Source organism: Populus trichocarpa, chromosome 9 (genome assembly GCF_000002775.5).
Source record: "Populus trichocarpa isolate Nisqually-1 chromosome 9, P.trichocarpa_v4.1, whole genome shotgun sequence".
Taxonomy (NCBI): domain Eukaryota; kingdom Viridiplantae; phylum Streptophyta; class Magnoliopsida; order Malpighiales; family Salicaceae; genus Populus; species Populus trichocarpa.
Window position 1 is genome coordinate 10818462 of NC_037293.2, and position 135499 is coordinate 10953960.

General features: G+C 35.2%; 20 protein-coding genes and 1 pseudogene across 30 annotated transcripts in view; 10 read left to right on the forward strand and 11 right to left on the reverse strand.

Moving 5' to 3' along the window:
* The first annotated feature begins 1990 nt into the window (after positions 1 to 1990).
* On the forward strand, positions 1991 to 4715 carry LOC7472126 (subtilisin-like protease SBT1.6). Its single transcript, XM_002313680.4, has one exon. The coding sequence runs from the start codon at positions 2037 to 2039 to the stop codon at positions 4356 to 4358; it is 2322 nt and encodes a 773-aa protein (XP_002313716.1). The 5' UTR covers positions 1991 to 2036; the 3' UTR covers positions 4359 to 4715.
* A 6330-nt stretch (positions 4716 to 11045) lies between these two features.
* On the forward strand, positions 11046 to 13526 carry LOC7494253 (protein EARLY-RESPONSIVE TO DEHYDRATION 7, chloroplastic). Its single transcript, XM_002313679.4, has 4 exons — positions 11046 to 11965; positions 12307 to 12473; positions 12589 to 12673; positions 13113 to 13526. Exons 1-4 carry the CDS (start codon positions 11160 to 11162, stop codon positions 13303 to 13305), a joined length of 1251 nt encoding a protein of 416 aa, XP_002313715.2. The 5' UTR covers positions 11046 to 11159; the 3' UTR covers positions 13306 to 13526.
* A 209-nt stretch (positions 13527 to 13735) lies between these two features.
* On the reverse strand, positions 13736 to 16509 carry LOC7472125 (amino acid permease 3). Of its 2 annotated transcripts, none has more exons than XM_002312931.4 (8): positions 16140 to 16509; positions 15906 to 16038; positions 15561 to 15794; positions 15377 to 15470; positions 15071 to 15285; positions 14727 to 14884; positions 14408 to 14635; positions 13736 to 14316 (listed from the first exon to the last, which is right to left on the reverse strand). In XM_002312931.4, the coding sequence occupies exons 1-8, from the start codon at positions 16185 to 16187 to the stop codon at positions 13891 to 13893; spliced, it is 1536 nt and encodes a 511-aa protein (XP_002312967.3). In that variant the 5' UTR covers positions 16188 to 16509; the 3' UTR covers positions 13736 to 13890. The 2 variants fall into 2 exon arrangements, with proteins under 2 accessions (XP_002312967.3, XP_052311727.1); XM_052455767.1 differs by having other exon boundaries at positions 15906 to 16034; positions 16136 to 16509.
* A 5282-nt stretch (positions 16510 to 21791) lies between these two features.
* On the forward strand, positions 21792 to 24492 carry LOC7494252 (proteasome subunit alpha type-7). The gene is made up of 3 exons (XM_002313678.4): positions 21792 to 22095; positions 22760 to 23174; positions 24129 to 24492. The coding sequence occupies exons 1-3, from the start codon at positions 21923 to 21925 to the stop codon at positions 24288 to 24290; spliced, it is 750 nt and encodes a 249-aa protein (XP_002313714.1). The 5' UTR covers positions 21792 to 21922; the 3' UTR covers positions 24291 to 24492.
* A 1167-nt stretch (positions 24493 to 25659) lies between these two features.
* Positions 25660 to 27094, reverse strand: LOC18102163 (peroxisomal membrane protein 11D-like; annotated as a pseudogene).
* Positions 27095 to 35404: 8310 nt separating this feature from the next.
* LOC7494250 (myb-related protein 308) lies at positions 35405 to 36976 on the reverse strand. The gene is made up of 2 exons (XM_002312930.4): positions 36245 to 36976; positions 35405 to 36152 (listed from the first exon to the last, which is right to left on the reverse strand). The coding sequence occupies exons 1-2, from the start codon at positions 36505 to 36507 to the stop codon at positions 35600 to 35602; spliced, it is 816 nt and encodes a 271-aa protein (XP_002312966.1). The 5' UTR covers positions 36508 to 36976; the 3' UTR covers positions 35405 to 35599.
* A 3341-nt stretch (positions 36977 to 40317) lies between these two features.
* Positions 40318 to 44904, reverse strand: LOC7494249 (L-ascorbate peroxidase 3). Its single transcript, XM_002312929.4, has 9 exons — positions 44648 to 44904; positions 44431 to 44555; positions 44299 to 44348; positions 43261 to 43326; positions 43133 to 43181; positions 41570 to 41652; positions 41394 to 41473; positions 41203 to 41305; positions 40318 to 40713 (listed from the first exon to the last, which is right to left on the reverse strand). Exons 1-9 carry the CDS (start codon positions 44758 to 44760, stop codon positions 40522 to 40524), a joined length of 861 nt encoding a protein of 286 aa, XP_002312965.1. The 5' UTR covers positions 44761 to 44904; the 3' UTR covers positions 40318 to 40521.
* A 2103-nt stretch (positions 44905 to 47007) lies between these two features.
* LOC7472122 (synaptotagmin-2) lies at positions 47008 to 52310 on the reverse strand. The gene is made up of 12 exons (XM_024609053.2): positions 51875 to 52310; positions 51688 to 51786; positions 51554 to 51604; positions 51345 to 51468; positions 50674 to 50792; positions 50484 to 50585; positions 49833 to 49907; positions 49255 to 49331; positions 48883 to 49129; positions 48456 to 48803; positions 47887 to 48018; positions 47008 to 47307 (listed from the first exon to the last, which is right to left on the reverse strand). Exons 1-12 carry the CDS (start codon positions 51983 to 51985, stop codon positions 47176 to 47178), a joined length of 1617 nt encoding a protein of 538 aa, XP_024464821.1. The 5' UTR covers positions 51986 to 52310; the 3' UTR covers positions 47008 to 47175.
* Positions 52311 to 58262: 5952 nt separating this feature from the next.
* LOC7494248 (E3 ubiquitin-protein ligase UPL3) lies at positions 58263 to 68303 on the forward strand. 4 transcript variants are annotated; one of them, XM_024608661.2, is made up of 18 exons: positions 58263 to 59341; positions 59675 to 59785; positions 59900 to 60016; positions 60104 to 60274; positions 60353 to 60514; positions 60692 to 60940; positions 61040 to 61161; positions 61253 to 62690; positions 63178 to 63282; positions 63647 to 65218; positions 65321 to 65542; positions 65658 to 65762; positions 66039 to 66119; positions 66206 to 66274; positions 66381 to 66509; positions 67415 to 67537; positions 67690 to 67765; positions 68097 to 68303. In XM_024608661.2, exons 1-17 carry the CDS (start codon positions 58496 to 58498, stop codon positions 67753 to 67755), a joined length of 5688 nt encoding a protein of 1895 aa, XP_024464429.1. In that variant the 5' UTR covers positions 58263 to 58495; the 3' UTR covers positions 67756 to 67765; positions 68097 to 68303. The 4 variants fall into 4 exon arrangements, 2 of the variants coding, with proteins under 2 accessions (XP_024464429.1, XP_024464427.1); XR_002983766.2 differs by having other exon boundaries at positions 58264 to 59341; positions 67690 to 67878; positions 67991 to 68303; XR_002983765.2 differs by having other exon boundaries at positions 58264 to 59341; positions 67690 to 67878.
* Positions 68304 to 71083: 2780 nt separating this feature from the next.
* Positions 71084 to 75859, reverse strand: LOC7472119 (beta-galactosidase 13). The gene is made up of 19 exons (XM_002312927.4): positions 75455 to 75859; positions 75267 to 75362; positions 75056 to 75168; positions 74881 to 74947; positions 74705 to 74797; positions 74460 to 74603; positions 74273 to 74367; positions 73999 to 74104; positions 73830 to 73914; positions 73623 to 73741; positions 73326 to 73493; positions 73033 to 73205; positions 72804 to 72913; positions 72603 to 72712; positions 72406 to 72513; positions 72190 to 72294; positions 71926 to 72071; positions 71476 to 71821; positions 71084 to 71371 (listed from the first exon to the last, which is right to left on the reverse strand). The coding sequence occupies exons 1-19, from the start codon at positions 75632 to 75634 to the stop codon at positions 71228 to 71230; spliced, it is 2508 nt and encodes an 835-aa protein (XP_002312963.3). The 5' UTR covers positions 75635 to 75859; the 3' UTR covers positions 71084 to 71227.
* A 2166-nt stretch (positions 75860 to 78025) lies between these two features.
* LOC7472118 (uncharacterized) lies at positions 78026 to 81758 on the forward strand. Its single transcript, XM_002313674.4, has 11 exons — positions 78026 to 78224; positions 78797 to 78980; positions 79317 to 79391; positions 79551 to 79788; positions 79880 to 80004; positions 80295 to 80328; positions 80414 to 80460; positions 80626 to 80766; positions 80865 to 80929; positions 81006 to 81078; positions 81176 to 81758. The coding sequence occupies exons 1-11, from the start codon at positions 78119 to 78121 to the stop codon at positions 81336 to 81338; spliced, it is 1251 nt and encodes a 416-aa protein (XP_002313710.4). The 5' UTR covers positions 78026 to 78118; the 3' UTR covers positions 81339 to 81758.
* Positions 81759 to 84346: 2588 nt separating this feature from the next.
* LOC7472117 (rac-like GTP-binding protein 5) lies at positions 84347 to 88451 on the forward strand. Its single transcript, XM_006379223.3, has 7 exons — positions 84347 to 84693; positions 86205 to 86292; positions 86375 to 86484; positions 86590 to 86653; positions 87646 to 87710; positions 87839 to 87904; positions 87993 to 88451. Exons 1-7 carry the CDS (start codon positions 84595 to 84597, stop codon positions 88095 to 88097), a joined length of 597 nt encoding a protein of 198 aa, XP_006379285.1. The 5' UTR covers positions 84347 to 84594; the 3' UTR covers positions 88098 to 88451.
* Positions 88452 to 94312: 5861 nt separating this feature from the next.
* On the forward strand, positions 94313 to 98050 carry LOC7494247 (protein kinase STUNTED). 3 transcript variants are annotated; one of them, XM_024608161.2, is made up of 11 exons: positions 94313 to 94565; positions 94854 to 95153; positions 95244 to 95317; positions 95413 to 95531; positions 95617 to 95732; positions 95816 to 96343; positions 96429 to 96677; positions 96759 to 96922; positions 97014 to 97241; positions 97330 to 97479; positions 97567 to 98050. In XM_024608161.2, exons 2-11 carry the CDS (start codon positions 94994 to 94996, stop codon positions 97819 to 97821), a joined length of 2043 nt encoding a protein of 680 aa, XP_024463929.1. In that variant the 5' UTR covers positions 94313 to 94565; positions 94854 to 94993; the 3' UTR covers positions 97822 to 98050. The 3 variants fall into 3 exon arrangements, with proteins under 3 accessions (XP_024463929.1, XP_024463928.1, XP_024463930.1); XM_024608160.2 differs by lacking the exon at positions 94313 to 94565 and having other exon boundaries at positions 94709 to 95153; XM_024608162.2 differs by lacking the exons at positions 94313 to 94565; positions 94854 to 95153; positions 95244 to 95317 and having other exon boundaries at positions 95604 to 95732.
* Positions 98051 to 98293: 243 nt separating this feature from the next.
* Positions 98294 to 100549, reverse strand: LOC7472116 (uncharacterized). Its single transcript, XM_002312926.4, has 3 exons — positions 100104 to 100549; positions 99045 to 99375; positions 98294 to 98962 (listed from the first exon to the last, which is right to left on the reverse strand). Exons 1-3 carry the CDS (start codon positions 100182 to 100184, stop codon positions 98415 to 98417), a joined length of 960 nt encoding a protein of 319 aa, XP_002312962.3. The 5' UTR covers positions 100185 to 100549; the 3' UTR covers positions 98294 to 98414.
* Positions 100550 to 103212: 2663 nt separating this feature from the next.
* LOC7494246 (basic leucine zipper 23) lies at positions 103213 to 107004 on the forward strand. 4 transcript variants are annotated; one of them, XR_002983805.2, is made up of 4 exons: positions 103213 to 103373; positions 103776 to 104723; positions 105279 to 105415; positions 105814 to 107004. XR_002983805.2 is itself a non-coding variant. In XM_024608941.2 (4 exons), exons 2-3 carry the CDS (start codon positions 103949 to 103951, stop codon positions 105305 to 105307), a joined length of 804 nt encoding a protein of 267 aa, XP_024464709.1. In that variant the 5' UTR covers positions 103213 to 103373; positions 103776 to 103948; the 3' UTR covers positions 105308 to 105324; positions 105466 to 105680. The 4 variants fall into 4 exon arrangements, 2 of the variants coding, with proteins under 2 accessions (XP_024464709.1, XP_024464706.1); XM_024608941.2 differs by lacking the exon at positions 105814 to 107004 and adding an exon at positions 105466 to 105680 and having other exon boundaries at positions 105279 to 105324; XR_008060138.1 differs by lacking the exon at positions 103213 to 103373 and adding an exon at positions 103390 to 103607.
* An 828-nt stretch (positions 107005 to 107832) lies between these two features.
* Positions 107833 to 108984, reverse strand: LOC7494245 (uncharacterized). Its single transcript, XM_002312925.3, has 3 exons — positions 108379 to 108984; positions 108206 to 108260; positions 107833 to 108046 (listed from the first exon to the last, which is right to left on the reverse strand). Exons 1-3 carry the CDS (start codon positions 108937 to 108939, stop codon positions 108027 to 108029), a joined length of 636 nt encoding a protein of 211 aa, XP_002312961.1. The 5' UTR covers positions 108940 to 108984; the 3' UTR covers positions 107833 to 108026.
* Positions 108985 to 109582: 598 nt separating this feature from the next.
* On the reverse strand, positions 109583 to 113227 carry LOC7494244 (WD-40 repeat-containing protein MSI2). The gene is made up of 6 exons (XM_024608176.2): positions 112781 to 113227; positions 111646 to 111969; positions 111398 to 111541; positions 111080 to 111204; positions 110457 to 110552; positions 109583 to 109946 (listed from the first exon to the last, which is right to left on the reverse strand). Exons 1-6 carry the CDS (start codon positions 113111 to 113113, stop codon positions 109712 to 109714), a joined length of 1257 nt encoding a protein of 418 aa, XP_024463944.1. The 5' UTR covers positions 113114 to 113227; the 3' UTR covers positions 109583 to 109711.
* A 638-nt stretch (positions 113228 to 113865) lies between these two features.
* On the reverse strand, positions 113866 to 115746 carry LOC112328606 (heavy metal-associated isoprenylated plant protein 26). The gene is made up of 2 exons (XM_024608033.2): positions 115449 to 115746; positions 113866 to 114412 (listed from the first exon to the last, which is right to left on the reverse strand). The coding sequence occupies exons 1-2, from the start codon at positions 115695 to 115697 to the stop codon at positions 114029 to 114031; spliced, it is 633 nt and encodes a 210-aa protein (XP_024463801.2). The 5' UTR covers positions 115698 to 115746; the 3' UTR covers positions 113866 to 114028.
* A 4655-nt stretch (positions 115747 to 120401) lies between these two features.
* On the reverse strand, positions 120402 to 122173 carry LOC7472115 (heavy metal-associated isoprenylated plant protein 26). The gene is made up of 2 exons (XM_002312922.4): positions 121928 to 122173; positions 120402 to 120941 (listed from the first exon to the last, which is right to left on the reverse strand). The coding sequence occupies exons 1-2, from the start codon at positions 122006 to 122008 to the stop codon at positions 120558 to 120560; spliced, it is 465 nt and encodes a 154-aa protein (XP_002312958.4). The 5' UTR covers positions 122009 to 122173; the 3' UTR covers positions 120402 to 120557.
* Positions 122174 to 129402: 7229 nt separating this feature from the next.
* Positions 129403 to 131295, forward strand: LOC7472114 (probable BOI-related E3 ubiquitin-protein ligase 2). The gene is made up of 2 exons (XM_024608112.2): positions 129403 to 130263; positions 130357 to 131295. Exons 1-2 carry the CDS (start codon positions 129964 to 129966, stop codon positions 130879 to 130881), a joined length of 825 nt encoding a protein of 274 aa, XP_024463880.1. The 5' UTR covers positions 129403 to 129963; the 3' UTR covers positions 130882 to 131295.
* Positions 131296 to 132973: 1678 nt separating this feature from the next.
* Positions 132974 to 135499, forward strand: part of LOC18102164 (CDP-diacylglycerol--inositol 3-phosphatidyltransferase 1) — a 3757-nt gene continuing 1231 nt past the window's right edge. The window contains exons 1-8 of one of the 2 annotated variants that reach the window (XM_024608494.2): positions 132974 to 133153; positions 133984 to 134080; positions 134180 to 134264; positions 134401 to 134450; positions 134998 to 135037; positions 135140 to 135184; positions 135270 to 135335; positions 135455 to 135499. The exon at positions 135455 to 135499 is cut by the window's right edge and continues 70 nt beyond it. In XM_024608494.2, the coding sequence (XP_024464262.1) occupies positions 134005 to 134080; positions 134180 to 134264; positions 134401 to 134450; positions 134998 to 135037; positions 135140 to 135184; positions 135270 to 135335; positions 135455 to 135499 (407 nt within the window). In that variant the 5' untranslated portion in view covers positions 132974 to 133153; positions 133984 to 134004. Of the gene's footprint in view, positions 133154 to 133542; positions 133896 to 133983; positions 134081 to 134179; positions 134265 to 134400; positions 134451 to 134997; positions 135038 to 135139; positions 135185 to 135269; positions 135336 to 135454 lie in introns of those variants that run through there. The other variant, XM_006379226.3, reaches the window with a different exon arrangement.

Consider the following 135499-nt stretch of genomic DNA (forward strand, 5'->3'; position numbering starts at 1 on the left):
CAATAAACGATAATATCTTATTCATTTAAAAGAAAAAAAATACAGCTACATACAAAAGCATAAACTTGTATCGAAACACTTAATTTGACAAAAATACACTTATATCTTAAATCATGTTATCTCATCTTAAAACTAATATTTTTTTTTAAATATAAAATAAAAAATATATATATATTAAATGTCTTGGGCGGATCTGGTGACCAGGCCATATCCAAGAGCCTTGAGTCTGATGACTAAGAAGTCCAAAAGTTGTTGGGTCTGACTTGAGAACAAGATCCAACGTTATTCAATCTGGCTAGACGTCCTGCTAGGGCATGATCCAATGCTATTGGGTTTAGTTTAACAATCAGATTTAACGCTATTGAATCCGGTTTACGGCCAGAAAAATACTGTCTATTTACTATGAACATAAACTTATTATACAGTGGAACACACTATAGATATAGAGTGTTTCTACCACGAATAACACGGTAGCACTGAATAACATTGTTTTTTTTAATTAAAAAATATTATTGAAATTAATTTGACAGATCAATAGATGTTAGCAGGTATAAGAATATTGGTATATATAATGCATGTATCAAGAATACTAGTAAATAAAAAAATGGTTGCTGCTAGTTAATTTTAACCAACGGAGAATAAAACTAGGATTTAATTAAAAAGCATGTCACATTACTTTCTAGTAACATAAATTAGTTTAGCTTTGGCCCCAATATTATTCAATCAGCATCCCTTCACCTCTCTCTCCATCCCTATAAAGCAAGGAAAGTGGCCCTACCGTCCTTCACTTTAATATTATTCAAACATTACTTTCTACTATTTCTTTATTTTTTTTATTTTATTAGGGTATGTTTGGCAGTGTGATAACGGTTGCTTTTTAAATAACTTTTCGTGCCGAAATGCATGTCAATGATACTTTTTTATTTTTTAAAAATCATTTTTGATATCAGTACATTAAAACGATTTAAAATATACAAAATATATTAAAAAAAAATTTAAATTTTATTAGAACGTGGTTTCAACCGCGTTACCAAACGCTTCCTTAATCACTCCTCTCTATTCCTTGGAATATTGATGTTGACGAGATAATCCCAGTCTTGATTCTCTCACCTTTACAGCTCCCTGGCTGCCTACACAGACCGAAGCTATTTTGTTCACCAAACGCGAGGATGGCATCCATCATTGATGTGTTTTTACTTTTAAGCATAAAGAGGTTATTTGTTTTATATTTTAAAAAATTATTTTATATTTTAAATTAATTTTATTTTGATATTTTTAAATAGTTTTAATGTTGTGATATTAAAAATAATTTTTTAAAAATAAAAAATATTATTTTAATATATTTTCAAATAAAAAATACTTTAAAAATAATTGCTACCATAATATCATACACCATGCATTAAAAAAAAAACAGTTCTTTTACATCCCTGACTTTTTAAATCTTTAAATTTCAGAATTCTTAATGAAGATTTTGTACTTAGTTGATGTTTTGAACACCTGGTTTGGGATCCAATGGCAAGTCAACTAGATTCCAAATCCGTCTGATAGACGAAGTTTAATGATAATACTTATTATACATATTTTAAATTTTAAAAATGAAAATACATCTCAATATATAAATATTTAAATAATAAAACAACTTCCTTATAAAATAAAAAATATATATCTATTTGCTACGAGAATATTACTGAATATATAAAATAGAAAGCATGCGTGGCTTAGTTTTAAGTGTGGTTTTTACTTAAAAAAACAACTCTGATCTAGCCGTTAGACAGATAAAAAAAAATTCCTCAGAGAATTATTCAGGTCACACGTCATCAATCCTCTTTTCAAGAAAATATCTGCAGACGTTTACAAATTCCAAGAATTCTTAGTTAATCAACAATTAATTAAACTACTAACCAAGCTTAGTTTAATTTAAGAAAATAATAATAATAATAATGAAAAAGACAATAATCTCTTTATTCTCTCTTATATCTCCCCCATGTCCATGGGTCACAGACACGCACTTCACTTCACTCTCAACTTATTCTTCCATGGCTCCATTTCTCTCCTCTTCCCTCCCCCTCCTCCTCCTCTCCTTTCTCCCTCTCCTCTCCCTATCCTTCTCCACCGTTGATCAACCCTACAAAACCTACATCATTCGCATTGACTCTCAATCTAAGCCCTCCATTTTTCCCACTCACTACAACTGGTACACCACTGAATTCACTAGCACCCCACAAATCCTCCACACTTACGACACCGTTTTCCATGGCTTCTCCGCCATACTAACAACAGACCGCGCCGCCACTCTCAGCCAACACCCATCAGTCCTCGCCGTGATCGAAGACCAACGGAAACAACTCCACACCACTCGGTCTCCTCAGTTTCTTGGACTCAGAAACCAACGTGGGCTCTGGTCGGATTCTAATTATGGTTCTGATGTTATCATTGGCGTTTTGGATACTGGGATCTGGCCTGAAAGACGGAGCTTCTCGGATGTCAATCTAGGGCCGGTTCCTGGCCGGTGGAAAGGAATTTGTGAAGCTGGCGAAAGATTTACAGCAAGAAACTGCAACAAGAAGCTGATCGGTGCCCGTTTTTTTATCAAAGGACATGAGGCAGTAGGTGGGGCTATGGGACCGATTAGTCCTATCAATGACACTCTGGAGTTTAAGTCTCCGCGTGATGCCGATGGTCATGGGACTCACACGGCATCAACTGCGGCAGGAAGGCATGCGTTTCGTGCTAGCATGGAAGGTTTTGCAGCGGGGATTGCGAAAGGGGTAGCTCCGAAAGCACGTTTGGCTGTGTATAAAGTTTGCTGGAAGAATGCAGGATGTTTTGATTCTGATATTTTAGCTGCTTTTGATGCTGCTGTTAAAGATGGAGTTGATGTCATCTCGATTTCCATTGGTGGTGGTAATGGGATTTCGGCGCCTTATTATCTTGATCCGATTGCCATTGGTGCTTATGGAGCGGCTTCTAGAGGGGTTTTTGTGTCGTCTTCGGCTGGGAATGATGGGCCTAATTTTATGTCAGTTACGAATCTTGCTCCTTGGATTGTTACTGTTGGTGCTGGAACAATTGACAGGAGTTTCCCTGCTGTTGTTGTTCTTGGTAATGGGAAGAAATTATCTGGTGTTTCGCTATATGCTGGTTTGCCATTGAGTGGTAAAATGTATCCTCTGGTTTATCCAGGGAAATCAGGGGTTTTGGCAGCGTCACTGTGTATGGAAAATTCGTTGGATCCTAAGATGGTGAGAGGGAAAATTGTTGTTTGTGATCGCGGAAGTAGTCCAAGAGTGGCTAAAGGTTTGGTTGTTAAGAAAGCTGGAGGTGTTGGTATGATTCTTGCTAATGGAGTTTCTAATGGTGAAGGATTAGTTGGTGATGCTCATTTAATTCCTGCTTGTGCTCTTGGTTCCGACGAGGGTGATGCTGTTAAGGCCTATGTTTCATCAACGTCGAATCCGGTTGCTACTATTGCTTTCAAGGGTACCGTGATTGGAATCAAACCAGCTCCTGTTGTTGCTTCGTTTTCAGGTAGAGGACCAAATGGAATAAGCCCGGAGATTCTTAAGCCGGATTTGATTGCTCCTGGTGTGAACATTCTTGCTGCTTGGACTGATGCTGCTGGTCCAACTGGATTGGAATCAGATCCACGAAAAACTGAATTCAACATCCTTTCTGGCACTTCAATGGCATGTCCTCATGTAAGTGGCGCGGCAGCCTTGCTTAAATCTGCTCACCCACATTGGAGTCCAGCAGCGATTAGGTCTGCAATGATGACTACCGCGAATACATTCAATAATCTAAACCAGCCAATGACCGATGAGGCCACTGGAAAGGTGTCGTCACCATATGATTTGGGTGCAGGACATCTCAATCTTGATCGAGCAATGGATCCAGGGCTTGTTTATGATATTACAAACAATGATTATGTGAACTTTTTGTGTGGAATTGGATATGGGCCAAGAGTAATTCAGGTGATCACACGATCACCTGTGAGTTGTCCAGTGAAGAAACCATTGCCAGAGAACCTCAATTACCCTTCTCTTGCAGCGCTGTTTTCAAGCTCAGCTAAGGGAGCATCAAGCAAGACATTCATTAGAACAGTCACCAATGTGGGTCAACCAAATGCCGTTTATCGTTTTACAACCCAAGCTCCGAAAGGGGTTACAGTGACAGTGAAACCACGAAAATTGGTGTTCACTGAGGCCGTGAAGAAGCGGAGCTTCATTGTAACCATAACAGCCGATACCCGGAATCTGATCATGGGTGATTCGGGTGCTGTATTCGGGTCAATTTCGTGGTCGGATGGGAAGCACGTTGTTAGGAGTCCCATTGTGGTGGCCCAGATAGATCCCTTGTAAGCCTGCTACTCTCAATCCGATCATGTCTTTTTGATCGATAATGTTGATTAGTAGGTGGTTAAGCACGTGCTTACTGCTTATATAGCAATAGAGAGTGTAAGGCAGCTTAAGTGTAGAACTTGCTACGCATAAGAGTGTGGCTACCCTTCTTTCTGTGGCTGCCATGTTAGGACCAAGGCCAAGAACTGGTTTACAGGGGTGGCTAGTGTGAGTTTTTTTTTTTTTTTTTTAACCTTTTTTCATTGTTAAATTATATCTGTTACCATCCTTTTCTTTCATGTAATGTTGTATGTATAAACTTGACAAGTTTATATAAGCAATATTTTAATGGATAGTAGTCATTTTGATGTTTTTGAAGACTGTTTGTTTTTATAGAATTTTTTTTTTAATTTTTAGATTGTTTTGATAGGTTGAAATTAAAAATAAATTTTTAAAAATAAAATAATATTATTTTATTATATTTCTAAAAACAAATTTAAAGAATAATTTTTTAATCGTTAGTGCAGCGTAATTTGTGTTTTTCATAGCTAATAGCTCGTATGGAAGCCGGTTGAAAATTTTAATTTTTTTTTATTAAAAATTAATTTTTTTATATGTTTTGGATCATTTTAATGACTTGATTTTAAAAATAATTTTTAAAATTATTTGAACTTTATACCTTTAAAATAAATTTAAATCATGTTAAAATTAAAGATATAGAATGATATATTCCTTCAGTCTTCATTATCTCTATGTTTCATATCTTCATGTATCAAGAAAATAATTAAACATTATAGTTGGGGATGTTTAAAGATTTTCTCTATCTTTCATATATCTTATATCAAGACAATAATTAAATGTTATTATTTTGATGGGGAAGTTTGAAATGTTATTTTTTTTTTAAAAAAAATTGATTGTAAATATAATAAAATAATAATAATTTTATTTTTTAAAATTTATTTTTAATAACAACACATCAAATCAATATAAAAACATAAAAAAAATTCAACAAAACTATAGTTGAACTTCAGCTGCAAACAAACACGAGCTTCATTAGATTGCGGCACTGATGCTGGCTTTATTAAAGCTTTTTATTGAACAACACAAGTCAATAAGGCAATAGGTTGTATAGGAAGCAACTGTCTACATCAATGGTCTGTTTGAAACTTGGAGTTTTACTAGTTTCTTTTGTTGACTTCTTGTCATGACTTTTTTATTTTTTTAGTCATTGGTAATGCGGTTTGCACCGTCTTTTTTAAATTTTAAATTTTTTAATGTTTTTAAATTATTTTAATATTAAAAATAATTTTTAAAAAATAAAAAAATATATTTTTAAATAAAAAATATTTTAAATCATAATAACTAATACAATATCAAACAAATCCTAAAAATGTGTCGAATAAGCTTATGCATGCTTGGATTATTAACTCTTGGGAAACAAAATATCTTATAGAAAATATGGAATGTGGAATTGTCACCCACCAGATATTCTTCTCAGAGGTGGATGATTAGTGAGATTTCATATGCTTTAGCTTTTTTAGTGTTTTAGGGCTGATATTTTAGATAAATTTTGATGTTAAAAATTATTTTTAAAAAATAAAAAGATATTATTATAAAAAATAAACTTAAAATACAATCATACCCTTTTGTATATTATTTATCCTATGTTTTGATCATGTATTAAACATGTAGGGTTATGCAATAATGCACATGTACAAATATAATATAATTAACTCTAACAACCACATGGTATGTATTATTACTTATTGGAATCATCATGTATTTTAAAATCTTAAAATGGAATTTCTACTGCCCTCTGAAAAACCCAGCAACAGAGGAAGGAGTTGTATGATCTGTTGCATAAGAATATTCATGAGATTGAGATGATTGGATACTGTATTCCAAGACCATAAATGTTTTCTCTTCATTTATTTCTCCCTTTTCTTTCCTTAGATGTCTATCTTTTGGAGATGTTTTCGCCAGAATTGTATTGGTCTCGTTGGATGTTCTATCAGAGGGAAACTGGCTGGTTGATTGAGATTGTAGGGCCTGACAGAGATCAATCATCCATGCTTTTAACCTAATTTATATCACCTATACAAGTCCCAGAAAGAGGCCCCATTTTACCTTGTTACATTTCATGCATTGATTATAAGAACGTGGATGATGTTTCCTGTGATGGAAACTGGCCTTTCTGTAAGCACTGGAAGGAACAGTGGTATAAAACTGGTGGATCACATTAACCGAATCTGCTCCTACCATTTAGCCATAATCATGGGCTGGCCATTTGTACCAAGGAAAGAACTCGATTATATATTTCATGCATGTGGATGGATAAAATTCATCATACTTGATGGGGATGGCTAGCTAGTTGCAGCTTCAAAAAGCATGGTTTATGCAGTGTTACAGCATCTTAGATAATAATATAAATTATATCTTAAAATTTTATCTAATAATTTAAGTTATTGGGTGGAGATGGTTCTTTATCATAGTATCAGAACCTTAATGATCAAACAGTCACGAAGTCGAATATCATCATCCCTATTTATTTGATAAAAATTAAATACAAGGTAATGTGGTTCTGTACAAGTTTTAAATCCAAAGAACTTTCACTTGAACGAGTATATTAGAGAATAATATAAATTATATCTTAAACCTCACTTAACAACTTAAGTTATTGGATTGAAATGATTTTTTAATAGAGCTAAACAAAGTAATTTGAGAAGTAAAAGATTTGTTAGCAAGTTTTTTATATATTTTTTTGCCTCAAACCTTAGTCAGAGAGCTTTTCTTTTGAATATTGTGAGCAATTTTCTAACCACAATTAAACCCCATGGTTCCAGTTTATTAATGAACCATGCCGACAATTGTGAATTATTTTCAAAGCATCGTAAGAGAATCGGAAACTTAAGCAGCACTTGATCAGATAAAATACACCTATCTAGATCAAACCAATGAATAAAGATGCGAGTGGTGCACCTTGTCTACGCAAACTCAGCCAGGAATCCATTGCAAATGACCTGTAATTGTTTACTTTTTCCCGACTAAATTATATGGATCCTGGGGCTGGAGCAGGCTCTGTGAGCTTGAAACCACAAATCAAGGTGAAAGCTAGCTTTCAACAAGATCTTACCTACTAAAAGCAGCTTGGATTCTTGGCTTTTAAGTGGGAAAGCAATGTGTTAATATAGTTCTTAATGAAATGTTTTTGGAACCACTACGTCTTTGTGGTTTGTAACAATCCCATAGAATCATCTCAGCTGCCTAAAAAATTGACTCTTCGGGATGTGAGGGTTTGGTGGGCCGGGATCCTACAGCTCAGATTACATGTGGCATAAACAAATTAATAGGATTATTTGATTGATACAATTTTTGTTTTATTATCTGAGAATGAATATTCAACAACTCACAGTGCCTTGATATACATTTTCATGCATCACCCATGACCGTATGCTTTGTGTGCTAAGTCCATTCATGAAGGATAAGATAAAAGCTAAAGAAGCTTTCTTTTCATTATGAATACAGTTGTATTCGTGACAAGGGGAAAAAACAAAGAAGAACAGCAAGAACATAAGCTTCTGCAAATATGTAAGACATAGTTTTCATTATTGAACGGGAGATCAAATGAAAGGGTTTTCTCTCTCAAACAGTGATGTCAAATACAATACAAAGGTTAAATCCACTAACCTCAATGGCATTTTGCATCTTTTACTACACATGTACGCATATGCACAAGACAGGTCAATTTAGGAAATGAAGCAACTTAATATTCTCTCAATGAAATAGGATGTTAAATCTTCGAACACCAGAAAATGTTTCATATAGCATCGACAGAAAATGTGGAGGATGACAAGGTGGGATCCTAGTTACCAATCCAATTAAAGGGCTGAGATGTGGACTTTGCAACACCCGCGTCTGTGCAAGGAGTAATATGAAACGGGAATATGGACTTGAAACAATTTGTTCCATTAAATATTCCATCCATCCAGGGATAATCTGGAGGCATTCAAATCATCAGTTCATATTTAATGCTCAATGGCATTAGTTACCAATGCAAACGCAAGAAATAGGGGCAATCGCAGCATCTAATAAGTCTGTGCAAGGAGTTATTTGAAAGAAGACAGATCAGCCATGACTCATTTCATGGAATATACCTCCATCCCCGGACAACCTGGAGGCATTCCTGTCAATCCAAATTTTCTGTGACCATTTGCAGAGCTATCAAATTCCGAGTCATATATACAGGCAGCCTTCCAAAATATTCTTCACAAAATACCAAATGACGATCAACTACAGTCATGTGGAATCACATTTAGGAAGTGAACCCCTTCCTCTGCGTGCTCAACCTCAAATTCTCAGCAGTTCATGGATCGACCAGGCCAGCGGATTGGTTTGTTTTTTCCGAGTGAAGTTAAAAATCAGTTTACTGTAGCTTATTGACAAGCAGGAGGTACACATATTTGGACCCTTCTCCTCTAAAATTTTTCGATTAATCAAATCCACCTGTATCAGATAAATAGCCTGATCTCATTAGCATGTCAACGACACACTCACAAGGATCTTGGCTTGGACTTGTTTTACTTGTTTTATATCCTTCATTATCTGGCTAAATATCACCATAACATCCTTAAACGAACCCTGCATGATTACCAGCACTCAAAATGCACGATTACGATGCACTATCAGGATCTTCCCCACAATTCCACATCTCATGGAAGAGAGAAAAAACTCTCCATGGCCATTGATCCTGTAGCCATTTATAATAGCATTCCAAGAAACCAATCCTGGACTCTTCAATTCATGGACACACTTTGTACGCACCGAGTCATAAAAGCCTTCAGTGCTAACAAGCACTCCAGCTAAGGATAGAATTGGTAACCAGACCCGTTTTTCACATTTGGTAAAATGAACTCATGGAATTTTGGCGAAACCCATTTGTCGCATACCCAGGAATTGCAATAGAACAAGAAATTGTCTTTCTTTGAGAATCAAACAGTTCCCCATGAAATTCTACATGACCAGAAGCGACTGATCAGGAGTTTTGAATAGTTTAATGAAGTAATGCTAGAACATTGACGTTCGCATGAATTAGAGTGTTGTTGAGATGCAAAATAGCAAATCCTCTCTGAATTTGCTTGTAAGCCATGTAATTTCTAAGAGCTCTTACCTTTAACTGTAAGGCTGTGGTGCTTGTAGCGAATGTGTTTGGAAGTATAATTGTGATATTTTTTTAAAGTATTTTTTATTTAAATATATTAAAATAATATTTTTTTTAAAATATCTAAAAACATAAAAAAATATTAATTTAAAATAAAAAAATTTAAATATTTTCAAAAACATTTTTAAAACATAAAAATAAAAAAAATCAGCTGTTATCCTATAATAAATACTATGGTCTTGAGCCAAAAATCCAGACTTTTCTTTATGGGCTTATGGAAGGCATTGGATGGATTACATGGGTTTTAGGCTAACATAGCCCAGTAGCTATTGATAGAGCCCAGACCAACTCTTTCTTGTTGCGCGACTGAACAGGCTGAACCAAATTTATGCCCCAAAATTGGAGGGTGTTTTTGTGAGAAGGCCTTGAAATTCAAAAATTCTTTTTTTTCTATTTCGATTTTGAGAATATTTCTCAGTTAATTTCTATATAAAAAGATAAGATCTTTCCTGTTCGAGTTTTACATGAAAAGATTAGCATTTAGCATTATCGTAGTAGATGGTCTCTAAGAAACGTAGCGTGGTGACAAAGAATTTGAGATCTGCACAGCAGGTCTAGAGTTCGAGTCAGGACGTGCACCTTTTGTAAGAGCCCGAGACAACCAGCCGGGGTTTTACTCACTCACCTAAACCCACAAAATACGCTTTTCAGGAGATAGAATTTCTTCCAATCCAAAAAAAATAATTAATCGTAGTAGATGGAAAGGCAGGAATAAAGTAGAAATGTTGAGAGATAAGTTAGATTTTTTTTATTCAACAATAATAAGAGATATTTTTGAGTCCATTAAATATCTGATTGAGAATACATTAGTTTTTGCTTTCCAGTTTTTTTTAAAAAAAAATATTAAATTGATATTTTTTAGTATTTTTTAATAATTTTAATATGTTAATATTAAAAATAAAAAATATTATTTTTAATATTTTTTCAATTAAAATATATTTTAAAAAAACATTATACATAGCATTACCAAGCATCCTTTAAAATTTAAATTCAACCACGACTGGGTTTCTTTTACACAAATATTACAGAAACAATGAATATTTATGGATTAAATTTTATATTATCTTATACCCAAACTCAAAATAAGTATCCAAGTCCAATTTGAACTTGAACTTGAACGAGCATGATTTGATTTTTTTATACAGAACCCAGCTTTACTGGATATCCATGAATGATGAACCAGCCCTGAAAATGAAAGATACAGTTTACAAAATATGAACTTATCTATAATTTACTTACCCCTACGTGTAGCTTAATTAATCACACAAAGATGCTTAAATTGATACAAATCCCTTAAGATTCAAAGCACCTGTCCAGCAATCAGGCCGTCATCTTAAATAAAATCTGACAGCTGACAAGATACGGTTCCACACGGCCAGCTCCTAAGTATGCCACGTGGCTGTTTTGTTTTGTTTTGTTCCTCAAAGCTCCCAATCGACACGGCTTCTAATTCCTTCGATCTTAAGATCACAGAAGCCTTTAAAATCCCCCCACCAACCTGACATCCCTCACTCCCTGTCTCTTCCGAAAAATCTTTCTTACCGAATGTATCTCTAAAGCGCAATTCTCTCTACCCGCAAGTCATTCTCTCAAACCCAGAAGCCATGTCTACTTCTACTTCGTCCTCTTTGTATCCTAATATTGACATGAAAGACGTGGCACACAACAACAAGAACGAGGCGGTTTCACCACTGGGTTCAAACTCCGAAGCCCATGAAGAAATCTTGATCAAAATCCCAGGATCAATCGTTCATTTAATTGAGAAAGATCGTAGTGTAGAATTGGCTTGTGGTGACTTCTTTATTGTGAGTCTTAAACAGGGTGAAACCACTGTTGCTGTTTTTGCTCGTGTAGATGATGATATTCGGTGGCCTTTAGCTAGAGATGAGGCAGCAGTTAAGCTTGATGAATCACATTACTTCTTTACTCTCCGTGTGCCTGAAAATGAATCGGATGGGGGTGAGTTAAATAAGGGAGAGGTTGAGTTGTTGAATTATGGGGTATCTTTTGCTTCGAAAGGCCAAAAGGGCTTGTTGAAGAAGTTCGATAAGATATTGGAATCTTATAGTTTGTTTTCGGTGCAAGAAGTGAAGAAGAGTGGAGGGAAGTCGAAGGTAATTGATTGGAATGTAGCGAAGGAGATATCGCCGGATGACTTAGAGAAGAATAAAGAATTGATGGAGAAGAGTTCTGCTGCGTATTGGACAGTGTTGGCTCCTAATGTGGAGGATTATAGCTCGTGTATTGCTAGGACGATTGCGGCCGGGTCAGGGCAGCTGATTAGGGGGATTTTGTGGTGTGGAGATGTGACAGTGGATAGGTTGAAGTGGGGCGATGGGTTCTTCAAGAAAAGGATTCGTAAGAGTAAGGATTCAGATATTAGTCCAGGGACTTTGAGGAGGATCAAAAGGTTTGTTTTTCAACGTTGATTATTGATTTAATTTCTGATTTTAAAGGTTTCAATTCTATTTTTTGCACATTTAGCCATCTAGTTTTGCTATTTATTTAAGAAAATTGATTATTAGGATAGGCTGTTCTTATTATTCTTTGTTCGTGGAAGTGGTATGGTTAAAACAAAAGAAGCATGTTCTTTGAATTTTGGAGTTGCTTTGCTATGCATACTTGTGTTCATCTCTGCATTTTAAAGGTGTAAAAATAATTTTTAATATGCTTGTTTCCTCTCTTTGATTTGGGTGACTCAATATCGAGCAGTACGAACTGAAATATGATTTTATCTTGGGATATTTGCAGGGCAAAGAATTTGACAAAAATGTCAGAGAAAGTGGCTGTTGGGATTCTTTCGGGGGTTGTCAAAGTCTCTGGATCTGTTACAAGTCCAATTGTGAACTCTAAAGCGGGCAAGAAATTTTTTAGCCTATTGCCTGGTGAAGTTATTCTTGCTTCCTTGGATGGATTTAGTAAGTGATTCATTCCCAATTGTTTGGTTTATTTTTTCTCAATTTGTGTGGTTGCTGAACTGGAATCTAACTCACAATACTGTTTCCTCCCCGTGTCTTTGGTGTGCTTGTGCAGTCAAGGTGTGTGATGCTATTGAAGTTGCTGGAAAGAATGTCTTGTCAACCTCATCAGCTGTCACAACTGGACTTGTCTCACACAGGTATATCTTAATCTAACTCTTAAATTGACGCTCCACTTGAATCATCCTTATCACGATCAACTTTATCGTCCCTTCCATTGCTTTCATTCAAATAATTATACCGTTGCTGGCAAGTTGGAATTAAAATTTGTGGTGATTCTGTTCCTCTGTAATGGAATCTTTATGTTTCTATAAGGTTTCTAGTTGCTTTAGAGACAGGTCCTTTTCCACTCATCTAGGTATCTGGCCGCCAGTGGCATATACAGAATCTTACCTTAATCTTTTGCCACTTTGCATCTTGCATTGACATAGTGTTAGAACACTACAGTTCGTGAATGTGCTTTGGCTGGATAGAGCTGGAGTAGATTTTAGATGAGATATAGTCTGAATCGAATAGTGTACTTTCTGTGCTTCTACATGAGTACGCATTTGATGTTATGATTGGATATTTCCTTTACAGATATGGAGAAGATGCTGCAGAGGTAACACACGAAGGGCTTGATGCTGCAGGACATGCTATTGGCACTGCTTGGGTTGTGTTTAAGATAAGAAGGGCTCTTAATCCGAAGAGTTTCTTCAAAGCAACAACTCTTGTAAAAGATACTGCAAAGGCAAATGCGGCTAAAATGAAGGCTAGTAAAAACAAGAAGTAAAAGACTAAAGTCAACTGGTCTTGTTAGGTTTTATTTTATTTTATTTTTTTAGTCTGTTTATGGGAACAAGGGTTAGGAAATACCATGAGGCTTCTTTTGGCCTGTAGAATTTTTTAAGGCTAGGGGTTCGTTGGTAGTTTGTCAGGGAATGCAAATCTGTAGTTGTATGTTTGATTTTGTTCACTTACCTAATGGATGATTCAAGGAATCGAGTTTGTGCTTCTTCGTTTCTTTTACCTGAATCTTAGCAATGGTTTTCTCATACATATTTAATGTTGTGCGATAGCCTAATTGCTTGAGCTAGTACATCTTTTGAGGATAGCATTAAGTTGAACAAGGGAGGCTTAACTTATTTTGATCAAACAAGAGTTCCTTGAATCTGCAGTTAAGCACCTGAGATAGCACTTGCACGGAATAAGATGGGTATTGGTGGCTGACAAAAGGAAATCTGTCTTGAATTTTTTGGAGATTGGAAAGGATACATTTCAGTCCATGCAGGACTCTTAAGTTCTTCAATTAATATACTTAGTGACACAACTTGACGAATTCCCTTCTTGAAATGCGTACTACCGATCCATAGCTCTCTCAGTAACTAGTTTTAAATGGCTTGTAAGTTTTGAGATCCAAGACAACCCCGGCAACAGACCCAACAGCTGCGGCTATGGTGATCATGAGGCAAGTCATACTGAGAATCTGGAGCCCTATCCACTGGCTTGTCCATCGCCCAATCTTCTTCTGAGAAATGTACATCTCAATGGGAAAGAAAACTGTCAATGGCCAGAATCCCATGGAACCGAGGAGTCCAACAACATCATTGAAGAAGGGCATGAGCATGGCTATTAAAGTTGTCAGCATAACAAATATTGTTCTCCATACTAGCCGGAAGAAGTTCAGCTGGTACACACCATAAAAGGGGATGGGTACCTCATATTCTGCTGTCACAAAATCGCTCTTAGGCCACTTCCGAGCACTCCATTTTTCTACAAATGCAAACAATGGCTGGCAATAGACCTGCAAGAACACCATGGAAAAATCAACATGAAACTCGAATCTTGTTATTAATTCAGAACTTGTAAGGTTATCATTGCTTGAAATACCAGACCTGATAAGCACCAACAAGATGAACAACGATTGCAACATTAGCGATGTCTAATAGCCAGTAGGGGTTGTAGAATCCAAAGCCAGTCAAAAGATTTCCAGGGGCCAAATCACCAAAAGCTGCATAGCCCATGCATCCACAGAGTAAGTAGAAAATTGTAGTTATAATGATGCTAAATAAAGTTGCTTTCTTCATGGTTTTGTATTCTGCAGGTGGAGATCTTATTGTATCCTGCAAATGAAAAGGCAAGCACAGGTATCAATTGTTGGACTACTAAATTTACCCTCAATGACTGTTCCATAAAATGTAGTCAAAGTATTACCTGAATTTCGATGAGGATAATGGAGAACGAGTAAGCAAAGGCAATGGCTCCAAGAGCTTGCAAACTTCTCCATAGTTTCTGTGTAGAAGTAACTGGTCCAGCATGTGTTTCCGTCCCTATACTGATACCAGTCAGGCTTCCTTTGAAGGTTCCATTTCCTGCAAATGCGAGTGCAGAGGTATTCTTTGAACTTCATTATACACACGACTCAACTTCCTATGCTTGTACTAAGTCTTTCCATTTAATATCTTTGCTGCTGAAGTTATTTCTAGATTTGATCTGTTTCGGTAAATAATGAATAATGAGATAATCAGAATCACAATGATGTAATTATTTTTGTATACCTGCAACTTTGCCTATACCAAGACCCAAACCAACTGTAGAATATGTGAAAGACATTATAGCAGCCACTATAGAAAGCCACCATACTTGATCAAAGTCTGGTATCTGAGAAAATAAGATCTCTATGATTCCAAATGTTATCATAAACCCATTGCTTGACATATGACATGGATCTTTTCCTCCACTGCTATGGAAACAGTTTGATCTCTTTATTGCCCTAAAATCAACAGAAAAATATTTCAAATATCAACGGTTATTGTGTACGTGATTTAACGTTCATTACAAGTAGAAAGCAATATGAAACTCACATCATGCTGACTGATGCTGCAATCGTATAACCAATAGCAACACCAAACAAATTCAAGTATTGAATCAATCCACATAACATCACCTTCCGTCCTCCTGCAGCCGACACAGAGATATTTTCACCATCATGCTCATGATTATAATGACAATTTAGCCAGCTGAAAATGATGGGGAGTATATTCTTACCCAAGTAAGATTTGACAGCATCCATGTAGGTGTAATTTCTCTGTCCCGTGACAGGGTCGCCAGACCTGTAGCACTGTGCTAGTAGATTCGAAGTGTAGAGATTTACAAATGCAAATAGGACCATAACAGCTGGTCCTGCAACCCAACCGAGCTGCGCTATGGCCCAAGCCAATGATAGGACTCCTGACCCTATAACAGCAGTGATTATATGGGAAGATGAAGTCCAGAAATTTCCTGCACCATCAAATTTTTAACCCTTACTAAACGAAATTAACTAAGTGCCCAAAGAGTAAGAAAACCATCCAAATTCACAAACAATAGTTTGATATTCAAGACAATGTTTACCTGTTCTTTTCAAGCGACCATCATCATCAAAGCACTTTGAGTAATTGGATTGAGGGTTGATAGCTTCACTCTCACTAACTTTAGGCTGGACTTCCACCTCTAAGTAGTGCCTGATATCATGCCTTTCATCTGCCTGAAACATTGATGGACACACATATGAAGTATAAGGAAGGCAAGATATTAGTATTTCTAAAGAAGAATTAAAGTGTACATCTCATTTTGATCACAACATACCACTCCATGGTGGATTCTGCTAGGCATAGTTCGACTCCTAGGCAACATGGTTCTAAAAAACAGATACGGAGAAAGAAAGAAAGGGATTAGAAGGATTGTTGCAAACAGAGAAAGGTGTTTCAAAAAATGATATGGTAGGAAAATAAGGCAGAGAGAGCTAGATGGAGGGTGATTGATGGTGCAAAATACGGAGAGAGTTAGGCTTTATATACTGGGATCAAAAGTGGTGCCACACGCGTCGTGAAGAATCATGTAACACGCTCGCCTTCTTAGTGCATGTTCAAAAATGTCCTATCAAATTTGAATCAAAATGGAAACAGTACTATAAATACACTATTAGTGATTCCTAGTTTCACATAGCTTCTGCCCTTATAACTTTTGTGATAATCACAGCGTGCACACTTGCTGAATCTTGAGTCCTGGCCTTCTGGGTCCTTACCAAATACCACCTCTGCTGTCTCCAAGCATACTGTGAGTTATGTATGACATCATGAGAAGGCAGAACAAGACCTTAAACTTTAAGAAAATATCTCTAAGCATCAATAAAAAGCTAAGCATATTCACTCCAATTCAAGCATTGGCAAGGTGGCAAAGCAGTTTAATAGAGTTCTTTACATCTGCTAGATTATGCTCTAGTGATTGCTTGCAGGTGGTTCGATATCCTGATGCATCATGCACCACAAAGAAGAAAAAAACTTGGAACTTGTTGTTAGAAGGTAATATAAAATCATTCTTGAAGCTTCATCTAACATTTTAAGTTTTTTAATTCAATGACATAATATCTAAATCTACATGACCAACACCCTTGATGATGTTTCAAAAATCCAACTAGTCTAGGAATAGAAATAGAGCTCCCAGGTTGAACAATCGGTTAATCAATTGATCTTGACAATCTTCTTCATTTTCCTTAGCCAAGATAGTTGATAGTTTATACTTGGTTCTTGATAGGCCAAAACTGCTCGTGGCTAATACCTGCAAAAGGTCTTTTTTGGTGGAGGTGTGGACTCTTCGATGCTTAAATAAGTATTTTTTTAGAAAAAAAAAATACATGAATATTCTAGAGAGAAATGATCTGAAAATATATATACAATAAAGAATGAAGATCGTGAACCTTTGTTCTGAAGGTCTCATTGTGTATTTATAGCCCATGAGTCTTTTTATAAGAAGAAGAATCTGCAGTGAAATTACCTTAATAGCATTTAATGAGGGATAAACATCACTTACATCTATATTAATGTTAGATGGGAATATGGTGAGTCCTTAAAGGACTTTTACATATCTAAATAAGTGTATAAAGATTAGAGTTTAAGACGTTAAATATAACTAAGTTTATAGAGATTGAGTTCTTCCTCAAAATTAGATTCAAGAGAGGTCGGTCATTCGTCTCTTATTGAATTGCTCATTCAATGAGCATTCTCAATATTATGCCTTGAAGAGGACTCAAACCTCCACACTCTTTAGCACGAGATTTTGAGTCTCGCGTGTCTATCATTTCACTACCAAGGCATTTTGCAAGTGAATCGTATTCCATGAATATGATATCTATCTAGTGTGATGTATGGAATATATGACAAAGGTGGAGTGTTGGAGTATTTCAATTGATCGGTCATGTCATATAGGCCCGAGTCAGACCTCCAATTGCTTCTATTTGAATTATTCGGAAGATGTCTTATCTATATTATATATAAAAAACAGACAATCAAACTTATTTCTCGATTCAATAGAAGCCAAAAGAGGTGAATAAAATAGGGAATAGGGTCCCAAATAAGAAGAGATATATATATAAAAACAGAATTATCATCATAATTATTGTGAAGAAATATTCACAATAATTAACCTAAGACAATTTATTTGTGAAAATGTATGTATGACAAAAAGGAATCACACCTAAAATCAGGTCAAATTCTAATTGTTCATGCCGACTCTGTAATACCAAGATTGGTTAAGCCCTATTTGGCCACTCCAGGAGCAACTATTCATGGCCATTATGGGGAAATCCTTTATGAAAAAGATACATTAGTTACATTTATATATGAAAAATCGAGATCTGGTGATATAACGCAGGGTCTTTCAAAAGTGGAACAGGTGTTAGAAGTGCGCTCAATTGATTCAATATCAATAAACCTAGAAAAGAGAGTGGAGAATTGGAACGAGTGTATAACAAGAATTGTTAGAATTCCTTGGGGATTCTTGATTGGTGATGAGCTAACTATAGTGCAAAGTCGTATTTCCTTGGTTAATAAGATCCAAAAGGTTTATCGATCCCCGGGGTACAGATCCATAATAGGCATAGAGAAATTATTGTACACCAAATAACATCAAAGGTCCTGGTTTTAGAAGATGGAATATCTAATGTTTTTTCACCCGGATAACTAATTGGATTGTTGCGGGCGGAACGAGCGATGCACGCTTTGGAAGAAGTGATATGTTACCGAACCGTATTCTTGGGAATATAAATGTATAAAGATTAGAGTTTAAGACGTTAAATGTCACAAAGCCTATAAAGACTAAGTTCTTCCTCAAAATTAGATTCAAGAGAGGTCGGTCATTCGTCATCTTAGACTTGGCGGACTGTCAAGTCCAAGCGTCTTGGGTCTCGCATATATGCCAGACCCATGTTACCTTAGTGTTAGACTTGGCATACTGTCAAGCCCAATCACGTATGAATCTAGCTATCATTGACAAGCCCCCACTTGAGACATGTTTATTTTTGTAGGCATACCCAAGAAAGGAGGGTCATAAGAGTTTTTAAAGCTTATTAAAAATATGTTTATCAACTCCCATCACCCTATTCAAATTTTAAGTATATAGAATTTCACTTAAAATAATATCTTAAAGAATAGTATAAAATCATTTCAATCCTCATCCGTGGAACTATTTTACTTCTTTATATATACACACACACACAGTTAATATTCTTGCGTTACTAGATAGAGGAAAAAAATTGAAATGCGCGTCTAAATAGATGAACAAAACACTGAAACAAGATTAAAACAACTAGATGAAGATTATAATTTTACAGTCAAGCTGATGTGGCCTGGATGCTGATAAGTATACAATTGCTATAATTACCAATTGAAAAAATAAAAAAGTTGGGTTAAAGTGCATATTGGTCTCTGTATCTCACAATTGCTCCTGACATCAGCAGAATGCAAGCGGACACCAGTACTTCAATAGCTTCTACTGTCAGGATGATCACCAACATGTTCATTAGCTTCTTAAGGATTTATGATTTAACGTTTGAGTTCTGGATCTAATTCTTGGATTATTTCTAAGGCGATACATCGCCATCTGTTACCTTCTTCTTCTTTTGACGTTCTCATAAGATTGTAAATAATAAGTGTAAGAAATAGACTAAACATTTTTTCTAAGTATAATTGTCTGAAATTCATATACCGAGGAGGGAATCTAATTTATTCACGACAGCAACATAAAGATATATTGCTTTTAAAACGCTGGATTTGATGATAAGAAAAGGACTGATTGCAAGGTTTTGGATTTGAATCGTAATTTTTTAAAAAATATAACAAATCTATTCCATTGTATCATTGATATCTTAAGTTTTATTTTTCATATAGTTGTGATGATGAGAGTTTTTCTCATGGTTGTTTGGAAACATGTTTGAAATCATGGTTTTTTACTTAAATTTTATTATTATTATTTTGATGTGTCGATGTTAAAAATAAAAAAAATATTATTTTGATATATTTACTAGTAAAAAAATTATTTTAAATATATATATATATATATTATAATAATATTCCTTGTCAAGTACTTTATCTTTCTAAGTATACACTTTTTTAAAATAAATAAATAAATAAACAGATAAAGATAAGATGCAAAGCATTTAAATAAAAAATCAATGGCATATATAGTTTAACAGATACCATCTCCAATGATTACAATTAACTACCCAAATAATATCATTAATTATCATTTGGAAGAACCTTCATGTCCGTTGCAGCGGGCAAAATGTGAAGCACGAAACCATCTAAAAAAAGAGTTTATTTTGTTTCTTTCCTCTTAGTGGATGGCAGTTAGGGTTTCACACTTTGATTAAAGTGGCAACACCATTCTCAATTTCCCAATAAAGGGCAAGATCCTCATCTTCTTGTTACTTTATTTCCCTTCAAGGACCGATGGAGGCATTTGAGTAGAGCCATTGATGATGAGTTTAGGTCGTCTGGAAAGTGGAGTCTTCTTTTGTGTCAACGACTAGACATCTCCGTGGAGCCATCTTATAGGTCTATACATTCTTTGATTGGAGCTTGCCCCGACAGTGCTTGCTCACCCTCTTCCCACTATCTACACCTCCCAGTACCCATCTGAGCTCAAGCTTCTGGTGTCTCAAAGATATTTTTATAGATCTACACCCGCCCTATCATTCTCCTTCCCATCAAGCATCTTCGACGAGGCAATAAAGAAATGGACACAATTAACACGCTCGGCAGGGGTAGACTGACGTTGGATCAGGAAAAGAAAAGTTAGGGATTTGCACAAACCATAAGCGAATTGAAAAGAATTAGGGATTTGAGGATTTAAAAAAAAAAAAAAAGTAAAAGAAGGACTGTTTTTGCTTTGATGTTTTAAAAGTATTTTTTAAAAAAAAAATTAAAGGGTTTTTTTTTACTTTAAATTATGTTTTTATATTATTTCGATGTTAAAAATAAATTTTAAAAAAATAATAATAATTTTAATATATTTTCAAAAAAAAATATTTTAAAAAGTAATTATGCACTTAAAAAAACTTGAAAAACATATTTTTAGCTTTATAACATGTGCAGCATTTAATGTGTTTCTTCACATATATTTTAGATTTTTTTAATTAATTTTTTTTTTTTATAGAGAGAAAAAATATTTATTATGAAGATTTAGAGTTTTTGATTATGATTTACTTGAATCTATAAAATCACAAGTCAACTTGGATATGCTTTTTATTAGATGGTGCCATGTTAATTTTTTTATATTTTTTTAATTCGAATTAATTTAAATCTTAAGTTAATCAGGTCTCATGTTAGTCACAAAGCTGATCCAAAAATTATAAACATGATACCTTCTAATTGACTTAGAGAGATCTAGAGCTTATTAATTTTGCAGCAAAGGATAAAAATTGTTTAAAAAATAGAGAAAATACGAAGTGTTAAAGATTTTTTTAGAAAAAGTATTTCGATTTTTTTAAAAATAAAATAGCCGAAATTTTCAACATTTTCAATTAAATTGTGCCAAGTTTTGAATTTTGTTTATGAACATCTATTTCCTTCAATTGGTTTCAAATATAAAATCCATTTTAAACAAAAACATATCCGAATCTCCAACAAAATCCATGAAAATTTAAAAAAAATATTAAATAATTTGGTATACTTATTCACCAACTTAAAGGATAAATATCTCAATCTATTATTCCCCTAATTATATAAAAGAGCAAAATTCATCATAACAAGTTAACAACTATCAATAAACCCCATTTTCACGAATAATTAATCTGATTTAAAGTTGTTTAAATAAATCAATAAAACAACAAAGCCCAACATAGTGCAACGATTTGGACCCAGCAATAAAAATTGGCCCATAAACATAAAAAACAATGGGGCGTGAAGCCCTAAAATAGAATAAAGTTGCAAAAACAACATCGTTTTAAGCGATCGTTAATGTTGACTTGTGCGAATTTTAGCTTCCTCTGTTAAAAAACACCCCGCAGATCTCACACTGAATAAAAGCAAGGCAAAGCAAAACGCACACTGAAAGAGAGCAAAGCAAAAAAAAGAGAAAACTGAAGCGTAGCCATGGCTCGATACGATCGTGCAATCACAGTGTTTTCACCGGATGGGCATTTATTTCAAGTGGAATACGCTCTTGAAGCTGTCCGTAAAGGAAATGCGGCGGTTGGTGTTCGTGGTACTGATATTGTCGTTCTTGGTGTTGAAAAGAAATCCACTGCTAAACTTCAAGATTCTAGGTAATTTTACTCTTTTATTTATTTTTAAATTCTGGGTTCTTCTTGATTTTGTTTGTATTTTACGTTCGTGGTGAAAAGGCGAGATTTTTTTTTATTTATTTGGGGGGGAAATTGAGGTTTAGGGTTTAATTGGGGCTTGGTTAGTAATTGATTTCTGGTTTAATCGTGATTGTTGAATGTGACGGGATTTTAATTGGCGTTGCTTACTTGTATCTACTGTGATTTGGCATTTTTGTGGTGTTTGAACTGATAATGACCTGATTAGTTCATATATGTATTGAATGAGGATTGTCAAAACTCAAAAGAAGTTATTTTGCTTCGCCGTTGATGAATTTGAATTTGGTATTATAAAGTTTTTGAAATAACTGTCGATTTTTAGTTAATTAACATGAGTAAGCCTTTTCAGTTCAAATCTTTTATTTTCTGTAGCAGCGCTGTGGAATTTGGTCTTATTTTGAATAGTCCTGTCGTATTTTGGTTTATATTGGTGTGTAGAGCTTATTTATGATGTGAAGATTGTTGTTCTTGCTGTTGTTAATTAGGGGTCTGTGTGATTTTGGACTGATTTGTAATGTCTTTGTAATGATATCTAGTGTCTTGTTTTGTGTTCAATCTGATTATTTGTGTAAATGTTATGTAATGTTTTTGCTGGTTATGTTTGCAGATCAGTGAAGAAGATTGTATCTTTGGATGATCATGTAGCACTAGTATGTGCTGGATTGAAGGCTGATGCGCGTGTCTTGATTAACAAGGCACGGATTGAGTGTCAAAGCTATAGACTCACTGTTGAGGATCCTGTAACTGTTGAATATATAACACGCTACATTGCTGGTTTGCAACAGAAGTATACACAGAGTGGTGGTGTGAGGCCATTTGGTCTTTCGACCTTGATTGTTGGTTTTGACCCACACTTGGGTGTCCCAGCTCTTTACCAAACAGATCCTTCAGGAGCATTTTCAGCATGGAAAGCCAATGCTACCGGGAGAAACTCGAACTCAATGCGGGAGTTTTTGGAGAAAAACTTTAAGGAAACTTCTGGACAAGAAACTGTGAAGTTAGCAATCCGTGCTTTACTTGAAGTAAGTTACTTCCTTTTATCCAGGTTTACATTTGAATGTATATGTTACAAATTGCCTGAGCATGCATGGTCTTCCTTGGCATTGAACTTGTGTTTTGAAGCTGCATTAACTGGTGCTTAGGGAGTAGTTCTTTTCAGAGCACATAATAGCTGGCATTAATGTTTAATAATCATTTGATTCAACTGTAAGTTATTTACTTCTGCCACTTCATAAGATTGCTATCATGCTAGTTGAATTGGTCCTAACATCATTGCAAATATAGTTGGTGTATATCCAAGTCTAGTAGAAAGGATTGCTAACAAGCCTTTTCTATACAGCCAACAGGTGTGCAGCTTATAATATTGTGGTTTTGGTTCAACCTCTATGCGTGAATTGCTGTTCTTACATGTTTGACACTGACATGTATGCTTGTTTAATGAAATGTATGCATTGTAAGCCATTGCATTTATCTCTTGCCCCATTGTCAATTTTGTTTTGAGAGCTTAAAAGTCTATGCTGCTGAAGGCTCTCCTGTATCTACCTCACAGTGAAACGCAATTTGTTTTTCTGTAAACTTGTTTGTATTTATTTTGCTAATTTCTTGATCTCTTGAGGAGCCATGCATGTATGGATTGTATGTGTTACTTCCATTACACAACAAGAGAATTAGCTAAGCAATTCTCCAGATTGCTGTAATTCATTCAAAAATCATTATACTTGGTGTGTTCCTTCTCTTGTTGTTAACGAGTTTCTTAGCTCAAACATCAGTAGTTGAAACACTACTCAATGTGCCTCTATGTGGAAATTAAACGGAGTATGCTAGCAACTTAAAACTGTGCCATTCCACATGTAACTTCTGTTAGTTTTTCATTTTTTAAGTTTGTCTACAATTTTTCAACATTCACTGAGAAATCATTATACTTGCCTGTTTCTTACCTATATTTACTTTTGTTACGTGTTCCTCCTTGGAATCAGGTTGTAGAGAGTGGGGGGAAGAACATAGAAATTGCTGTGATGACAAAAGACCAAGGGCTGCGGCAGCTAGAAGAAGCTGAGATCGATGCAATTGTTGCTGAGATTGAAGCGGAGAAAGCAGCAGCAGAAGCTGCAAAGAAAGGTCCGCCAAAAGATTCCTAGTCGTGCTGTAGTTCCAATACATCACCTCGTACTGTCCATGTGATTTAGTTTCGTCATTGCTTTATCACATTTGTTATTTTCTTTTGTCGAACGGCACCTGATTTCAAGACTCCTTCCTTTTGCGTTTCTCCTCTTATAGCCTTATCTCATTTGACATGGTGCTTTCTGCTTAATAGTAATATCGAACATGCTATTTTCAAAAGGCTGCTGAATTTGGTAATTGATATATACCCTTACTTTTAAAACCTAAAATATAAAATTTTTCGTTTGGGTTCCCAGACTGTTAAATGCTCTTCAATTGAGTTACCTGTTCATAGTTTAGCGACTCTATCAGCTATTAATAATCGAGAAAACTTGACCTTTTTCCACTAACAGCCTTAAACAAACCGAGGAAAGCAAAGAAATTGGGAAATTAATCTTCCTTTTCAAGAAACTGAGGAAAATTATGTTTCAATTTATTTAACCTTGTACATAACTCTAATCATATCCAATGAAGTTTCGATTTTGCTTTGTTTGGTTTTCACTGTTTTGTCTGTGACTATGTTTGTTGCTGCTGCTGTTAGAGGAACTGCAAATCTCCAAGATCCTCTCGTCGTTTCAGACTCACAATCCATTATTATTATTATTATTATTTAATCTTGCCTTGTATGCTAGCAATAATAATTCTCTGCTGCTTTCGCAAGGATTATGGCTATTATAACTTCACTCTCTTTTTTTTTTCCCAGAATATTCCATGCCCAGAATCACTTGACCTCCAGTATAGTAAATCGGGGACCACGGTCCAAGCATTGATTTTATCAGGGAATTCCTTGAACTCAAAGGGTTGGAAAAGGAACCTAAAACGAAACCCATAAAACTCACTCAAATCATTCCTTGACTGCTGCTATATTAATAATTCCCTATAGACAGTGGAAGAAATTTTTTTCATATTCCCAATTAGTAAGGGCTGGAATCCTTTTTTGTCACGGATAACAAGACTACTCTTGTTTCTTTAATAAATGTGATACAAGTAGCTCGAGGATTTTGGTATGCAACCAAGAATAAGATGAGTTCTTGCAAATAGTAAGTTCAATTTTAATTAAGAACATTTTACTGTCCTTGTATTACTGGAGTAGAAATTTTGAATTTTGTCCCCATAACATTGTTGGACATAAAAAAAAAAACAAAGTCCCCATGATTAACTGTTGAATATTTTTCACTTTTAAAGAGTTGAATTGTTAAATATTTGGTTTTTTTTATTATACCTCTAATTACTAAATTTTTTTAATCCTGGGAAATATTGAAAAGTAATTTCAAAATAAATAACATGTTATTAGTTATACTTTTTTAATACTTAAAAATGTTAAATGGGATATTATCTCTAAGAGAGAGAGAGAGAGTATTTTTTTTAAAAATAAAATTCTCAGAAGCATTCAGCCCAATTGGCAAACTTTTGTAGGTTTATACAGCCCAAATGCATTAGCCTATTTCATAACCTTTCATAACGCAGAAAACATAACCTTTCATTATATTCCATCCCCACCTCCATCAATTTCGAGTGGACCAGCACCATATGTACAAGACTCCATTAATTTAGGCAATTCACCCATGTCAATTTCTAGGAAAAGAATAGAAAAAAAATGGAGACGCTACAAACCTCAACCAAAGTAGTACAAATTGAGGATCCCATCCAACAGAAAAGGGAAATCCGGCCAATTAGCTCAACACGTTCTTTGTTCTGTAAAAATCAAGCTAACTCACGTTTCTGGCTAATGCTTCTCATAGAATTTCATTCTGAAAAACCAAAAATAGAGTGGAGCATTCCGTACCTTGTAAATCCCACTTCTACCTTTGATCAAGAAACAAGAAAGTTGACAACAACGCATTTTTAGACTGAAATAAGCATCAAACTGACAAAGTCACCACCATGAAGACAACGAAGATGTCACAGAAACATTTTTATTGACAAATCATTTGTACCTTTCCCAGTAAAACAAGAGGCAAGGGGGTCCCTTGAGGAACTGAACTGGACTAATAAGACCGTGCAGATCGTTGACAAACTGCAATTAGACAAGGTCAATAAGCATGATAAAATTTCATTCATTCTACTAGTTCTTTCTGGGAACCAAATGGACAACCAAATTAAAGGACTTTTGGCTTCCATTTACCGAACAAATACACATGGTTTTGGTTGCAGAAAGAAATACAGGAAAGAACCTCTTCGTTTCCTAGATTTGAAGGGATATAAAGAAAGCCAGATGAAATCCAACTCAATCATATCTAATAAGTACATTATAAGTCTTACCTTAAAAAGACGGAAAACTTTCCGAGCTAAGCTGGTTGATTTGTCAACATTTTGGGCAGTACCAGCTTGTCCATCACTCAAAAATTTTGAACCATATTGAATTGCCCTACAAATCTTGTCCCTGGCTTCAGCCTTGTTCAGATACAGAACTATAAGAGCGAGTTCTGCTCTTGTTGCATCGAGTGTACTCATCTTTTACCCGGATCAAACCTGCAAAGTCAAATACTGAACAATTGTTAGAACTCAAGAAATAATAGAGTTCAACAGCATTGAACATAGACAAAGCACATTCTAACACGACAAAAGTGAAAAGAAATACATCAACAAAACCCAGAAAATTCATCTATAAGGCAAGAAATTCATGATGTGTTTATAGCCAATTAATCTTATCATTTCGTAGAGAGGAGAGATTAGAGTGTAATTTTATATTTGTGATATTTTAAGTTATATTCTACTTAAAATAATACGTATTGAATCAGTATAAAATACTAAAAGACCCAAGTAAAATTCTAGAAAAATCTCTCACGAGTGTTGGACTTGAACCCATTAGAGATGAGAAATGGATCCAGATATGCTATATGGACCCAAGCATGTTGGACAAACCCGAGCCCAATGGATATTCTTATTGGGTTTATTTTGAAGGAATTTTTTATGTCTGTTTTAAAGAATTTTTTTAATTCATTTTATTTGAGTTTTCACCCTATCTTTGGAGCAAATCCATGCTCGCTAGCTATAAGCATAGCAATTCATGTAAACATAAAGAAAGGATGTAAATTTTAGGATTAAGATACTATAATAAAATGGATTATAAATATTTTCGTCAAAATTGAAATGAAGACTGCAATAATGCTGCTGACCAGTAGTTAATTAGCTACATCAAAGAAGAAAACGAGGTGCTAGACTCCCGGTGCTTTCAAAGCTTGCAGTCTTTCTTCACCTAGAGGATACACAATTCCATGAGGCCATTGACTTCCAAGATACCATGAATTCAATCTTTATCTCTTGACATTCTCCACATGAAAGTTACATTTTAGAGTAGTATTGAAATCCCGGCAAGCGTGATGGAGTGTGTATTATATATACCAGAAGTGCTGGTAGATTGCAATCATGACTTTAAGCCCCCCATGATCAAGGGCAATCAGGTTCACTGACGTTTGTGCTGGTAGATTCAGTGTGCTTCTTTATTTTTCCTTCTTGTTTCTTTTGTTCTTGAATAGAATTATAACGCCTCTGAAATCATTTTGTTAATTATGATGATAAAATCCATATGCAATCATTGCCATCTTATGAAAAAACATATATTACATGCTTTTTGCGAGGTATATATATGCTAAGCGACGATGCAACCTACAAATTAATATATGCCCAATCATATCATTGACATTGCTGTATATATATAATTATTTATTAGTAATGATGTTTGAAAAAAAAAAATTATGAGATGGAGTGGTGGTCTGTGAGTACTTAAACACACGAAGCAATTACATATAATTAGTTTTTTTTTATTAGTATGAATTAATACTCGTTAAATACAAGCATCATGCTTTTGCCTGGCCCAAGCGCATCAAGCTATATGTCTAACCATTTACAAAAATCGAAAATTTTCTATCTTGTTCTTTCTCCTGCCCCTCTTTTAGAGCCTTGTAAACATAACTTCATTAATATATATGAATCCGACCTCTGTCAATCTCGTTTGGGCCAAGACTATATGCATAAAACTCTATTAAATATTTAAGCATTAGGATTCGAACGAAATATATAGAGCCATGGTGATTTTGACTCCACTTACGCATTGCAGATCCATGCCTGCCTGCTTTAAGCATGGATTTAAATATGTGACTGTAGATTGGAGGATTGAAATGATATGGGAAAATCAAGAACGAATTAATATGCTCGTGAAAGATAAAAGGAAAACTGTAGCAATGCTGACTAGTAGCTACATAAAAGAAGAGAAGTGGTGCTGGACCGCTAGAGCTTCCAAAGAACCTGCCTTTTTTCCTCCTAGCTAGAGGCTATGGAAGAAGCCTGCCAAAATTCAACTCGATCTCCACCACTTTCTTCACACAAAAAAGTAGGTAGAAGTTTACTAGAGGTTAAAGTAAATATCCCAGTAAACCTAATCTCACACGAGATTGAGTATTTTACTAGGAATTTAACTTTTTTGCTAACATGCAGGGGCTAACAAATTCAACCCATATGGGCATGTTCGGGATATGGCAATCACGACTTTAAGCCCTCCATGATCAAATGACAATCGAGTAGGTGATCTCTGTGTTGATTGCTTCGTTTGTTCTTATTTTCTTCTTAGATTGTAGTGCCTGCAAATTAAATCATCCTGTCATAATACTATTAAATTCATGTTCGATAATTCTTCCAATTATGTCTAATCAGATCATTGACGTTGATTTCTATCCTAGTATTCATGTTTGATTCCTCGATGCAGTATCTTAACTAAAACCCTAGACTCAACCAATATATCCTGGAAATCACTAAAAAAGGAATTTTATCGCACTTAATATGTAAATTAATCTGAAAATATCATTTATTATCAAATATATAGAAAACAAGACAGAAAAAAAGTCCTTCGCTGCCGTACATCCGTAACCCCTTTTTCAAGAGAAGAAATAATTAAATATAAGAAGAATTGCATTTCGTTATCTCACAGTAACATAAAATCCATAATAAAAATAATTCATTGATCCTATACTCTTGTGAGTAATAAAACAGAATTCCCAATATATTAAATAATTGCTCTTTCAGAAATAATAGGCTTGCCATCATCAGGCCGCCAGCCTAAGAGAGATGGCCAATATAAAATTTTAGTGACTAGTGAGAAGGTCAAAGCTCTTATGAACATATATATATATATATATATATATATATATATAGCAGGCCGCGGCCTTTAACAATTAGAGTTATTTACTGTCGTACATGTGTGTGTATAATGAATTAGCGAGTTGGTTTTTTCACGAGTAATATTGTAATTCTAAGATCGTGTTTATTAACATTTTAGTACAAATAAAAAAATATTTGATTGAAAAAAAGTAAACATTAAATTGGTCTATGAAATGATTTTAAAGTTAATTTCTATGTTTTTAAGATATAAAATACAATAAACAAACAATTACCTGAAAAACACGCAAATTCATTTTGAAGATTATTTGAAAGTATGATTATGGTTACTGTTAAAAATACTTTTTATTTAGAAATATATGAAAATAAATTTTTTTATTTTTAAAAAATTATTTTTGATATTAGCACATAAAAATTATCTAAAAATATTAAAAAAAATTAATTTTTTTAAAATTATTTTTAAAATATAAAAACAAATAGTGACGAAACTTGTAGAAAAGTCAGTTGGAGCCAAGCTACCGAGTTTAGACACGTGCGAAACTCCTTTTTAAGTTTTTAATAAACATGGCTAGCGGCTAGCTAATTAATTCATTATTAAGTATATTCAACGGTAAATACACTGTAACTGTGTGGCTTGTCGTAATTCTAAGAGAGAGAGAGAGAGAGAGAGAGAGAGAGGACATCCAGTGCCCATTTGTCCCCATTTTGCGGAGTCATAGGTAGGTGGCCGAAGTCTACAGATTTTAGACATTAAACTATTAAGGTGATATGTGAATAGAGTGTACACTACAGCATCAATTGAAACGGTCCATTTTTAGCATGATTTATATTAATTAGCTTGGAAAATACTTGACCCTGTAATTTATTCCATGCCCATCCTTGATGTGCCACGTTTCCAAAATAGACCACCATTACCTGCTTTTTTTTCCAGAAAAAGAATAAGAAATTTTTTTCAAGCAATGTGACATGACACGTCCCCTTTCATTGACCTAATCCTCTTTGCTTTAACTAATTTTCCACTAATTATAATTAGTTGGCCAAGATTAACACGTAGTGTCTTCAAATGCCATTGAACACCTCTGCGTGACACCATATTAATTGGCTGAGCAATGTAGAGTATTTTTGGACCTTGCAATGTTAAAAAAAAAAAAAAAGACCCCAATATAAAAAATATAATATTTAATAAATAATACAATTTAAAATCATATATAATATTTGGGATTGACGAATATCAAATATTATTATATATAAAAAAAAAAAACATGGTCAGAAGGAAACACCGTAATAACACCATTAATACAGTTGAAAAGATATACATGACACGAAACCACCAACAAGAAGGAAAAAAATAAATAATGTACGGTTGTCTGAATTAATTTAATTTGGAGGAAGAGTGTAGAAATTTTAACGAAAGAGACAAGATAGTTGACTGATACTGTGGAAAGACCTTGGGATCAATCACATCAACCTCGTAGAAAGTCACCTAACCCCTATCATGAACTTGCTTGCGTACATGTTAGCCACTCGTACGCCGCTAGCCTTCTGCCGTTGGAGATCATTTCTTCCCAAGTTTCTCTTTTTTTTAATTTTATTTTTAATATGATGATTTTAAAAATAAATAAATATTATTTTAATAAATTTCTGAAGAAAAAAAAACCATGCTTTATTGCTTACAGTAATGTTTATGATTAGACTTAACATCTCTCCCACCCTAATAATTACTCACCGGCCCGTGTTAACTTTTCCTACCAACCAGCCTCTTGCTAGCTTGCGCCAGTGTGCTCACCTTACCGCTCCTTTTACATATTTTTGCCATCTTTCTTTCTTTTCGAGAGATACCACGCATTTCATAATTTTCTTCTTTTTTTCCAGTCTCTATGCGGCGAGATAAGGAGTTTGAGCGTGCAGGTAGACCTTTGGGCTTCGTTTGGTAGCGCGGATGTCCGCGCTGTCAAAGAGGCACTGCGATTGTTTGCACTGCAGCTAGCATGCTGCTCTCAACTTCCTCGTAGACTTTACTCTCCGATATATCATCAACTCTTTTGATATTGATTCATGATGTGGAAGAAAAATGGCACGATGAGTTTGAAAACCTGAGCTGGATTTTTGTGGTGGAGCAGCGAAAGAGAAAAGTCGCCCTGCTATGCGATTGACTTCTATATATAACAAGGTGTTCGACACCGTCTAGACCATCATGCTCGAGCCTCCTTACGCTTGCATGAGCAGGGAAAAGAAAGAAATTCACTTCGCCTTGACAATATATATCAGTATAAACACCACTAAATCTGCACATTTCTTCTTCTTCTTTCCCTCACAGATCTAATAAATTTGAATCACGTGAATTTGTTAGTTCCCCGAACACAAGACATTAATTAGAAGGCTTTCGGGGGTGCAATTTCGAATATCATTATCAATATAAAGTAAAGCACTGATCAGTACTCGCTGGATAAACCTCTCACCCAACACATGCATATATGCACTGGAATTTAATAATGGTGTGTGAAGATTTTTACTAAATTAATTATACCATTAAAAATTTATTAAGATGCTTTACTGAAGAAACGAGCTAGCATATACTGAATCATCAAGTATATAAAATTAAGATTTATGCCATAGAAATCTCAAAAAAATAAAAATAAAATAAAAAGCATTGAGGGCATTAGAATGCTATCCTGATTCCTGAAAGAGGTTGGGGGTTGAGGATAGGGGGGGAGTGAAGGTGACAAAGGTATGGGGCCTACTGTCGCAACCGAGCACATGATCTTACGTCGGACGGCTTCCAACTACCACCCAAAAATAGAGGAGTTGGTAATGTGTGCGATGTGGACGTTTCTTACCTCTGCTACATTATCCCCCCTAATCTTTCTACTATTTACATCCTTGCCATTCTTTCATCACAAACCTCCCTTTTTTTAAGTGTCCTTTAAAGTTGATCCTTTTTAACCATTAATAAAAATAATCCCACCTTGCGAGTTCTTATACGTATTTCACATTCTCTTTATTTATATATATATATAGTATATCAAAATCTTACAAGGGAATTAAGATCTCGATGTAGTTTAGTTGAGATGGAGTTAGTTTAATTAAGTGATTAAGTTAATACCCATGAGAGTTGGGGAGTTAAAGATCTGCGTATCACTATATAAATCTTTTGGACTAGTAATTAATTAGGTTTTCATGAACCTATTATTTTCTTGAGATCATGATATTTTTAAATCAGATGGTAAAATACAAAGTTCCCGTGAATTCCTTTAACACTATCATGCATGAAAAGGATGATCTTGATAGAATTAGAGATAAATACATGGTTTTGGTGCATAAAAAATTATTCTAGAAATACCCAGAATATAAATAAAACTATGGAAGGATGCGAGGAAGGATGTGAATATAAAGGGATTATAGAGTTCATGTTTTGCCTAGTAGAGTAATTAAATTGTTACCTACAAAGAAATATAAATCGTAAGTCGAATAATAAAATTCTGATCCAGAATTGAGGAGGATTATCTTGCCATGCTTAGATACCGATTTCATCACTGAATCTCTTGTTAATCTCAACATTCTCCACACGAAATTGCTTGGTTTATACACCCTTGATCATGCGATGCAAAGATCTATCTATATATATATGTTTTCCATACGAAATTAATGATGAAGGCGATATTCTATAATAATTGAGCATTGGAGGGTCATTTTGGAAAGGCAAGGATCCAGAAGAAAACTTGGAGGGGGCCCTCGGAAAAGGTTGTGCATGTGATGTTGGTAGAAGTTGAACTATTTAGCAGTGAAGGGAGGGCAATTATTACACCATTGATGGTGAAAGAAGCAATGAGTTAGTAATAATAATAATAATAAGAAGAAACTTAAGCCTTGTTGTTTAATTTTTCTTCCTAGAGTAAGAGAGGGAGAAGCCATGGAGGGCTAATAAAATATCTCGTGGAAGCTTCTATTGTCTCTACCTAACACCTTTGAAAATGAAAATAACAAGTTAATAGTTGAAAAGTGGCTACCTTTTCTACATGGGAATGGCCATTTTCTTTCCCTCCTTGCTCTCATTTCTTTGGGCAAGGATCTTGTTTCAAGGCAGCTACCACCACCACCAAACGGGTCCTCGTCTTCTTCCTAGAACTAGATTAATTTCCTTCATTTTCAGAGCTTCAGAATTTAGGGTTCATATATCCCTTTCTTGCTTGATGTTAATTTCTTTCCAACAATATCTTTCTATTTTTTTCCAACCACTCCTGTGCCTGGTACTGGATTAATTACTAAAATTGTTTATTGTTTGCTTCATGATCCAATTACTATATATTGTTTTTAATGAAATTAAGATCTGTTTGTTCTTGTTTTTGTGTTTATAATTGTATATTTTAAAAATATATTTAGCTAGCTTGAAAAAAAATCAAATTATGTATTTTTATTATAAAGAATCTATATAATGCATTTATTTCGAGAAAAGTAATTCATAAACATACAAATGACACAGAAATAAATAAAAATAATAATATATGTTTTGTATAAAACTAGTCTATTATTTTATTAATTATCATAATTATAAAATCGTAGTAGAATTGTAAGAGTTCTCCAGGGTTTAGTCTAGCTTTTACCTGGTAAAGTTTCAAGAGTTAACTTCTTGACTACAATTCTATTATCGTAGGTTAGTAGAAGTAAATAAATTAAGGCATATGAAGTCCCAAGCAAATAAACTTAATCAACCCCCCAAGTTCTTGCCCTAGTTCGATAAATGGGATTGAATTCTCAAGAAAATAGTTATAATTCTTTAACTTGATTGACACTTATGGTATAAATTATTTAATTAAACTGCTAATGTATATAAACAACCCTTAATTAATAAATCCATGTAAACACATTATTTCACGTTATCACCGCACCGTTTTTTCTTACTAGATTTAATGCTTTAAACTAGAACAAAACCTTCAAGATATATATTGACTCGTACTACAGGTGAATTCGCTCTTTAAACTATGAATTCATAATCTTTCACGAAATCGAAACGATAAACGAAGATTCACTCTTTAATTTATATATATATATATTGTATTTATAATTAATGTTAAACAACATCTAAAATAAATTGTGGTTGTTGAAATTAAATGTAAGCCAATCCAAAATGTAATCATTGCTAGCTAGGGTTTGATCCGAATTCAACCATGCAATATAATTAGTTGGATAGTTTTAAAATCCGATTAAAACTCGATTGTTATCAGGTCACGGTTCGAAAATGTTAACCCTAATTAACTAAAAAAGCTACATCTTACTAAAAAATATTCAACAAGTTTTTTATTGGATTTTACCTGAATACTGGTTAACCCGAGTTTTAGTTGGGTCAAGCTTTTTTTTTTTTTCAATTCAAGCCGGTCTAAACGACGGGGTTTTATAACAGTGGTTGGATGTATTATGGGGCTTGGATAATCAATATAAGGTTGGTAGAGAGTGGTACTACAGACAGTTTTTAGTTTCTCCACATTTTTTATATACGCTTTTATTGGAATAGAAAAGATGGGTTACCCACCCTCCTCGTTTCTCCTCCTCTCACGGCTTATCCATTTTATTTTATTTTTCTACTAAAGCAAATCAAACTTTTCCAAAAAAGACAATCCCAAAAAGATTCTAAAATCGACAACAAGATAATTCACAAAAAATATTTTTAAAATAAAATAAAATTGCGGGCATGGTAAGATCCTTGTAGATGATCTATCATTTCTCAAGTTCTTGGCAAATGGATCGACATCTTGTTCGGCAATACTCACCCCTAAAACCACAAGAGAGAGGAGGGAACACATCTTGAATTCAAATCTTTTAGAGAAATAATTTTGAAGGGGATGGTATTTTTGGAGGACTAATAAGGGTATTAATTAATTAACTATTGCTTTATATGTTTACCTGCTGGCAACACCAAAAACTGAAGAATCAAGCAAAGAGAACAAATCAAATCTCAAAAAGGGTGGAAAAGGCTCATCAATTATAATGATCACTAACCTGCACTAATAGTATATGTGCACTATCATGCACTAATCATGAATTCATACAAATTTGAGAGTAGGAAAAGAAATGGAGGAATTAATAAAGAGATTTTCAATTTAATAGGCAATCCCTTTCTCCTTTCTCTCCATTCTTTTTCAACTACAGCATCAACATTAATTAGCCCCAAATATCTTTATTTCATCTCTAAACTTCTATAATCCAAAACACCACTTTTCATGCCCAAGAAGTCATAACCAGTCTTTGTGCTAGTGCTGCCACTGCTCCCAACAGTGCTCACAATAACATTGCAGCTGCAATCCTTGCTGTTTTGTAGCCCCAAACTGCAAGCAAAACAAAGACTTCTACTTCCTCCAGTTTTGAATGGCTGGTGATGATCAGGCTGGTTTTGGGAAGGAAGGCTAATTCCAAGCTCGAGATTCAAGTCTGGACACCTTTCTTGAACTTGGGTTTTCTCTTCTTTGCATACGAAAGCAGTTGCGCTAATTATCTTCTCTTTATTTTCCTCTTTAATTATAGAACCCAGAGACTCTTCTTCAAGTACTGAAGTAGTAGTCGTGGTGAAAGATATTGTTGTTGTGGCTTCTTGTACTGCTGGTTCGTTGAGTGGCCTATGAGTTGCGGGATCTATGCCTCTGTTCAAAAGCTTCCTTCTTATATGTGTGTTCCAATAATTCTTTATCTCATTATCTGTTCTCCCTGGTAATCTTCCAGCTATGAGTGACCATCTACGGCAAGGATAACAAATATCATTAGCATTAAATAGTCAACTATATACAAAAGGGTTAATCTTTTTCTATTGTTAGCTAGCTATGCTTACTTGTTTCCAAGGAGGCTATGGAGTTTGATAATGAGCTCATCTTCTGCTTCGGTGAAATTGCCACGTTTAAGGTCAGGTCTTAAATAGTTGATCCAACGAAGTCTGCAACTCTTGCCACATCTAAGAAGGCCAGCGGCTTTAGGAAGTGAGCGCCAGCAACCTTCACCGTGAGCTCTAATGTAAGCAACAAGGCGATCGTCTTCCTCCTTGGTCCACGCACCCTTGTTTGTATGGGCTTTTTCACAGCAAGGAGACCTTCCCATTTCAGTAGGATATTTTTGGTGGGTCTTTTTTCTTTTTCTTTTTCCTTAGAAGGGTGTGCGGTGTTGTGGTAGGACTAGAGACGGAGGCCTCCTTTTTTCTTGTTGCTAGAACATCAAGGCCGGCCCTCGAGAAGTGATTTTATAGGCTTTTGACTCTTTTAGAGAGAAAGAGAGAGAAAGGGAAGGGGGTAGAAGTGACCCTAATTGCTTCTAGATGCGAGTTGGTGAGACGGGGTCGAGGGGGTGGCTGGTGGTATCTCTCTTGATGGTATTAGCATCAAAAAAAGGGACATTAAATATAGCTAACCTTCAGGTAGGTGTAAAGTAAGATTATATTAAATTGCAGGCAGGAGGACATGGTGTGTTCTCTGTCCCCTCCCTCTTTTTCTTTTTTATTTCATTTTTTCTTGTCTTTAACTCTGGACAACTTTTGATTAATTGCTTTAGATGGCTCTCCAATCTTCCCTAGCTCACGAGACAACATGTACTAGAATTCATGCACGCCCTTATATTTATATCCCTATTGTTGTTGGAACTAACACCGATGAGGGTGGGTCTGTAGTGAGGTCCAGTTTCCTTCTTTCTTTCTTTTTATGACCAATCACCATGCTTACATGATTCTTAAATGCCCTTTATCCTACAACGAATCGGTTACATCTTTCTTTTTAGTTATTATCTTGACGCCTAAGGAATCCATCTCTGCTCATATGTGAGTGAACCAATGGAGCTGGAATTTGATAATCTTGATCTGGACTGTTTCAGATGCTTAACGGTGAGGTTTTATAGGACTTAAATCCCATTAAAAAAAAACCCCACTATTTAAATGAGTAGATATTAATCTTAGCTCATTGCAACAAGATCTGGGGACTGTTTTAGGCTTAAATGAATCAAGTTAGGTTCATGGTTTTCAGCTGAGGATCTTGCTAATTAGTAAGTTAGTTGTGATGGGTAATGGAAAAGAAATGCTCAAGTGTGCAGATGGTAGTTAGCTGTGGCTCATTATTCTATTGGTATGCATGAGAGAGAGAGAGAGAGGGGGGGGGGGGGGGGGGTTTCTAGAAGAGTTGGAGGTTGGATTCAAGGGAAGATGACGAAAGAAAAGGGAAGAATAGGGAAAAAGATAATGAGCGTGGTTGTGGTTGTATGTGGGATTTGGTTCACCTTCCACTTTTTTTCCTTCTTTTTTTTTTTTTCTCCAAACCTTGTGGTACAAGTTCAGGCAATAAGAAGGTTGATTCACCTTTTTGTTGTTATTATCTCTCCCCTCCGATTTGCGAATTATTTGCTACCCACCACCACACAGTCTCTCTCTCTCTCTCTCTCTCTCTCTCTATCTCCATAGATATATATATATATATATATATATATATATATATATATATATATATATCTCATCATGAAATCCAAGTGGACGGGAAGGGTGAAGGATCATGGGTAGAAGTTGCTGTCAAATGGAGTGAGAGAGGGAAGGATGTCCACTTGTGTAACTTATGTGTGTATTTCACCTACTTTTTCACCGTCTCTGACCATCTCTCGACTGGTCCGACTCTGGGCTCCCTTGGATGTTGAAACTTTGTATGATTTTATTCCCACACAGACCTCTCCCTCTCCCCCTCCCCCCTTCGTTTTTCACAGAACCCCACCTAAGCTTATCCACACAGCTTTCAAAAACTAACCACACAACAAAGACAAGTTATTGCTACATTTAATAATGGCTATGCTCGAGAATTAAAGGGTGAAGGTAGACATTGATTTGCTCAACAAAAGAATTTACTCTTGCAACATCTACAATTACATGCGTTTCTTTTCTTCTTTTTTTTACAATAACTAGTCTTGTTTGTTTCCGTTTTCTAAAAATCAATTTTTAAATTTTTCTGATTTTTTTTATCATTAAAAAAAATTTATGAATAAAAAATATTTTTGAGTTAAAGTAAAATTTAACTTGATTTTATTAGCCGGAAACACTTTTTAAAATTATCAAAAATTCAAAAATATATTATTATTTATTGATTATATAAAATTTAATCCTTAATATTTTGTTTTGAATTTTTTTTCTTAGAGTTTGATTTAATTTGAATTTTATATCAACTTTAATCCATATTATTTTGATTGTTATTTTTTTTAATTGAATTTTTTTATTTATCAAATTTGGTTCCCATTCTATTAATTGATATTCATTTTATTTGAAATAATTTATGAAATTATAATTTTTTTTAATTTTATCATCTTTTGATTTCTTTATCTTTTAGATTTTATCTTTGTTATTTTTATTTTTATTTATTTATTTTTAAAAAATAGTTTATAAAATTAGATTTTTTAAGTTATTTTTTATTTTATTTTTTATAACATAGTAAAATACTAAAAAAATATTTTCCTCAAATTATTTTATAACACTGTAATGTATTAAAAAAAATAACTTCTTTAAAAATAACTTTTCATAAAAAGCTATTTCAAAAAATACTTTCCACCGTACAAATAAATCACATATACATTAATCATTCATGTCTCTGTGTTGTTTCAGTACAAATCTCATCACCTCAATCAGTTAGGTTATTGTACACTGTTAGTTGGCACAAATGTCTCTTTCCCTACTGGTCCCTTCTACTATTTGTGCACACAAACAAATAACTGCCCAAAAAGAGAGAGAGAGAGAGAGAGAGAGAGAGAGAAGGAAAAAAATCAATCAAATTTGTGATTTGGTACAATAGGTTTTTTTAGGACTAAGCTTAGGATTGGCAACACTCAAGAATAAGTGGTGATAGCCAGCTAAGCAAGCACGTGAATGTCATGTGCTTAGGTACTGAGCAGGGTTGTGGCAGAGTCCTTAAAACTCTTTGGCAGCCCTCCCCATGTGGGACTCCTTAACCTTAGCAGTTAGCACAAGGCAGCTTCCTATGACCCACAGTTAGGATATAGCTCGAAACAACGCTTTCTCCAAACCAAATTAATGCACTTTTATTTTTTGGATACATTATTGATGGAGAGAAGAACCAATCAGATCTTCTACATCCATCCTAACCAAATCCCACTTTTATTCTAAGGGTAATACTGTTTCGTGTGAACCACAAGGGTAATACTGTAAAGCACCACATAACGGGGAAAGGGTCTTTAAGTATTGAAGCAAACGCAGATTTAAGAGGAAAGGCACTGCGATGGAGTACAAGAAGAGATCAATTGGTAACAGCACCAGCTCCTCTGTCCCTGCATCTCTGTTCAATGCCATGAGAAACTTTTTTTCTCGTGACTTTTTGTTGAATTTGAATCCACCATGAAAGAGTAGGAAACAAGCCCACTTCCATGTGTATATTCACAATCGATGCTCCAAAACAGTGAATATACTGTTTACTGTTTAGATAACCAAGTTTCGTCTCAGGCCGTAAGACGTCTCAAGCTACCCAATAAACTAGGGCCTTCGTTATCCAATCATGATAAACCTCAGATTCAAGGACTTGATTTGTTTCTTTCTGGATCTAAAGTGGGTTGTGGAGAGAGTGGAAAGACTTCCGCTGTTCATGAAAGCATTAAAATATGTCTCAGGATAGAAAACATGAACAACGACAGGTGAGGAACGCAAGACACCATAGCCATACACCCAGCTCTTCCAATCCATTGCTTATCGTTTGAAATGAACACTCAAATCAATATCATTGAAAAAGTTGGATTCACTATTAAAGATAAGAAAGAAAGCATCGAGAGTAGTGTGGGCACGCACCTAACCATGCGTACCAAAGTCTTCAATGCAAGAGACATCACCGGAATTTTGCATACCTGTTAATAAGATGTTACTTTCTAGCACAATAAGTTTGCAAATTGATCAAAGAAATTCATTTGTCATACATGTGTTTTGATATTTGACTTTGCAATGAAAAGAGATTGCTTGTATCGAGTAAAAGTATGTGTTTTGGCTATTATTGGATACAAATATTGAGTATTCAGCTCGTGGGCCGTGAAAATTAAGCAAATGCCACTGATTTGTTCAAGAAAATAACAGTACATGAGAAGGTTAGCCAGCGTCTACTTCATTTTCTTGCGAACTTCGTAGAAATAGCTAAGGATCACAACAGCCGCAGCAACTGCAACTCCAGCTGCACTCTGTGCCAGTACAGTGGTATCCTTTACCTTGAACCCAGAAGACCCTTGAGTGAACCCCAGTTCTGAAAGCTTCTTATGCGAAGCCGCGTAGTCTCTAAAGAATGCTTCTTCGTCCTGAGAAACAATAAAAATTGAACAAAAAGAAATCACGTATCATATTATACCCCCAGAGTTAAGCAAGCACGTTGAAGTCACCCCACAGTCCATGAATCTAACTACGACACCAAGGTATAGATTTACCCTTGCGATTCCCAATCCCAAGGGGGGCAAAGAACCATAAGGATGCTAGTTGGTGAATAGAAGCTTGAAAAGGGCCAGAAAGCCCACTTTAGGGTAAGATATATTAGGGTCCAAACTAACCCTGGACAATGTAATTCATTGGTGTTCAAAAAAACCACTTTCGAACCGTTATCCATCACTTAAAAAAGATCTATCAAAAGGAAAATAAAATGCATAAAACTAGGTTTCAAGATGGTCGAGCCAATAGTTTTATCCAGACCCAACCTGCATTGAAAAATCAAAGCAGGTTGAAAGGGGATCGGAAAAGTTTTGACGAGCCATTCATGCAACAAGTCATTTGGTAAAAATAAAAGCCCACATTACCTTAGCATACAGCTCAACATAAGGACGGAACGCAGGGTCATCCAACAAAGCAGTGTCTGTTGGAAGTTTCAATAACCCGTCTGTCTCCCCTTTCAACATTTCCCTAGTACCGCCAGTGAGTGAAAGATTAATTAATTTCATAATCTCTACACAGATAAATGGTAGTATGCTGAGCTTGCTTTAAAACTTACACAAAATACGAGTTATCAAACTTTAGAGGTTCCTGAGTCCAGGGCCCTTCAAAACCGGATCTGTCTGGATGTGCCCTTCCCTAAACAGAACAATATCCGCCAAAAGAATTACAGATTTGAGCATATGTGGCTTATCAGATCTACGTAGAACATCAGAAACAGTTCTACAGAATTACCAGAGTATGACCTCCAGAAAGTGCCACGATATCTTTATCAGACAGACCCATCCGATAAAAGATGTCCCTCAAATGTGGTGAACCTGCCATGGTTCATAAATGAAGAGTGAAAATACAAGTCCTTTCAAAGTGCCCTATTTAAACATATGAACTTTCAACAGGTATGCATAGCCAACCCACAGGCACTCTTCTAAGGATCAATGTGAGCAGATTCCAAAGAACAGACAAGAATCATTGATATGTAGCTGTCTAAAATGTGAAATGGTCCCCATGAAACTTCTCAGTTCTGCATCAATATTCATCTTCGATTAGCTTCCCCTAAGCTCAGTGGCGAAGCTAGAAGTATTTATTAAGGTGGGGAAATTGTTTTCATAGGTAAGAATTAAGAAAATTATGGGGGTAACTAATGTATTTTTATTTAAAATTATCATGAAAAATTGAAAGGTAAAAGGATTAAAGTGGGAAGTATAAAAAATTAAAGGGGTTTCATAGTTAAGAATTAGGAAAATTATGTTGGGCAACTAATGTATTTTTATTTAAAAATATCAAACAAAATTGAAAGTATAAGGACTAAAGTGATAATTATGACAAATTAAGGGGTGCAATTGCCCCCCTTCCCTAATGTGTAGCTTCGCCCCTTCCTATGCTGAAAGTCTGAATAAACAGCCCATACGAAGATCAAACAACATCAATTTTTTAGTCATAGAACACCTGCAAATTACAACTTACACACAAATTTCTTACACAGAAATCAGCACGAATATATGCGCGTTATGAGATGAAAGAACAGATCAGTATGACTGCTCTATCAGCAGAACCAACGCAAGTAAAGATCATCGCATGAATTGAGATACGAGAACCTGACACTCCTCCACGTTAAACCACCTACTAATGGTAGAACTCTATGGATTTAGGAGTAATTTTATGAGACAGAACATACAAAAGGTTCTGAAACCAACAAACAAGCAATTATAAGTGATTCACCTACAAATAATCTTGCCTGAAAATCTAGCATGTATCTTCATGTGCAATGCTTAGAGTAAACAAATGCATTGGGTCCCCAAAATGAACTTGCTTTGCATTTTGTGTGATGGTTCTGCCTCTTAGCCAAACACCATAACAATTTACAATCCTGGCTAACATTTCAACTCGTGTTCAACACAATACCCACGTTAAGGAAAGAACTTTCAGGTCCACATGGAACATAAGTTCTCAAAAATTGGAAAACTAGATTTTTGAAATAGAAATTCAATAGACTGAGAAGACTACTTGAAGACAGCTAAATTCAATGGATAATTATAGCCAGCGAAACTAGTCTGCTGCGCATCAGTCCTGTACAGCGCATACCCCCTTAACTATTAGTTCTCTTGATACTGTAAACATGCAATGGATGGCTTATTTACAGAATGACAAAGACACAACAAAACACATAAATTCACCTTCCCTTTGAATCAGGTTTAGCTAAGTTTATGACATTAGAAGAAAGCAAACAGCGATTTGAGAATTTCCAGCCCCTGAATTAAATTAAAGAAGTTTCCACAATAATTAAAATACTGAAAATACCTAGTTTAGCATTTGGAAGTCGCCCTTCCTTGGGACAAATATTTGAATCCTAAGAGATCGGACATATAGTCAGCATTGTTATGAACTCATAATCACCTATATCGCCGAGAAATGCCACAATCACATACCCTTCTACCAGGAACAAAATCAATGGTTGGACCCCCAGTGACCTCCACTGCAACAACACCTGCAAGCTGAACATGAATGTTGTTGACTATGAATCAAATTGCTCATTGTGTTTGGAAACCCAACAATTATACTCAGAATATTCAAATATTTCATATTCAAACCACCACTCATTGTATATCAACAACTACACTCATTTTGAACTGAATGTACCGACTGATGTAACAATCATGGAATTTAAGGTTTGCTGGTGTGTTCATAGTTTGGCAAATATAGTTGGGTATCCTGCCAAGGATCAGAGCTGCAACCGTGAATCCATGATAGTACATCTGATAGTGTCCACCTCCCAATATCCATCAACAAATTCCTCCTATATAGGTAGGATAAAATACTAGAAGAAAATCTCTCCAAATTCTTCCCTGCAAAACTTAGAAACCTATTCATCAATTAAAAGGACACCGTTGGTATCAATATTCGTGAGCGCTCGATACCAACATGGATGACAACGAGACAGGAACACTATACACTATACTTGCATTAATAGAACTCGTCATTTCATTGCAATTAACGTAAAATTATTGAGAAGATTGACTAGACAGGTCAGGCAGACACATTTTAAAACTTCAAGCCTTGTGATTTAGTCGTGTCAGTGGTTGTAACGTCCTAAGAACTTGCATCTCTATCCACAAACTATATAGTTAGTTTTTCCATTCCCCAGGAAAATGAGCGTGCGTTCCTGGACACGTGTGCGTGTGTGGTGTGTGATCCTTGGAATATTCCATGCATGTTCCACCTCTCCACTCACCCACACGAAAAATCGCTACCTCATTTACATTATAATCACAAGTTTTTCAGTTACATATCCACATATGTTATTTTTTGACAAGAAAATCAAGATAAATGTTAATTATTAACTACCAAATCTGTGAAACAACATATTAAATAGACATAAAAATGGAAAATACTATTATTAATTAAACAGGTATTTAATTATCTGCATCATTAATTATACAATTCATCAATTAATCAAAGAAAATCACCTGGTATAAATCCGCATAAGTAATCTTCGGATGTTTCGCCTTCACTCCCTCTAAAAAATTAAAAAATCATAATCAAATATTTAAAAAAAATCAACAAATCAAGTGAGTTAAATTTCAGTGGAACTAACTAACCGCAAAAATCGATAGCTATTTTCAAGCCACTATTAGAACCATGAGAGTACTCTTCTTCATTCCTTATCGAACCATTAGCTCCTCCTGTTTTCGAGTTCTTATCATACGTTCCTGCATCATGCCACCTTCAAAAAAACCATAACCGGAAAATAAAAAATCAATCGAAACAGAAAGATTCAAACAAAGACAATGAGTGGTTAGTTAGTTGGTTAGTTACGCTAAGCGAAGCATGAGAGGAGCGCAGCTTTTGTAAGCGATGAGAGCACGGAGATCGCGACGTGCTTTGTCGATCTCTTTCAGGTACTCTGTGTCAACGACCGGTAACGCCATCGAAACTCTCTCTCTCTATGACTCTAACAAACTTGAAGAAGGAAAGAGTGAAATTGAGAGGACTGGCCTATAAAATGAAATGAGAGCTTTAAATTTTGGATAAACTGGCAAGTTTGGATTTTGCGTGGGTGGGATCAGTGGTAATCTTGTTGAGATTGCTACGTGGCAGCGAGCTTGGGTGTCGATGTTTTATATGCTTTTTTTACATTTTTTTTTTTTTTTTTTCAACTCGTGAAAGACCCTGTATTTGCTTCAAGACCAAATTTACGAGAGCCGGTCCAAAACCTGAGTTGTTAGGGTTGTTTCGATCAATTCTCAGGTCTGTGAGCTAACATGAATTTATTTTAAAATAATATTATTTAAAAATAAATTCATGTTAACTTATTGAAATAACTTCGATTTAGGTTTTTATATATATAATTTTTGAAAAAACAATTTTAAAAAATTAAAATAAAATTTTTTTTTATAAAATGTTTTGAAAAAAACAAATCTTTAATAAACTTAAAAATCTTATATTGAATTAATCAAGACAATTCAATATATTACTCGTGTTTAGCAAGTCAACTTTCAAATGCTTGGAAAATATATATATAAATTACCAAGTCAACTTTCAAATGGATTGTAAGAGATAAGTTTTCACTTGAAAAGTAAACTTGCAGAACATTGGCACGAACTTAGTAGCGACCCCTTCCCACCAGCCATCACTCCACCATGTATCAGTGCAGACCCAATTTCAGTAGCAGGTCCGTTTGTCCATTCAGAGGAGGGGATGGTCGAATTTGCCAAGTTTATGAGCAATAGTCAGTTTGAAAGAAGGGATTCTTTCCTCAAGATTGCCATGCTCATCTGCATCCTGCACACCTCGTATATTCATACTGGATTTTTATCTGTTTTCAAGACACCAGCAGCAGCGTGCACCAGAACTAGAAGCCTCGCAACCTCTGTCTCGGAACAATAGTTCAATCTTTTCAGCAACCTTAAATAGTGGGCTATTTAAGGTTGCTGAAACGATTGAACTATTGTGACTTGTGAGAGTCCTCATGCTCGAGGAGAACCAATCTCTTGCTTGACAAATCATATCTTAAAATCGTTATAAAGGCGCAAAAGCCTAATGCCTACCAGAGTTTTCAACTCCTGAATAGTCTGTCAGAAATTTGTCAAACACACTGCCACTTCTGGTCCCCTTGGCTCCCAGCTTTCTGTTCTCACTTGGACTTGGTTCTTCATCTAACGAAACAGTCCACAGGCTACCCTGCCAGGTCCTGAAAAGGCTCAGGAATTCAAACAGGAGAGAATAGATTGCTTAAAAGTTAAAACAGCCGCGGAACCTACTAAAACCAAAGGGCTTTACTTTATTGCTTCTGTACTGCCTAAATCACAAATGTATTCTGATTGATAAAGCATCAGGAAAAGCAGCCAAACATTACTCGTAATGTTCTCGAGTTAAGAGTGTGACAGGACCATCAACACCCTCTGCACTAAAGACTTGTGAATAAGGTGTTATAAACACCTCTTTCGAGTGAGCTTTTCCCCGAGGAATACATCTCCATTGCTTCTGCAGCAGAATCCAAAACACAGTCACGGGAAACCCGAACATTCTAGCACTGTAGTCTTCCAACCCTCACCTCTCTCTCTCTCCCTCATTTGCTGATCCATCAAGATCAGCACCTGGCTGCTGCTGAAGATGGTATAATTCACGGGACAATCCAAAAGCAGTTGAATAGAATTACTGTCACCGTCTCAAAAGGGAACAATAATGGACATGCTTTTGTTAACTGACAACACCATGATGGAAGGCTCTCGATGCCCTACACAAGGGTGTCCTGAATTTGTATTTATATTAAAAAGCGGGTAGCTTTTGTGTTTCCTGTTACACTTGAGAAAAATAACTCGATTCAATACACCCAGATGCATCTTCAGCGATTAAATTCACCTTCAAGTGTCTTCTCTCGACTCTTTCTTCATTTTCTGAAAACGCCTCTTATCATTTTCTTTAATATTTCATTAGACACGATCAATCAGATATGTTCTAAATGAGTCTAATGGCCTGGATATACCATGGAATTGCCAGCTTAGTTGACCGCCAAGCATACATTTGCCAAATAGCTTCTCTACCTACACAGCTACGATGATGATTTGTTTTGTGAATTTCATTTTTCATTCAACTGTATTACCTTAACTTGGTTTTATATGCTGAAACAGAGAAGGCTACCTCATTCTTTATAGCACTAGATTTTGAATCCCATGTAAGCCCATGAATAGTTTCTTTAATTGCAATCAACGTACATAAGCAGCACAAAGAATTTTGCTGAAACAATAAATACTTTCCTTTCACACACATCCTATACTCGAAACAGAGCTTGAATTTCGAGGCTTGAGAACAAAGAAAAACAAAAGGGAGGACAATCGATAGGCTTATGAAGCTGGTCTCCACTGCAGCTCAATCTGAATCTTTCCATTCTTCGAATCGATAAGGTGATACCTCTCGTTGATTCTTCTGTTGCTAACAACATCTGAGAGATTGATCTCCACATAACCAAGTGATTCCTGGTTAAAGAACAAGCAAACAACATGAAATTCTTCAACCCTCTTCTGGATGCTAGACACTCTAAAAGCTAGCGCTGATTAAAAACCAGAACAATAACATTCAGAGAATGATTTTTGAATTCCAATTCATAGCTGAACTGGATTGTCTGCTTAGTTAAGCTTTCATATTTTATTCAACCACAGGTGGTAATAGAGAAAGTGCCTCGGGAAAAACTTTCCACAAAACATCCTTCCAACTTCACAAGCATGAGAATAAAGCACTATGACTTCCTTTTTTGTTTCCTTGGGATTATTTTCTCAAAAATGGTAGTGTATGATGATCAATCAAATTCTACAGAGCATTAAGTCGTAAGCATCAGCCATGACAGAGTTTAAAATACCAACTGGATTCTGTTTCCCCAAGTATCCGAGCCTTATGACAAAACCTTATCTTTGGTGAGGACTTCTGTGTAGAGATGGTGCTACCCAAGCAAACCATCTTCACAAGCAAAATGACTATGATTACTTTAGTAGCATACGCTTCTCATACTTTAATATCTTTAAACGGGGTTAGTTAAAAAGAAATTATACAATCTGTACCTTTGGATGCAGCAGGCCAATCCTGGATGAGGTGCTAACAACTTCCACATGTAGCTTCGCATTAACGGGGGGCTCCTCCAGTGTAAACTGGAATTCCTCCTCCCATCTAGGATCTCTGTTCTTCTTTACACGCTGTATGAAGAAAATATGAAACTTTTAATCCTAGGCCTGTAAATGTTAGCTTCAAATTAAATTGATTGATTATCTGCCTGCCACCGGTCCCGGGTTTTTGTTTCAGAACAGAATGGTGTCCCACCCATCACCAACAGTAGACATTTCTGAACATTAACTTGCATGAAGAAATGGACATTGCTGAGAGGAAAGAATGAATTCCATTGACAGGCAAGAAAACTATTCACTCCACATGACCACCAATGCCACTTGAAATAAACAAAATATAAACTAGAAGCAAAGTTCTAGAAAAATAAGTTCAGCATGTTTCTCCCATGAATTTCAGAAAGAGCTCTTCAGATGAATCATGTGCAAATAAAAATGCAAAGAAGGCTAACAGACCAGGGTACACAGATACGCTATATTATAATGCAAGTTTACATGTGTAAATTATATACCTTGGTCTTCATCTCCTCCCCTCTAAAAAGAAGTCGTACGTATGGATTAGTGTGATGCTTTCCTTCAACATCCTGAGCTTCATGAATCGTTACAACAAGCAGACCTCCACCAGCAGGGGTCCCTTCAGGAGCCTTCTGTTCCACCTCATCTTTAAAACTTTTGTTTAAATCGTCCTCTTTGAAGGGTTTATATGTCAATTCCACCATAAGCTGCCCTCGTGACTTTTCATTCTGAGGATCATTCAAGTCCATATTTTTAAGGAGGTCGAGAGTCATGACTTTTGGTTCCTCTGGTGTGAGATCTTTCAGTGGCACTACATTCATACCCATCCTGTCATGTTTGCCAACCTAAGGAAAGAGAATAGAGCAGCTTGAAATACAGAACAGAGAACAGAAAGCTTCTTAGAAGCAAATGGAGATTTTTTACCTGCTCCCAGTCATAAACACGAAGCTCTAAGGCCTGAGACTCTGGATCTTTAACAACCAAATTGAATTCCTCATTCCATTCAGGGTTCAAGTTCTTGTGCTTCACAGTAGTCTTTTTGGCTGGAAGCTTATCTTCAGTCAGCTTTATTTTCACATAAGGGTCTGATGCTCCCATCAGATCTTTCTTCTTCAGCTTCATTGCCCTCAGAACCTTCACTTTGAGAATTCCCACAGGCCTCTTCATGGCACTGGATTTTTCATTCAAATTGGTAGGCCAAAACATGAGGGTAATTAGCATAAAAAACTGTCACGGCTTGCAGCAAACTTTAAGTCACCATAACTAACTTATTTTCAGAATATGGCAAAAACTTACTTTGCAGGATCCAAGATGGGTACTTCCAGGGTTTTAGGCCATAGATACATGTTTGCAACCTGATCTTTAATAATCTCCTGCAGCAAAAACCAATTTACTACTACTAAAATCATGGACCATAAAAACATTAAACAGATAATATGTAACATCAAAACTCATTGCTTTCAAAATTTTAGCAACTAAAACTTTCAAATATTTACACCACTTTTCACAGAAACCACTCTTGGAAAAAATTGAGTTTTCCTCCTTAAACAAGCAGAGCAGATTTGTAGTAAAACAATGAAGCATCCACAAGAGGAACTCACAGGAGAGGAGAGGACAGACACTGAATTAGATCAATGTATTCTCATAATCAGAATTCAGTGAGGTACACAATAATCAAACATATTCAACAATTAGGTGCTGGTAGTCTAGAACACTTTTGGCGAAGTAACAAGACAGGTTCAATACTCAAATAACCAGTGGCCCATCCAGCCCTGAAAATAATGTTCTGAATCAACAATGCTTTGTGCCAACCAGGGCAACGTGAAAAAAGACGTAAAGGGAGTCGAACAAGATAGAAAAATCTACTACTGTACCTGGACGACCCTGTAAAGGCCAGGTATTGACATTAGATCAGCCCCCAAGAGCTTGAGCCCAAAGTCAACATGTGGCTGCAAAATAAGACACGAGAGAGATGAAAATAATCACATTTAAACCCACTGATACGCATGTATTCTCTAAGTGGTGATATATGAATGAGAATAGACCCAAGCTTGAAGTTCTCTTACAAAAGACCATCCCTCAAAATTTAGTAAAGGAATCATATAACAAAACAAATATCAGTATAGGAATTTTACTTGGAAATTTATGGTCAGCCTTAAGATAAAACTGTGTCAAACTGCATTTGCATTAACTGGTGAATTCACGTAATCTAACAGAAATGTGAAATCTTAAAAGAGCTGTAAGAACCAAGAATAATGGTGGGACATAGAAGTTCCTGTATGAGAATTCACAAAATCATTTTTCCTAAGACAATTTTCTGTACTCAATAATTTGTACCTACCTATATCTTCTGGTTTCTATTCTGTATACAAGGATAAATGCTGGCCAAGTTAGTCCTAGAGGTCATATGTCACTGGTGAAACTTAAAAGGGGCACGGTAGTAAGTATCCATGAAAAATCAGATGCTAATGCCTAACACCAACCTTTCAAGTTTGACCAAGAGAGCAGAAAAAATAAACACCAACCTTCTCCATGAGAGACACATAGATGTTGGCAAAACAAGGAAAACTAGGAACCAAGGGCTTCAAAGTTATGCGTGGTGAAGCAAAAACTTGTAAATCAACCACCTGAAATTATCCAAAGAGTAAGAAAACAGAATTTCTTAAATCCAAGTCATCAACAGAACAATCTCCTTCTGAACAGGAATCCAATTACCTGAGCAGTTGCTTTCAACCCAAATGCTTTAACAGCAACAGTGACATTAGGATTTCCAGCCCATTTGATGCATGGTTCCATTATCAACTCCTTCTCATCAGTGACATAAACTTTCATACCTGATGAGAACAATATTTGAAATTATAATAAGAAAGTCAAAGAAATTGAACAGAACCCCTCTCTAAATATTCTAAAGCCATTTCCAAAGCACAGTTTCCTTCTCCCTTACAAAATTTTAAAGATTCATCACAAAATGGCATGAGAATATACTTCTAGCTAATATGAAGTGTGGAAGCATATGAATGCATCTTCGGAATTTGAAGAGATTGTGAAATGAAAGTATATGAAGAAAAAAGATAACTGCACGTGACAAGTGCACAAAATTATGCAAGAGCAAAACGTTAACAACTGAATTCTCCTAGAACCTAGAAAACAATTTACAGTCTCAAACATCGACTGCCGAAATGTCTAAACCTATTAGACAGAAATCCCTCTGTCTATACAGTCTAGAGTCATTTTCAAAACACACTCTCTTTTCCCTTTGCATGATCTTAGAGATTCATCACAAAATGACACAACAAGATAACTTCCATTCTAACTCAACGCATAAAACCATATAAATGCATCTTCAAGATTTGTCCTATCAACTACAAAAACAGCTCCCTACTGACCGTGAAAAGTTGGCGGTAGGGTTCCAAGTGTAAGAGTTTCAAACTCAACCGCATCAATTTTGTATTTCGGAATCTGCTCAGCAATTATCGGCTTCGCAATATTCTTCACAGTCTTACAAATGGCCTGCACAAAAACAGAACCAAAATAGTTAAAAAGACAATCAGCAAACAACTAAAAAGAAAACAAGAACCAGCCATGGAAATCAAACCTTGTCGAGGTAAGGCCACATAAGTTGAATAAACCTGTTTAGCCAATCAATCTACAAACACAAAAACAACTTTACTAAAAAAACAAAATGCAGTTTGTTCTTGTAAATTAAATCCACAAATGCTATTCACTTACGCGATCATAGTCTGGATTTTTCACCCATAGCGGTATTTCTGGAAGAATCCGTTGCAAAGTTTCGGAGTCTTGCTCTGCCAATGGCCGAACCTCGGGATCCTTAAAAAAAAATCAAAATCTAAGCAAATTAATTTCAACAACCTCAATAAATGCAAAAAGAATAAGAGATAGTAAAAACTCGTTTTACCTTGACATCGGTGGGTTGGAAGTAGATAAAGAGGTAATAACCGATGGTGAGACCCGTGGAAAGTCCAACACCAAATCCACAAAACCCTGATATTGTGCTAAGAAACCCCATTTTTTTCTAAGTAAACAAACAGACCTTAAATATCTTTTTCACGAGAGTAATTTAAATCAGAGAGTTTGCAAGGATAATTAAAAAAATTTCTATAAAGCATCTTCTCGATTTCTCAGATCAGACACTAATTACTATGCATAATAATGATTGTCAATCAAATGACTGATCTACCCTTGATTCGTTGCTATGAGAACCTCGGGAAGAAGATATGAAGGTGAAGAATACTGTGGAAGCGACGGAGAGCGCAAGCATGATTACAGAAACAAGAGGGAAAAAACTAAGTTTCTTTAGTCCTTGTAGATCAAAACGTATTCAACCTGAACTCTTTTAGTTTGAACTTTCCTATTATTAATCCTATACTTTTCAAAACGTTCCCGTATGATTACTTACCAATAAACAGCTAATGGAAATTAATGAAGTGGGGGCTTTTTTTAAATATTTTGAGTAGTTTCATTAAAAAAAATTATTTATTTCTTGGCTAGTTTTAGCGATATTTATAATATTACTTAGTATTATCTATTAAATGAAGTGTTTTATTTTAAATAGTGCATTATTATATGTTAATCTTTCCATGGTTGTAATATAATCATGATTTTTTATAGCATATATGTCATTGTAATTTAGCATGATTTTAAAACATCCTTGGCATTACTAGCATTTTTTCAAGGTTCTTTTTTTTATATTTTTTAAGAAAAAATACAATATAATATTATAGAAGTTTGAAGCGAAAATATATAGAAAAATATATGCAAGAAATAAAGAGATGGGAAATAATAAATAAATATAGTTTATTCTCTAGAATTAAAAGTATAGTTTATACTTTTTCTCAAAAAAAGGAAAAAGATTTATATATAAAATGAAAACGGAACGTGATGGGTGGACACGTGGGTTGGTCATGGATTAGATTTTGAGGATAAGACAATCTGAACTTTTTTATTCTGACATGCCCATTGAACGAGAGGGCGTTCTTGTATGCTTCGAGGTACCACACTGCGGTGTTTTCTTTCATTTCCAGACTCTTCTCTCGTTGGATTTTGTTCTTTTTTAGACTTTTCGTGCTAGCCATGGTGTACTAGTTGGCTGTGCAAATCAACAGGTAAGCAACAAATATAGACGTCTAGGTACATTTTTTGTTTTTTTTTTTCCGTGACTGGTAATGTTGTAAAATTATTATACTTTACTTTAAAATACATGGGAAAATCATTATATTGGTATTGTTCATATAAAATGTTTGTATTGTAAAGTACATTATAAATGTTAAGAGGACATCAAGGGGTTGAAAAATTACTGTTTTGGTATTATATACATGGAATATTTGCATTGTGGACCACGAGTAGATGTTAGGACTTAGAAGAACAATAAAGGCATTGTCTTTTTCATTTTTATTTGAAAAATTACTAAATCTGGAATGATTGTCAGACTCGTGAAATTTAAAACATTGTTTATACTCTTAATATTTTTTATATTTAAAAATAATAATATTAACTCGCCGCAGAGCGCGGGTAAATATATTAGTGTAAGATTAAAGAGTAATTTTTTAAAGTTGTTAATATAACATATTCACAAAAATACTAACCATGTACCGGTAAGTAGTTTTCCTTAAACTTCATTAGGATCTATAAAAAAAACATTTAAAAAAAGTAATTGAAATTACAATATAAAAATGAAACTCATCTCGTAAGTAATAAGAATGGATATATCATAAATTACGTTTTTTATTATCTTATACTCTAAACTACTTGGGATTTTCACAGTTTATTTTTTATTATTCATCCTTTTATATTTAATTACAAATAGACTGTGTAAAATTTTATATTTTTTTAATTTGATTTTCAAACTTTTTTTTCACGGTTTAGTCCAATTTAAGGAGCAATTTATTTCGAATTATTATGAAATAGTGGGATTGAAATAGTGGGATTGAAATGAAAAAAGCAGCAAACATAGGTGACATATCATAAGTTTTGAAAAAAATGTATTTTGGTCCTCCAACCTAAACAATCACGCAAATTATACAATTTCGGTCCCTCGATATTGTTTCACTTTTATTTTGGTATAAAAAAAAAATTTTATTATATTTTTTTGTTCCTGGTTGAAGAGGAGAGAGAGAGAGAGATCGTAGGATTCCGACGGTAGAGAATGAAATATTTTGTTGACACTGATCTAGATCACCAAAATAAAGAATATTTGTGTCAAATTGTTACGTTTGATAAGGAAGTTAATATTAAGTGTTTATGTATCTTAAAAGTTCATGAAAAAACATATTTGAACTCAGGTTGAGTTCAATTTTTTATGTGGTTTTTTGGATTTTTTATGTCATAATTAGGTCTGTCATGGCTTCTCAGATGTTTTATAGGTGTTTTTTTTTTGTCAAAAAATAGATTGAAAAATAAGTTTTTGGATCAAGAGAACATAAACTCTAATTTTCCGGGCATCACAGTGGTCGGAATTTGAACAAAACAGACAACATGTTGAGTTTTTTTTTTAAAATAAAAGGGGCATAGGCTATGTTGTTCACCCCACATACAAATTAAAAAAATGGGCCCAGTCACACGGGCCCTGTTGAAATGGACCAGGCGGGCTTTTTTCTTTATTTTTTTATTTTAATTAATGTTTTTTTTAAAGTGAATTATATTTACATTAATACATCTTTTCTCTTTTATTTTGTTTATAAAACTTCTTTTAAATAATTATGATTTTTTGGTCATGCGTTTAATTTTTGAAGAGGTTTTTATGATTCATCTATGATTATTTTTTTTTATCTTTTTGAGTAGATGAACTATGTTTTTGAAAATAAAAAATATTTATTTTCAGATAATATATATAATATGTGTAGCATTGTATATTATTACTTTTTAAAAAATATTATTCAATCAATTTAATATGTTTATCTATTCTTATTATCGCTTGATTAAATAAAAAATATTTCAATAAACAAAAATTAGCCAACATGATGGGGCAAATGTTCTATCTTGCGAGATAAAATATATTGATCTACATCTATCTCTCGGTTTTCTAAGTATTTTTTTAGGTGTCATTAATTATTTTTTATTTATTTATTAGTGCATACAATTCTCGGTTTATTTGATTATATGTGTGCATAAATTTTTTGTTTTGTTAAATTTTTTAAATTATAAAATTACATTGAAAAAATCTATATATAAAACATTTTTTTTATAAAATTAAAAATATTTAATTTTCAATGAAACGCAATTACATAACTAGTACTATGGTGTATCATGTTTTTGAATTGAAAATGCAATACAATATTTTTTTAACACCAACACATTCAAATAATCAAAAAACATGTTTAAAATATAAATTTAATATTTTTTCAGTCAATAAAAATTTAAAAAATAAATTCAATCCCAGAACAAACACTACCAAGCATACTTGGTAATACAATGTATAGTGCTTTTATAAAAAAAAAATTAAAATATATAAAAATAATATATATTTTTTATTTATAATATCACTATATCAAAAATTATTTTTAAAAAAGTTGTGCCCAATAACAAACACTTCGTTACTTATCAAATCCAATTAACCATCTCCTTATCTAGTCTACTATGACATTTTAAATTGGGCGGTTGATTTTTCTTTTGAAACTAAAAGATATTAGTATATTGATCTGTGCTATGAAGTGAGTTAATAATAATTTTTATTTTAAATAAAAAAATATAAAGCATAATTTTAAGTGTTTTATAATTGGATGCGAAGCTAGATCCAATATTCTCGAGTGTGACGGCCGAGCATAATTTTAAGTGTCTTATAATTGGATCCAATATCCTCGAGTGTGACGGCCGACCGGATGCAATAGTTTTGGGTTTGACTTTATTGTTCGTATAGGTGGTCTAACCTTTTTTTTTAATACAAAGTTTTATTACAGGTCGAGCATGAATTTTTCTAACATAGTTTAGATAAATTTGTTTACGATTGTCATATAATTGCTGTTTAAAGTAGTAATTGCAGGAAGTAACCATGTAGAGTAATATTTATTATCTTTAAAATACCTGCAATTACAAAAGAAATATTGTGATTTCGTATATTATCTAGGTTCGAGATGTCACTTTTCCGGAGTTGTTTTTGCAATACCCTAGTATTTTTTCCAGTAATTTCTTGAATATTTATGCAACATAATCATCTAATAGTTTTTGAAATAGTTTAATGTTGTGTAGTTTTTTTCTGCAAGTGTATGATTTTTTTCCTGTGAAGCAAGAATTTGTTATTTTTTTTAATGTGTTGTCAAGGTGTTTATTTTTGTGTTGATATTTAGAATTTGTTTTCAAAGTGATATTTTGTTTTGTTTTTGACACTCCTTATAACATTGATTTTATATTCATTTTCCATGCTACTTTTTAAGACCAGGGTCTTTGAATATTTTTCTGGTTCCTTCAATTTTATTCGCAATTATATACATTTTTTCTATGTGCTACATGTATCTCATTACTTGTAGTTTTTTTTTTATTAACGTGGGTGTCCGGGCCAGCTTGTGCATACCTCGACTAATCTCTTGGGCCCTGAAGTTAACGACCATATAAGTTTCCAGTAACCATCATATTAACAACCATATAGCTCGATCTTGAAATTATAAGAAGAACAAACCTTTTAGTTCTAAGTTTTTATCACTAATCACCTACTTGGATGCTTTCATTTCTTGTAGTAATTGTTATTGGTGGTGTTGGTACCTTTTCTCTACATTAAATATACCGAATTAATTTATTGAAATTTAATTACATGATCACCGATGTCACCAAGCAAGTCCAGAGGAACCAGTCTAACTCTGAATCTCTCCTTCTTCCACCAGAGCTAAACCACTCTACCACCCTCTGGACTCGAAGCAAACTAGCCTCGAGACCACAAACTTTACCAAGACGGCGAGACCAACTTATTTGCCTGACGGACAAATTGTGGGCCAGGCCATACCCTGCATTGAATCATGAAATGGGCTTCATAGAAGGAGGCTCATCCTTAAGCAATTCAAGAGCCTGGTCCCTGTACATAGCAATGCTTCCAAGAACGAGCCAGCGGCTCCAGACAACACATCGGCCCACCCCAAAATCAGGTGTTACAATGCAGATCAAATAAATTAGGAAGTTTGTTTTTTTTATTTTAAATTAATATTTTTAAATTATTTTAATATATTGATATCAAAAATAATTTTTTAAAATAAAAAATATCATTTTAAATATATTAAAAATATATAAAAACAAATATTACAGCACTGACATTCCCAAAAGAGAAGAAGAAGGGCCGTTGCCTGCCCATTTGTAAATCCCCTCGTTTTGCCTGGCCACTCTCACCAACCAAAACCATTAGCGTGTGATACCAGCGAAAAAGTATCCATTACAAATAAAACCAAAAAAAAAAACAAAAATAGTGCCAAGAACAAGTACATGAATTTTTGGTTTAAGGAATTGAATCACACCGCCGACAATATTACTTTCAATTTATTGGAATTTTGAGTTTGAATTTTTTTTACATGTATGTTCGTATATTAAAACATGATTTGTCCAGCTAAACAATGACTAAACAAATTAAAAATATAACTATCTAGGTGGTGGTCCAGTGGTAAAAACTTGGAACTAAGAGGTTTGCTCCCTCTATAGTCTCAGGTTCGAGCCCTGTAATTGCTCATATGATGACCACTGGAGGTTTACATGATCGTTAACTTCAGGGCCCGTGGGATTAGTCGAGGTGCGCGCAAGCTGGTCCGGACACCCACGTTAAACTAAAAAACTAAAAAAAATATATATAAGGTTTATATAATCCTTGACTTTAAACCCATAAAATTAATCGAGATACGTATAAACTGACCCGAATATCTATATTAATAATAAAACACATAAAATATTTACGATCCAATAGATCTTCATGCCCCAAATTAACACCACACACATAATTTATTACATTTTCAATTTTCAATACACATATATGATCTGTTAACTAAAATTATTTTCATTGTAATATATTTTATCAGACAATATATTTTATTCAATGAAAATTGTTTATAAAAAAACAACGTAACCCTGTATTCCAAGAAAGATTGAGACTTGTATTTGATGAAAATAAAAAGAGATTGTTTTTCATTGATTTCATGAAAGTTAATCTCGAATATAAGAGCTTAGTCATCTATTAATATTATAGAAATGTTGGTCCCAAAATATTACTTGCACAACGATAAACGCAGGAAGCAAAGGAACACACGATAGAACAAATATAATCCCTCTACAGCATAGTTTATTTTGATTTTTTTTAATCATTTTCCAACAAACACATATAAAAAGTCGTCTACCTCACTCTTCCTCTTCTCTCCTCTTTATTCATTCTGTTTTTAGGGTTTCTCTCCACCTCCAATACCCCCCCCTCTCTCTGTGTCTGTCTGTCTGTCTGTCTCGATCAAAATTTCCCAAATTCCCTCAATCTGATGCATCCAGTTCTTATCATTACTACGCGATCCGGTGGCGCGTGATTGCGCGATGACGGATGTAATTCTGGAGGTGTAGTTCTTGTATGGAAACTCGTAGCCGGAAACGGGCGGAGGCCTCCTCATCTGCCGCCACCAACACCACCGGTACCACTACTCGCTCCAACAAACGATCCCGCACCAACGCTGCCACCGCAACAGCAACGACAACAACCGCCACCGCTACCCGCTCTCGCTCCACACGTGCTCACCCTCTCCCCATGGACTCTACACCTGTTGAATCGTCTTCTTCTTCTCGCTCGCGTCGGAATAGGAACAATAATAGCAATAGTGAATCGGAGAAAGGCAAAGAGAAAGAACATGAAGTTAGGGTTTCGCGTGAAAATAGGGAAATCACTAATAATTTGGATTCTGGAAATGACAACAATAACCCTAATGTCGATGACGACGATGATGATGACAGCGAAGGCGGTGGAATTGCTGCTTTCCATCAGAATTTGACTTCAGCTAGTAGTGCTTTACAGGGTTTGTTGAGAAAGTTGGGTGCCGGTCTTGATGATTTACTGCCTTCTCCAGTGATGGGTTCAGGTTCAAGCTCGCATCAATCAGGGAGATTGAAGAAGATTTTGTCTGGGTTAAGGGCGGATGGAGAAGAAGGGAAGCAAGTGGAAGCTTTAACGCAGCTTTGTGAAATGCTTTCTATCGGGACTGAAGAGAGTCTGAGTACTTTTTCTGTGGATTCCTTTGTTCCGGTTCTTGTTGGGTTGTTGAATAATGAGAGTAATCCTGATATTATGTTGCTTGCTGCAAGGGCGATTACGCATTTGTGTGATGTCTTGCCTTCGTCTTGTGCTGCTGTTGTTCATTATGGCGCTGTTTCGTGTTTTGTTGCAAGGTTGATTACTATTGAGTACATGGACCTTGCTGAACAGGTTAGTTTTTCAATGCCCCAGTTTTATTTTTCTTATACCTGTTAGTAAATGGATTGGCCATGAATGCATTAAATGGGCTGATTATTTAGGATTAATGGTAAGTTTTTTTCCCCGTATATAGCATACAGCATTTTATGGCTTATGAGTGTATTAAATGGATTAAATCATTTGGGATTTTATGTTTGGTTAGCTACACCTGTACCATGCTTTTAGTGAGTAGTAAAGTTGCATTCTTTCTGTATGCATTGTGACGCTATTCAGATGGACTGCAATCAGCTGGTTTTTGCTGGTTTATTAGTGAAATTTACTGCTACTTCTGTTGTAATGTTGCAGTCTCTGCAAGCTCTAAAGAAGATATCTCAAGAGCACCCAACTGCATGTCTGCGTGCCGGTGCTCTTATGGCAGTGCTTTCTTATCTTGATTTTTTTTCTACTGGAGTTCAGGTATTCAATTTGCTATTATCTGTTTTAGTTAACTATAGGCATGTTGAGATGCTATAACATTGTGGACTAGTTCGCATTCTTATCGAGGCTTTTTGATCATTGTTATGTTTTCAGCGAGTAGCATTATCTACTGCTGCAAATATGTGCAAGAAACTTCCTTCAGATGCAGCTGACTTTGTGATGGAAGCAGTTCCTCTGTTGACCAACCTTCTTCAGTACCATGATGCCAAGGTAGTCTTACTGTTTTATATCAAAGTTGCAGCTAATTCACCACCTTCTACTTTCTTCTGCATCCAATGCAATTTGCAATGTTTGTAGGTTTTAGAGCACGCTTCAGTTTGTTTGACAAGGATTGCTGAAGCCTTTGCCTCATCTCCAGACAAATTAGATGAACTGTGTAATCATGGACTTGTCACACAAGCTGCCTCTCTCATTTCCACTAGCAGTTCCGGCGGTGGACAGGCTTCTCTCAGCACTCCAACATATACGGTAAAAGAATTTCTTACGTTGCCCATTTAGTTTCGCGTCATGTATTTGGAGGCTGTTTTTCTGACGCAAGGCATTCAGGGTTTAATTCGACTGCTATCCACTTGTGCAAGTGGGTCTCCTTTAGGAGCCAAAACATTACTTCTTCTTGGTGTCAGTGGCATTCTTAAAGAGATACTATCAGGTTCCGGGGTTTCTGCTAACTCCCCTGTTCCTCCTGCTCTAAGTCGACCTGCAGATCAGGTACCTACTTGTTCTTCTTATTCTGTCCTGTGGTGCTATTACATTCATTTCATATTGTAGTTCTCTTAGGATTTGAAAATATATGTTTAAGTATTTAATGGCCTATTTAACAGCCTCAGAACCAAGTTGCAGCTTCATTTGATGAGTTGTAAAATTTTCTTTCACTCTGTGTTATAGATTTTTGAGATTGTCAATCTGGCAAATGAGCTTCTTCCTCCGCTTCCACAAGGAACTATCTCTCTCCCAACCAGCTCTAGTATGTTGGTCAAAGGATCTGTTGTGAAGAAGTGTCCTTCCAGTAGTTCTGGGAAACAAGATGACATCAATGGAAATGTTCCTGAGGTCTCAGCTCGTGAGAAATTATTAAATGATCAACCAGAACTTCTGCAGCAATTTGGAATGGACCTTCTTCCTGTTCTGATACAGGTCAGTTTTTAAGTGGACTTTGCAGTGTCTAAACTGCAAGATTCTGTTTTTTTGTTCACTGAAGTTGATAATAATGGCATCATCTGCTTTGATAAGCAGATTTATGGTTCCAGTGTCAACAGTCCTGTTCGCCACAAGTGTCTCTCAGTTATTGGGAAGTTGATGCACTTCAGCAATGCAGAGATGATTCAGTCTCTACTTAGCATGACAAACATATCAAGGTAAAGCAACTTTAATCCATGCTTGTTCTTTTGATATACACTTGTAACGTCTAGTCATATGAGTATTTATCCGTGTTATTTGTTCCTCTAGTTTCCTAGCTGGGGTGTTAGCATGGAAAGATCCACATGTCTTGGTTCCTGCCCTTCAAGTAGCCGAGATTCTTATGGAAAAACTTCCTGGGACTTTCTCCAAGATTTTTGTCAGAGAAGGTGTGGTTTATGCTGTAGATCAACTTATCTTAGCTGGAAACCCAAATACTGCTCCTACCCATGGTTCTTCTGCTGAAAAGGATAATGAGTCTGTTCCTGGAACTTCGTCACGTTCCAGGCGTTACAAACGTCGCAGTGGGAGCTCAAATCCTGAAGCAAATTCATCTGAAGAATCCAAAAATCCTATTTCTGCAAATGCTGGCTCACCTCCAAGTTCTATAGAAATCCCAATGGTCAATTCAAATTTGCGAATGGCAGTCAGTGCATGTGCTAAAGCTTTCAGAGATAAGTACTTCCCCTCAGATCCCGGGGCTGCTGAAGACGGGGTTACTGATGACCTTTTACACTTGAAGAATCTCTGCACAAAGTTGAATGCTGGTGTTGATGACCAAAAGACTAAAGCAAAGGGAAAATCAAAGGCTTCTGCATCCCGTCTTATTGACAGCTCCACAAATAAGGAAGAGTACTTGATTGGGGTGATATCCGAGATGCTAGCAGAGCTTGGCAAAGGGGATGGTGTATCCACTTTTGAGTTTATTGGAAGTGGTGTTGTGGCAACCTTGCTGAATTTTTTTTCTTGTGGCTATTCTACCAAGGAGAAAATTTCAGAAGCTAACCTGCCAAAGCTTCGGCAACAAGCACTTAGAAGATTTAAGTCATTTGCTATTCTGGCCCTTCCTTCCAGCATTGATGAAGGGGGTGCGGCACCCATGGCAGTCTTAGTTCAGAAGCTTCAAAATGCTTTGTCATCCTTGGAGCGTTTTCCTGTTGTTCTGAGCCATTCTTCTAGGTCATCTAGTGGAGGTGCACGCCTGTCTTCTGGATTAAGTGCACTATCTCAACCTTTTAAGTTGCGTCTCTGTCGGGCCCAAGGGGAAAAGGCTCTCCGTGATTACTCTTCCAATGTTGTACTTATTGATCCATTAGCAAGTTTAGCTGCTGTAGAAGAATTTCTTTGGCCGCGAGTGCAGCGAAGTGAAACTGGTCACAAGGCTTCAGCATCTGCAGGAAACTCTGAATCTGGGAATGCACAGCCTGGAGCTGGTGCATCATCTCCATCTACCTCTATCCCTGCTTCTGCTACTCGTCGTCATTCTTCAAGATCCAGATCATCTGTTAATATAGGAGATTCAGCTAGAAAGGAACCGATACCAGAGAAAAGCACAAGCACAAGCACATCAAAGGGAAAGGGCAAAGCTGTTTTGAAACCACCCCTGGAGGAGACGAAAGGACCTCAAACTAGAAATGCTGCTCGTAGAAGAGCAGCCATTGATAAAGATGCACAAATGAAACCAGTGCATGGGGATTCTAGTTCCGAGGTATGGTGTAGTTCAAGGATACCATGATTAAATTGTTCGCAAGTCTTAACTCACAATATCAAAACCGTTAGAATTTTAAAATTCTATTTCTGTGAGGATGTCAGCCAGCTTTGTTGCACTGCTATCTAATATTTACTAATCTTAGCTGAATAAACTAGTTCAATGAACCTCCCAAGTAACTAAAACTAGTTTAAAATCAGTTAAACTTTTTCATAAGTTCTGGTAATGAAAGTATAGGACTTTAGGAGTCTTTAGAGGGTCATTCCTCGGTATGGAACTCTCTGCATTTGTATGTGGATTGCAGTTCACATCAATCAAGTCTTGCGAGAAGTCTATGGTAGCCTTTTCTGAAGAAAACTGGACTTATTTGAATGCAGCTCATTTCTTAACCCGCTAATCAATTGAAACTAGTCCATACAAGACACCTCATATATTTAGTATCTTGAAAGTGTTGCTTTTGAATTAACTCTTTGAATGTTTTTTGTAGGATGAGGAATTGGATATATCTCCTGTTGAGATCGATGATGCATTGGTGATTGAAGATGATGACATCTCTGATGATGATGATGATGATGATGATGACCATGAAGATGTATGTGCTCTGATTGCTTTCTCTCTTTTGTTAATTACATAGTTTATATATTATAAATTCCTTCTGTATGCTTAGCGTTTGTCTGATTACTGCTCTTTTTGGATTTAGCTTTCATAACCATGGTCTTGGAAAAGCAATGAAAAATGTATTTTTGAGTTTTCAAAACCTGGAGTTACAAAGGCTACAGAACTACTGGAAATCAGTTTTTTTTGCCTCAAATACTGCTTTTTGCAAACTCAATCTGTCGTTTGCTGTTTAACAACCTTAATTTATTGTTTTGGTTCTTGACGGAGAGTTAAATTGCAATAAGCCCCGTAGTAAAGTTTCACCACTTACGAGTTTCATTAATATCTCTCTCCCCCAGGTGTTAAGAGATGATTCTCTTCCTGTTTGCATGCCTGAAAAGGTACATGATGTGAAACTGGGTGCTGCATCAGAGGATAGCAATGTTGCACCACCAGCAAGTGACAGCCAAAGTAATCCTGCTTCTGGTTCTAGTAGCAGGGCTGTTGCTGTTAGGGGCTCGGATTCCACTGATTTTAGGAGTGGTAGTTCTTATGGATCTAGGGGAGCTATGTCATTTGCCGCCGCTGCCATGGCTGGGCTTGGATCTGCTAATGGCAGAGGCATCAGGGGAGGAAGAGATCGACAAGGACGTCCCTTGTTTGGTAGCTCTAGTGACCCTCCAAAGTTAATCTTTACTGCTGCTGGGAAGCAACTAAATAGGCATTTGACAATCTATCAGGCCATCCAGCGACAACTTGTTCTGGAAGAGGATGATGAAGACAGGTACGGTGGCAGGGATTTTATCTCCAGCGATGGGAGTAGGCTTTGGAGTGATATATATACCCTTACATATCAAAGGGCAGATGGCCAAGCTGATAGGGCTTCTGTTGGGGGCCCAAGTTCTAGTGCATCAAAGTCTATCAAAGGTGGCTCTTCCAATTCAAACTCAGATACCCAAGTGCACCGCATGTCACTTTTAGATAGCATCTTGCAAGCGGACCTTCCTTGTGATTTGGAAAAATCTAATCCTACTTATAATATATTGGCTCTACTACGTATACTTGAGGGTTTGAACCAGCTTGCTCCTCGTCTGAGAGTTCAGCTAGTTTCTGACAACTTTTCTGAGGGGAAAATCTCAAGCTTGGATGAGTTGATGACTGCTACTGGTGTCAGGGTTCCTGCTGAAGAATTCATAAATAGCAAGCTCACACCTAAATTAGCTCGACAAATTCAAGATGCCCTTGCTCTGTGCAGTGGGAGCCTTCCGTCATGGTGTTATCAATTAACAAAAGCATGCCCATTCCTGTTCCCTTTTGAGACCCGGCGACAATACTTCTATTCAACTGCTTTTGGATTATCCCGTGCTTTGTATCGTCTTCAGCAGCAGCAGGGGGCTGATGGTCATGGATCAGCGAATGAAAGAGAGGTGAGGGTTGGAAGATTACAACGCCAGAAAGTTCGTGTGTCCCGAAACCGTATTTTGGATTCTGCTGCAAAAGTAATGGAGATGTATTCTAGCCAGAAGGCTGTGCTTGAAGTAGAATATTTTGGTGAGGTTGGCACAGGGTTGGGTCCTACCTTAGAGTTCTACACGCTTTTGAGTCACGATCTTCAGAAAGTCACTCTTGGAATGTGGAGGTCAAATTCAGCAGCAGAGAAACCTTCAATGGAAATTGATGGAGATGATGACAAAAATGGAAAATCCAATAATGAATCTGGTACTGCTGTTGCTGCAGATCTTGTCCAGACTCCACTTGGTTTATTCCCTCGTCCTTGGCCACCAACTGCTAGTGCTTCTGAGGGGAGCCAAATATATAAGACCATTGAGTATTTCCGGCTGGTTGGACGGGTGATGGCCAAAGCTCTTCAAGATGGACGGCTTTTGGACCTACCACTTTCGATGGCATTTTATAAGCTTGTGCTTGGTCAAGTAGGCTATTGAACCATTTCATTTTACTGCACATTAGCTAGATTTTATTGTCCCACTAGTTATGTCTGTTGGTTGAAATATATATCCTCTTATTAATTGCAGGAACTTGATCTGTATGATATTCTTTCGTTTGATGCTGAATTTGGGAAGACTTTACAAGAATTGCATGCCCTTGTTTGTCGGAAACATTATCTAGAATCAATAGGGAGTGATCATGAAGCCATTGCTGATTTACATTTTCATGGGACCCCGATAGAAGATCTCTGCTTGGATTTTACTCTTCCGGGTTATCCAGACTACATTTTGAAGCCAGGAGATGAAACTGTAGAGAACCTATCCTGACTTCAATATCCTTTTGAATTTGGATGTACTATTTCTTGCTTAAACTGCCCTCCATTCTGATGATTTATTTTTCTTCAAATTTTGTTATAACCTTCAGGTCGATATCAATAACTTGGAGGAATTCATATCCTTGGTAGTTGACGCAACTGTCAAGACTGGGATTACGCGACAAATGGAAGCATTTAGAGAGGGGTTCAATCAGGTTCAGTTTCATCTGTTTCTTATGAATTCAGTAATTATTAAAAGAGAATTTTGTGCCATAGATGTTTAATTAAGTTTTATAAATTTGAAGCTTGATGGTGTTTCCTGCATTATATATTTGATTGATGCCTGCTATTTATACTTAAATCATCTGCTGTTTATGTATCAATGTTACCTAAATCTACTACAAATTTACAACTGCCTTGATTTTTGGATATCACATTCTTTTTTTCTTATGTTTCGAGTTCCATTAATTCCTGTTCTGCTTAACAATTAGGTTTTTGACATCTCCTCATTGCAAATATTCACTCCACAAGAATTGGATTATTTGCTTTGCGGTCGCAGAGAGTTGTGGGAGGTAACTCTCTCTCTTTCAGCCATTTATGCATTATGAGACTGGAGTTTTTTTTCTGTATTATTTATTGGATGCTTTGACTGATGCAGCCTGATACACTTGTTGATCATATAAAATTTGATCATGGATACACTGCCAAGAGTCCAGCCATTGTTAACGTATGTCTTTTACTTCAATTTTTGAGGATCATGTTTCGGAGAATATGCATCTTTGTGTTTTTAATCTTATCTGATTGTTTTGTTGCTGGGGTTGCGATGTTTATAGCTGCTTGAGATTATGGGAGAGTTCACACCGGATCAGCAGCGTGCATTCTGCCAGTTTGTTACTGGGGCACCCAGGCTACCACCTGGAGGTCTGGCTGTCCTAAACCCAAAATTAACCATTGTGAGAAAGGTATGGCCATGAAGCTGTGTATCTGTTGCAATTTAATGTTCTGTTTGGGGCATGCTATGCTGAATGTGCATTACATTTTAGTAGTGCTTGCATGTCACTAGTCATATTTGAGCTTCTATAGGCTGTCATTGCAAGGTTGTTAAAATGCCTTTTCAACTAGGATTTTCATAAAATACAATCATAAGATGAATTGTAAAATCATGTGTCGAAATAAATTAAGTGCATAGATATGTGAAATCTTATACTATGATGTAGTTTGCAATAGTGACCATGGTGGCCTGAGCAAGAAAAAAAATGCATGGAGTCATGCGTATGGTACTGTAATTGATTTGAGGTGCTTCTTGTTTGCACAAGAAAAACAAAGGGTACTGTTATTGATTGGAGGTTCTTGTTTGTGTCCCCCTTTTCCTATGAAGTGGAATTATGCATGCTCCTTGAATTACAATTGGTAATTGATACCATAAATTGCAAAAATAGAATGCTTGATCACTTGAAAGAATAAATTTTCAACCTTCAAAGTTGGGTAAGATGTATCAGATGATCATCCCTGGTTGTGTTTTTTTTTGCGCATTGAATTGTCTGGTGTTACATACTATGAGCTGAGGCGTAAATGAAATTCTAATGTTTTCCTCATTACCTGCACAAGTATGTGGAATAGTTATTGGGCAGTGTGGGTTTCGATTTTTCTTTGGGGCAGGGGATGATGCACAGGTATCGTTTCCCAGGGCAGCAACACATGGTAGTTTGTCATGTATTTTTAAATGGCATCTTCCTGTAAATTTTATAATTTTATGGTTAAGTTTGTCGTCTTTTATTTGAGCAAGATTGTCATCTCTATGTCTTAGCTGTCAAAGCCATCTTTTATTTTCTTTAGCTGCCTATAACAATAGCATTTCTGGATGCAGCATTCTTCATCTGCAGGGAATGCAATGCCAAATGGAACTGGACCTTCAGAATCAGCTGATGATGACTTGCCTAGTGTCATGACTTGTGCTAATTACCTAAAGCTTCCTCCTTACTCTACCAAGGTACTGTATTTGGTTATCAAAATGGAACTCACAAATTTTTTCTTATCATGCTAACTATGCTGTATTTCTCAGTGGTATCTTGGTTAATGCCTGCTTAGTCATCTGGGAATTTTTACATCTTCTGGTGCTTACTATAGTTGTGCTTTAAACAGGAAGTTATGTACAAGAAATTGCTGTACGCAATCAGTGAAGGGCAGGGATCTTTTGATCTGTCATGAGTTTTTTTGAGTAGGTGATCTAATCTCTGTATATTTACATCACAAGAATCCCAGACTTTTTCCCGGGATGCATTTGAGATTACAAGGCTTCTTTTTGGTGCTTCTTTAAGCTATTTCATCAAGGTCAGGTCATAAATTCTTGTGGAGGCTCTTGGCAAATTTTGTTATTGGAGCTGGATAGAATGTTTGCCGGGATAGCTCACTCATTTGTTCTCTAAACTCTCTGTATATGCAGCTCATCGAAGACATCCTCTGATATTTACGATTATGAAATTATTTTATTGGTGCTTCATTGGCAGGATGTCTTTGGTTCCTTAAATTTTGCGGGTTAAATTTTTCAGGTTGGTTGCTGCTGCATTTTCATGCTGTAAAGAAGGAACATGTGGAGGCGTGTTCAGTTGCTAATTCTTGTAAATAAATAGAAAAATTTCAATTTTTTTCTACTTAACTTTCTTGTCCGATAGAATGAATGTACATGTATTTCAAGTAATGGTGGGAATGGCAAAATAAACATTGAAATATTTCTACCCCCCTCCCTTTTTTCGTAATTTTGTTTTATTTTATTTCTTGCATTTTTTTGTTTTGAAATGTATTTTGTAGGTTATATTATCAAATTCAAAAACTCCTTTTGTTATGCGAGAAACGGGAGGTAAAATGAAACGAAACAAATAACGAAGTACATTTTAGGTTGCTGTGGTCTCTCGTGATTCTTTAATCTTATATTGTAGTCAAGTACCCCTTCCATTCTGACCTTTCTGTTCACTTTGTCTATGCACCGTCCGTTTATGTCTGAGGGTTCAGTCTCCAGCCCTGGCTGATTTTAACAGTAGAGGGAGAGAGAGAGGATATGGAATTCTGAACCTGCATATCACTCTAGTCCATCGTGGTTGGTTGAAGTTGGAACCTGTGTCTGAACTTCCTTACTACTAGACAAGGCAGGCCTGCGTTTATCATCACCAAAATCCCTCACAAACAACAAAAGTTTTGCAGCTGATATTCTCGTCCAATCCGTAAGTTGCATGAAATTCCCATGCATTAGGATGAAGTAAATAACCATCTAATCCCTAACATGATCCATGCATGTCATAAACCCACCCACCCACCCACCCATGCTTCAAAGCATGACGTAACATCTGTCAATACCAGTTTTGGTCTTTGTTTTTATCATCGAAGTCAAAATCCCCAGAACTGCACTAGCTTCTTCATTCGCACAACTGTTCCGAACTATATAATCAGCACAAGGCAAATGTAGGCTCTACGCTCTCAGCGTGTGAAGAAGTTACACCTTCACTTTATACAAACCACTATATCTTCCTTGATGTAAACCTAATTAGAGACAGATGGCTTTGTCCCTTGTCACCATTACCACAGCTTTAATACTAACCTTTTTGAGTAGGATGATATATACAAAATCCTCAGAAAGTAGCTCCCAACATCTGAACATATCTAATTTTATCCATTTCATGCTTCCATTTGGAAAATGGCACTCCAGCCTGTTGTGTTGGCCTTTTCTTTTTTGAAAAAAAAATGAATCGTTTTAATTTCTAAGAGTTTTGGTGTTCGGGTTTTAAATTTAAATAACTAGATTGAGGATCTAAGTGACAATCGAGAAAATTATCTTCAGAAAACTCAAGTTTCCTGTTAATTTCTTTTCCTGACAGGTAAGAGTGCTTTCAGTCCAGTTTTCATATGGAGAGATTAAATTTCTTTGTAAACTAGTTTTAAACAAATCATTCATTTAACTAATATACTCACAAGAAGAAATCAACGGTGCCTTTTGAATCTATCTGCTTTCAAATGAAATTTATATTACAAATAAAAAATAATCTACCCCCCTACGATAGATTGCTAACCTGCCAATGGGAAGTATGCAAGTCATCCTTCGAAATCTGTCGAGTCACTTGAATATTTATTCTTCAATAAATAATTGGTGAACGTCTATGGCATGCATGGTCGAGACATTCAGGAGGAGCTTCTGAAGGGCATTTAACAACCTTGGAGTTACAGTTGCTGGTTGTTTTACATGCATGGGAATCCTTTTGTTGCTTTCACTGTAAATCTAGGGATACATTGACACGCATGGTTGAGACATTCAAGATGAGCTGCTGCACTCTGGAGCACAGCAAATAACACTTGGGGCATGCAGTCCTTGGTTGTTTTACGTGAGAGTTTAATTACTTGCTGCTTTTACACTTAAAGTGCGAATCAACTGCAAAATGCAAACATATATCATGTAATTAAATAGCTGTTTGGTTTCCTTGTAGCAAACAACAATTCACGATTTATTATAAGAGAGAAATAGAGAGACTAAAGAGATGCTACGAGCAAGAGCAAGAGCAAGAGCAATTCTTTGTCTTCTAGTGATCTGTTGCTGGAAACGAGTGAGGATGACTATTATCGTTTTTGTTTTTCTAATGTAACCTACTTTAACCAGTATTTATAGACCAGCAGGCAAGTGAGAAGACATTTATGGAATATGATGAAGTACCCCGAAAAGGTAAAAATAAATGGAATATGAAATTAGCTCCAAGGAAGATATCTTTTCGTTTTTTATTACATGAATGGCATCCAAACCGTACAAATTCTAGCGAATTTATATTTTGGTATCGGTTCAGATTTTAAAAAATTCAACTTAGAATTAATCTAGCCGAACTCTTCATTTTCATTCATTTTCATCCAACTAGTCGACCGGTTACAATAAGTAAATCGGTCGACCGGTTGATTAGGATTTCCAAAATCCTTAATATGCTAATGTTTAAAATTATAAATTTCTAAAATAAATTTTTTGTTCTTCAACAAATTCATAATCCAACTAACACCCTAATATATCAATTTAAACTCCTAAATTATTTAATTATCAAAATCATAATAAAACCCTAATCTCCTCTCTAATTTTTTTCCATAAACAAATCATAATAGAAAATAACAATAAAAAAACACTTTTTTATTTCTTCAACCTTTATGTTTTTTAAGGAGTAGATCACGACAAAGACGAAAAGAGAGAGAGAGAGGAACATAAATTTCCCTTGCAATCTTTTTTTTAAATGAATAGTTTATACCTGGAATTTGGGTCTTATAGCTGTGGATATTCCAATTGCTGTAGGTTGAATTTTAGATGCCCTTTAGAGTCTGAGGCCACAGGCCAATACGTATTGAGAAGTATAGCTGCTCATCTTGTATTAGTCCTTGGCATTACCTACGAATGACAATACTGGCCAAATTCAATGTTTGTTGTGTAATGTTTATTCACACATAGTATAATTTTCTGCTTTTCTGCAGCCATTGAAAATTTAAACATTCATCAACATGATTTTCTGCAGCCTTCTCAGAAGAAAATTTCAAAATTTATTTATTTTAAGCACCTAATCAACATACTAAAGGGAAAATTTCAAGAATGAAAATACTCAAGTCTACATGTGCTTGAAACCGCAATAAAATTGCTTTGACACACGATCACAAAAAACATTGAAGCCTAGTTAGCAGAACGCTTGGGATCCTTGGTGCTGCACTTCACTTGAACTGCTAGTGTCTTGCTGATACCTGGACAATCATCTTTCTTGCCAGCAAAAAGTCCCTTGTCAATAGGGATATCACAGCTAGTTTTTCCCAAGCAATGCTGCTCAGATTCAAGTAGAAATCTCATTAGTCTCTTACCAGTTAGCTATATATAGCCCTGACAGATGATATAATTTTTTTTTAAAAAAATAATTAAAGAATTACCTCTTCAACAACTTGTTTGGAGACCAGTGAATGACAAGTTCCAACAGCATAGTCTCCACAGGTACCCAAAGGATCACCAAAGCTTGCAAACTGCACGGCGATAATCTTCTTCTGGTTTGGACACTTTAAGTGAGCTGCTGGTTTTGCATTATCCACAACAGGTGTGAATTTGTTATTCTTCCTTTCCCATGATTTCACACTTGGTGGATGATATTCAGTCACGTAGCTACAGATAGTATCTCTATTGACAGTTAAGATCTCAATCTTTTCAGGGTTTGCTTCTTCCTCCTCGAATATAACCATCAGGTTGTCTGTTGGTTTTAAGTAAGATCTTGGGATGTGGTACCTGATTTTACAAGCAAAGATTGATAATCTAGTCCTTTTCTTTCTTTCTTTTTTTTATTTGAAGAATTTTTGCTTTGGATAATTAAGAAACATTGATTTACTTACTCTGATTGAGTAGGTTCTCCGAGAGGGGAGACGTAAGTCATCCAGTATCGACCAATGCTCTTACCATTGATCCAAATCATACCCTTGTTCATGCCAGTCATCCGGACAGCAACAGGGGATTTTCCTTCAGGAGCATCAAAGTGAGTCTGCAACAAGAAAATATGATGCCTATTTGAAAGCCAAGAAACCAGTTCGTTTCCAAGTGATACCTGAGACGTTAAATTTAAAGATTGATCGCTAGGACGCATGATATCCCAACATTACCTTGTACCATGTAACAGGAGGTCCTGCCTTCTGGACTTTTGTCCATGTTACCTTTCCCCCACCTTCCTTTGTGAACAATTTAGCCGTCTCTCCTGACAAGCCAACCTGCAAGTTGGGATCATGCAATCCACATTAGCCCTAATTTGCTATCATTGTGATGTTATTCTTTGATGAACTTGATTGAGTATTCCCTATTTATACAAGGCCCATCCATACCTGATGTCCCCAGCCATTGGATGTCAGATCAAGCGTTCCAGTGTTCAAACCTAGGATTGATACACCGCGAGGTCCAGCATACCTATGCTCCATGTAGGCTCCGCTATCCTTCATTGACAAGGAGAAACTCGCGTCAGTTTCAACTCTAAAATTCATTTCCAAATTCTAAACATCTGTTAGTTACGATAGCTACTTACTGGGAGTCCAACTAGAGTTCCTAAGAGTGTAACAAAATTAATCCCAGGCTTCAAATCCACAGAATGCTGGAGGACAAAGCTCTTCTCAATTTGGCTCCCATGCGCAGAACCTGAAAACATTAACCACAGTTACCTCAAGAAAATCTTGTTACTAAAGCATGCTCAAAATTATAATAATTATGATGTGTTTGTGATAATTACCTATGAATTCCCCATTTACAAAAGCAACCATCGCATGGCCAAGACTTGCAACTCTTAAGACTGGATTAATACGTTTACGCTCGTTCATATCACGGCGATCCACATTTATGCTGGAATTAGAATTTACAGAAACACGTCAGGTTTTGGTTTCAGTAGAATCACTAGGTAACTCCTGTTAGCATTCATCTATTTGCTGATGGAGAGGCTAAAAATAAGCTTATATACTCACGTTGTGGTGAACCAGACGTAGTCAGTTTTATCTTTAGTTAAGTTATAAAGCTCTTTTGGCAAGCTGGAATCTACTTGAAGCTGAGCTGGAATTGTTTCTGAGTACATATTCCATTCCAGTTTGTTTGTTTTTCTTGATTTCACAAAGTTTCTTGAATTATGTTGTGACACAACCTGTTTGACATGAAAGAATAAGAAGGAATTATTTAGCGGCTGTCAATCTGTTTTAGGGGCCCCTCCTGTAGTTAGTTTTAAGCAATTATCAATGGAGACATGTAAGAGATTAGGAATTACCGTCATGGTATTATAAACGACAGTCTTGCAATCTGGGAGGATGCTAATGGAACGAGCAGGCAGGTAATACTCCTGACCCCTGAATTTAACAGTTTCTGCTTCTTTTGAGTTGTTGCTGGCCAAGAAAGCGGCGCAAACCTTTGTTCCTGGTTGCTCATAGAATCTAGCCTGTAAAGTAAGACAGATTAAGGAACTATATTCATTTATTTTTGGAGCTGAACCATCTTATTTCTTACGTGGTTGCAAGGGGAACTCTGGAATGGAGTTAAAATCTCTCGTAGATGCTTAGTAGCTTACCTCTACATCAGCAGACAACTTTTGAACATTGGGGTTTCCCCATAGAAGAGCCTTCTTGCATAGATTTAGAGCCCTATGCAGGTCCTTGAGGTGACCCCATTTTGGTTCCCTCTGCAAACCTGCAAGACATGGAATGAAAGGCCTATTAGTTATTTGAAGGATCTTCGCTTCTGGCTGCATCATAGATTTAAAGATGTTAAACCTTACCATATTCATCAAGAGGAGCTTCATCGTAGTAACGGGTTGTTACAAATGAGGCAGCAGTTCTATCAAAGTTTGTCCCACCATGATACTGCAAACACAGTAATTAAAATGTTTCACAGAAGAAAATTTCTCTTGTTGGAAGAAGTTACAGAGATTTCACCATTCTCCTTACCATGTAGTAGTTAACTAGACTACCATTCTTTGAAAACCAGCGAGCAACAGAAAATGCAGTATCTTCTGCTGATCTTTGGGATGGGGGGTCTCCAAAAACTCTAAACCTGTTAGCATTCATTGGAATTCTGTTAGCATCATAGCTTCATTTGCTTCTCTATCTTGTTCTTTCAATTTTTTTTTCCTTTTTTCATATCTAGGCTTTACAGATTGTTTTGTATGGAACATTAATGCTTCTGAATGATTCAGTGCTAATCTTCAAGGTCTATACTCACTGGGCAGTCCAGTTCTCGGTCCATAGAGATGGCTTGTTGGGTTTATTGGGGCCTGTGAATGTATCTCCGCAGTGCCTTCCGTTGCATGTATTGATCTGCACAATAAGGCATTAGTGTTTCATTATAATTTGAAGATCAGTCCTCTTGGACTAGGAATTTTGATTCATGGAAAACCTTGTTAGCTTACCACTGGACCAGGAGCATCCTTCTGCTTGCACATGACCCATGGGACTCCAGTGTTCAGCCCCAAAGCCATATTTCCTGCCCACTGAATATAGCTAACTCCCAAGTTTTTATATGCAAGCTGGACAGTGTTGTACTCATTCTCAATCTGCATTACAATATAAAAAAAATATACAAAAAAATTGGATGAGAGGTTCAATGGTAAAAATAAAAGATATGGAGGTTGTGATTATTAGAGTGGAATCAAACCTGAGACAAGATAATGGGGCCTCCTTGTGATGCAAACAACTTCTCTTCTTTCATCATGTCGATGATTTTCGTAACGAATTTCTCCATATGATGCTGCAAAATTTGAAACTATTTGTCAAATAATCTGGTTAATTATTTCAGAAACTTCTTTTTATGCAATGGGGCGATGCTAGTACCTTGAAGGGTGCGTTGTCGGAACGGAATATGATGTCTGGAATCTCTCTCAACCAATATGGAAGTCCTCTAAGAGATCACATTGAAAACAATGTGTAAGAGAGATACAGATAAACTGATGTAGCAAAATAAAATATGAAATGATCACAAGAAAGAAGACACGGAGCTGAATCATACCCATGGTTCCATTCAGCCTGGATGAATGGTCCAAGCCTGAGGGTTGCAAACATACCATTCTCCCCAATAGTCTTGATGAACTTCACCAAGTCATATGGTCCTTCAAAGTTAAACTACAATAACAAACATAAATCAAAATTAGCCCAACAAATGCTAACTGCAGACAGAAAAACAGTCGGTCAAGATATTGATCACAAGACTGGTCTCTTACCTTGCCTTGCTCCGGCTCGTGAATGTTCCAAAAGACATAAGTTTGGATCACATTCAAACCTCCACGCTTAGCCTTCAGGATTAATTCTGGCCACATCTGAAGCCAGATTCAACACAACAGATTAGTCCTATCCTTTTAAGATGAAAAAATTGTATAATAATCTCAATAGTAAAGAACATTATTATTACATCAGGAGTACTGCGAGGATAGTGAATGGAGCCAGAGAAGAGAAGCTCTCTTTTGCCATTGATGATCAAGGACCTTTCATCATAAGTCACACCTACTTGCTTACCCCCATGAGCAACGACTGAAGAAACCAACAAGGAAAGAAGTGTAGCAATTAAAAAAACATGGTTTTTTCCTGCCATGTTTACCTCTCTTATATAACCAAAACTCAAAGAAATAAAAGAAGGAAGCTGTGTTGTTTTTTCCTGCAGGGAAGAGCCAACATTTGGGTATACGCTCCTCTCCGGTTTACGAAGAAGGAGGTACCCAGCAGCTGGAAATGCAGGTATTTGATGATGCCAATGGTATAGAGAGAAACGAAAGGTTAAAAGATGGTCACAGAGGAAAATTCGGACAAAGGCATGTTTTATAGGTTGCTGTTTTAAAGTAATGGTCGTGACCGTCTTATGTTGAGAGTTTCATGTTAGTGTCTGCAATTTTTTTGATGGTTTGTTTGAATTGGTCAGTGACACCTCATGGCTCATGCAATTTCGAAGGTGAAGGTTTGACTCCTAAGAGCCTGTTTGGTATTGTGGTTGCTGTTGTGGTTGTGGTTTGAAAAAAGTTGTTTTATAAAAAGTACTTTTAGTTGAGGTTGGTTTGAAAAAATAGATGTTTGGTTAAAACTGTGGTTGAAATTGAGGTTGAAGAAAAAGTAGTTTAATGTGTTTGGTTAAAAAAATGCTTTTCAAATTGAGGTTATAAAATAATTAAAAATATTTTTAATTTAAATATTGTAGATTTAACTACTATTATTACATCATGAAATAAATAATATTGATATCAAATATTTTTTATTATTCCATTAAACTATATGCAATGTCATCACATACGAAATATATCCAACAATAACTATATTTTTCATGGTTTCTTAAGCACGCAACAACAAAAACTGCATTTTTTGTTACGTCATCAAGCGATCTCCTTCTAATTTTTTGAATAAAACACAATTAAAATAACTGAACTTTTTTTAACTGGGTCGGACCCGGCAAGAACATAATTGGAATTGCGATCAAATTCCACAAATGCTACGTCATCATGCGATATCTTTCTAATTTATATAGTGTTATTAAATAATATTAAATACTAGTTTTTCGAGTAAAACTTAATTTTTTAAAAAATATTTTACAATTTCATTACGTACAAAATTCATTCGATAAAAACTACAGTTTTCATGATTTTTTAAGCATGCAATAAAATTAGTTAAAATATTATCATAAATAAAATTGAGATTACAGTACGAGTAAATTTAATTCACCTTAAACTAATTTTTTAAAAAAATAAAAAAAAATATTGTTCATGTTCACGTAAATAGTACGAGTAAAATCACTTAACTGCACTAGTTTTTTTTTTAAAAAAAACTAAATGTTTCCTGGTTTTTCGAAATAATAATAAAAAGAAAAAACTTAACTTTTCCTGGTTTGTCAAAATAATAATTAAAGGAAAAACTAAACTTTTCCTGGTTTGTCAAAATAATAATTAAAAAAAAAACTAAACTTTTCCTGATTTTTCAAAATAATAATTAAAAAAAAAACTAAACTTTTCTTCAAAATAATAATAATAAAAAAAACTAAACTTTTCCTGATTTTTCAAAAAAAAAAAATGATTTAAGTTTAAGTGTACAGTGCGAGTGAATTAATTCACTCGCACTGTACAGTGGAGCATGGCTCCACTGTTACAGTGGAGCCATGCTCCACTGTTTCAGCTTCTTGCCTCAGGAGAAGCAGCCAAATGCTGCTTCTCCAAAACCTGCGATTTCATTTTCATTTGTAGTGGGTCCTACCAGTGAAAAGCAGTTTTTTCCTTTTACCAAACGATATTATGTGTGGCTGCGGGTGAACCTCACCCGCAGCCACACTCCCAAACGGCCACTAAATTTATGACACATTAAAAAATCATGTTTCACGAGTTTTTATTTACAAATATATTAAAATAATTTTTATATTTTTTTCCCGACATTAACGTACCAAAATAATAAAAAAAGAAATAAAAATAATAATTTCAACTAAAAAAAATTAATTTTTTTTTAAAATCACGTTGAAGCACTGTTAAATACACTCTTTATAACATTCAGCACACTCAAATGTGAATTAAGTACAAAGGAAAAATAATATTGGGTTAAATGAGGTGAAATTATTCAATATAAACTATTTTTAATATAATTATTATCCTAGCTTGGCATCACAAGTTAATCCAAAATTTGGACTTAATTAAAATATTTTATTTTATGATGATAATTCTCCATGTGATTATTTTAGATTTAAATAAAAAGCCTTTTTTTTTCATTTTTCACGTACAAATATGAATTTTATTGAAACAAAAGAATGATATATATCAATTTCATGTTTTGACCACTTAAATGGGTTTTGACTCCTTGATTTTATTAATCTCTTATTTAGCATGTCATGGAGTTACTTGAATAAAAATACATAAATTGATATAAAAAAGAGAAAAACCTTTTTTTTTTAATCCCAATTTAGGGCCATTAGACAAGAAAGCAAAAACGGCACCGGATTTTCATTTTTGTTTTCACTTCCTTTCCCTCCCAAAAATAAACTTTCCCTCCCACAAAAATTAGAGAAACAAAACCACCAAAAATCACTCTAGACAAGAGAAAATCAACAATAATGTCAAGTAGTCACCAAGAAGATCTTGACCTTCTCCTCTCTCTTCAAGACAGAGTTCTTGAAACCCCTCCTGGTTCCCCTTCAAATCACCATTCCCTTTCACCAGGTACTATATGTTTTTTGGATTCGTTTGGTGCTGTTTAAATTCATTTTTAGAAGCAGTGAAAGTTTCAATCATTTTTAATAACCTGTAAGAAAGATTGAAGCTTTCGCTTCTTCGTTGCTTGTTATGTTGATCTTCATTGTGGGTTTCTCTTAGTTTAGCCTAATTTACGGGATTTCTATATTTTTGTGTGTATATAGTGGGTAGTATTAATGTGTATTGCTAAACTTCAGTTTTAACAAATAAAGTTTATTTTTTTTAAAAGGGCCGTTGATTTTGGCTTTGTTTGGTAGAATTTTAATGTGGGCATCTCTTTTTTTTCTTTCTACATTTGCAGATTTTTGTGTGTACTGGTCTGTCATTGTTTGTTGGGCTAATAGGTTTTTTAAATTCTCTAATGGGGTGGTTACTTTCTGATAAAAATCAATCAGGGTGTTTTAGTTTTGACCTTGTTTGCTAAATTTTGCCTCGTATATCTCTCATTTTGCTTATGGGGCTGGTAATGGTTGTTTGATAGTGTTATATTTTTGGAGAACTTATTGTGGGTTATCTATTGATTTGTCTTGATTGTGAAGGGTATTTATCGGATGATGGATCACCAAGGCGAAAAGGGCAGGCTGATTTGTCAGTGTTTAGAGATGCTGTTCAAGATTGTCTTGATTATGAGCCAAAACCAGTGGTGAAAGCTGGAAAAAAATTGAATGTTTTGAAAAACTCCACTGAGGCTAATGTGGAGAAGTATTCAGGTTTAAGAATAAGGTAGCTTTATCCAACTATAAATAAATGCATTTAAATGATAATTAACACTTAGTTTACCGTCTGAGATACTAATGCTATTAAATTTGTTACCCAAATGTGCCTTCTATAAACAATTTGGGTGGTTAAAGTTGACTGTTTATTAATCTATTCGTGTTATGAGATAAGTTTAATTATTTAATTATATAGTTTATACCATTCCCTTGCCAGAGAGAAGAGTTGACACTAATGGACTTATATTCCTTTCAAAGTGACCAAATGGAAGCTAAAATTGAGTTGAGAAAACCTTAGAAGTTGGCTAATTATGTTTTATGTTCAATGTATTAATTTCTGTTTCAGGAATCAATCGGTCACTGCTGTGGAGCTCAGCGAGCGTTTCTCAGAAATTCGCTTTGTTCGGTTACCAACTATTAAGTAATTTTATTGTACCTCAAATCATTATGTGTGTGAGTGTGTGTGTTAAACAGTTGTGATTTTTGAAGCCATTTACTTCGTTACAGTGAATCTGTTGAATGGATTAATTGGATTTCGAATTGCATCATGGCTTATGATTTCTATTATATGGTTTTGTAGAAATTTATTGATGGGAGACACTCTCATGGGATGTTGGGCAACTGTTGGAGTGTTGATTGAGAAGGGAAGTCCAAAGACTAGTTCTGTTGGGAAGAGCTATTGCATATGGAAATTTGGTTCTTTGGACGAAAGCAGTATATCTGTTTTCCTGTTTGGCGATGCTTATCAGCAGAACTGTAAAGAGCAAGCCGGGACAGTTTTTGCACTGTTCAATTGCACTGTTCGCAAGGACAATGTGGTATCATCAGCTTTTCACATTCTTTTGATCCTGCGAGTTTACTTGTCTTTTTCCTAAAAGAAATAAAATCTTCCATTTTCTTACTTTGTAGGGAACTGGTTTTTCTTTGAGCGTGTTCTCTGCAAATCAAATATTGAAGATGGGTACTTCAATTGATTATGGAGTTTGCAAGGGAAAAAGGAAGGATGGATTGCCTTGTACACTAGTCATAAATAAGTATGTTTCAGCATCTTTAAAATCATGTCACTTTCTATAGCAATATGAAATTTCATACAAGTTATCTCTGCCTGAATTCTACAAGTACTATACAACTTTCCTGAACAACAGTCAAGAAAGTTTTTTCTGCAATCCCAGTCAAGTTTGATATGGTCCTTTGTCTTATATAGCAGCACTTAGTTTCATATTGAGAATTGTAAGGTTTCATGTTCTTGTATCAAAGTTTCTATGTAAAAATGCATGCAATTCTGATTCTTGATAGTCTGACTCTGGTCACTTTGCTGTTTCAGACGTCAAGGGATGTATTGCAGGTATCATAACTCTGTAAGTATGACTCTCCAGTGCTGCTATCTATTTTGATCAACATGTCTTTAGAATGGACGTGCTTATACCTGTTTTGCTGCTACAGAAAACATCAGAGAGGTTTTCCACAGTGCGAACTGAGCTTAAGGGAGGGTATGTGATCAACGCTTGGAATCGTCTGACAATTTGTAGCTTCTACTGTTTTAACATTTGCATAATCCAACGAAACTTGTCTGCAACCTTTGTTTTAAATTTGACTTCTCTTCACTCCCATAAAAAAAGAGGTTTTTATCACAAGTTGTAATTTTCGTTTGTCAGGAACTTGAAAACAGCCTTCAGGGATCCTCTCAAGTCACGAGGCATTTACTTGGTCGACCCTCTAGCAGACAAAACATTATTAAAAAAGCCCACACAGCCAGTGAAATTATTGTCTGTGGAGGCACTCAAAAGAGCATTGAGGTTTGTCATAGATTGCATGCTTAATGCTCATTATCTGTGTTAAAACTGCGACCTTTTTAATTGCTGTTAATTCGTTCATTATTGTACTTGAACAACAGCAATGCAGATAAAGTGACAACAAATTCACACTCACAGGGGATAAGGTTCCTCAATGAAATCACAGGTTTAAGATCATTGGCCTTACCTGCTGATGTTGATTTTATATCATCGCCTGAATTCTCATTATTTGGTATTTGCAGGAAAACTGAGCTCAAAAAATTCAGATAAAGTATCTGCCACGCAAAACAGACAAGTAAATAGTTCAGAGAAAAGGTGAATAATTTATTTGATGCCATCGATCACACATTTCTGATCTTTGCACTTGAGTCTGCCTTTCTATGCCATTGAACATTCATCCGTCATTCTTCAGGAAATCATCTACCAAGAAATTGGATCCATCTACGGTCACAAAAAACCAACCAGATTTAAAAAGAAAGAAAACCGTGCAGGGGCAAGCTTCAGTAGACAAAGTCAAGCAGGGGACAACAAAGATGATTGAATTAGATATATTTGATTCAGACGAAGAACCATGAGTCTTGCATTTCTGCTCACTGTGGAACACCTTTTCTACTTCACGGGGAAAATTACATCTCACATTATAATTTAGATTTTATGCTTGAGAGCCACGGGTATTTTGAAATACATTGTTGGAGGTGCAACCTTGGTGGTCCGGCTTCTGGACTTCAGAAGGAGCAATCTATTATCTGGAAGAGTTGAAGGTAAAAGTCACGGCTTGCTGCTTTGAAGCAGTGAGGTAAATGAGCAAGCAGAGTTTGGAACCTTTTGGCTCTATAATGTGATAAAATCTTGGAAGATTATTTTTGCTGTGAGTGTCCATGTTGTATGAAAAATACAAGTTGATGTTGCTTGTTTATCATTTCAGTTTCTGCCCTAGCAATTAGCACACAGAGTTGAAAGCATCGATCATGGCAATGCAGTTCTTTATAACAGCATTCATTCGACCATTATCAAGCAAGCAGATATTATTTGTCTTTGGGAGGTTAAGCGGATATTTACCACATAATTGTTCGGTTTGAACATAGATCATATCAGCTGTTGGTTTTTTAAATTATTTATTTAAAAATATATTAAAATAATATTTTTAATTTTAGTGTATTAAATTAACATAAAAATAAAATAAAAAAAGTACCGTCTAAACAAACAGCATCTAAGCAAGTTGTTTTACCAATGAAGTCATTGCCCACTACTATCTACTTTCAGTTTGAAAAAGAAGCATCAATGCATCATGATTTTATTCCATTGTTGTGATCAGCAAGAAATTGGTGTGGAGATGATACAGAGGGATCGTGGCATTTCAGGATAGGATGTTGAATCGAGAGAGGAACTCGAGGAGAGGGTTGGCCATTCGCGCACATGGTCTTGCTGCTAGCCGCCCCATGTGTTGTACTAATTTTTGGCATTAATTAGTACATTTGGTTTGCCTGATAAGGAGTTTATTGCTGGGATAATTGAGATGAGGACATTTCTACTGCCTATAAACTTAAAAACTACAGCTACTGAGGAGTAATCAGAACCTATGTTTGAGCTGCAGAACTTTAGCAGGTCAAGGTCTAGCTAACATCGGTATCTTTTTGGGCAAATAATACAATAATACTCAGGTCTGGACAAGATTGTTAGGTCATGATGATAAATCATGACTCATGAAAGCAACATTGCATGGAAACAGATAGATTGATTGGCAAGGTGAGTTGGTGCTTGCATGTGTAAGCCTAAGAAAATGAAGGACTCTTGCTCTGGAAAATGAAATTCTGAGTTGTTTTCCTCTTAGATGTTCATGGAATCGGTTCATCAATCACATGCCGGCCTGGTTTTTTCTATACATGCAAGCATACAAGTCAAAGGGCTTCCTCCTTTCGTACCGGTGCTGGCAAGGCTACATCAAATGGGACCTCAACACTTGCCAGATTCCAGCACAAAACTGCCGTTGACATGTCAAAGATGTAATGATACAAAACATACTATGATTAGGTGGGTCAATGGACCCTTAGCCAGTAACCACATTCAACAACTACAATTTTTTTCCATGGAGGTTAAGGTGGTTAGAGAGTTCTTGAGTGGGTTGGGTCAGGATATATACTCGAACAACGTAGGACAAACGCTGCTAGCCAATCAAGGTTGCAGGCTCAACCATGTCTAGTTTCAGCTCGTGAGTGGCTTCCCCCATTTCTGTGACACCCTGTTGGCCCCCTTAAATGCCATGAACTCTTTTTGGGGGGTTGTTTAAGAGTTTCAAATTAATTTTTACTTAAAAATATATTAAAATTATTTTTTTATATTTTAAAAATAATTTTTAACACCAGTATATCAAAACTACCTTAAAACAATTAAACTATTTTACTAAATATTGCCGCAGGATGGTGTCATCAACCTATCAAAGTGTCAAAAATTGCTTCAAATTGAAGGCAATCTTACCAATCAACCTACCTCTGGAAGTAACATCGGCAAAGTCTAGCAATTCTTTCATGGTGTGATGGCCATGTAGTATTTCTGCACCACCAGAACTAGATCTACGGTTTTTTTTGGTATATTTGGAGACATACCAAAATTAAAAAATAAAAAATAAAATCATAAAGAAATACATTATCGTCCCACCACAGTAACAGGTTATAGCTAGAAACTCAGCATACCAAACATGCTGAGAAAGGAAGTTTGTACGTGCTTACATGATACGCACAGCATGATTTGTTTTTTAGGTATGCGATACTCTAGACTACGTGATAATTGAGTTTTTTTTTTTTTAAAAAAAAATTGTTTTTCTTTAAATGCATTCCAGGCTTAATTTTGACTTCCATGTAACCTGCTTGATACTCCAGACATGCTTTTAAAAAGGAGCATTTATTGACCTGTACAAGATTTAACTGAGAAAATTGAAACTTTACGGGAGACAGGGTAATCGGCCACAAACTAATTAAAAAAATATTATTTTAATATATTTTTAAATATAAATTATTTTAAAAAGTAATATTTATTACGTTACTATGTGCCCTTGAAGTTGGCAATTTGAAAATTTGAAAGAGACGAAAACTCTATTAATATTTTATGACTCTTGTCTCAATTTATTAAAAACAAAAGGTCAACCTTTTACTGTTTATATGCATCATGCATGAACACATCAAGAAAATAATAATAATAAAAGTAGAAATCAAATTAATCTCGGTTGAATTTTTAATATATATATTTTAAAAATAATAAAACAACATTGTTTAAATAAAATAATTTACTCGAAATTAACATCACAATTCCTGATTTTTCAAATGAGACATTACACAAATCTGACAACAATATTCAAAAAACTAAATTTAGAATAAAACCAAAAACACTTTATGATTCACATGCATGTTGCCTCGTTTATTTTATCATTACTCACTCACGGATTGTCCACAAAACAAGACATAAAAAAAAAACAGGGAAAAGGACTAAAAATATGTAAGGTGTTTGAATTATAACTAAGATTGTAATCTTATGGAAATCTTAAAAAATTAAATATAGCAAGTGACAGGTGTTGGTGGATAGGAGTAGAAGTATAGGGACATGAAATATAGGTATATGGTATAGCTGGCAAGAGCTGTCTGTTCTCTCTTTCTCTACTCTAGGCCCAGCTCCCTAAATTTTCTTTCTTGTTTTGCTTGCTTGGTTTCTACATTTCTTCATTTTTTTCTTGTGCTCCTAACTAAAGAGACTTGCATCAATCTCTTACAGTTTCTATATGTAAGTTCAAGAATTGACCATTAGGGTTTTGTAATTGGAAGAAAGAAAGAAAGAAAGAAAATGAGCGCTTCAAGATTCATAAAGTGTGTCACTGTTGGTGATGGTGCTGTTGGCAAGACTTGCATGCTTATTTCCTACACTAGCAACACTTTCCCTACGGTAAGTAAAGTTACAACCTTTTACTTTCTTTTATCTTTTAGTTTCTTTCTGTTTGGTTCTTAAGAAAAGAAAATGTGGGAAAGTAGAGATTATGTTTGTCAAGTCAACTGCGGTTGATCAAAGTAATCAGCTTTAGTTGATGGGGGTGTTGGTTTTTTGGTTTGAAACCTTCATTTGGATTGTAATGGTTAGTTCTATGTTTTGGTTTGCTGTTTTTTCCCTGGAAAATGTCCGAAACTGGAAGATGTGGGGTTGATGAAAGTAATTGGTTTTAGTTGATGGGGTGCTGCTTTTTTTGGTTCAAAACCTAAAATTGGAGTCCAAAGGTTTTATCTTTTTTTTTTTCCCTGTTTGTTTCCCTCGAAAATGCGGGAAATTTAAAGAGTATTGCAGATTGAAAAATTATCACGTCAAGCCAATCTATCATGAGTTTTAAGTAATTGAGTAAGTCAAGACTTTTTTTTTTTTTCCTTTGTCTGAACAACTTCCGGATTGAAAGGTCATGCTTAAGGTTCTTCGGTATTATGTTTCTCTTTTAAAAGCCCGGAACATGGAAGGTACTTGTGAAGTCAACCGGGGTTGATAAAACTAATTGGTTTTAGCTGATGGAGTGTTGCTTCTTGGCGAAAACCTTTAATTGGGGTATCAAGTTTAGGTCTTTTTCTGGTTCCTGTTTGTTCCCTGGAAAGTTTTAGAAACGTATAGATAATTCTAGATTGAAATTTGTCAAGTCAACGAAGTCCTGTTTTTTAAGTAATTGGAGCTATCAAGATTTTTTTTCCTTTGCTTAGAAACTTCTGGAGTGGAAGGTCAAGGTTCAGGGTTTTTGGCATCTGATTAGGTTTTTGTAACCCGAGAACGTGGAAACTGGGAGGAAATCGAACATTTTCTTTTAGTCTGTTTATGGTAAATTTGGCATTTTGTAGGGACTGATAGGGAGAACCAGTCAACTGACCATGCCAATTACAGGCTAATCAAAGTGTTAACTTGGGAGTTCTGTTAGGTTGGTTACAGAATATGGGAACAAAGTAAGATTTATATTTGTAATTTGTAATAGGTTAAACAACTGAAGTTAGCCTCACACAAGTTAATGGGTTAGACTAGGTGGGTTTTTTCTACTTGGAGACCACTAACCAGTTCTACTTTTGCGGTTATTTTTGGAGAGTCACTGTGTTTCATTGCAACATTCCTGAAAAGTGCTTGCTTTATTCTTTTGAGTTGAGCAGGACTAGAAGAAAAGAGTGTTTTCTGGATTCTCTCTTCGGTTTTGGTTTTCACAAAAATTGCAATGCTGCTTTTAACGAACTGAAATTTTCTGTTTTCAAAGATTGAATATTCCCTCACAAGCATAAGCTTTGGGAAAGCCCTGTTATATGATTGGTGTCATGGTGATTCAGCACTTTTGCCTTTCTTTTCCATGTAATTTTGATAATATTCAAATATGAAATAGGGAAAGAATGGTTTTAACATCAAGGTTTCTATTTGTTGTATTTTCTGTAAATGGGAAACAGGATTACGTGCCAACCGTGTTTGACAATTTCAGTGCGAATGTGGTTGTCGATGGGAGCACTGTCAATTTAGGGTTGTGGGATACTGCTGGTAAGTTTCAAATTCATAATTTTTCCCTTCCTGTCTTTGAATGTTTTTTGTAATCACTTCATGTGTTGACTTCATGGCACAGGCCAAGAAGATTACAATAGACTGAGGCCTTTGAGCTATAGGGGGGCAGATGTTTTCCTGCTTGCCTTCTCCCTCATTAGCAAGGCCAGCTATGAAAATGTTGCAAAGAAAGTAAGACCAGCATTTTCTTCACAAGATCTTGTTTTCGTTAAATGTTATAATTTCTGGTTATGTGTAACGTACTAATGAATTTTCTATTTTTTGTGTCTTTTATAGTGGATTCCTGAATTGAGGCATTATGCACCTGGTGTTCCAATTATTCTTGTCGGGACAAAGCTCGGTAAGTCCTACTCTCCTTAGTCTGTTTTTCTTTTGAGATGCCAATAATGCAGAAGTTTGGTATGTTGTGCAACTCTTTGCTAGGAGCCTAAGAGTAGCCTTTTTCTGCTATCTGGTTAATAGCTTTGAATCCTGAAGTTGGTTTTCAAGATCCCTTGTCTGTACATGGGTGTCATGTAATTCCCCTGCTCACTTAATTTTCTTTTGAGTGACATGATGTTTAAGTCAGTGAAGATGAGGCTTCTTGAAGCCATCTTGGGATAGTTGAGATGACACAATGTTATTCAAGAGTGCTTAATTGAATGTTTCTTTAAAGAGTGGCATGTATTAACAATCAAGCGCGTGCTTTTAAGGCCCATTTCAACTGAACTTTGGAGTATGGGGGAGGTATGTTGTATATTGGAAATGACCATTAAATTGGCTGAGATTGGGATTTAAATGTACCACGAGCACCCTTTACTTCACTGTAAGGGCTTACTGAGCATACTAGAAAATAGAATTACTTTGTGGTTTGATGACACTTTTGAAAGTTGAGGAGTCATGGCATATCTAGAAATTATGGCCAGGTGTTTTAAATGAAGATGCTTTTAGTCTGTATTCATTATTCAATTACCGGTGCCTAAAAACCCAGAGTATGGTAGCTCGCCTAGATTTTTGACATTTGTTTGCTCTCTCTTCTGGATTTGGGTTAAATGAACAGGATTAAGTGTCTCCAATTGAACTGATATCTGCCAAAAATGTGCTCAACAGTACCTTATTATTTCTGATTGAATTTCACAACCATGTGTTAGTTCAAGCTGTTGTTGGTCGTAAGTATACTCTTGCAATGATTAACTTGGAGATAATTAACTGACACAATACAAATGACACTGCTCTTTTCGTTGATTTTCAAATTATTTTTAGCTGTGTTGCCTCAGTGTAGAATGTCTTGTATCTTCTCTTAACTTGTGGACAAGCATTGAGTTTCATGACAATTAAATTTGCTTCCTGTAGATCTCCGAGATGATAAGCAATTCTTTATAGATCACCCAGGTGCGGTGCCCATTACCACAGCTCAGGTATTGCTGCCGCGTCACATCTTAACTATCATTTTGCCTTCACGTTGCCTTCTTGCTTCTATGGTGGATACTATCATGTCAGCCCATATAAAGTGAATAAAACATTTTATTTGATTTTCTTTTGAAAGGGAGAGGAACTGAGAAAGCTAATAGGGGCTCCTGTATACATTGAGTGCAGTTCAAAAACACAGCAGGTATGCAAATTAAGTTCTTGAAGTGAAATCATGAGAGAAGGTTGCTGCTTACCTCATTACTTGTTTCATCTGCTCTTTTCAAACACAGAATGTCAAAGCGGTCTTTGATGCAGCCATTAAGGCCGTCCTCCAGCCTCTGAAGCAGAAGAAGAAAAAGAAGAGACAGGCACAAAAGGCCTGCTCCATATTGTGACTCTGCAACAAAATTCTAGAGGAAAACATCACCAAAATTAGGCGCGCTGGTCTCATTTGCTATCTCTATTATCTCGAGGAACAGAAAGGATGTGGTCCGTAGTCAATACTGACAAAAATAGGGGGCACTTATAAGAGAATCAAATTATGTATTTGTTGCTTTGTGATTTGTATATTAACGGTTCACGCTGCTTTTTTAACTCACATTTATTTCTTTAGGGCTATCTACATATTGTAGACTAGACTAAGCAGAATTTCCTTGTGAAATACAAAGCCTTTTTCTCTTGTATCATGATCCGTGACCCGTTTTAGTGCACTTAGAGAATCTTAATATAGTTATCGTTTTGTGTTATTATATTCGAGTCTCATCGACATTTTAAAAGCTCCTATTCCTGCTGTATGTGTCTATTAAATGGTGTTAAACAGCGATTTCAATACCTCAGGTCAAAATCAGGTGAACAAGAAAGAAGGAATATGGTATCTGTTTTCCTCTTGAATGGATATTGTAAATCAAATTCTGTGGTTCCCTTTACACCCATCTGGTTCAAAGCTTTTCTCAAGCCAAGATATCATTTCGGAGAATCAGCAAGGCATCAGGATTGCAACATTTCACAGAATGAACACATCAAAATCACAAATTACCCTGAATCTTTCCTATTCTGTTACATCAAAGAGACATGAACTAACCATTTCTCCAGATGCTCAGACCAAGAAAAGTTTATTATTGCTTAAAACATTAATCTTTAAAATAATTCTGAGTGATTCTTGTGGGATTCATGCAGGTTTCACTCATATATTCACTGCTTACAGATCCAATCCCTGATGATCCTCCTGTTCCTGAGATAGCCCTTATGTGTTTGGCAGACAAAATCAAGTATGAGCCTACTGCTAGAGCTGGACTCAAGAGTATCATGGGATAGGCCCTGAAGTCCGTATTATGTTCTTGTTTTGATAGAACTATAAATAGTCCACCTATAATCAACCAATAATTAATGGAGTTATTGATTAATTTATTTGTAAATAAATTTATTCTTCGTATTATCGTTTGATATATTTTTAAATAATCCTAATATAAGAAACACGCCTAGAAAAATAAAATAAGTGAAAATCGGCTTAAGAAAAAGAAAAAAAGACGTGATTGGCTTGAATCCTACCAGGTCAGTGGCCCGTAAATTACTTACTTCTGTAGTTATTAATCCCAACAATTCGCTGCAGGCTAGCATCACATCACATCACAACAAACTCATATTAATCAAAGCTTAGAAAACTAACCTAACCAATTATAACTTGACACGATCTTATTAACAGCATGCAAGTCTTTAAGCAGTAGCATCTGTCTTTTTTAGTGGTGGGGATGGGCAACACAAGTCAATTCCAATACTCCACGTTTGGTTGATCTTGAATTCTTGATTTGATCATCACTCCGAAGCTGCTGAATCTTGATTTCTTGCAACAAACCCTTCCTCGTTTTGCATGTTACAGCTTTCATGTGATTAGCTGTTTCATGTCAATGGCCAAGCAACACTGCTAATCTTAGTAACCTGTTCCAAAGTTAAGACACTTGTGTTATGCAATAATACTATAAATACTAATTATGATGTTGATAGGTAGTGTTTATTTATTTTTTCGAGAAAAAAAAGGGAGATAGCAGGGATGGAATATGGATGACATGTTCCTCCTTGTATTTTTTTTATTTTTAAAGTATAGAAATTTATTATAAAATTATATTAAAAATATATTTATATTATGTTTTTATTTCTTTAATCAAATATGTTTATATCTCTATTTTTATATTTTAAAACAATAATTAAACGCTATCTTATCCCATTTATCACTATTTTATTTGCCACGTACCTACCAAACCATGGTAGTTGATCCATCAAATACTATTATAATCAGCATAACTGCTACTGATAGTTGCAATAAGACAGTGGCAACCAATGGAAACTTTGAACCAATTAGCTAATCACAACACGCAGCTATTTGACCCGCAATTAATATTTCTTTTTTCTTAAAAAAATTGTATATGTAGATTTACAAAGTATTTTTATATATAATTTTTTTTTAAGTGAAATTCAAAAGGTTTATACATCCATCTAATTAAATAAATAATAAACTATCCATGCAACAAATAAAGTATCATACTCAATTCATACCTGATTAAAGTTAATCAATTAAATATGTGACCCGCATCACAGATTCAATCGAGTTTAACAATTTTTTTTAATATTTTTTTAATCTAAAATAAAAACCTATGAAATCAAGAATCAACAAAGTATCAAAAAAAATTTGAAAAAAAATCAAATCAAAACAAATTACACTGCTCAATTAATAATCAACAAATTATTAAGTGATGAAAGCAACTATAATCGGTAAAAACAAAAGAAAAAAAAGCTCAGACTTTCTAGGCTAAGGAAGGCCTAAAGTTCCTAGGCCTCCAGAAAAAGAATCGAGCCCACGGGCCTAGAGTAGCCCATGTGTCTGGATCTTATTTTTATTTTTTAAAATTTTCTTAAGGGGCCTTACTTGTACTGCTTAAATTTTGACAATAAAAAATCGGGTTGGTCTATTTCAGACCAAGAGAAGCTCTTTCTCAATCATATTTCGACTTAAAAAAAAAAACCTTGAATATATTCTAATTCATGACCTCTAACAACCCAAAAATTGGCTGTAGAAATTCTTTTTAAATTCTCATCTACCATCTTATGCAAGTTTAAAGAGGTGGGGGGAACACTTTGTATAAATTTTTCTCATAAAAAAAACTCATTGACACAAAAAACCACTTGTTTTCGTGGCTGGAATCAATTTCAACCAAGATTTTTATTTTTTATCATCAAAATCTTATCACTTTTTCTCTCATCTCTTATACCAAGAATCAAAAAGTAATGAAAATAAAATTTGAGATTAAAATTGAATTTCATAAATTTTTAAAGACCAAAAGTTTATAATTTAAAAAGTTAAAGGATAAAAATACACTCTTAGTCTCAAATTTTTTTAAAAAAACTATTTTTTTTATTTATTTCTCTATATTTGAATCTTACATTTTCTTAATAAATATTTTTTTAATTAATCATTAATTTTGACCTATAAGGATAAAAAAAAATTAAATCACTGTGGTGACATAGTGATTTATTTGTTAATGAATAGTTGTGTGGGGAACACTATTTTCCCGTGGTTTCTAGAGCATTTCTTTATTAGGAGCAGCTTTAAAGGCTTCCATGATGAACAAATAATTTAATAAAATAGCACTCAAGTGCGTTTGGTTCCTTCTTTCTAAATGAAAACATGTACATAATTACAAAAAAGTTGATGATGGTGTGTGTATGATAAACACTTCTTTTGGAAAAAGAAGAACGTAGGCCAGCCAGCCACACACTCGATCACCTCATTGATCTTCTGCTAACAAATGGTTTCTTCACATGGCTCCAAACCAGCACCAGTCGAACCCTACACATGTTACAATGCAACAAAAAGACCCAATGTCCTTGAGATTTTATTTATTTATTACCATTTTCCCAAAGAAATCAACATTATGATCCCATTAGTTTTTTTTTTTTTTTACATCTATTTCCTTCAATTAATTCTTTACTTGTTGCCTTAATGTTGTTGTGATCTGTGAAGGTTCAAAATGGGATGAGAGAGTTTTTTTTTTTTTTCCTTCTGATCAACGAATGGTATAATTGTTAGTTGGCTAGTCAAAGAATAGTATACAAGTAGAGTTGCCAACATTTGTGTTGCGTCTCCCTTGGATGCAATGAAGAATTGACTGGCAGAGGAAATTACAAGTGGCCATTGACGTTGATTCGTCTGTAGATTTGCTGTTGTGCATACACATATGACAAAGAAGACACTTGACCAGCCAAAATGGCATACTGTGCCTTAGGATGAGCACTGGGGAATTAAGCCCAACCACTCCTCAAAAAACCATGGCTGCCAAAATAACTTACGCCAAGTTGTCATCAGCACTGAACTTTCAAAACTTGGGACCATCTTTGGTAGTGTTCTTTAACCCTCTTCAGATTCTTAGTCGATGGTCATTTTTCTTAAGTTGTTTAACCATCCCAGGTTGTTTTTCTTCGTCACTTCCCTGGCCAACTGCGGGACAACAGTATCTTATACACATGCCTGTTTATCGTGAAAAAAAACTGAAGTTTATACTGCATCTCTGGCTAGCAGTTGAGAGAGGACGATCATGAGATTGGAGAATTATTTCAGTGTAGTCTAAAATTCAATCAACCTTTGACGCACGTATATAACAATGCTTCTTTTAATCTATTGTCTGTCGTTAAGCTAAATATAAATATATTTAGCGTATAAAACACTAATATTTAGCGTATAAAACACTAATAGTCTCTAAACTAGTACAAGACCAAAACCATGAGCTAATTAAGCTTACAAGACTTTGAAGATTTGAATATTACTCAATCTCTTGGGTCAATGATCAAACTTCAAAGTCACCGTTTTTGTCGTAGTTAGAAAGTTAGATGACTATAAACTATACAGTAAAGTAGTAACTAATAATCCTCAAGATCGAATGATCTCACTTGCTGCCTCATTACTCACGCCAAACTTTATCCCTTCCTTTTGGCTTGACAAAGATGAGTCTGCGGCTCTTTTTAGAACGATCTATGGACAAGATTTAGTGAGATCAAAAGGAGAGCCAGTCCAAGGAATTAATGCACTAGCTAGCTTTAATTAGTTGTTACATCATATTGTCTATGCTGGGCATGTTTATGTTCTTGGAAATAGCGTTCATATACGCATTAACACATGACTAAAATAGAAACATGGGTTCTCAAAAACAAAAGACGGACTTTTTCATGAAATATTTGTATAGATATAAGATTTGTACATGACTAAATTCAGTGTAAGACTCGAGTTATTGATGGATGAGTTGATTTAGATCAACTTAAACTTTGATTATTTTTTTAATTAGTCGATGACCGGACCGTGTCTTGTAACATTAAAAAATTATCCCTAAAAATTAAACGACCCACCAAAAAAGTCATCCTATACCATGCATGCAGCAGTGATAATCTTCACCTCTCATAAATATAGTTTTATAGCATACAAATATAGATGATACCAAAGTCAAGACTTAGATATCCGAACAAGATTTACCAAGTTGATAATGTTTTCAAAAAAATCAAATTTATTTTTCTAAAAATTTATTTTTTTTTGTTTTGCATCGTTTTGATGCGCTAATCTCAAAAATAATTTTTAAAAAATAAAAAATATATTATTTTAATATATTTCGGTATGAAAATTAACCATTATCACACTTTTAAACAGACTTTAAACCATTCATTCCGTTGATAATATAGTTGATATTGTAAATGAACCACGTTGTTAATAATATATATGATGACCAAACTAATTTAGGTGTGATCCCCCTTACCTAGAATAGATGCTTTGACAATCTCCTCAAGCAACCATGTTTTTTTTGTGAATTAATATCAACCACAATGGTTGTTGATTGGAGACCAGATCCATTATTTTGAAAATAAAATAATAATAAAATTGACCCTTGAGCTATTTTTTTAATCTTTGTGTGTTGTTACTATTGTGATGCAGTGCTTTTCAATTCTTTTAAAAATAAATTAAATTATTTTTTTTCAAACATTAAAACCATATAAAAAAATATTAATTTAATATTTTTTCAAGACAAACATGATTCCAATTTCCAAACATGAAAATAGACCTTTCATGAATTAATGATAATTCTACTCACCACCAAACCTCACAAGATTTTTTTAATGATGAATAAAAGTCCCTAACTTAAATGGCAAGTAGCATTTCTCCACTTTGCATGGTCGTCATGCTTTGAGAAAATATTATAATTAATAAAAAAATTCTCCATTCCAAAACAAAGAGATTTATCCCACTCTTTGGAAAATAAAATAATTCTAGATCTTAAGTTTTGGAAAAAGATGAGAAATTTCATGTGCATGGAAGAAAAAAAAAAAAAAAAAAAGGTCCTAAGATAACTCAAGCATGTGGTTAGATTACCTTGCAACCCGAGACAGCCGATGGTTAAGCCTCAACAAGCCCCTTGTCATGCGTTTCCCGCGAAATTTGCCAGTTTCCCAACGACCTAAAATTAAAATTATTAGTAATAAAGAATATATAAATAATTTATTGTTTGTTTTTGTTTTTGTTTTTTTTTTAAATAACACCACTTCCCATAATTTTTCTTAATTCTCTTTTCAGCGCACATAAATTTTCTTGACCACTTTTCCCTTTACTTGCCAACACTTTCTTCTCCAGATTTGACCTGTTTACATTTTTGTTCTTTACTGGCTTTTACTGTTCTTTTTCAGATTAGCCCATTTGTTTAACTGATCTTCACCGAAGCACTCATGTTTAGTTTATTAAAAAAAAATTATAATCTCTTAAGTTTCATCAGTTAAGTGGGTGGTGATTTTTGGCGGCAATTTCAAAAATAATAAATGGGTACAAAAATATTTAGGTACATATCTTTTTTGTTGTCTTGTTTTGTTTATCTTATGTATGATTCACCTTTTGTTTTTATATGTATTTTCAAGATCTTGTTGGGGTATTTATGTTTATAGTTTTATCTCATGGCGAGCTAGCATGTGGATTAATGTAATGAGAAAGGGTTTCTTTTTTTTTTTTCCTGAGTTTGGATTATTCAAGGGGAATCTATTAATGGGTTGTATTTATATTTCTCATGTGGTAGCTGTGAGTGCCTAATATGGTGGTGGGGCATGACCATGTAAATTCTTTTGTGTTGCAGAGACTGAAACGCTTGTTTCAAGGGGTGGAAAGGGTGTTAAAGAGAATAAATTTGCAGAGTTTCTGGGAATTCTAGGAGGAAGAGAATATACATGGATGCTTTGATGTTGTGGAAGTAAGTTATCAAGAATAAAAGAAAAAATGACAGTTGAGGAGCTGGAAGCTAAGGCTACTGAAAGGAGGAATGTGTTAGTTGGGATAAGAATAGATAGTCATAGCAGAGAACTACTTAGCTGGGCTATTGCAAAGGTTGCTGAACCTGGTGATTGTGTTGTTGCTGTTCATGTTTGTGGAAGTTCTGGTAATGCTTTCAACAGTTCAGTGGTGTTTTTCTTCTATTTTTTTTAAAAAGTTTTGCATGATTTTGATGAAACATGAGCTGTTGATGCAGGCCATGCTTTGAGAGACAAGCCTTTGTTGGATAGTTATTTAGAAGTCTATGATGGTCTATGTTCCATGAAGAAGGTCCGTAATCAAAAACCTTGTAGCACTTTTTCCTGGCCCTCCGGTGGGAAAGTAAAAGTTGCAGATGACAATGATTTTTTTTGCTTTGGCTTTAGGTAGGCCTCTCTGGTCAGATAGCCAAAGGGATTTCGGTTAGAAGGACTCTGGTTAGAGAGGCAAAGAACTATGCTGCTGTAGCCGTAATTGTGGGGATCAGTAGCCAGGCAGCTCTAAGGTAGGGGCAGGTAGAAACGCAAGTTCTGCATCAATCATGGTTTAATGCTTCTTTTCTAATTAGCCTAGATAGATTTCATTTTCAGGGTCTGGGCTTCTACTGCTAAGTATTGCGCCAAGCGACTGCGTCCAACCACAGATATTATGGCCATCCACAATGGAAAAATTGTGTTTAGAAGGTGCAACAACAATCAACTACCAGGTTTGGTACTTGTGTCCTAAAATAAAAATCCATTTAGCAGATCCTGAGAAGATAATAATTGATGTTGCTTTCGATTATGTCAGGCCTCGGTGGAGATCCAAAACCAAGTTTTAATATAAATGAAAATTTAAGTTTTAGAGAAATCCAATCTGAATTCGGAGATTCTGAAGCATATACTGAAATATCTAGTTTTGAACTGCTATCAAGAGATGAGATTGGAGAAATAAAGGATGAAGTTTGCAGCACTGTAAATGCACGTAAGAAGAGATCAAATTCTCTTTTTTCTGGTGATTTTTTGGATCAGAGACCTGGTTGGCCCCTCCTCCGAAGAGCAAGTTCAGCCATTCCACTGAACTTGCATTCCAGGAAACTGTCTGTAGTACAGTGGGCAATGAGCTTACCGGATCGCTCCTCTCAACAAGATCCTCGCGTTTCAACAGCAGAAGAAAGAGAGATAAGTAACATCTTGGAAGATAGCAATAGGAGTAGATCTTCTGCATCAGGTGAACTAGAAAATGGCTCGGATATTCTGCTGAAAGTAAGCTCACCTAGTTTTCTGTCAGGCATATGCAACAAGGTTCTGAAAGGCGCAACTTCGAATTTTCACTCAGGTTTTTACCCTGAATCAATCACATGAGATTAGACTAATTGAATTTCCTCTCTTGCCTGACAAAAAATTTCTGATCTTTCTGACAGAAAATTTGATTGGGAAAGGGGGATGTAGCAGTGTGTACAAGGGGATTCTTCCAGATGGCAAGCCAGTGGCAGTGAAGGTTCAGAAATCATCCCAGAAAGCAATGAAAGATCTTGCTCTTGAAGTTGAAATCATCTCCTCATTGAACCACAAGCACATCACACCTCTTGTTGATGTCTGCATCAAAGATGCTGATCTCATTTACGTCTATGATTTTTTATCTAAAGGAAGCTTAGAGGAAAACTTACATGGTAAGTCTTTACCGACCTGCGCATGTTTTTCTTCACTAGTGAATCTTGACAGAAACAATTCTGATGTGAAACTATGTGTAGGAAAGAGCAAAGACAAATCTCCATTGTCATGGGAACTGAGGTTCGATATAGCTGTTAAAATTGCAGAAGCCCTATACTACCTGCACAACGAATGTTCTCGGCCTGTTATTCATAGAGATGTCAAGTCTTCAAACATTCTTCTCTCAGATGGATTTGAACCACAGGTATTCTGCTGAGACTCGTGCAGATTATCGGTAGCCACAAATGAAAATTATCACAAAATTATGGCATGACTTGTTTTATTCTACTCGACAGTTGTCCGATTTCGGGCTGGCAATATGGGGACCGGCAACTACATCGTTTGTGACTCTAGGCGATGTTGTTGGAACATTTGGATATCTTGCTCCTGAATATTTCATGTATGGGAAAGTCAGCGACAAAATTGATGTCTATGCTTTTGGTGTAGTTCTACTTGAATTGCTATCAGGAAGAAAACCAATTAGTTCCGAGAACACCAAGAGCCAAGAGAGTTTGGTCTTGTGGGTAAGAGTTTCTCAGGTCACCACAACTACAAAATACTATATCTCTATTAATCACAAGCATCAATAACAGTAAATTCTGTGAGTTTCAGGCAAAACCAATAATAGAGAGTGGGAATGCAATAGGCTTAGTGGATCCAAACTTGAATGGAAACTTTGATGAGGTTCAAATGCAACGAATGGTTCTTGCAGCAACACACTGCATTACACGAGCAGCTAGACTACGTCCTAAAATGAGTGAGGTACTAATTTAAACCTGCGGCTGGATTCTCAGGAAATTTAATTTGGTTGTCATGGTAGATTTTCTTAACCTTTTTTTTTTCTTTCAGATACTGAAGCTCCTAAGAGGAGATAAAGAACCGGAAAAGTGGGTGAACCCTCAAAATAAGGATCTTCAGGATCCAGAAAACCAGGATAATGATGATGAAGTTTATCCAAACTCTAGTGCAGAGTCACATTTAAGTCTTGCATTGCTTGATGTTGATTATGATTCCACATCATTTAGTAGTTGGGAGCATGGAAATAATCTTTCTATTGAGGAGTATTTTAAAGATAGGTGGAGCCGATCATCAAGCTTCAATTAGTTTACTTTGCACTCTATTCAATATTCTTGACTACCTGTTTCAGAGCCTAGGTTATCACATAATTCTGTACAAATAGTTTGTAACCTTGTGCCTGTACAGTTAAGGGGGAAAAAAAAAGGTTTACGCCCTGCAGCGAGGTGTTTTGAAGATGTAGACTTGTAAAATTCTTGTTTAAAGTGATAATGAGAGAGGATTAAGGTTCAAGCCTATCAAGAGCTTGTTTTTTGAATCTTTGAGACTACAGAAGAAACACGGAGAATGCAATTTTTCTAACAGACAAGGGCATTTGCTCTATCTGAATCAAAATCTGCAGAAAAATGAACAACGCAACAACAATTCGTGATAGCTTGACTATCTAGATTCTCCACAAAAAAAAGGAAAGAAACAAAGTAACAGAAAACGGCTTCAGCATACAGAGGCTTGTGTTATGATGAATTGTCACTGTAATTTAGATCCTACTGAAAACATTAGCGAATAGAAAAGCTGATAATCACATTTTGATCATAGGAAAGCTGGGTATAGAAATACTAGAGGCTTACAAACACAAATTTATTTACACAGACGATAAAGATGCACAGATTCAGGTGACAGTTTTAGAATGGTATTGTAAATGGCAAGGCATATATCTCAGCTTGGGCCAAATACTGAGCTGTTGGGTATAGAGAAGAAATCGGGTGAGACAATCTATCATTGCTAGCTCTATAGATTTTAGTGTAATCACTTCTAGGCAGTCTCTCGGGCTTCCTCTCGTAGAGCCAAACTAGATTATCAAATTCCGGGTTCCCGCTCTTCATGGGAAGGGGAATCCAGTTTACATCTAGCTCCCAAAAGTTTAATTCTGTATGCTGCAAGCCACTTCCAGAGTATTGGGATATAAGAGCCGACGCAGCCTTCCTATCTCTTACGAGCTCAGTTTGAGAACATGAATGGCACAACTCAACACCAGGTCTATCCGATTCAAAGGCAGTGGTTGTGGACTCACTGCAGGTAGAAAAGAACTCCTCTTCGGAGCAGCTTTTGGGCAATTCAGATTTCTCTTGGACAAGAAAATCCATTGCTGTAATAGAGCACACTGGTTTACCAAACACCAGATCTTGATCTTCATGCCCTTGCAATTGGATATCAATCCAAAAAACGCTTCCTGTTTTAACAAACACAAAAGGCACGTATCAGGAACAAACATATAAACATCCAGAAAGAGTAGCAAATAGAAATGCACTCACCATGACTTTGGCACCTTTCAGTCCCCTTCCTCTCGGCACTCTGGCTGGTGCCAAAAGAGTCATATAAGCTGTCTGATATTGAAGGCTGCTTGAGCTCTTCGGCAAGACTAGTTCTCTCTGTTCTTCGAAATTCATGTTCATTCTTCGCTAGATAGTAGCTGCTTACATCGCCATCCTCTCTCCGGTGTTGCACCTGCCTTCTGTGAGGATTATACCTTTTCTTCTTAATCTGTCCCCCCTCCAATCCTTCTTCGATTTTTTGCCTCCTCTTCTCTTTCTTCTTCTCCTCTTTCTTCCTTCGCTTCTCAACCTCGGCCTTTTCTCTCCTGACCTTTAAAATGGAGAAGGCCAACACTAAACTTGAGAAACTGACTTACACGAAGATGACATAACTCGGAAGCAATATCAAGCAAATGCAGAGGAAATTAAGAATTAAAAAGCCTGAGTTTCTATACAAGCACAATAATTTCAGCTTACTTTTCTGAAAATTTTCAAAATCAAGTTTATTCAACTCTAATGCATAGTTTCATATTATTCTAAGTACTCCAACAGCTTGTGGATTTGAACAAGCAAGAAAAACTCAAAATTGAAGATAGTTGAAATGTACGAGTTCTTTCGAGCAACTCTAATGCATAGTTTCATATTATTCAAAGTACTCCAACAGCTTGTGGATTTGAACAAGCAAGAAAAACTCAAAACTGAAGATAGTTGAAATGTACGAGTTCTTACGAGTAGAACTAATGAAAATAAGAACATGTAATTAAAAAGTTTATCTTTTATCAATTCCCTGAACCGCCAAACAATCAACATCAACTTAATTTGGGTCCAAAAAACCTGAAGCCAAGCTATCAAGAACGAAATCACAACTATGTTGTCTCCCTCTCTAATCTCTTAAAACCCTCACTTATTCTTCCTATACAAGTAACGTTGTCACAAAATTGCAAGTCAAAATTACGCCATACCTCATATATGATGATAACAAGAACCCATCAAGATTCAAGGTCTGGCTTGTAACTAAACAAATCAAGAATCAACTAAAGTTAAGAATCAATAACTAACCTTAATCAACTCTATCAAGGCTTCCCCTTTCACTCCGTTCCACACGTACCCTGGTGGAGGGAACCGTATACACCTTGACATAGTGATTGTTCTACTCTTAAAACCACTTTTAAACCACGAAACACTAATTGATGCTGTCTAAAAACCACAAAACTAGCAAAATTGTGATAAACCCACAATTTATTTTCTGTTATTTGGCGTAAATTATCAGGCTATGAAGTAAACCGTGTTCAGGCCTCAGGGTATGCAGTTTCTAGGAAACTTAAATAGTTTTTGGCTTTCGTTGATACTACTAGTTTGTTTAATAAAAGATCAAGGAGCTAATTAAGCCTAAAACTGAAGCGAAGTATAGAGGGTTTCCATATAAAGAGCGTGATATTAGGGGATTGATAAAAGGAATGCAGAGATTTTGTGCATAGTGGAAGCAAATACATAAATTGTGATCCTTCCACGATTATTTTCTTGCTGGAGGGATTTTCCTGGGTTATGTTATTTCCCTTTTCCAATATTTGGACCTGCTCCATTTTTATTTTATTTTTTTCATGAGCGACCTCGTGGGCATCGAGCTATCTCTATTTTAGATTCCACTCTTTCAAGGTTTTAATCCGGCAATTTAGAAGTAAAATTGCAAATACTATAGATCAAGTTGCTCACCAAGAATAGCACTGATCTAGTCAGTGAGTGATTATATTCCCCATCAGATTTACCTTCAATGCCAGATCATCAGAAATCCATGATGTTTTTTTTTTAAGTAGTCGAATTATAATTCAGATAGCATGCTTTTATCAAAATAAGCAGGTAATCCATGATTCAGGAGTAGAGGTTAGAAAAAAACTGAAAAAATGATTAAACTGAGAAAATAAAAAAAAATAACTGAAAAAACCGAATCGTGAAAAAAAACTGATTAAACCGATTAGAATTTTAAAAAAATCAAGCGGTTCGGTTCGGTTTTGGTTTTATAAGTCTGAAACCGAAAAAGCCAAACCGGAAAAAACCGAGACAGCGGTTTGAACCGGTTTTTTCCCCAAAATAACCGAACTGAAACTGGTCGGTTTGAACCGGTTTCGATTTGGTTTCGGCTTTTTAAAAAAAAAAACCGGTTTTAGTTACTTTTTTTATAAAAATCAAACCGAACTGAAAATAATCATCTCTATACAAGAGGCATACTTATGCAAAGTTTAGATTACAAATCATGATGATTAACTCGAGTTAATAAAAAATATTAAAATTAAAAAAAATATTATTTTTTAAAAATTAAATGGGTCTCCGGGGATAAAAATAAGTCTTTAAAATCCTAAATTAAATTGTCTGATGAGATCAGATATAATGGATAATTTTGATGCTTGCAAGGTAAAAACCATCATCTAATTATTAAATAAATAAAAAACGTTCACATATATCAAATTAATGTATCTCCAGTTTGTTTTTAAATCAAAGTTTTTTTTCCTCGAAGTTAATCAAAATTTGAGGGAGCAAGGGGTTTGAAATTTCGGTGTGCATTAATGTGGGTGTGATCCAAATGCATTTAGCATTTTGGAAGGCATTATTATATTGCATTAATGTGGGTGTGATCCAAATGATAAATGGCAGCTTCTATTTTTACACGCATGAAAATAATTAATTCTTTTTTAGTGGAATGATATAAAATGTTAAACTCTTACCATATAAATTTATATTTTCTTTTTCATGAGAAAATCAAGAAAAGGCTATGTGTTTCATTATTATTATTATTATTATTATTATTATTATTATTATGTATCTATGTCCATAGGCTCATTTCTTTATGAATTTATTTGTTGATAATAATTTGGTAAAGGAAAAATCATAAAGACCCCATGATTGAACAAACTAATTACTTGATCATTTTATGCTATTGATGTTGGTTGCAACTCTCGTCCCGATTGATTTAGGTCTTATTTGTATTTAAAATATTTTAAAAAAAATTAAAAAAATTTTATTTTTTTATTTTAAATTAATAATTTTTAGTATTTTTAAATAATTTTGATGCGTTGATATCAAAATAATTTTTAAAAAATAAAAAATATTATTTTAATATATTACTAAGTAAAAACCAATTTGAAAAGGAAAAACAACTAGGATATTTATTAAACTTTAACAAAACTTATTTGTCCTTTACAAATTTTTTAAAAAAAAATTATTTTAAATTAATATTTTTTATGTTTTTAGATAATTTTGATGCGCTGATATTAAAAATAATTTTTAAAAAATAAAAAAATATATTATTTTAATATATATTTTTAGTGAAAAGCAATCGAAACCTAGGTTGTATTTAACTTTAACAAAACTTATTGTCCTTTACAAATACGTGTCAATCAAAGGAAGCTGATTATGTTATAATTATTTTCATTAATTATGTTATATACTTGGAAAAAAGAGTTTAAACGTGTTTAATCTTTTTTAGCTGGTGGTCTTGAGATCGTGAGTGCATGTCAGTCTTGGCTCTAATCTTGAATCTCTACTTATCAATCCAACCTCTTCAGTTTTTCCCCAAATTGAATCTAAGCTTCCAAGTTTTAGGAACTAATTATATTAATTTTAAAGTTGATTTGGTGGTTAAAATCGTTTTTTATTTTTATTTTTATTTTTATTTTATGGGTTTAAACTTTAAAGCTATTGTTCCATAGAATTATTAATTTCATTTAAATAATTCTAAATCTACCGGGAATCCATTTCGTTTTTTCCATTATAACAAAATGCAATAATCCACAAATTTGCTCGTAAGATTTATCTTATTTTGGAAACAAATAAAAAAATTATCACGTAATCATTGTTTATTCAAATTTTAATTTAACAACGTTATTATTTTGGAAGTTTCATGAATTACCCCTGAAAAATTAATAAAAAAAAGATTTTTAATTAACGAAATTGACCTGGGGGATATGTTCCTACAAACAATTAATTAATAATTAATAAAAGAAACCAAATTCTCTTATAAATCTAAGAAATGGACGGTCATGATTTAGATCAAAGAAAACTCTCACCAGGATGGCCCACAATAAATGTCTTCACACCATAAAACAAAATCGACCATACAATTTTAAAAAAAAAACGTTAATAAAAAAAAAAATCGACCATACAATTTCTCGATATTTTTGTAATTTTAGGTACTAGTCCCTCAAATACCTATAAATTGACAGCTAAGGGGACCAATCGTCTTTCATTCTTGACTGCGTTAATTAGAAGAGAGACCTTTGCTTTCGTTCCCTCTATCTTTCTTTTATGGAATAGGAACCAAATTCATCTTCTCTGGTACGCTCATTTTTACTTTATTTAGCTTTATTACTCTCCATTTTAAGTTTTTTTTTTTCCTTTTTGAGGAACTGCCACTTGGTGTTTAGGGTTATTTATGATTATGGTTATGATTTTTCATGGATTCTGTCTTGACTGTCTTTTTATTTCCATCTCTCTCTTTCGGTCGTTGCCACATAAACCTTAGTTTTGTCGAAGTATCTTAATTTCTCTGCTTTTGATTTCATGTTCATGGTAAATATTTTTTTTTTTTAATAATTATTTCCATTGATCGAGTTGTGTTTTTTTTTTTGCTTTGATTGCTATCGGGGTTGAATTAGTTGAATTTGTGATATTTTAGCATTTTGTGTTTGGGTTTTGGTGGATTTTCCGAGTTGCTTACTTAAAATCCATCTTTTGCAGCTTAGGAGTGCATTTTTGTGCTCACAAATTTATCATCTGGGTGTTACTAAATTCTGGTAAAAGATAGGATTCGATTGAAATTATCATCCGGGTCAGCATCAAAATTTCGAATTTATACTTGCTTCATCGGATTTTGGATCTGCCTTTCTTTTGTTTGGCAAATTTGTGCTATAATGGACGATGGAGAGTTAGATTATTCAAACCAAGAATTGTTTTTGAGTCCGAATATGGATGATCTTCCAAGCAGTTGTTCTTATGGTTTCTTGGATGAGCTACTGATGGATACTCCTCATGCTTGTACTCATACACACACATGCAATCCTCCTGGTCCCGATAATCCTCACACACACGTTTGCTTTCATGCACATACAAAACTTTTGTCCTCTTCTGAGGACAAGGTTGAGAGTGAAGACACTGCGGAGTCCATAGAGAAAAAGTCAAAGAAACGGCCATTGGGCAATAGGGAGGCTGTCCGAAAGTATAGGGAGAAGAAGAAGGCAAAGGCTGCCTCTTTGGAGGATGAAGTTAAGCGTTTGCGAGCTTTGAACCAACAGTTACTAAAGAGGCTGCAAGGACAGGCTGCATTGGAGGCAGAGGTTGCAAGGCTCAAGTGTTTACTGGTAGACATCAGGGGGAGAATTGAAGGGGAGATTGGATCTTTTCCATATCAGAAATCAGCTAATAATGTGAATTTGACCAATTTTCCTGGTTCTCTTGTGATGAATCCATGTAATATAAGGTGTGATGATCAGGTTTATTGCCAGCATCCTGGGTTGGATGGCAAAGGTGGAGAAGGTGAAGCATTGAAAGGACAAGGGTTTAACAGTTGTGAGTTTGAGAACCTTCAGTGTATGGAGTATCAGAATTCAGGAATGAGAGACTTACCTGGGTGTAGCATTGGGAATGAGGAAATGAATGGCAATTCTTCCAGTGCAAACAAGAGGAAAGGTGAAACTCATTGTTCTTAATATTTTGCTTTTAATCGAACTGTGGATGTAGGATGAGCTGATTGATTAACAACCAACTTGAGTATAATTGGTTTGATCTATTTTTTTAAGAAGAACTTGTTGATTGCCTTGTTATTATAAACTGTAGTGGGATGAATTCTGGAAATTAGGTCAAGCACTTGTTGTGTTTTGCTTACTGTGCAACTATAAAGCATGTATTCCTGTGATAAAAGACTTTGATTGCATGTAGAGAATGAAGTGAATGTTAAAAGGATATAAGTGAGACCTTCCATGGAAAGTTTGCTTAAGGCACTTGTTCTCATTTCACCTCAAAGAGTCATCTCATTCACATTGTATGTTACCTGGAAAAACAATCCCAAACTGGAGAAAGGTGTGATCATGTGTATTAAATGGTATTTTCCAGCCATATACAAGATTAAGGTGTTTTAAATGGTATGGACTACACTGCTGATGTCTTCTTGTAGTTGCATTGATCGAGTAGCTAATGAACCAAATTTGGATTTTGTTACTGATTGTGGTGTTTTTATCCTGTTAGGAGGGGCTTGTGAAGCAACAGTAAGTTGAAGAACTGTCAAACTGAGGTCAGCATTTTCAGTGAGGATGCATGTGCTTCCACTAAGTACTTCTGTTGAGTGGCAGCATCAGCTTCATCAATATGCCTTTTTGGGTTTGGTTAGTTTTTAATTCCTTTCCCTTTTCATTTTGTGTATTTCTTCATCCAGGTGTTGGGTTACTCGGCTGAAGCTGCCTAGCTGGTGTTTGGTTAGTTTGTGAAATTGGCTGAAAAAATCCTTTGTAAAATGGAGACTTGATGGATCCTTTGCTAGTAGAACTTATGAGCGGAGACCGACCTATGGTTTTCTATGAAGCTCAACTTACATTTACAAAGCTTTAAATCAACCATATTCTTTATATCCAAGCTTGACCTTAACAACAAGTAGGAGTGGTGTTGTTTGATGAAGATATTGTTGATACGGTCCCCTTTCTTCTTTCTTTTTACAAGTTTTGGCAGTTTGTTTAAGAATTTTTACATTCCCAAGCAATATGATTTCTTTATTGCTGAATTACAGAATTTGGTAAGGTGGGAACGTGTTTGACGTTTCATTAGTGAATCAAACAATTTGCTGTCTGTAATCGATCCGAGTGTCCTGTGAATTGTGAAATTTGCGTTCAGAACTTGCTGCTTACCATGACTGAGACAGGAATAGCAAGGTATGGTGAGGTTAATCTTTCCAAATTCAATATTGTTTCGTACCTTGGTACTTCTTTGCAACAAGGGAAAAGAGGATTCTGTGTTAAATAGTTATTCAAGTAGAAACAGTATGTTTAGAGTGAAAGGGCTGTCAATTTAATGTTGAAAGCTGCTAATCTTCTTATTTATGCACCCTTTGTAAGGAAATGGTGGAGTAGAGCCTTAAGGTCCTCAAGGGGTAGTTGGATTTACTGCCCCTTTCAACTTCTGTCTCTAGTTAACATGGTCTTTCTTGCTTTTGCTCATTTTATTTAGAGACACAAAAAAAGTTACGAATTGAAAGCAGTTTTGGACCAACTAGGTTATGTTAATTGGAGGATAATTGTTATCGTTTGGATGTCAAGATTGCTTCACTTCACTGGATTTTTTATTATTATTTTTTTTCATTGAAGGAAGAAAATTAGAATTTAGATAATGCATATCTTTGGATGAATGAAGTTTAGCATCACCAACAGTAAACCATCAGAATGAATTCTGTGCTTTAGAAAAACACAGATCTGATAAAAGTTCTACAAATAACTGATGTCCTCAGTTTCTCATCCATTCGCTTTGGTTATTTTCAAAGTGTTCCTAGAATCCATCTAGTTTTCTGGGTACACTCGTTCTTGGTTCACCCTTAACACGAGATTAAGACCAAACAGTGAGTGGTAGGGTAACCATATCTGTGAGGATATATGTTACAGGCTGACAGGGAATCAGAAAACTTCCAATTTTGATGGATGGCTATTTGGTTATATGTTTGAATGTTTAGTTCTACAGAAAATTTTATAAGCAAAAAGATCATAACTGCACAATATAACTTCCTTGACCCCACAATTTGATCTGAGCTACTTGCACCCTCGTATGTAGAAGCACCATATCTGTTTTTGTGTTTTTTCTCCTCCCAAAGCTGCGTGAAGAGAGCAACACAAGGCCTTTTATTTATGTTGGATCCGTGAAATTTCTGGCTGACCATGCCTGGTTGTATGTGTGATTTCTTATTCAACTATAATAAATATTTTTTAATCAACTTATGTGTCATGTGTTGTTGTCTTCCCAGATACTTTAATTTATTCTCTATGAATTATATTCTTGTCGCGTCCTTTTAGTTCTTGAGCTCAAAAGGGCAAGCTTTTTACCCTCCTTTCTTTTCCCTAAAGAAGAAGCCTCCCTTCTATGGCCCATAAAAGTAAAAAAATCTCTAGTTATTAAAAGAGAAAATTTGGATCCAGGACCTTCCCATAAATAGCTCCACTATTTTTTTTCCCTCGATTTTCTTTATGAAATTCTTTTTTTTTTACATGGAGTTTATAAAAAAATAATTAAGAGAAGCATCTCCTAAGCCAATAACTAATAAATATGTATCTGACTTCTAATATGCCCATTGATTGCTTTTTATATGGCCCGTCAATGGGCATATCTCTGAAGTCTCTCAATCTGTCATTTTCCCACGATTTACATTAAAATTCCAGTGAAGAAAGTAAATTTGACAAGTGTGGGTAATTTTAATATTAGGTTGTTTGAAGGTGTGGTTATAGTTGTTTTTTAAAATAATGATATGAAATATTAAAAAATATTAATTTAAAATTAAAAAAAAATTAATTAATTAATTTTTTTAAAAAAAATTTTAAATACAAAAACAAACAGATAAAGTCAACTCTCCCTCTAAACATGTGTTTGATTAAAAAAAAAAAATTATTCGTTATTCTTAACCATGGATAAAGGGACATCCCATTTCGTCAGAATCAATAAATAAAGAGCCATTTCAACATTTAATTTTCTTGGCTATTAATAGGAGATGCAATTACACTTTGCGGACTTAATAAATCTATCGCTAAATTCGAGGAATGCAAGGGAGGGAAAAACATGAGAATCAATATTGAAATTAAAACTCTAAAATAAGTACTTCAAAGGAAGAATAACAATACGGGGTGGTGAAGAAACTAACTAAAGAAATCAAGTGAGATAATTTCATCTCTTACATGAGATAATATCTTTTCCATCATAAAAAATCCATGCCTTGAGAGTTATCAACGCACGCACTTGTGTCTCCTATTCTTTGCAATATATCCCTGCAAAAGAATTGAATTCAAGGAATTAGGATCAAGACTAACAATGGTTGGGCAGAGACATGAACAGCAACGGAGACATTTTATGTTTTTTCAAGAGGAAAGTCTTTTGTCGAAAGAAAGAGAAACCAAACCAAATCATCATTAAGGAAGATTAATTACCCTCGTCCTCCAGGTTCTCAATATCCAAGTGGAGCTTCTCCATCTTAGGAGTGACCTTAAGCATAAAAACGGCAAAAAAAAAAAAAAATCAGAGAGAGGGGTTGATGAGAATTAATAAATATGATATTTTCAATAGAGGTGGGGCGTGAAAACTACACAGAGACCACACTCACCAGTACAATGATTGAAGGTATGATAGGTGAAAGTGCTATCGCTAAAGATTTCATGTGTAGACCATCGAGCATGGCAAGAATTGCAGCTAAAATACTGTGTTGGATAACTGCACGGGCAACAGCTAAGGAATCTTCACTCTTTCCAATATACTTCACATAGCTGAGTACAAGAATGGAAGTTGCAGCAAAATTCTTCGAAAGATCCAAGCTAGGCTCCATGTCAGTGCTGTTGTTGGCGTTAAGGTAGATCCATAGACCATAGAACCCACGTAAAAAGCAAATCAGAGTGCCAAGTCGTTCTCGTGTTCTGGATATGAGTTCTGTTTGCTTGTTATAGAACAAGTCCAATAAGTTTCGTTGATCTAAGAATCGAAGAAAACAATGTGTTGCGTATAAGGCGGGTGTGACCATGAAAAGGAATACCAAGTGATGATTAGCGGTAGGGTAATTCTTTCTTGTAGCAATGCATACGTTCGGGTACATCAACGCACTAGATGCTAAGCCTGCCAGACACATAAATAACTTGGTTAGGAACCTAGCTAATTCTACAGCCTCAGTCATGGTGCTATTTTGATTTTTGTGAGAGATGATACTTGATGTGTTATAGTTAAACCCTAGATATATAGCCGTCTGTGCGTGTAAGGTACAGTTGAGCTGTTTTATTAGGATTCTATCACCAAGTCTTTCCTATCACGATTCCATGTTCAAGTCATTGGATTGTTTTTAATAGGATTCTATCTCCAAGTCTTTTTTTTTTTTCTAATCATGGATTCTACGTCCAAGTCGAATGCACTTTGGATTGTTTTAATAGCATTGGATACTTGATATTTCAGATTATTATCTGCCATAAAATGGCTTGCTTGAACTATTTAGGTGCCCGATAATACAATTTAAATAAAGTCAGGCGGTAGCACTGCCACTAGCAAGGTGGTGATGCGTGCCATGGATAGCAAAAATACAGTTACGACTTTAAGGCGGTGCAAATCATGTTTTTAAAAAAATTTAAATATTTTTAAAAAAAAAATTAATTTTTTAATATTTTAAATCGTTTTAAAAATAATCTTTAAAGAATAAAAAAACATCATTTTAATACATTTCAGTATGAAAAATTCTTTAAAAAGCAACTACAACGAAACTCGCAGATGATGTTATCCCATGAAACACACGTTAAAGCTATCCGGTTTTCATCTCCGATCAACTAGTATTAAGCATGAAGGGGCACAAATTGCATATAAAATGTTTAAATTAACAGTAGTTGGCCATGTTTGGTGCGAAGGTTAAAAACAAATCATCGTCTCGTTGCCTAATTAAGCTACGAAGATCGGCTTTTCGCTCATTTCTCAGCTAGAGGTGGCTCCTCAGCAGATGCTATGTCATCTTCATCACGATAGATACTTTCAGCCATTTGCCACACTTGAAGTGTGTTGTCATCAGCCACGCTTGAGATGACCCATGGTTCATTTTTATTCCATGAAAAATCTGATATCTTGGCCTTGTGACCTCCGTGAGAGAAAAGAAGTTCTGGTGGGCCGTCGTCAGCATCTAACTCTAACTGCTCCTCACCAATCCTGAAGGCATCAAGATAGTGGTTAGATAATTTTCATGGAACATACAATAATATTTTCATAACATATCCAGCCCTTATCGATAAAACCAGAAAGGACAGGGATTTTATTGGATGGTTAAGGTCCTCATATGATGATGAAAATCCAGTGATTTGGAGATCGTATAATTGATCACTTGAAGTTGCTAAACACTGTAGTAAGCGGCAATTGCTAATGACCAAGCTATACAGTCAACTAGCAATTCAGGTACCGTATTCATCTTTTTAATTAATAGAAGGAAGAAGGATAAGAGATCATCCAAACTCCATCTCTAATCACTGAATCTAACAAAGGCTGGAGTTGATTACAACTATTCCAATAAGAAACAAAAATTATCGACTATTTTTCTCTATTAGGACATCTAATGAGAGAGAAATGGAGCAAAAGAAAACCACGTCATACTATTAAAGGGAAATGGATCAAAACTAAATTACTCCATCTTTGAACATATTCACAAATGTCTGATGAAAATACCTGTTCAGATCCCAAACGTTCAACCTTCTGTCATCAGCAGAGGATGCTAGCACTGTTTCATGATTAGGATCCCATTCTACTTGGAATACCTCTTCTCTGTCAGAAATAAGCATCGCAACAGATAGAAGTAGTCAATGCCATGGGGAAATAAACTACAGATATAGAAGAAATGCCACCACCCAGGGGCCAGAATGCAGGGCCATCCAGAATGCATATCACTTGTCTCTTTTTTTATAAACAAAAACTTAAACAACACCGGTCACAAAATTTATTGCAGTGTTAATATAAGATGATACAAACACATCGATTTGCAAGTATTGAAAATTTTTCCATTCTCGATACCAATAAAGAAAAGAGAGCTGCACAACGGTGATATTCGAAATACAAGGTTCAGATGTACGTGTACTATAACTATTTGCACCTCTAATTGGTAATCCGTGGAAACCCCATTGAAATAGAAAAATTGAATAATGCAGCTAAAACATTAGAAAGACAATTCCTAAAGTTGTAAGACAGTTCAGTTGAATGAATGCATTCCAAAAGGGTAAAACCTTTCAGAATGCAGAATAACAGCTGTGGTCATGCAACTATATTCAAAATCATACAAGAGGTAGAAAACATACGTGTTACTACGTAAAGCATGCAGTGGTACAGTCAGCTTCCGCATATCAAACAGACCAACAGTTGCATCAGAAGAAGCTGTGGCCAGAATCCATTCATTGTATGGATTGAACGATAGATAGTTAATCTGGTACCGAGAAACAAAGTGTTATGAGAAAGAAAAACATTTCAAGATCAAAATGAAGATTTCACAAGCAAAGCCACAAAAAGAAAGTCACTAATATTACACCAAGTAGACAGGCAGGTATTCCCAAAACAATAAAACATGCATACATGAGAAAAACAAGCATACAAAAAACATCGAGGTGAGATTGCTTCACCTCTTTCTCATGAGCTTTAACAGAATGTTGGATTTGATTTGTGCGCAAGTCCCAGATAATTAATTGACAATCATCCCCCACAGAACCAAACAAATTTTCATTCTTCAAGTGCCATGACACATCTTCAACCACACTTTCATGGGCCTATAAAAGCATTTCCAACTCCAACAATTAACCATTTAGCACACACCATGATTGCAAAGATTAACCTTATTGATTAAAAGGGACAGAAAAGGTCCTGAGGTTACCTCATAAACTTGCAACGCACCAAGCACTTTATCTTGAGCAACGGCAGACACATCCCACAAACATATTCTATTATCATGTGAACCACTCACAAGATAACCCTGCTTAAATGGACTCCACGACAATCCATACCCTTCTTTATCATGGCCAGTTAACCTTAAATCCGGATCACAGCCATCCCTTTGTTTCCTCTCTGCCTGTTTGGTAGAATCAAACACATAAACCTCGCAACCACTAGTCTTTGCACCAACAATAGCAGGATTTTGTGGCATACTTCGTGCCCTGTTCACCTCTCCATCAACACGAATCTTCTGTGTAATTTCCACCTATTAATCCAAAAAAAATAAATCAGCTACGTGTTTCTTTTTTATTCAGACATCAAAAGAATACTTGTATCCAATGATAATTGAGGAGATGATACATAAATGCAAAAATTTGAGCAAAAAACTTTATGTTCACGGAACAGTTCTTGAAACAAAAATATAGCACATTCAATTATTTGTTCCACCTAAAAAGTAACACCCTCGTCATAACTTAATAATCACATTCAGCAATTTCATTGGAAACTGAAAATAAGAATGCATGTCGCAGCAGCTAGGAAAGCAAATATATAGACTATTTCAAGACAGATACAAATGTAACAGTTGATAGTTAATAGTTAAAATCAATCAAAAATAATAAAGCAATGCAGGGGTTCAAACAATCAAATGCATATCATGCAAAAATACAACACATGTTGTAACACTTCAGCTAGTAGATTACAGCCCAAAATTTAACTCGGGAGACTAAGAAAACAATACTTGAAAACCCAGAGAACCACACTCAAAAACAACATTCAGCTAGCTATTTTATCAAACACTCAACAACCACAAAGAAACCCAAAAAAAATTAAATTTGACCTCCTGAATCATAAAATAATCGCGGACCCGAGGCTGCAAACGAAATTTAAACTGATAACCACAAAAACAAAACCCAAAATTTAAACTTTCAACTTCGGAATCACGGAATTTGCTCAAAACTGAATCAAAACACCGGTAACCCAAAAAAAACCAACAATAAAAAACAACATTTCATGTTAGTAATTTCACCAAACACTTAATACTCGCACGAAAAAGAGCCCCGCAAGCCAAATCTCACCTTAGGAATCACAGAATTCGTAGAACTGCCACTAGCGTCAATCTTGGCTTCGGCGACCGAAGTGGGCAGCACAGCATCAGCAATCAAGAGATAGTTGGGGAAATCATCAGAAGTGTGAGTCCCAAGAACCAGCTTGTGAACGGAGAAAGACGACGGGTCGGTTGAGTGAGGCAGTGGAGTTGCGAGTGGTACCCATTGGACGGTTAGAGATGGCCACTCGAGAGGGTGAGAGATGACGAAGTCATAGAGAAATGGCGTGTTCTTCTTCCATACAGAGAATTCTTCATCAAGTTGATCTTGTCCCACATCCTGATCATCCTCCACCGGTGCCATTTTCGTTTTCTTTCTCGAGATATTTTTCTTCTTGTCTTCCCCCCTTTGTGTGTGCTGTTACTTGGGAGTTTTAGGGTCTTCTAGTTTCCCGCGAAAAATGTGAAGAGAAATGGGCTAAGACCAAGCTCTTCTTTTGAATAAAGCCCAAGTTGATTTAGTCCCGGCCTAGTATATTGACCTGAAAAACATGGAGTCCAAGACTTGATTGAAGCCCCAATTATACGAGCTTAAACTCGTTTTCATTAAAGATTCGACTCACTAAATTATATGAGTCGTGACTCCTTGGTTGGTTGGATTTAAGAAAGCAAGCATTTATTTAAGATATATATATATATATATTTATTTATTTATTTAAGATATATATGTGTGTGCGTGTGTACTGAATTACAACCGCACGATAATCGCTTCTGTCACTTCCAAGAGGAAAGATTGAGAACAGTATTCTAATTTTAATTGCAAAATAACAGTGATGGTATTGCAAAATTTAGGACTCTGATTTTGATCCTCTTCAGCTTTATGAAAATGAAGATTTATTTAAAATGAAGATTTTCATTTTCATTTAATTATTATCTCAAAAAAAACTCCTAAATAATATAAATTTGTCGAAATTGTGAGGTACAAATAAATTTATTTCAGAGATAATTATAATTTTATAATAAATTTATATAATTTCTAAATAAAAAAAAAAAGCGATAATAATCAATTACTAGCTTTTCAGGCTTTCAAATGCACGTGCATCATGGGGTAATGTATTATTAGAGAAAACAAATATTTCATTTCTTAGAAATACCAGTAAAAAAAAAAATACAGATAGAGAATAATAAAAGACTACAGCGTACAAGAAAGGAAAATTAAAAACATAATTAAAAGCCTTGAAATCAAAGCACAAAAATAAACTAACTACAATCACGATCATCACATAACAGCACAAGCTGTAGGGTTCTCATCACTGAAAGCAGTAGTGTATCGAACCTCGAAGGAGCTCGCACGTGCGAATTGGGACACTTGTGGGTCCTGATTACTTCTCACGTACCCAGCAGGGGCCTTTTTGTCGTAAACCCCAGCTGTATAAGGGTGGGCCACCGTGTCATATGGCACGTATGGCCACAGCTCTGCCTTCTTACCCGTGCGATGTGCAATGCGAGCGAGCACCCTTGCTGGCTCCACATATCCAACGACTGTCACCTTGTTTGACTTTCTATCCACAAGCACTTGACTAACACCCTTCATTCCCTCTAGTGATCTCTTCACTTTGCGCTCACATCCTTCACAGTCTAAGCGTATCTTCACCTCCACCGTCTGATCATCACATTGAAACAATCACTCAATGTAAGCGTGGCAACTCATAAAAATATCAGAAACATTTGGTGGGCCACAAGGGCGTCAAAATATCAGAAACATTTGGTGGGCCACAAGGGATTTTGCTATTTTATGAGGACGATACCAAAATGCCTTTCTTTATGATGGTGATCTTTTTCACCTTGCGAGAACCCGTGAGGGACATAATCAGCATCTTCTCATTTTTCATAAATCATATTCATTGCTAGTTCAAAGGTACAGCCATGGAACCAGATCGGTTACAAGGATTGATATGGGAAAGTATATATATGTCATTAGAGTGGTGAGTCGACATGCGAGTTATCGGGTTAATTGAGTTTAAGTTATTTTTATTAAAACGAATTCATTTTTTTTCTTGTCCGGACTTAGATGGAATCATTCGGAATCGATGTTTTTTCCAGTTTAATTCAAAATCTAGCTCGGATTAGGGTTTGGGTTCGGATTGCAAATTTTCATATCAATCCATTGAGTCAAGCCGAGTTTAGCATGGATACAAATCGACAAGAAAACTTCTCCGTGCGGTTCAAGAAGTTGTTAGTTTTAGAGTGAAAAAAACCTTGAGCAATTTCTATCGTTTAATAACAAAAACTGAGTCTAAAACCATAAGAGAGATCTGGGATTGCTAAGGAATTTTAAAAGGCGACGCGAAATTATCCAAGGAGAGATTCAAGGATACAATAGATAAGACTACGAGTGAATTGCTTGTATGTTCTAACTATGAAACCAACTGAATTTCAAGAGCTCAAGCTTGTAGCTTGCTCTGTCAAGACAGTTTCTTTCTTTAGCTTATATATATATAAAAAAAAAATTGTGTGAGGTTAAAGAGTTGTGGCAATAACAGATACCTGCAATTGCTTATATGTTATACCTATGAAACCGACGGAATCTCATGAACTCATGCTTGTTGCTTGTTCTATCTAAACAAGGTTTCTCTCTTTAGCTTATATATGTAAAAAAGAGCAGAGTACGAGGAAAGAGTTGGCAAAATGTTACATACCTGCAATTGCCTGTATTTCCTGTGCCTTGAACTGCCACGAGAGCAGTCAAAGATACCAGACATATGATCAAGAACGCCCATTTCTTTATAACTTTTCTTGATTCGTGAAAAAGATAAAGGAATCCTTAAGGCAGTGAGAATATAGAAAATATAAAGAATTAATGCACAGAAAAGCACCAAAGGGATTTGAAAAGTGTTTGAAATATTAGGACAGTTTTTGACGGACATATCATCTGAGGAGTCCTCCATTTAAATAAGCAACCTTGCAAGTGGGTCTCTTTGGCTCTATCAGTCGTCGGATTTTTTTCTTTTTTGTGTGTCATTGTGCTGGCTTCTTGGCACGTATCCTGGTTGCTTCTTCAGATTCTATCATGGCTGGTGGCTCGTTCCTATCCATATACCGACATCAAGTGGGTCCCGTTGCACGACCTGTGAGGTGGGCCCCACAAACGCCCAAATACTTGAAACAGGGTTATGGTTAGTGTGGATGTTTTCTTTTTTTCTTGGTTAGGATCGGATCAGAGGTTTATTTTTTGGTCCATTCAGAGGTTGTCCCGTTGGAAAAGGTTTGCGAAGTTAAATCGTTATTCACGGCTTTCTAACGCGTTTGAAATTACAATTTTTTAAAAAAAATTAATTTTTTTTTATGTTTTTTATTGTTTTAATTCACTGATCTTACAAATAATTTTAAAAAAATAATAAAAATATTTTAATATATTTTCAAGATAAACAACACTTTAAAAATCAACCGCCGATAAATCTTCAAATACCTTTTTAATCATCATTAAATTAGAAAAAAAAAGAATTTAAGGATATTTATCATTACTTTTTTAAATATAGAACTTCAAATTCACATATTAAATGTTTACGAGCTATTTAAGATGAGAGCTTTCATCCTATAACAATCTTGATAGGTAATTTAGTTGGATTCCTTTTGCCTGATAATTTACCTTTCTCCTCTCTTGTCTATATTTCTCATATTTTCTGATTTTTGTTTTATATTTTACAGTTTTTAGATCTAATGGTGGAAATAAATTAGCTAAAATTAATGATCTAAATCTAAAAGTAAAAATAAAGATTGAAATTGTAAAATGTTAATATGAATGCTTGTGGAAAAAATAAAATATTTTGGCTGTGTCTCTGTCATCTCTATCTTCCTTTTGCTAGAGGGATAGAAAACTTGATAAAATCATTATCTATACATGTAAAAACCCATTTTTATCTCCATACCCGGGACTACATGTGTTTATATACCTCAAGTTTTATCTTTTCTATTATAAAATAACAACCAAGCACTAAAATCACTATACTTGTAGGAAAAATATTATAGCTAAAATTAAGCCCTATGGGAAAAAATGTCATAGCTAAAATCATTATTTATTCTTTTACAAATTACTATGTAATAAAGCCGGGGTATTTTTTATTTTGAATTTTATCCTTGGTTTTTTATTTTATATAATTGAGCTTTTTTAAACATAAATTAGCATCCTGTTGCAAGTTTTTTTCAAGAGATAATTGATTTGAAAGTAAGAGGATTGGGGTAAAAATATGGGTAAAAAAATGGTGGCATTCAAATTTATTTTAAATGTAAATTTGAATATCCGATCTTTTTTAGCTATTAAATAATTAGTCCCTTTAATTTATAAAAAATAATTTTAATAACAAATTTTATTTTCATCATTTTCCAGTTTTTTTTTTTTGTGAAATGAGAGAGAGGTGATCATCTTATTCTAACATGGATAGAAAACGTTGTCGTTACAACAATTCTGGACACCATAGTGGTAGATTTATGTTCAAAATGGTTTCATATAGCAATGAGAGTTTAAATTATGTGTTTTTTTAATCTTGAAAGTGTCTTGAAAACAAACTCGGAAAGATTTTTAATTTCGAGTTAATTTTAGGTTTTCATGTTTTTGAAGATTATGAATTGATTTAATAAGGTTCATAGTATATTTTCTACGTGCTTGGAGTTGAAAATGAGTTTTTATAATAAAAAACCAGCAACCCTGTTTTTACAACTACTATATCGCCTGGAATTTAGATATTCTAAATGACACGTCGTCTATCTTTTTTAAGCTGAACTATAATGAACAGTATATCATCTGCCTCATTACCTTAAAAAAATTAAACACCTGTGTGCGGGCATTTTATTCGTGGGTAGGCCACTTGATTTGATCTTTTTTTTTACTTTTTTATACCGTTTTGAGCCTTTTCAAATTCAAACTTTTTTTAAAAAATATTTTTTTAAGTTTGTATTTAATTTCTATGTGATTTTTTCTGGGTGCTTGTTTAGTTTTTTTTAAAGTGCGATTATTTTTTAATTGTATTGTATGTGTTTGGTTTTTGAAGAGATTAGCATAATTCACCTGTATTTTTTATATATATTTTTTATATATTAAATTTATTTTTAAAAATATAAAATATTTATTTTTTTATAATATTTTTAACACGTGCAACATTGCATAGTATGGTTTTTTATTTTTATTTTATTTAACTAACAAACCATAATAAAAGACCCTTTTTTTCAGATTTTAAAGACAAAAATGTATTTTTACTTTGCATCTTCAAAATTTATTTTTAACATTTTTATATCAAAATAATCTAAAAATATATATATTTATTTTTTAAAAAAATAAAAAGACAGTTGGAACGCATACTCAAACACCATGTAACTAGCGACTCTTCTTGCTTAGTTTTTCGGCTGTACAATGGCACAGCTGGACGGCATGGCAGGGGCAAGTGGATGCCCATTGAGGCTATAGTAACTGGCACAAAGCAGCGTGTATTTACCTAATCTTATCTCCCATGTCGCCCTTGATGTTACACCCTCCACCAGGTGGGTTTGCCTGCCTTCGATGCAAGAACTTTCATCCGAATTTACTGTTTCAAGCATTTAATAATTAATCAGTTCATCAAATAGAGCTTCGATACTGCATGTGCATGACGTGCATCTTCCAGTTTAATTGTCTATATCAACAGTTTACCAGATTAATATGTTTTGCGAATCAAGTCATATCATCTTTGTCCACTGGTGAATTTGCAGTCTGTCGCTTTCTATTTTTAAAAACATTGAAACCCGCGTGTATCTGGATTTTTTTTTTAATTTTATTATTTAATGTTTTATTGATTGCAAATTAATTTTTGTGTTTTTTTTATTATATATCAAAATAAAAAATTAATTCAGTATAGTTTATAATCTATGCTGCCTGTTGTCAGCATAGTTATTAAACCCGGACCGGTCTGGTAGGTCGACCCGGGACCCGGTCGATTCAGGGGCTGGACCGGTCCGGGTTTATCAAAAGACCACCCGGTGCAACGACCCTGCGGATCAACCTGTGACTCGAGCGACCCGGGTGAGACCCGGTTTTTTCTTTTTTCAAATGTGGAATTTGAAATTCATCGGTATATATATTTTATATTCCCAAGAAAAAAGTTATGTTTTTTCAATGTGGGATAAAAAACCTTTTGATTTAAATACTTTAACTTATAAGGATAATATTAATATATATATATATTTCATGTGGGATTTGAAAAGGTTATCTTTTTCAATGTGAGATTTGAAACTCGTTATAATATATACTCTATGTTCCTAAAAAGAAATTTATGTTTTTTTGATGTAGGATAAAAAAAATTTTAAAATATATTTTTTAACTTCATTACTTACAATATGTATAGCCTATATTTACATGGATTTTTTTCATATAAAATATTAAAACTTTAATTTTTTTTTTATTTTTCAGGGTTAATCCGAGTTAACCCATGAAACCCGGGACCCGGCCCCTTGGCCGGGTCAATCCCCGGACTGGGTTTAATAACTATGGTTGTCAGCGTTAACTTTTTTTTTTTCTAGAGTTTGTTTTTTGATAAGGTCACGTGAAGATAATTTTCATCCAATTTAATTTAAAATCGGATTAAATAAAGAATCGAGTTAATAGTTTTGAAGTTTAATTATAATATATAAAAAATAAACTAGTTTATTTATTATTTTTTTATGTTTAAAATTTTTTTATCAAAGGGTTTATCCGGTATTGTGGTTGAATTTTTATTAAAATATTTTTTAATTATTTAAATATGTCAATAAAAAGAACTTAAAACATATCCTCTGCAACTATCGTAAACAGTAAACAACCTGGTTTCTTCTGCACAGACAAGACAATGTAGAGTTTAATATTATTAAAAAAAAGTTAAAGTGTCGAACTACTAAATGATGCAAGTGATAGTGTCCAACTACTAAATGATGTCTGGAACGTACGTAGTGTACCCAATTTTTTTTTTTTTAATGCTTATCATTGACCCAGGCTAGCTTCTGGTTTGTGTGCTTCAGCTTTCAAAAGTTGCATTTATCTGAACTCAAGTCGGCTTTGGTTTCCAAAACTCTAGTAATTTCACCGAACACTTAATATTCGCTCAAAAAAACCCCCCCAAGCCGAACCTCGCCTCAGCAATCACAGAATTCGCAGAGCTGCTACTGGTGTCAATCTTCATCGACCGCAGTGGGTGGCACAACACCAGCAATCATGGGATAGTTGGGGAAATCGTCAGAAGTGCGAGTCCCGAAACCAGCCTGTGAACGGAGAAAGACGACGGTTTCTTGAGTCCCGAGAACCAGCTGGGGAGATCATCAGAAGCGTGAGTCTAAAAAACGCAGCCCTTTTAATAAAAATAATTTGTCTCGTTATAAAGTTCTTCTTAAAGGCAGCCCTCAAATCAAGCATGTAAAAGCAAACAAACAAAGGAAAGGAAATAAACTCCTACAAGCTTCAAATCGTTTTCATTTACAGATCTGACTCTCTTAATGCTTATAAGTCATTGACTTTCAGAGGGTTTACGTAATCCAATTTATTTTTTCAAATTATTGCTTTTTAAGAAAGCAAGCAATTCTTTAAAAATATATATTTACACGTACTGAATTACTAGCACACGACAATCACTTCTGTGGCTCTGAAAGGAAAGTTCGAGAAGAATATTCTAATATTAATTGAAAAAATAAAAGATACAATGCAAAATAATTTCATCACAGCATACAAAACAAGGAAAATTAAAAAAGAAATTAATAATTACAAGCCCTAAAATCAAAGCACAGAAATAAACTAATTACAATAATGATCATCACATAATAACACAAGCTGCAGGGTTCTCGTCGCTGAAAGCAGTAGTGTATCTAACTTCAAAAGAGCTCGCACGTGCTAGTTGGGACACCTGTGGGTCCTCGGCATTTCTCACGTACCCAGCGGGGGCCTTTTTGTCGTAAACCCCAGGTGCATAAGGGTGGGCAACCATATCATATGGCACGTATGGCCACAACTCTGCCTTCTTACCCGTGCGATGTGCCACGCGAGCAACCACCTTTGATGGCTCCACATATCCAACGACTGTCACCTTGTTTGCCTTTCTCTCTACAACCACTTGCTTCACACCCTTCATCCCCTCTAGTGCTCTCTTCACTTTGCGCTCACATCCTTCACAGTCTATGCGGACCTTGACTTCCACCGTCTGATCATCACATTAAATCAATCACGTATTGTGAGCGTGTAAACTTAAGATAGTGTCCGTCAGTATGTTAACTAATGTTTTTCAAAATATTTTTTTAAGAAAATATATAAAAATAATATATTTTTTATTTTTTAAAATTATTTTCTGTACTGTAAAAGATTCAAAAAATCATAAAAAGAGAATTATAACATTAGAAAATTTGGCATGGGTAAATCCTAATTTTCACGTCTTCTCAGCTTCTTAAAATTCAATCCATTATTAGTGCATGGGTAAATCCATAAATGTCACGTATGGTACAGGGACTAATCTGAAAAGAATGAAAAAAACAGAGTTTTTGGGTTAATAAGTGAATTTACAAGGCATGTTTCCATTATTTTTATTAAAATATATCCTTTCTTTTTCTACTAGAGTTATGTTTGAAAGTTCAGTAACTTTTCGCTTAAGAAATAAATTAGAATAATATTTTTTATTTTTTAAAATTTATATTTTACACACATGAAAACATCAAAACCCTAAATCATTTTTTTAAAAACAATTTTAAACATTTTGGCCCAATGCCAAAAACGCACTTCAACTTAAAAATCAACTCAGATCTAAATCTCAAATTTCTTATATCAACTCGTCAAGTTTATCAACTATGAACACAGCAACATTGTTATTATTTCGTGTTTGAATGTAATTAACTGTCAAGAAAACGTTTTCGTGAGTTGTTAATTTTAGCGTGCGAAAACCTTCAGGAATACTTTAATCGTTTAATGACAAAAATTCAATCTAAAACCATAAGAGATATCAGATCATCCAAGCTGGAAAGATCCAGATATACAATAGACAAGACAACGAGCCAATTTCTTGCGTGTTCTAACTGTGAAACCAACTATATTTCAAGAGCTCATGCTGGCTGCTTGTTCTATCGAAAAAAAGTTTCTTTCTTTAGCTTGTGTATATAAAAAAAGAAGAGTAAGAGTAAGGAGCTGTGGCAATGTTACCTGCAAACTCTTTCGTTTCTTGTGCTTGGAACCGCCACCAGAGCAATCGAAGAAGTCAGGCAAATGATCAAGAACACCCATTTCTTTATGATTTTTCTTGATTCGTCAAAAAGATAAGGAATTCCAAAGGTGGAGAGAGTGTTGAAAAGAAAAGGAATTATTAGACAGAGATATCCCAAAAGGCTTTCATAAGTTTCGCAGAAAAATGATTGTAGTGCTTTTGACAGGCACGAGCCGGTGAAGAGGGAGTCCTCCATTTAAATAAGCAACCTTGCAAGTGCCAAGTAGTCTCTTTTCCTTCTTCTGGGAGGAAATATCAGCCGTTGGATCTTTCTCTTCTTCTTGGTGTCACCGAGCTGAGTTCCTGACACGTATCCTAGTTACTATTTGTTACAGATGCCATCATGGTCGTTGCTATCCATGCACTGCCCCAGGTGGGTCTCGTTGTTTTTTGGCGCGAGTTAAGACTTAAGAGGGCGGGCCCCACAAACGGCCAAAAAACTTGAAAGTCGTTATGGTAACTGGTAAGTGTGAATGTATTCATTTCTCAGGGTAAGGGTGGGACCCGAAGTTTATGTGTTTGGTGCAGTGGGTGCATTGTGGGGTTGAGCGAGTGAGGTGTTTCTGGTGGAGGTGGGACTGGTTGGTTTGATTTTGATCGTAGAAAGGGACAAATTGGGAAACTAGTATATAAAATCAAAACAATTGGAAAATTAATATATGAGCAAAATCTTTTGGCAAAACTAGAATATTTTCATCTTGTTAGTTGTGATTGCTTTTAAGCGTGAATATTATTTTATCTCGTATTAAAATAACAATATTCAGTAAATATTATATTTTTACCTTGTCATGTTTCAGAAATGTGATAACTATCTTACCACGTTCATGAATAGTAAAACTTAGTAAATATCGTAATTTTAATACGTGACAACTATTTTATTATATTTAAAAATAATAACATTTAATAAATATTATATTTTTTAAATTCAAAAGGATAAATAAATGATATTTTATCAGATCTTTCTAAATCAGTGTTATTCTAAAACGTATCTCAGAAAAGATGGCTAGTGAGATCTCCCAGGTGTAAAACTCCAAAATTATACAGGCTGGACTACTCATGTTTTTGTTGAAAATCTTTAACTCGGACACAATGATTTGACAATTAAAGTAATTCAATTTTTTAATTTCTGTAGATTAAATATTAAGGCCAACATTCAAAGAAATCTACTCATCCAAACAAGGCTGGTGTGAGATCGTGTTTTTCAAGAAACGATTTTTATTGATGGCTTCAGTGAAAAGTTATCCATCCAAGGAAAAAGAGGCAAACAGAGAAGGCAAAAAGGCCTAGATTGAAGGGCAAAAGCCTATGCCTATTGGGTGGTGTAGTGAAGTCCTAATAAATCAATCTAAATCCAGACCAGGAATGGTGGTTTACAAGCCCAATATCAAGCCCAGTTGAATTACTCTGTAGTAATTTGGCACAGTTTTTGATGAGTACGAAGCCCAAGAGAATTAAATCAATCATGGCAAAGATATTCATCAAAATGCACCGATGTTTGTTGCCTAGCGGTCCTAAAAAGTTTTTTTTTTTTGTATTTTAGGTTCGAGCCTCAGCGTACATATCTGTCATCTCCGTGATGTCTTACCAATCTATTGGACTTGCAGGGTGTTCAGTGGATCTGAGAATTAGTCGTGGTGCGCGTAAGCTGACCCGGACATCTCGGTTATAAAAAAAAAAATCAATTATTTTTTTTAATACACATAATGGACCATGATCGCTCCGATCTGAAGTGTACAAGAGAGGCATGGCATGTCTTCGAGCCTCTAAACAATCTCCCCCTTATCAAATTACCTGTTCTTTTTTTTTCTATTTGAAGCTTAAAGCTCCGGTGGGTTGGAAAAAGCCCCGTTACCGAGCTGCTTATGTATGGTCTAACACGGTTAAGTATTATACAGTTATTGTGATAGGGTTAAGAATAAACCTGTCCAAAAATAGAAAGACCCGTAAGGACCTCTAACGCACATATCAAGACTCAAAACCGCTTTTGTTATTAAACAATGATGGCAAACGGTCAGGCTGTTGATCAAGGAACCGAGCAGCTTCTTGGAAGCAAGAAAGAAGAGGTCAAATTTGGCTTGCCAACGCGGATTTTGCTTTAAAGAAAAGCCAAGATGGTGGCTACAAGAAGTTTAGGAGTCAAAGTCGCACGAGAAGCACCGAGAGCGTTTTCTTTTTCCTTCTCTTTTCTCCATTGGCGTGGAGACATTGAAAATGGACCAAGATTTAAAGAAATTGTTGGGAGGCTCTCGCCAGAGACAAGCTAGCTTCACATGACCTTCGTGTGTCGTCTACCATGTAGAACGTGAAATCCCCTCCAGACATAGGCTGCATTGGCCACCTCTTTCTTTCATGGAAAAAGAGAGCAGTACTGTACATACTGAAGCAGATGAGAGGTGGTGCAATCATGTCCTGCTTATTAAACCAAGACTGTCCGGCGTATTTCACGGTTGATTCAGAGCCGAGATCACTCCCTGTTTTATGTATAATAAAAGAATTAATAAAGAGATAATTAACATGGTTAAAAATATGTTAACCTTTTCAAACATGAGACAATTAATTAGTCTTTTCAAACATATTAGCACTCTACGAAATATCTCAAATATTTATTATCAATATTAGAAAATAGTATTTTATTTTATCGGTGATGGTTTTTTAAAGTGTTTTTTTATTTAAAAATATTTCAAAATAATTTTTTATTTTTAAAATTATTCTTAACATCAACCCATTAAAACTATCTAAAAACACAAAAATAAAAAAATAATTTTAAAATGTAAAAATACAAAGGCTATCCATCTAGCATGCTGTGTTTGATCACCCATTCTCCCATCCTCAGGCCTTCGACCTAGCTGTTAAAGAATTATAAACCTGATTTTATTATCAAACAACTTGTTCAATTTCAAGATCGAGATGCCTGACCAAGCCAATCAAGTATCTTAAACTTACTATTCTTTATGCATCAAAAGACAAACCGAGAGTGGCGCAATCTTAGCTGCCACAACAAAGGAAGTTTATCATCACAAGACAAATGCTGCATGTGCAAGATTAATTTATTCAGTATACTTTGAATTTGTTGTTTTAAATATAATACAAACATAATCTCCAATTTAAATATAAATTATTTTAAAAAAATTTCAAGCTCGAATTTCAAGAACACTCGATTTTACAGTATACTAAGAAAACAATTATCTATAAAGAATATGTATAAAGCTTTAAATACTAACAGAAACCAGTCCTGAACTAATAAATTTTTTATTAGTATTAGAATTTCTGACATATCACAATAGTTTATTTTATGTACGATACATGCCTAATTATGCCCACGAGGTGGCTCTCCACTACAAAGTGGATCCGATCCTAGCTCAATTAAATATCACAGCAGCCAATAATTCAGAATCACAGATTGCATCTTCATACATATTTCCACGCCTCCACGCAGCGTATGGCTGCTGGTGCTGTGCGCAAGCAGAGAAATAATGGAATAAATGGAGCCAGACAGCCAGTTGTTCATGAACATATATACATGCATTGTATAAGACCACGATGCACCACCCCCTTGGATAACTCTTTCCGATTTAAGTCATAAATGGACAAATCGGCTAACCCCTATGGCCCCATGGTGCCCGTGAAAGGTTACTAGCTAGCCTCACCCATACCAGTCGTACATCGTGGCACAGAAGTTGTCACTCGTCATAAGGTCAGTCTTTATGATTGTTCTTGGTGGGTCTTTGTTTTGATTATTAGAATGCAGACCATGCACCTGGCTAGCTTTTAAAATCCTGACAATTAATTAACATTTCCCTTCTGAGCATATGTGCAGGGTCCCTTTCAAAAGCCTAACCTTGTGTGAACAATCGAAGGATCAAAGTGGTAGAACCTACAAACTAGGAACATAATTATAGCAAAAATTCAAGAATAGGAAAAAATAGCCAAGTGTGACTTGACCCTGGTGTATAAAAGTGGCGTGGTTGATGATTTTCGACCGTTTTATAAATCGGTCGATCGAGTTCGGTCGGCAGGTAAAGGGTCCTTGTGGCAAGGTTTTCAAAGTCTTCGAAAGAAACTTCAACGAAAACATGATTTGTAATCGTCCATGTAACTGTGGGGAAAAAGAGAGAGTATATTTGATTCAATATCAATGACGTGACAACACCTGATGATTAATTAGTGCTAATAGGACATTAAACAATGCCGGGTGTAGAAAAACAGCTTCATTGAAACCATGACATGGTACCAACATTTAGTACTCTTCAAGAATTCGACACTGCCATGTATGCCCTAGATGGCTGCTAGCTAGTAGTATTTGTCACCGGAGGCCCTTTACTGATATTTCTATGGTGGCATCTGGGGTTGCCGATCATTATAGATTTTTTTTTTAAAAAAAAGGTTGCTAAAGATCAAGCATACAGCATAGGAGACCATCTGTTAGGCTATCATCATTTGAAGATTTGATCTGGATTAAAAAAAAAAGGGGTGCATGTTGAGTTATTTATGTGGAACACATTGCACATGCATTTATGAATTATAATAATAAAGCGGGGCGAGTGACAAAAATAGCTATGATTTTATATTTGATAGCCAAATCAAATTAACTCAAATTTTATTAAAAAATTCTACAAACCCATTTTTATAAGGGGTTAGCTTGTTGTAATTAGATAAGGTCGGGATCAAAGCCATCAAATTAGGCACGTAAGATATTGTTTTTGCAATTTTAATTATTCTCTTAGCTGTTTTAATTTGAATTTTAAATATTTTACATAATTAGTTTCAGATTATTTTTTCTATCAGTATATATATCTAATATATAATTTGATATGTTATATTTTCATAAAAAATTTATGAATTATAAACCTGCATTGCATATTAGAGTTTTCTCTACAATTAAAAATCATTGACTTGTAAATTGAGAAGCACTAATTCTATCTTCTTCTCCGTCCTTTTCCCACTATATTGCGCGTCAACTATGGTGGTCATATGGTATCACGAAGATTGAAGGGAGTTGCTTTTACTCTCATTATAAAGCTGGCTAGAAAAAATGGTATATATTTGTGCCGCGTACATTTGCCTGTGAATTCAAAGAATGTCACTACTCACAGCAACCACTAAAGTGTTAGAAGTCCTAGACCTAAAGTCACTTTGGTCCCTATATACACCACTGCAATTTGAGAAATTGCTTAATCATGGGGCTTAATTATACGTTTGATTCCCACTTTAATTATGCAGTAAGCACATGATTACACGCTAAAGTTCATGGCGTGTTCCTTAAAAGTGACCAGCACGTCAATGGAATAGTGAAATCGCTTTACATGGTGTCAATTAAGGTTTTCTAAGGGCACCGAGTAAGCATTAAAAACCATGATTTTCTAAAAGTAAAAAATGGCCAATGATTATAATAGCGAAAGGAGATGAAGAGCAACTAGAGATTTCTTCACGTTTCTCTGAATCCCACTGAAGCAATGAAACAAAAAACCTTATGTGGGTTGCCTTATTATTGGAACAAAGACCCCGAGACCCAAGTGCATCCATTTCACTTCGGCAAAAAAAAGAAGAAAAAGAGCAAAGATCAGTAGTAGTCGTGAAGGTGCAGCAGAAACTTTGCACCAAATACGAGAGACACGGGCTTTGCATTTTTGCACCACACCCTTGTAAAATCTTAAATAATACTACAGAAATGCCTAGTCAATGAGGGTGGTGGTGATGCTTTCACAAATTCACATGGTCTGCACCGTTGGTTCACAGGAGCTTCCAAGCTAGGAAGGTGAGTCACTTGAATCATGGTAGGTGGGCAACACATGGGTCCACGCTCACCATACATGCTTTGTTTTCCCGAGTGTTCCTATCAACTTCTTGTCAAGGGCAAATGAAAACAATGTTTTCAAGAAAAAGGATGACGACCCTTTTCAGTATTGTTGTTGCAATGTAACCATTGAAGAAAGGCATGGGAAACTGTGGAGTGGATTTTATATAATCTTTCCATGGACTTGTAGATCTTTAGAATCTTGTTGACATGGACAATTTTCCGTGATTTAGGATCCATGGCTAGCTGCTGTTCAGAGTGGCAGGCATGAACCCATTTGATGCGTTGCTCAGGCAATATTGGCTAAGCTTTTGCACATCACAAGTCCAAAAATCAATTGGATAATGATAGAATTTTGCATGGTTTTGTTTAATTTAAGTTTTCTTCTGTTAAAGCCCCTGTTTCAATTGTTTTTTTTTAAGAAAAAACACCACACCTTGCATGCAAATCATGAAATTTGTACATGAATTCCTGATTCTGTGCCAGGGTGATGGGCTTGCTGTTTTGAATTTAATTTGGCTTGTTGCTTTTAAGCTGTGACCGAATTACTCTAATCTTTGACGAGAGTTCAGTTCTCAAAGGAATCAAATACCTCAATAAATATACTTCGGGCTAATAATTATTGAATTAAAATCACTTAATTGGTTAATACAGTGAATCTTTGGTGGCCAATTCAATTATTCCTGTAATGTGATTGGTGCGAGGTTCAAGCAATAATTTCTCAGACTGACTTTTATTGAGAGTTCTTATCCTACAATCAAAGATTATACAACGTTTGGAATAATCCTCAATCTAGTTAAGACATAAGATTCACATCGGTCCTTATTTTGTGTACATGATTCCAATCAGAACCCTCGAGTTAAAAAACAGCAACAATAGAGATTCAATTTTAGGAGGTGTTGAGAGTGTTTCAAATGTTGTTTTTTAAAATGCTTCACCTTTGGAAATGTATTAAAATAGTATTTTTTATTTTTTAAAATATATATTTATTTATAACCCAATTCCATACAGCAGCACCTGGAAGTAGCTATTTATAAAGCTGTGGGATTAATTTGTAGTTTCAAGCGTGTGTACTTTTTTAAAGTGGTCATGTGATTGGGAGGGTAAAGAAAGTGAAGTATTTGGATAAGTGCAGTCCGGACTCAGTTGTGGGAGACACATAAGCCATCATTATCTTTTTGGCATCATAAGCAGTAAAAGAGAAGGGTTTTCACATGGCCTGATCAACTCTTTAATCAAGATCTTAATAGGGTTTTGCTTTTTAGTGGATTTACTATTTAGTATTTAAAATGGAGAATTACCCTAATAGGAAAAACAACCGGTTCCATGACCAAAACTATAGGAAGTACAGCTCCTAATCTGCTGTCCATGAAGCAAAAAAGGGAAACCGCCATCAAAATTAGCTTTCATTTCCTAAATTACATCACCAGTTCCTAGCTGTCGTGCTTGAGATCGTGATATAAAGTGTTTTTTCAAGTGTTTTTAAATATTAATTCCAGTAAATATGATGCGAGCTAGATCTGTTTACCATGGTTCCATCTGTCCAAAGAATGATTCAACAACTTGAATACATGCCCGATAAAATCCTGCCCAGATCAATGCCAAAAATACCTGCAAGCCATGTCTCCCCAGAAAAAGAAAAAAGGTGGCAAGGATTTACACTCCCAAAAGGCAAATAAAGAATCCTATTCTTCAGGCCTTCCAAATGATCAAACTGACAATTCTCTCTGATCCTCCTCCCCACACCCCCTTTTTTTCTTCTTTAAATTTATTCAAAGCCGAAGAAACACCCCTCTGAAATCTCTGACCCGATAGTTTAGTCACAGAATCTGCATGCGTACGTCGTTTAACAAAAATAATATATCTGTATGCGTATAAGAGTAGAGGTAGAGCTTATATAAAAAGGAAAAATTAGTATCCTAGACAGTCTCTTTCCCCTTTTTCTTCAAAGTCATAGCGGCTGCTTTTATCACATCTCTCTATTATTATCACACATCACCTCCTATATATATTCAACCCCTCCACTTATTTTTCTGTCCCTTATTGTCACGTATCAGAGATCAGGAAGAAATTCGAGTCCTGGCTTTCAGGAATCCAGTTTTATTTCAAGAACTCTATACCATTTGGTTTCTGGGATCTGATAAGGATCAAGATTGGTTTTTTTTTTTGGTTACTTAAAGAATGGCAATAGAAGCACAGTTTCCATTTTGTGGAGGGTCACAACAGGATTGGATGGATTATGGCTGTGGAGGTTTAAATCAGCACTTCAATGTTCAGCAACAAAAACAGCAGCAGCTGCAGCAATGTAACATGCATCAGCTACAGAGTTACCAGCTTCAAAGGAATCAAGATCTTTTCTCTGATAACACTCTTGTTTCTGCTTCGAAAAATAACTGCAACACCAGTAATCTTTCAATGGGTACCTTGGCCTCCTACGATGAGAAGCAAAGACAAGAGATTGATCACTATATCAGACTGCAGGTTTGGCCAGATAACAATCTATTTTCTATATTTTCTTTATTTTTGTGTTTGTTTAATAACTTAAAAAAGACTCTTTTCATCTTCTGAAAACAGAATGAGAGATTGAGATTGGTGTTACAAGAGCAAAAAAGGCAGCAGCTTGGATTGTTGTTAAAGAAACTAGAATCAAAGGCCCTGCCTATATTGAAACAGAAGGATGAAGAAATAGCACAGGCAGCTAAAAGAACAGTGGAGCTTGGAGAGTTCTTGAAGAAACTAGAGTTTGAGAATCAAACATGGCAAAGAATGGCTCAAGAAAACGAAGCCATGGTTGTTTCTCTCAACAACACAATTGAACAGCTAAGAGAAAATTCATCTGGTTGCTTTAACAATGGTGCAGAGGATTCAGAGTCCTGCTGCGATGTTAGTAGCGGAGCAGAGGAGGGGTTGCTTGATGCCGCTGATGACACAGCGAGAAAGATGGTGATGGTATGCAAGGGATGTAATTCTAGGAATTCGTGCATTTTGTTCCTTCCTTGCAGGCACCTTTGCTCATGTAAAGCTTGTGAGGCTTTTCTTGATTCTTGTCCGGTGTGTCAAACACCAAAGAAGGCCAGTATCGAGGCTTTAATGGTTTAGATTTTCAAAAAATTCCGGGAAAAGTGAAAGGTAAATAGAAAAGGAACGGGAAAGAAAATCAAGAACCCAATTCAATGCATTGGATAGAAGCAAGGATCGATGTGTAGTGACTAGGGGCTAGGGCTATTAGATATCTTTTTCTTCCCTTTATCTTTTCTTTTTTTCTCTTTTGCCTTTTTAGGGTCTCATGTGTTCATAATTGTACTTCAAACCAGTAGCAAGAAATCAATCAGACATATTGGACAGAATTACGGGACAAGATGAGGGCATCTCATGCTGTCTTCTGATGCATTTTCTTGCCAATTGTGTGGGCATTGGCAGTGACAAGAAAAGATTGAAAGCAATGTCAGATTCGCACCAAGCTCTCAATCTGCGTTTACACCTCATCTGTGAAATGAAAAGTAGCTTGATTAATTGGGATTCTCTTGATTTTATGCCAAATGTTCTGAAAAGAAAATGATAGGCAATCTGCTTGACTGTGTTTGATTGAACATTACACCAGCTAGGGTTTGTGAGCCGTGAGATTTGAGCTACCCACCCTTCTTTTTTATCGTTGGCTTTAAACGAGAAAGCCATCTATCTCTCAGCTATTAACCCTATTTTACAGTAGTCTTGAAGTTCATGATGCAAGATCACCCACCACTTAAAATCAATCATGACTTAGATTTAAACTCGACGTGCAAAGACGATCCAAATAATGTTTTAAAATATTATAAATCGTGGATTATTTCAAAATAAAAAGTAATTACCGCGTCAGTTCATAGGCAAATCATCATGATTTCTTCCCTTGTATGAGATCACTTAAGAACTAAGATTTCAACCAACTAGTTTTAAAAATGATAAGATCTCCAAAGTTTTTACTATCAGGCGCGTCGAGCCCATGCAAGATAATTATTCCCGTCAGAATCATTAAGAGTATTTTAAAAAATATTAATTTAATATTTTTTAAATTAAATATATTTTTAAATACAGTTCCTTTTAAAAAAAACTAAATTTTCATCAAAACGCGATTTAAAGAGGAAAAGTTGAGTGTCGAAGCGGAGATTCGATGGGCAGTCCGGTAATTTCGTAGGTCTCCTGGTCTGTTGGTGGGCCCTTCCATATTTCCCGCCTGATTAAGTGTCCATCCAGTTCTTCTCTTTTATGGTTGCTGTGGGGAGCTGTACTGTATCTCCCATGCGTCTCTCTGTTTGTCCCTTTTGATTTTGTCCTTCTCGTGGGGCCCGTTTCCCTACTGGTAAATAGAAGTTCGAGTTATTTGATCTTGCTGTCCATGCCGTGATGCCCTTCTCAGCGTATCTCTTTCCCTTCTGCAAGAGAACCATTTGTTTGTCAGTTGGTGCTGACGTGGACGTTTATTGTCCATCGTCACTACTCGGCAGAGTATCCTAGTACCTGCCTAGACAGAGTAGTAGATTGCCATTGCTTTGTAAATTTATAATATATCGATTTAACATGGATTAATTATTTTTATTAAAATTATACTGTCTTTTCAACAAATCACACAGCCCCTTTTTTTGCCCCCCCCTGATGTTTGGGGTAGATACTAAATTACCCTCTCTTCGATTAACGTCAAAACGGATAAAATCGAAATCAATTGTCCCTGAAATTGAATAGCCCTTTGAAATTAGGAATAAAATTGTTTTTTAGAAATATAAGTACTTAATTTATTTATTTTTAGAAATATATGCCTTCCCGTCCTTAGCCTTCTTTCAACCATTTGAGCCACTAATTATCACGGCAACGATTTGAGGATGAAAAAGAGTGTGCGGTATCGTAGTAGAACTAATTTTTTTAATTTTTTTAATAATTTTAGATTGTTTTTATATATTGATATTTAAAAAATAAAAAATAATATTATTTTAAAATAAAACATACTTTAACATCATTGTCTGAACATATGCTAAGATGACCACTTACAACGAGCATCAGAGGGGAAAAAAGGAAAAAAAGAGGTTGTATTTTAAAAGGACTTCGCCTGGTTGTTGCCGTGGCAAGGAAGTTTGGGACCCAAGTCTAGAATGTGCTGCTATCTTGCTTTAAGGATAATGTTCGATTTGCACAACTTCAAAGTTTGTGGATAAACACCATCATGAAGGTGAGAATGACAAATTGGAATCTTAAGGAGGTGGTTCTTCTTGTCTCGTCACGTCTCAGCGATTTTCAGGGGCCATGCATGTGGACCAAGCTCCTAGGGCTAAGAACCAGTAGGATTAAACAATGCCAGAGGCAAGGAATATTGATGGCGTCAATGGCTATGGCCAAAAGCAAGGTATCGGAAGCATTGACCTCGATGGTCCCTGAGCTTTCATTGAAAGTTGCCGGACTCTTTGGGCTTTTCCTTGGTTTAAAGTTTGAGTTATTCGATTGCTGGGTTGATTGTTATTTTTTAAATTCGATTAATTATTTAGAGTTATCTGGTCGGATTTTATTTATAGGTTATCTTGAATTAATTATTTTCTGTAATTAAATTCAATTATATTATTTGATTTGAAATTTAATTTATTTTACTTCTTGTATTGCTCTGGTTATATTCATTTTAATTTTAATATCTTTTATTTTAGTTTGATTCGATGTCCTAATGTTTCAATATTACATTATTTTATTTAAAGTATGGATTTTAACCATAATCAGAAGCATATAGTTAAAGGGGACCGGACTAATGACTAAAAAGATGCCCTCATTGCTTAGTTATCAACTATTTAAACTTAATACTCCATGAGAAATAAAATTTCTATCCATTAATTTACATAATTAGCCAGCAAAATCAAGCAAATTACAGATTCCCCACCACCTCCTTCCCTCCTGCCTTCCAGCTCCAGCTCCCTCCCTGTCCCAAACAAATCAAATCCACTTGCTAGCTAACTATAATCAGAACCCTAAAAACCCAAACTTTAGTTTTAATCCGCAATTAACCCTTTAAAACACAAAGAGCCCATATCTTCTTTCTTGGGTTTTCTGCCACTACTCTCTTGTTTGGTCTATTCACTGCTGTTACCTCTGTATCATCACAGGTCAATTTATTGTTCTTCTCTTGTTTTTCTGTCTTGGAAACTGTGAATATGAATAGTTAATGTTGTGTTGTGTTTTGATGTGTTGCAGCTGTGATAGAAAGCTTCTTCAATGGCTAAAAACAACAAGTCAAGACCAATAAAACCAAGCAAATTAAGTGTTTATCTTTACATTCCTAATATTATTGGTGGGTTTTTCTTCTATTCAACATTTCCTTGCTGTTTTTGTTTATGTTATGATGTTTTGCTTTATGGGATTTTTGTTTTTTTGGTGAATATTCACTCAGGGTATACAAGAGTGCTCATGAATTGCTATGCATTTGCTATATGTTTTTCTAACAAATGGCTATTTTGTGCTCTTTATTTTATCAGGTGAGGATTTTGTGTTTCTTGAAGGGTTATTTTAGTTTTGAGTTTTGATTTAATTTATATTTCCAATATTATTGGTGTTTTTTTTTTTCAATGTGTGAAAGAAATGGGTGTGTGATTTTGTGTTTTGTGATTTCAGCTTTGTTTGTGATGGTATCGATGGTTGGGCTGCTCGCAAATTCAATCAAGGCATGGTCTTTTCTTTCCCGGTCTTCTTATTGTTCAATATGTGAATTATAAAGGTCGTGATTCAAGTATGAATGCAAATTCACTTAGTAATCACACAAGTTGAATCTGCGTAGAACAAAATTTTTGGATTAAATTTGGGACTAAATAGTCTGAATAATATCTGCTTGAAAAAGTTGCTGTATGTTGATTATTTGGCGAGAGCCATTGTGTTTACCTTACATCTTGAGTTCGAATCAGATAGAATGTTCAGGGATATATTTAACTAAATGGAGCTTAACAACAGCTACAATCTAAGGTCTTATCAACTTGAAGATATTGTAAAAGTTCTTTCCTTGTTACTAGCTCTTTTTTTTTTCCCTGAAAGATTGTCGTTTGTTAGGCGAGGGAAACGTTCTGTTAAATAGGTTAATGATAATGTATTAAAATGTCATTCCATGCTTTCTATGTTTTATTTGGTCATAAGGGTTTGCTCCATTCCTGACAGTTTCAATTTAGTTATAAATAATGCCTGAGGTGGAATATTTGATTCATCTTTTCTGTTGTTCAGTTTCGACTTTTGGAGCTGTTTTGGACATGGTAACGGACAGGTATTTTCTTTCCGTAACACAAACTCATACCAAAACTGAATTTTTCTTCAGCACTCTCCGTTCCTTTTGGATTTCACCCTCATGTATTTGTGTTTCATCCAGGATTAGCACAGCTTGCCTGCTAGTAATCCTTTCCCAAGTATACAGGCAAGGTTTCTCTATTGATTTCAGTGCATCACAGTTGGAGAACTTGTACAATAATACCTGAGATTTTTGGTTGGATTTTATGCAGGCCTGGCATGGTTTTTCTGTCATTGCTTGCCCTTGATATTGGTAGCCACTGGCTGCAGATGTACAGGTATCTTTCTTTCTTTATATAACTTGGCCTGCATTTGTTTCTTTTATATGATCTTGCTGAATAAACATGCACGTGTAACCTACTCTACTTTATTGGATCTCTACTACATCAATTTGCAGTACCTTCTTGCTAGGCAAAGCTAGCCACAAGGATGTGAAAGATAG

What these genes read in the sequence shown, in the direction of transcription:
- LOC7472126 (XM_002313680.4), top strand. Translation starts at nt 2,037, where the DNA reads ATGGCTCCATTTCTCTCCTCTTCCCTCCCCCTCCTCCTCCTCTCCTTT.
- LOC7494253 (XM_002313679.4), top strand. Translation starts at nt 11,160, where the DNA reads ATGTCTACTTCTACTTCGTCCTCTTTGTATCCTAATATTGACATGAAA. An exon ending in ACTTTGAGGAGGATCAAAAG is followed by an intron (nt 11,966 to 12,306) that starts GTTTGTTTTTCA and finishes GGATATTTGCAG; the next exon opens with GGCAAAGAATTTGACAAAAA. An exon ending in TGCTTCCTTGGATGGATTTA is followed by an intron (nt 12,474 to 12,588) that starts GTAAGTGATTCA and finishes GTGCTTGTGCAG; the next exon opens with TCAAGGTGTGTGATGCTATT.
- LOC7472125 (XM_002312931.4), bottom strand. Translation starts at nt 16,187, where the DNA reads ATGTTGCCTAGGAGTCGAACTATGCCTAGCAGAATCCACCATGGAGTG. An exon ending in TGGTATAGGCAAAGTTGCAG is followed by an intron (nt 14,885 to 15,070) that starts GTATACAAAAAT and finishes TCGCATTTGCAG; the next exon opens with GAAATGGAACCTTCAAAGGA. An exon ending in TTATCCTCATCGAAATTCAG is followed by an intron (nt 14,636 to 14,726) that starts GTAATACTTTGA and finishes TTTCATTTGCAG; the next exon opens with GATACAATAAGATCTCCACC.
- LOC7494252 (XM_002313678.4), top strand. Translation starts at nt 21,923, where the DNA reads ATGGCTCGATACGATCGTGCAATCACAGTGTTTTCACCGGATGGGCAT. An exon ending in GCTAAACTTCAAGATTCTAG is followed by an intron (nt 22,096 to 22,759) that starts GTAATTTTACTC and finishes TTATGTTTGCAG; the next exon opens with ATCAGTGAAGAAGATTGTAT. An exon ending in CAATCCGTGCTTTACTTGAA is followed by an intron (nt 23,175 to 24,128) that starts GTAAGTTACTTC and finishes CCTTGGAATCAG; the next exon opens with GTTGTAGAGAGTGGGGGGAA.
- LOC7494250 (XM_002312930.4), bottom strand. Translation starts at nt 36,507, where the DNA reads ATGGGAAGGTCTCCTTGCTGTGAAAAAGCCCATACAAACAAGGGTGCG. An exon ending in CATAGCCTCCTTGGAAACAA is followed by an intron (nt 36,153 to 36,244) that starts GTAAGCATAGCT and finishes TCCTTGCCGTAG; the next exon opens with ATGGTCACTCATAGCTGGAA.
- LOC7494249 (XM_002312929.4), bottom strand. Translation starts at nt 44,760, where the DNA reads ATGGCGTTACCGGTCGTTGACACAGAGTACCTGAAAGAGATCGACAAA. An exon ending in CTTATGCGGATTTATACCAG is followed by an intron (nt 43,327 to 44,298) that starts GTGATTTTCTTT and finishes ATTCATGTTCAG; the next exon opens with CTTGCAGGTGTTGTTGCAGT. An exon ending in TTTGATAACTCGTATTTTGT is followed by an intron (nt 41,306 to 41,393) that starts GTAAGTTTTAAA and finishes TGGCGGTACTAG; the next exon opens with GGAAATGTTGAAAGGGGAGA.
- LOC7472122 (XM_024609053.2), bottom strand. Translation starts at nt 51,985, where the DNA reads ATGGGGTTTCTTAGCACAATATCAGGGTTTTGTGGATTTGGTGTTGGA. An exon ending in GTGTTTATGACTGGGAGCAG is followed by an intron (nt 48,804 to 48,882) that starts GTAAAAAATCTC and finishes CTCTTTCCTTAG; the next exon opens with GTTGGCAAACATGACAGGAT. An exon ending in GGGAGGAGATGAAGACCAAG is followed by an intron (nt 48,019 to 48,455) that starts GTATATAATTTA and finishes TTCTTCATACAG; the next exon opens with CGTGTAAAGAAGAACAGAGA.
- LOC7494248 (XM_024608661.2), top strand. Translation starts at nt 58,496, where the DNA reads ATGGAAACTCGTAGCCGGAAACGGGCGGAGGCCTCCTCATCTGCCGCC. An exon ending in ACATGGACCTTGCTGAACAG is followed by an intron (nt 59,342 to 59,674) that starts GTTAGTTTTTCA and finishes GTAATGTTGCAG; the next exon opens with TCTCTGCAAGCTCTAAAGAA. An exon ending in TGAAGCCAGGAGATGAAACT is followed by an intron (nt 65,543 to 65,657) that starts GTAGAGAACCTA and finishes TATAACCTTCAG; the next exon opens with GTCGATATCAATAACTTGGA.
- LOC7472119 (XM_002312927.4), bottom strand. Translation starts at nt 75,634, where the DNA reads ATGGCAGGAAAAAACCATGTTTTTTTAATTGCTACACTTCTTTCCTTG. An exon ending in ACCGAGAACTGGACTGCCCA is followed by an intron (nt 74,105 to 74,272) that starts GTGAGTATAGAC and finishes GAATGCTAACAG; the next exon opens with GTTTAGAGTTTTTGGAGACC. An exon ending in GTCTAGTTAACTACTACATG is followed by an intron (nt 73,915 to 73,998) that starts GTAAGGAGAATG and finishes CTGTGTTTGCAG; the next exon opens with TATCATGGTGGGACAAACTT.
- LOC7472118 (XM_002313674.4), top strand. Translation starts at nt 78,119, where the DNA reads ATGTCAAGTAGTCACCAAGAAGATCTTGACCTTCTCCTCTCTCTTCAA. An exon ending in TATTCAGGTTTAAGAATAAG is followed by an intron (nt 78,981 to 79,316) that starts GTAGCTTTATCC and finishes TTTCTGTTTCAG; the next exon opens with GAATCAATCGGTCACTGCTG. An exon ending in CGAACTGAGCTTAAGGGAGG is followed by an intron (nt 80,461 to 80,625) that starts GTATGTGATCAA and finishes TTCGTTTGTCAG; the next exon opens with GAACTTGAAAACAGCCTTCA.
- LOC7472117 (XM_006379223.3), top strand. Translation starts at nt 84,595, where the DNA reads ATGAGCGCTTCAAGATTCATAAAGTGTGTCACTGTTGGTGATGGTGCT. An exon ending in AGGGTTGTGGGATACTGCTG is followed by an intron (nt 86,293 to 86,374) that starts GTAAGTTTCAAA and finishes TTCATGGCACAG; the next exon opens with GCCAAGAAGATTACAATAGA. An exon ending in TGCCCATTACCACAGCTCAG is followed by an intron (nt 87,711 to 87,838) that starts GTATTGCTGCCG and finishes TTCTTTTGAAAG; the next exon opens with GGAGAGGAACTGAGAAAGCT.
- LOC7494247 (XM_024608161.2), top strand. Translation starts at nt 94,994, where the DNA reads ATGACAGTTGAGGAGCTGGAAGCTAAGGCTACTGAAAGGAGGAATGTG. An exon ending in TCATGTTTGTGGAAGTTCTG is followed by an intron (nt 95,154 to 95,243) that starts GTAATGCTTTCA and finishes CTGTTGATGCAG; the next exon opens with GCCATGCTTTGAGAGACAAG. An exon ending in AACTTCGAATTTTCACTCAG is followed by an intron (nt 96,344 to 96,428) that starts GTTTTTACCCTG and finishes TCTTTCTGACAG; the next exon opens with AAAATTTGATTGGGAAAGGG.
- LOC7472116 (XM_002312926.4), bottom strand. Translation starts at nt 100,184, where the DNA reads ATGTCAAGGTGTATACGGTTCCCTCCACCAGGGTACGTGTGGAACGGA. An exon ending in CCTTGATAGAGTTGATTAAG is followed by an intron (nt 99,376 to 100,103) that starts GTTAGTTATTGA and finishes TCCATTTTAAAG; the next exon opens with GTCAGGAGAGAAAAGGCCGA. An exon ending in TGAAAGGTGCCAAAGTCATG is followed by an intron (nt 98,963 to 99,044) that starts GTGAGTGCATTT and finishes TTGTTAAAACAG; the next exon opens with GAAGCGTTTTTTGGATTGAT.
- LOC7494246 (XM_024608938.2), top strand. Translation starts at nt 103,949, where the DNA reads ATGGACGATGGAGAGTTAGATTATTCAAACCAAGAATTGTTTTTGAGT. An exon ending in CAGTGCAAACAAGAGGAAAG is followed by an intron (nt 104,724 to 105,278) that starts GTGAAACTCATT and finishes TTATCCTGTTAG; the next exon opens with GAGGGGCTTGTGAAGCAACA.
- LOC7494245 (XM_002312925.3), bottom strand. Translation starts at nt 108,939, where the DNA reads ATGACTGAGGCTGTAGAATTAGCTAGGTTCCTAACCAAGTTATTTATG. An exon ending in TACCTTCAATCATTGTACTG is followed by an intron (nt 108,261 to 108,378) that starts GTGAGTGTGGTC and finishes TTTATGCTTAAG; the next exon opens with GTCACTCCTAAGATGGAGAA. An exon ending in TGAGAACCTGGAGGACGAGG is followed by an intron (nt 108,047 to 108,205) that starts GTAATTAATCTT and finishes ATTCTTTTGCAG; the next exon opens with GGATATATTGCAAAGAATAG.
- LOC7494244 (XM_024608176.2), bottom strand. Translation starts at nt 113,113, where the DNA reads ATGGCACCGGTGGAGGATGATCAGGATGTGGGACAAGATCAACTTGAT. An exon ending in CGAATTCTGTGATTCCTAAG is followed by an intron (nt 111,970 to 112,780) that starts GTGAGATTTGGC and finishes TTGGATTAATAG; the next exon opens with GTGGAAATTACACAGAAGAT. An exon ending in GTGCGTTGCAAGTTTATGAG is followed by an intron (nt 111,542 to 111,645) that starts GTAACCTCAGGA and finishes ATGCTTTTATAG; the next exon opens with GCCCATGAAAGTGTGGTTGA.
- LOC112328606 (XM_024608033.2), bottom strand. Translation starts at nt 115,697, where the DNA reads ATGGAGGACTCCTCAGATGATATGTCCGTCAAAAACTGTCCTAATATT. An exon ending in GGAAATACAGGCAATTGCAG is followed by an intron (nt 114,413 to 115,448) that starts GTATGTAACATT and finishes TGTGATGATCAG; the next exon opens with ACGGTGGAGGTGAAGATACG.
- LOC7472115 (XM_002312922.4), bottom strand. Translation starts at nt 122,008, where the DNA reads ATGGGTGTTCTTGATCATTTGCCTGACTTCTTCGATTGCTCTGGTGGC. An exon ending in AGAAACGAAAGAGTTTGCAG is followed by an intron (nt 120,942 to 121,927) that starts GTAACATTGCCA and finishes TGTGATGATCAG; the next exon opens with ACGGTGGAAGTCAAGGTCCG.
- LOC7472114 (XM_024608112.2), top strand. Translation starts at nt 129,964, where the DNA reads ATGGCAATAGAAGCACAGTTTCCATTTTGTGGAGGGTCACAACAGGAT. An exon ending in ATCACTATATCAGACTGCAG is followed by an intron (nt 130,264 to 130,356) that starts GTTTGGCCAGAT and finishes TTCTGAAAACAG; the next exon opens with AATGAGAGATTGAGATTGGT.